Source organism: Marmota flaviventris, chromosome 4 (genome assembly GCF_047511675.1).
Source record: "Marmota flaviventris isolate mMarFla1 chromosome 4, mMarFla1.hap1, whole genome shotgun sequence".
Taxonomy (NCBI): Eukaryota; Metazoa; Chordata; class Mammalia; order Rodentia; family Sciuridae; genus Marmota; species Marmota flaviventris.
Window position 1 is genome coordinate 2,567,176 of NC_092501.1, and position 144,179 is coordinate 2,711,354.

The 144,179-nt window shown below is 51.4% G+C and overlaps 1 long non-coding RNA gene across 2 annotated transcripts; it reads right to left on the reverse strand.

The window, feature by feature from the left end:
* Positions 1 to 40,181: 40,181 nt before the first annotated feature.
* LOC139705395 (uncharacterized) lies at positions 40,182 to 101,167 on the reverse strand. Of its 2 annotated transcripts, XR_011707269.1 has the most exons (7): positions 99,349 to 101,167; positions 97,843 to 97,994; positions 96,573 to 96,665; positions 95,726 to 95,786; positions 92,972 to 93,099; positions 44,430 to 44,761; positions 40,182 to 40,754 (listed from the first exon to the last, which is right to left on the reverse strand). It is a non-coding gene; the product is annotated as an uncharacterized lncRNA (long non-coding RNA). The 2 variants fall into 2 exon arrangements; XR_011707270.1 differs by lacking the exons at positions 40,182 to 40,754; positions 44,430 to 44,761 and adding an exon at positions 57,239 to 57,611.
* Positions 101,168 to 144,179: the final 43,012 nt, after the last annotated feature.

A 144,179-nucleotide genomic window follows, 5' to 3' on the forward strand; every position in this document is an offset into this window, starting at 1 on the left:
GGGCCATCTCCTTATCTTCTCCAGCTCCTAGAGACCACCTGCAGGACCACCACTGGGCCTTGCCAAGAACCTGGTCCAGATGGGGACATGGGGTGGACCAGTTTCTCGTCCTTCATGGAGCACGCATAGAGCTCACTGTGTGCCTGGCTGGGCTCCAAGGGCCTTCACCTTCCTGTCGACCCTAATAATTCACCTGCTATTTCTATTATCATCTCCACTTGGCGGATGAGCAAACCCCAGCTCGGAGGGGGCATGAACTTGCCCCACGTCTGAGCTGGGGACACTCAGGCTGCTGGGTTCGGGATCTTCTGCAATGCGGCCCCTTCTTGCTCATCCCTGCAGACGCACTGGGAAACGCAGCCATGACACCAGACTCCTGCTCACAGGTTCTCAGTCAGAGAGCCCTGTTGGCCCTGGGTGGCTCAGCAACAGAGACCCTGACTAGCAGAGCCTGCGAGGCCCTGTCAAGAGTAGTGGCCATCCCGGAGGCCATGAGGGCTCCCACCCTGTCCCCAAGAAGACCTGGCCTGAACCCCCATGCCACAGGGGCTGGCAGGGAGCAAACTGTGTATCATGGAGCAAAACCTGGCCACCTCCCCATGTCCGCTACAGCAGGCCGTGCCAGCCCCCGCCTGGCCCTGCAGGCTCTGAGGGTGGGAGGAGGTGCTTGGAGCAGGGCGCAGCAGGGTCTGCCCATGAACCTGGTCTGGAGAAATCGGAGGACACAGAGGTGGCCAGGGAGGCTAAGGGGACAGTGAGCTGTGACCCAGGGGCCCAGTAAGATATTCCTCTCTTCTGCTCAGGCCTCTCAGTGACCTCATTGGTCACATTCCAGGGACATCCTGGTCATGACGGTTAGGTGAGCTCTAAGGCTGAGGCTCCTGCACAGCTCCCCTCCGCTCCACGTGCACCATCCAGGTGTTCCGGCACCACTGCAGAGCTGCCCCAGCCTCTCCCAACCTGTCCCATGGCCGCTGGGTGTTTGCAGGTATTTGTTAGAGTGTCTGCCCCTTCTCTGTCCTAACTCCTCTAGTCTGTCTGGGACACTGTCAAAAACACCTGAGAAGGCTAGGCTGGGGCTCAGTGTAGAGCACTTGTCTCGCATGCATGAGGCACTGGGTTGGATCCTCAGCACCACATAAAACTAAATAAAATAAAATAAAGATATTAAAAAACAAAAACACCTGAGACTGGCTGATTTATAAGGAACATAAATTTTCTTTCTGTGATGCTGGAGGCTGAGAAGTCCAGCACAGGGCCCTGGCGGGTTCCATGTCTGGGGAGGCCTGATCCCCCTCAGGATGGCATCTTGCTGCTGCTTCCTCTGGAGGGAGGACCAGTGTCCTCACATGGTGAAGGGGCCAAGCTCCCTCCCTACAAAGCCTGGCTCACTCATGAGGGTGGGGCCTTCCTGGCCTAACACCTCCCGAGGACACACCCAGCATTGTCCCCTTGGGGACTAGTGTCCCACACTGAGTTTGAGGGACACAGTCAGACCGCAGTGTCTTGGAGCTGCCCTCTGCTGCTGGTCTTTCCTTCTCTAAGCTGAGGTCCTCCTGGTTCCAGAGAGTGACTGGTTGAAGTCTGGACACTGGGCTTCATTTTACAGTCCGGTGTGTGCCTAGATCTGTGTTTGAGTAAGACTCTCGGGGTGCTTTGATGGGGGGAAGCACACCCTGTCCCCACTGCTCAGGGAGTGATCGAGTCTGCTGCTGCCTGCGGCTGGGGCACTGCTTCCCCGTGCCCTGTGCCAGCTCGCTGGGTTGGGCTGGCCTCATACCCCGGACACAGTGCAGTCCCTGGATCCAGGCTAGGAGCAGCAAGTCCACCTCATGCTGCTGGTGGAGTGATGGCCAAGTCCCACTTCCACAGGGTGGACCAGGTCTCCCCAGGCAGTGTAAGGGCCCAGCCCAGCAGCACTCCTCCAATCACAAGGGGGGCATCTGATGAGCCTACTGCGAGCCGAAAGCATCACGAGTCACTAATGCACTTAGTGGGCCTGATCTCCCACACACCAGAGCTCACCTAACTTTCCTTAAAGTGACATGCTCAGAGATCTTGCAAGGTCCTATAGCTGGGTGGAGCACCCAACACTGAAGCCTGCTTCATGGTGAAGCATAGAGCCCCGGGGAATTGCTGAATCCTGAACTGAAGGCAGAGAGGCCCAGGGCGTGCTTTCCATCAGCATCTCCAACCCCTCGGAGCCACTGGCAGCCAGGGGCATCTGCACCTGACCTGCTCTGATGGGCCTTGTGTGGGAACCAGGGCACCTGCTGGACATCTCAACTCCCTGCAGGGTCTTCAGTGGTGGGGATGGGCCCTGTTTTTTTGTTTTGTTTTGGTTTGGTTTGTTTTTAAGCAAGAGCTTTCTATAATCTCACAGTTATGGAGGCCAGAAGCCTGAGACTGGTGTGCCAGCAGGGTTGGTTCCTCTGAGGTTAGGGAGAATCTTTGGTGTCCTTTGGCTTGTGGACATATCACTCCAATCTTTCCCTTAATGTTCATCTGGCATTTCCCCTCTGTGTGTATATTTTCAAATTTGTCCTTTGGGGATGGTGTCATTCATATTACACTGAGTCCCATCTTATTCCAAATGATGCCATCTTAACTAACTACATCTGCAGTGGCCCTATTTCCAAAGGAAGTCACAATTTGAGGTATTCAATGTTGGGACTTCAACAGAATAATTGGGTGGGGGGCACGATTCAACCTATGAGAACACACACACAGATATATGTGAGTAGTATTTTTTGAGGGAAGATAAAGTGAGGACCCACTTGAAGGGCGCCATCTTTCTGTGCTGGGCAGGAGCGAGCATTTGCTGTCAAATACTTTCCATCTTGGAGGCGGCCCCTTGCCTGCTCCGTTGGCTGCAGGGAGCAGGCTTTGGGGGCTTCTTTTGTTTGTGCATATCAGCATTTTGGGGTTTCTGGCTTCTCCAGTGTCCAGTCTTGAACACAAAAGACCAAAAAAGAAAATAAGCCAAGGTGCTCACAGTCTGCAGTCCTGGTCTCAGGGGTCCCTGCTGGGCCTCCTCCTCTTCTCCCCACACGGTCTTTGCTTCTCGTTTCCTACGTGAGGTCCAAGGTCTTCAGTTTGCTTGGGAGGTGGAGTAGCGAGAGATATGACTTCTCTGTCTGTCCAGAAGTGTGAGCTCCTTCCCTCGGAGCAGGGACCAAGGCACCAGGCAGGCTGTCCCCCACCACCCCCCGCCGCCCCCTCGTCTTGATGAGCAGCTGGGAAAACCCTGCAAGTCAGCCTGTGTGTCGCTATTGATCTCAACACTGGGCTGAGGCATGGCCCCTCGTCCTTTGTATCACACAATACACAAACCTTTCCCAGGTTCGATCGGCAAGGCTGTCACTGCTGATATTTAGAGGAAGAATTCCATGATAATCGATATGTATTGAAGATGATAATTGCAGGTATTGATTAGTGAGCATTAAAGCTTACACTGCAAATCCCACGTCCAAGCAGGACTGGGTAGCACACACCCATCCACACCCGCACGCGCTGCCCTGTGTGATGCCCTCTTCCTCTGGGGACCACTCTCTCGGCTCCAGTTCTGTAGATTGGAAGCTTTTATTGAGGAGTCAGATTTCTCATGACAGTGAAGAGGGCCCCCTCATCCTCCTCGTTCTTTGTGCCTCTGTGGAGAGTCAGGCTCCCCAGGGGAGCAGCCAGAGGTGTGTGTGACAAGAGATGGGAGAGAGGGACTGCAAGGGGCTGGCTCACACATCAGGGAGGCGACGGGCCCAAGCCCTGCAGTCCGACAGCTGGAGACCAGGGAGAGAAGGAACACCCTCACCGACACATCCATCCCAGCATCTGAGCACCCCATGCCCAGTCAAGCTCACACATGAAACTAACCCTCACAGCTTCTTCCGCGTAGCGATACGTTCACCAAAGCTAGGAAGGACATTGGTGCAACGCAACTAGCTCACCTGAAGGCTAATCCCCATGCCTGGTTTTCCATGAATGTCCTTTTCCTGCCCCAGGACCCAGCCCGGGACCCCACATTGCATTTAGCTATCAGGGCTCCTTAGTCCCCAGCCCGGGGCAGATTCCCAGCTCTTGCTCTTGCCCTTGGGCCTCAATGGGTTTGACAAGGACTGGGCTGACATTTGTACAATGTCCCTTCATCTGCTTTGTCTGGTTCTATTTTTGCTAATTACACTGATTGGCAAAGAGGAGCAATGTCACGTCAGGGCCCCATGTCCAGGTGACTCAGCCTCCATCGCTGCCTGGGCGGGGAGGGGAGCCCATCAGGTTCCTGCACTTGGAGCTGCTGCAAGGCCTTCTCACAGCTGCTCCTTGGGAAGCATGTCACCGCTCCTGTCACTCTGCAAGGGCGAGAGAGAGGCTCAGCTTCCTGCAGATGGTCCCTCCCCGGGTCTGTGCTGGGCCTTATGCCTGCAGCAGGAGAGGCCTGGCCTGCTTCCCCAGACCCATCACCTTTTCCCTCTGCAGTCTGCACAGCGTTGGCTGCCCTGTGGCAGACTTCTGGGAGTTTCTGCTGCTGAGATGACAAACGGGGACAGCTGGGCAGGCGGGACCCTCCATGGCTCTGTGCTGACCACACAGGCAATACCCCTGCCCCAGGCACAGGCTTTGAGTTGTGACTGTGTGGACTCCCCATGTACCCAGGGGTCAGTCCAAGGCCGATACAGAAGCAGGGCCACGGGGCTCAGCCTATCCAAGCCCACCGCCGGGCCGACTGGGGGTGAATCAGCACAGCAGCTGCTCTATGCACTGAGGCTGCTGATCTGGTTTGGCAGATACATATCGTGTGTCTGCACGTTTGCAAATGGGAGCAAATGGAAGCACACCTGGCGCCGTCACTCCTTCCCCGAGGCCCTGGGCTTCGGGTGAGGGCAGGGGTGGGAGGCTGAGGTGCCACTGATCCTGATCGATGGGCCCCTGCGTGTGCTTGCTGCTGTCTAGGCATAGACACTGGAGACCCAGGGAAGCTAATGTGCAGCACTGTGGATAGGTCTGTAAGAGGGAGCAGACAACGATTAAATCTGCAGCAAAAGTTCCCCAGAGCCACATTTGGTGCTCAAGTGCGTGATTCTGAAAGGCCTTCATCTGCAGGTAGGAAACAGACGGTCTGGGTGAGGACAGAGGCTGGGCTGAAGACACCTGCCTGGGGCAGCGCCTCCCGTGAGGCTGGTAGGAGCAAGACCCACCCACTTACTGCTGCTCCTAGTGACACCTGGGGAGCGGGGGGGGAGGGGGGGGGAGAAGAACTAGAGGTCACCAGTCCTGCATGGACTAGGCTCATCCCTTCCGAGTCCTGGGGCCCTGGGGGCAGGCACTGAGAGCCAGCACAGCCAGCAGAGGACGGAGCCCAGGAGGCAGGAGGGCCGGCTGTGGTCCAGCAGACACACTGGCACCTGCCATATCCCACCCCTCGCACCCAGGTCCCCAAGACAGAAACTGGAGGAAGGCAGAAAAAGGGTAGCCAAAGAGGAGCCAGGAAGGGGTGACAGAGAGGGAAGACGGGCAGCAGCTGAACACAGCGCACCTAAGCAATGGGACACTGGGGACAAACTGACGCACAGGCTGCTGATCCAGGTAATGTCGTTCAGGTATAGACTGAGAGGTGTCCATATTTTTGACAAACTGTAGGGCAGGTGACAGTCTAAAGGAAGGGAGAACCTGAGGGGTCTGTCACACAGGAAGGACAATGACGTTCCTGCAGCACAGGGGCTCACAACACGGCTGGGACCACAGGGGGCCTCAGCACTGTGGGCAGAGCATTCAGCAAGAGCAACACAAAGGAGGGACAAATGGACTTCAGGACACATGGGGACCTCAGCACAGGTGGGGACCTGAGCGCAGATGGGCACCTCAGCACAGGAAAGGACCTCAGCATGGGTGGGGCCTCAGCACAGTGGGCAGCACAGCAGAGCAGGGGCTAATGACCCAGGTGAGCCTGGCTTCTCTGCTCTAAGGGTCTTTAGGAGCCACTTGGCCTGTCACCCAGGGGGCTCCTGGCACTGGTGTCCCATGGCCGGGAAGCCATCCCCACCTGTTCAGCTGCCCGAGCTCCGCCAGCCCTCCCTTCCTCCTTCAGATCCAGCACTGCTTCCCCGTGGAGCTGCTGCCCGGTGAGAGCCGGGCCCAGCAGTCCCCACTGTGCTGCAGGGCCACCGGTGCCCCTCTGACTTCCTGGACAGCAGAAGGCCTGGCCAAGATTTTGTGGTCTGCACGTGAGCAGTGGGTTCAGAACCCACAGGCCCTGAGCCCTCAGGCACCTGCAGCCTCTCAACAGTGAACCTGGGGGGACTGGATGGCGCAAGAACCCACGCGCCATCATCACGCAGGACTGTCGGGGGAACGGCTTGGTTAGAGGAACCAGCCGGGCCTTAGCCCTGCCTTTGAGCTGACCCCTGACCAGCCTCTCAGGTAGTTCACCTGGGTTCTTGTCTTTACCTGTGCGTATTTAAAACAGGCCCAGAGAAGCATTACAGAGTGTCACAGTAGATGATTAAAAAAGAAATTTGACTCCAAGTTGTAGAAAAGTGTGTGTGTGTGTGTGTGTGTGTGACATTTTTCCAAACATGAGGCTGACCAGATCCATACGTTAAAACATTTTTTATTTTGAAACTTCAAATATGTCAGACATTATTTATCTGCTGCTTAATGTTTAAACTAAAAAAAAAAAAATTCTCCCCCAAGCAAATCAAGACTAAGCAACAATCTTTCACAGGTCAGATTCTATCACTTTGGTTAATTGGATCTGTCCTCAAGGTCACACTGTCAATACTTCAAGGGCAGCAGAGGGCACTGGGGGCTGCTGAGGATTGATGGGGCAGGAGGCCGAGCCACCAGGGCCTGGATGGAGGACCTGCCCAAGCTCCACATCAGGGCTTCCCATCTTCCTTCAGGTCAGGGACGAGGCCAACAGGACCCTCAGTGGGTCCGGGTGACTAGTTGACTGTGCTGAGCTCCAGGACTTACAGCCCACTGAGGTCTGCTGCTTACAGGAAGTCTACCCACGCCCTGAGTGGGGAGCAGGGCAGCTGGATATACTCACAGGCCAGGTGCACAGCAGGCCCCCCTGGGGGCAGCCAGGGCCCCAGGTCCAGGCCACCCATGGCGGGACAAGGAGAGCATCCTCATGGTTGGCGGGCTCCGTCTTTTCATTAATCTTGTGCTACTTGCTTGGGGGCTGGAATCACGAGGCCCTTCACAACTTGGAAATGTAAATTGGGAAAATGTGTCCGCAGAGCCACTCTGTGTGTTCAGATGACCTCTGTCCAACCCTCAGAGAGTCTCCCAGCACAGCGTGGAAGGTACAAGGAGGCCACAAAGAGCAGGAAATCCAGGAGGCTGGGTTCCTGGGAACCAGCTGGGTTCTTGGGGGCCTTCTGAGGGGTGCAGGGTGGAGCTCAGGGAAGGCAGAGCTGCCGGGCTGGTCCCCAGTCAGGCCTCGCCCACCTTGCTGTCTCCCCATAGAGATGGCCACAGCTGTCCCAGCAAGGACACAGTAACAGGGGAGGTTTGCAGATTTCAGTCATAAGGGTGTGGTTGTGCCCTGCTGTGTGGCAGGACATAATTGAAAGGGACACGAGGCTTGTCTTATGAAACTCAGGGACAGCGCGAGTTTCTCTGGCTCTTCTAAACACAGTGGGATTGGCCCACTGCCGCCAAGTTGCCTGCAGAGCTTGGGAACATCCACACGGCCAGAGCAGATGGGATGCCACGTGGCTGGGACTATCAGGTCAGTGCAGCCGCCAGGCCAGGCAGGGCACTGCGCATACAGTCATTGTCCAAGATACCAAGTCCACAGTTAGGTAAGGAGAGAGTTTATTCAATGGATTATTGTAATACAAAGAGGGCCGCGGCCACAGAGGGTCACTGTAGGAGAGAGCCTCAGGCCAGGAGATGCACAGGAGTCCTGAAGGCCGGGCAGAGCAGGGTTCCATATATAGAGGGGGAACTGGGAGGAGGACTGTGGGGTGATGGCTCACTGGTCAGGGAGTTCTCTGGAGCAGCTGGTAAGGAGAAGTCTTTCCACATTCTCATGTTCAAGGTTTGGCCAAAGCTCAGGGCCTGGGGAGAAAATAAGCTGTGACGAGGAGGAAAATCCTTTTCCTCCACACTTTAAAGTTCAGGGTCTGTAAACTGCAAATTAAATTGAAAGAAAACAGATCAACTGGAGAAAACTTCTAATCTCATGTGCAATGCACAGAAATGCAGGAGTCGTCAGTGAGTAACCCCAGGGGCTGTGGTTAGAACCTGGGATCACATCTCTAACTCAGTAGGGGTAGGGCGGGGCAGGAAAGGCATTGATGGGAAGGACTGTCAGGTTTCCAGGTTCCAACAGCAAGAGATGAGAGTGCAGTGACGTTTGTGCAGGGGTGTGGACATGAGAGGCCCCTGGATGAGTTCTTAAGGCACCAACCCCTGGCCTCTCTCCAGGAAGAGGAGGTTTGTGGCAGTCACATTTCTCAGGAGCTCCTGCACCCAGTCAGGCAAAGGAGGCTCCAAGGAGGCTTCTAGGCCTCTGTTGACCCTCATAGGTGATCTTCACCCCTACACTGGAGATCCAGGGGTCTCCCCACCAGCCTAAGTTTGGTCAAGTCACATCAGTGGGCCTTCTGCCTGGGTTGGCCAGTGGAGACAAGTAGCTCCTTTATGTAGCAGGAAAGGGATTGGGCGGCCATGGCTATGGCCCGCCCAGGCAGACAGGCCTTCTGAGTCTCCCCTCAGTCACGGCAAAGCTGGTTCTCTGCAGTGAGCCACACCAGGACACTAAATGGGGAGGACTGGCTGCTGCTGTTTCCCAGGGCCACAGAGCCATTCAGCCCAGCATTGCCAGCGTCACTTGGGCTGCCTTAACAACCACATGTGGTCAGCACAGAGACCCCCCCAGGTGACAAAGGTCTGCAGGTTCCCAGGCAAGCCAGAGCCCCAGAGGATTTCACCAGAGTACTTGTTCAGGTGACCACAGGCAGCAACCTGTCCTCTACCTGGGTCAAATGTCCCCCAGGAGCCACATCCAAGTCCAGATATCACTCAAAGAGGAGGAGCCCCCTTAGAAAGTGCCCCTTCAAGTCAGGTGTCTGATGAGAATTAACTTTAATAAGGTAGAAGAAAAACAACCCAGGACTTGCAGGCCCCGAGCTCCCACAGGAAACACGGTCTGACAGGAGGAGCTTGGATCTTACGACTCCCCCCGGCAGGATCAAGACACCTGGGCTATTCGTACTCCCTGCCCTCACGCTGGGCAGACACCACCAGTGGGCACAGGGACTGCAAGGCTCAGGGCAGTGTTCCCACCCACCACTCCAGCACCCAGACCTGCAGGGAGGGCAGACTCATTGCTTTCCTCTGACAGGTAAGTGCCCAAGATGCACTTCCAGTGACTGTTCTGCCAAGCCATATGACTAGAGATGTCTTTGGCATCAAGGGGACATCAAGGGGGATGAAGGAGACTTGTGGACACAATCTTGGGAAAAGTGGTGGTTCTAGGAAAGCAGTACCTAGGCACTGGGCAGCTGCAACAGACTGGCCAGGAGTGGGTGACCGAGGGTCGGAGGATAAGAAAGGTCAGGACAGAGAAGAGGGTCCGAGCAGAGGCAGACATCGCCAAAGAATCTGTTAGCCCACATGCAAGCCAAGCCAGAGGCATCTGCAGACCGTGTGGACAGGCCAGCCCCGGTAGGTCAGAGCCGAGGAGATAAGAAGATAAGGAAGGGCTGGGAGCCAAGGCAAAGACCAGAGACATGTCCCGGCCAGTGTTGGATGTGTCTGTAGTGGGACTTGCAGGTGACCCTGTTCTTGGAACATTTCCAATACATTCCCCTTGGCTGCCAAAGATCTGCTGTGCTGCCTAATGTCACCACAGGGCTCCTGTCTTTAGCAGGCTGCTGAGTCCTCTAATGAGGGCCTTTTAAGCAGATCAGAAATTGGTAATTGTTGGTTTGTGTTCCCAAGTAATTACCACGATGCCCTAAGAAAAGCAACAAAGACATTGGGCCCAAGTGCGTCACCTTGGGGGCTACAGAACATGAGCTGGAACTCACGTTGCTTATTGGACGTTTTCCACCAGGAGCTTTAGCTGAGCAGGTTGGCACTGGTCACTCCCTGGGGTTGGCAGTGGCAATAGCAAACACGAGTTACACGTGGATCAGGGATTGCAAAGCCCGGGCATCCACTCCACCAGGCCCCACATGTGGGTCCACACTTTTGACTTGACCAATTGACTTTGATTGCAAATCCAGACTAGATATCAGGGAAGAAGAAGAAGAAAGGAAGAAAGATTGGATTGCAGGAATGAAGCACAAACAACTTTCATCTCCACCAAGCACTAAAAATTGATTTGGGAAAGTTTTCTCTTGCAAGGCTCAGAAGAAATCACCACTGGGCCCAAGGGGCTTGAGTTTTCCACCTTCAGACTGCTGAGCTGGCTGGAGAGGCCGCACTAGGCAGGACAGGAACCCAGAAGCCCTGGCTGCTTGATCTCGGTCCCTCCACCATGGCCCCTAGGGCCAGGGGCAGGGAGAGCTTTGGTAGCCATGGAAGCAGCCAGAAGGCTACAGGAGAAAAGCCAGGGAGACGAGGCAGAAAGGGGAAGCAGACGGGCTGGGACTGACCCAGAGGCTAGGAGCCCTACCGTCCTCACCCAGAGGCTGGGCAGGCAAACCTCAGCTAGCCCCAGAGCACGGCCAGTGCACACCACAGTGACCCCTGCCTCGTGGAGCAACTTTGCGTTTCCCCCACAGTGACAGAGGCGGCAGGAGCTTCTGCCCCAGCTCAGCCAGGGAGAGACGGTTGCTGACGATAAAACAGAGAGCAAGCTGGGTAGCAGGAGGACTGACCACGCAGCAGGAGCCCAGCCAGGCAGGAGCCCAGACTCGGGTGCAGTTCATCCAGGGCACTGGGGAATCCCTGAGGATACCCTGGCTGAGGGGGGACTGGGTTGGGGTGCGAGGCCTCAAATAGCCAGTGACAGTGAATACACAGGTCATTTATAAGGTCAGTGCTGGGAAGCTGGAGAGGCCCCTGCCCGTGGCCTGCCCTAAGACCCTCCAGGGACAGGTCATCCCGGGAGCACTAGGGGATTCTGCCAGGATTCTTCCTCAACCTTTTGGGTGTTTGGTTTTCTAGTTCTGAATCTCCGTGTCCCCCAAGGCCTTGCTAGCCCTAGAGGGGCTGTCACTCCCCCAAAGACACACCCTTTAAACCACGGAAGGGTGCAGTTTTCTTCCTGCTCTCAGGGTTCCGAGAGTGCCCTGTGCTGTTGTCACTTGAGCCTGCCTGCTCTCCCGCTGACCTCAGCCGTGGTGTGAAGGCTGAGGGGAAGGCCAGGGCATGGGCAGGGGAGCAGCCAGGTCGAGGGCCAGAAGCTCACCACACTTCCACAAGTCTGTTGCTAGAGTCTCCAAGGCCCACCTGTCCTGCAGCCGCTCTTGGTTTGAGTCTGACCTGCTTTGCGGGTTTGGCCTCCGGGGTGGCCAGAAGCACGCATTTCCCAGTTCTTCTCTTTCCTCCCACTGTCTTCTGGTTCCTGGCCCCTTCTCTGGGTTCCCTCAGGGCCTGCTCTGCCCTTGGGCTTTGATTGCCTGATGGGGGAACACGGTGGGACGGGTGTGGCGGGCTGGAGCCTGAGGATCTATGGTTGTCTCAGCTCCTCAGAAGCCGTGGGTGTGGGGAGACTTCTACTATCCCGGGAAGTTCTTCAGGGCTTAGAGCTTAAAATCAGAGGGATTGTTCCCCTGAAAGGTGGGCTAATGGCTGTGCCTTGCTGGACGTAGGGGGGCAGGGTGGAGGAGCCAGACTCTCCACGTGGAATTCCGTGAGTGGGGAAGCTGAGCTCTGGGGCTGGAAGGCTGGGAAGAGGGAGCTAAGCACACAGGGCCCATCAGGAGGGGCCACGCTAAGTGCAGGCTCTGCTTTCTGCCGTTGGCCTGGGGGAACAGCCAGAAGCCCCACGGCACCCCAAAGCAGGCAGTCCCTCCGTTCAGCTCTAAGGCGCCACAGAGGATGAAGCCTGATGAACATGAAACTGGCCTCTGCAATTCCGGACGGTGCTCGTGATGTACCGTCCATCACTGAGCCACGTGCAGTGACGTGGGCCCTCGCTAACGTGCAAGGAGGCTGGGGGATGGGTGTGGGGGGCTGAAGGGTGGAGTCCTTGAAAACACATCAGAAGGAGGCTCACAGCCGTGCAGCAGCTGGCCACTCATGCTCTGTGTCCAGGGCACTGTCATCTGGAGCCCCAGCTTGAGTCTGTGACCACTAGCCCCACTGCCCCACTGACCATGGGGTGGACCCTAAGCACCAGTCTCCAGTGGCATCCCTTAGACAAGACAAGGACAGACCTTTGGTCAGATGGCCTCTCCTCTGCCCTGTCCAATCCCAGAGCCAGAGTGGCCAGACTCCATAACCAAACTCCCTTGTCCTCTGGTTTCTGGGCCTGGCCCATAGGGGCAACAACATGAGATAAGATGGAGGGATACTTGGGAGGTCAGGTCTTTGCACCCCTGGCCTTTCATGCCTGTCTTAGACTCTGGCGATGAATCTGTGCTTCTGCCTCTGACTGCAGATGCTCTGGGCAACCCCTTGGTCCACACACCAGCTTTTCACAGGTCCTGGACACACTGCCCTTTCCCTGGCCTCCTGAGCTTAGGGATGTAAACTGCTGGATGCTGTTTCCCCTCCGGGGAGCCCCCCATCCCCTGGGCTCTGAGAGGTCTTCACTCAGCTGTGTGCAGTTTCCCCGGCCGGCTCTCGGAGGCCATACTCTCCGTCCCACTGGGGCGCAGGAGGATACACCAACCTGCTCACGATAGCGCCCCTGCGTCTGCCTGCTCTGCTTCAGTTTTGTCTGGACGGTTGTGGACCTTATCACACACCTTGTCAGAGTCTCGCTTCCTCCTTCACTAGGAAGGGTCAAGGCCCAGGGCTGCGCTGTCCTTGGTCCTGAAACACTTCTCCACGTCAGGTCGGGGACGTGTCTTTGAAGCTGATCCCAGCGCCCTGGCGTGATTCGGCTTCTGCCTCCTGTCTGCTGGGTTTCCCCCAGGCTTTCCAACCTGGAAAGTGCGGCCTTTCACCCAGGCAGCGATGCTTCCTGAGGGCACATCAGGCCCTCGGCTCTTTGAGATTGTCGTCCTGGACTCTGAGCAGGAGGGACATCAACAGCCCCCACGGGCTGTGCTCCCTCCAGACGGCTCAGGCCACCCAAGCTGCGTAGCTGATGCACCAGCCTGGAAGGAGCAGCCCCTCCCTGCTGGAAACCGGGTCCTGTCAGTGCAGCGGGGACATGGAGGTGGCCCAGTGCTTCAGGGGCAGACAGTGGACGTGCTCCCACCTGGCAGGCTCACCAGCCTGGAGTGGTGGTGCCAACTCACCAGCTGCCCAGATGGCTCTGCAAATCAGGCAAGCCTTGTGCCATTGAGTTGGAGCAATAATTTTCTTATGAATGAAATAATTAGTAAATATATATAAATTGAATAATATAATATTATTTTGCTAATATAATCCATTAGCAAAAACCATACCCCTGTCTGTTTTCATTCAAAGTGTGAGATGCTGAGAGCCAGATGCCATTGGAGACGTCTGAATTGCCACAGAGAAGCCACGGAAAGTACCACTGCTGCCCCTCAGGATCTATACCCATCACCCTGGGAGACGCCTCCTTCCAAACCCCTCCTGCCTCCTGCCCTCCTGTCACCTCCTTCACCCTGTGACACCCAGCTGCCCTGGATCCATGCTCCACCTGCGAAGAGAAACAGAGTTTCAACTGTCCCCATGGGGCGTCTGCCCAATCCGGTCCCTGTCTTTATCCTCCCTCTGGTTCATCACAGAAAAGCCACAGGAAGGGCTGCAGCTGCTCACCAGGACCCCTGCCCTCCTCTTTCACAGGCCCACACCCTCCTCCTGCAAATGTCACCCCAGCAACCTCCCTCCCCCCAGCACTGTCAGTCGCCCCGCCCTCTCCAGTCAGGGCAGGACAGCGCCTGGCGCCTCCTCCCTGCACCTACTGCTCCGCCCTGGGTTTCTGGTGAGCTCTGGCCGCGCAGGAAGTGGCTGCTGCCACTGCTACATTCATCCTGAGGGGCAAAGAAATGAGAAGCAGGTGGCCTTCTGGGTACGTGGCCCCATCGCCCAGTTGACTAAACCCCAGGGATCCCCCCTTCTCACCAGCTCTGCATCAGGATCCCCCCACCGTGGCCCCAGAATCTCTCCTCACTCGACTCCCAGGCCAGTCTCCCTCCTGGTTCCCCACTGGCCTCTCCACTCGTCCCTTTCCACAGAGCGCCCAGAACGATTCTGTGAATTGAAATTCCGAGCTTGAATCTCTGGCCGAAGGCCCACAGCCTTCCCATCACACCTGCCCTGGCCCCGCTCCCCTCGCCCGGGAGGCCCACCACCATGGCCTCTGCCCACCTCTGCAACTGTACACGCCACACTTCAGCCCGCCTCCTCTCCTCCCCCGAGGCACAGCAGGCCCTCTGCGACTCCAGGTGTGCCCAGTCTGGGGGAGCCTCCTTTTGGAAAGCTCTTCACCCCCCAGGGTACCACGTTCCTCCTCAGTTCAACTGTCCCATTGCCAGGAAGCCTCAGCGACCACCCACGTCGGGTGCCACTGCCCATTGCCACCCAACACAGAGCTTGTGTCCCCAGCAGGGACGTCTTCCTGATTTGTCTGTCCTACCTCACTGTCCTGTGGGAAGTCAGATCACCAGCACCAGAACAGTGCCCCAAGCAGTGGGTGCTCAATAAACTCCAGTGGACGGGTAATGACGGTGACGACTCCGTGCACAACTGTGAAGTGTCTTTCTCTGCTTGAGTATCCACAAGCACCAACCCTCAGTTCTCACAGCAACCCTGGAAGGAGACACCTTAGAATTCCCACTCTATACCAGAGAGTGAAGCCCCAAAGGCGGGTGCTTTGTCCGTGGCCTCAGGAGGCCTGCAACCGCAAAGCCATCGGAAGCCCGGGTGCTGCCGACACCAGAACCCAGGCTGTCCTAATAGGTTTCATCTGAGAGTAAGAGAGCTGGCAAATGGTGGGGCTTAACTTTGATTTTATTTCCTCCCTGAAGCATGGAAAATAGAGGACAGTTAAATGATCCAGTCACCAAAAGTGGAATGAGACAAAACTTACAATGGGAAGATAATTGGAGTTTTTCTCCGAAGGGTTTCCAGCGGCGTAGCTACCAGGACGAGCACTCAGAGGATGCAGAGCCAAGTGAAGCAAGCGCATTTGGTATAAAAGGTGGAATGTTCTTTTATAAAAAGTTCATATTTAGGAGTGTTCCTTAAACTTCATCCTCAATGCTGCGTGGCACTGGGACAGGGGAGAATGGCAAATCCATGTCCCCTTCTTCATCATGGCCTAGAAAAATAGTGTGAGCTCAAGCTACACCCCCAGGTACTGTGCAGTCACCTCCCAGGAGTGCGTGTGCTGAGAGCTGTAAATCTTGCCCTGTGTTTATCATGCTTATCAAACCAGAGAGCAAGGGCCACTCAATATTTACTCCAACTTGCAAAACATTACCAACGTATACCACTGGAAACTCACTGCAGCAGTACAACAATGTCCAAGGAGCTCGGCGATCATGCAGAAACGCATCATCCCTCTCTTCTCTTCCAGTATTTTGCACAAGTCACAGCATCTGTGACATGGGCCAGAGGGGTGGAGGCTCAGCTTCCTCGCATGTTTCCCTGTGTCTTTCTGTTGTTGTCAGCGCTGCCTTGAGAATTCTGACGGCACAGCTCACCACCGTCTGTAAACAGGAGTGTCCCCCTGACCCCCCATCTGACGTGGCCAGGCAGGATGGCACAAGAATGGCTCACTCAGCTGATCTCACCCAGGAGCCGTGAGGCACTTTAGTTGGGTCTCGTGCTATCAGAGCAGATCTGCAAAGCTTGACCAAGACAAATGCACCATGCTAGATACTGAGTGTGGTGCAGGGGCCATGGAGGGGACACGGTGACAGGCTGTCCCCTCCTAAATGGATGGGCCGCTCTTCCCAGGCAGTGCCCCTCCCCACCCTCCTTTGTGAGTTTCCGTTCTTCCCCTCAGGATACATTAGGTCAAGTTCAGAGAGATGATAGTCAGTGGCTTCAAAATACATCAACACAAATTCCCTTGTAACCAATTTTTCTTTTTCTTATCAGAGAAAGTCAAGGTAAGCAGTCATGCAGAAAGAGCGTTGAACTCCGAGCAAGGCGCCTGCAAGAGCTGGGGGTGTTCTCTGGTCACCACCATGCAAGAAGCTGCCCATGTGCCTCCGCTTTCCTTGACGCAGTTTTATAAGCAGGACGATTTTCTCTGAAGGCACTCACAGCCTTGATTGCGAGGAGCTTGCGATTTCTGTTCCTAATTACTAAATTAATTACTTCTCAACGTAGCAGCTTGCTTCCTCAAAAGATAAGCACTGTTGTTTTAAATAAGGTAATGGCATGCACACCTCCCTCCCCTTCACCCGACAACGAGCGCTGTCTGCAATTGGGAATATTATTTATTTAAATTACCACTCAATTTCCTTTACTCAATAGTGCTTTTTTTCTCTTTTCTTTTGCCCCAATTTGATGTTCCTTTTATTCTGCTTCTCAACATGAAGAGAACGTCCTGCATCTCATTGCAGTTGTTAAAGAGCTCTGTGATTTACTAGCTTTTTCCCTCAGCTCCACGGTTTTATGTGGTATAAAACCACATATAAGACTCTCAACTGAGAAGTCTTCGGACACACATTGCCCAGTGATGGGCTTCCCTTGGTGCTGAGCACAGCCCTCAGGCCTGTGCAAATGGAGGGCTTGGTACAGGCTGTGAGGTCCCACCGTGCACCTGAGCTACTTCTCCTGAAATCCACCTGGAAAGCCAGAGAGGCTGTGGCAGCCTCCACGGCCCCGGGGGTGCTCAGAGGCAGGCAGAGGTGAGCACGCCTTGTGACAACTTTCCAGCCACTCTGGAGTCAGCACCCTGGTCCACTTCTGCAGACACAGGTGGCAGTGTGGAGGTTGTTTTGACTGAAGCTTCTGGGGGCCTCTGCAGGTCACACACATTCCCATGGAAACCCAGGAAGGCACTGCTTATTCCTCTGACCACATGTAGCATGGCCCAGGAGAGGAGCAGGGGGCCAAAGTCTGAAACCAGGGACCCAGGAAGAGTGTCCAGGGAGAGGGCCAGCACAGGCTTTCTCCTCAGCCTTCTCCAGAGTGAGTGACCAAGGAAGACCACAGCTGGGAGGAACATTCCGGGAGCCAGGCTGCCTCCCCGGGAGCTGGGAGGTCCCTGCCCTGTAGTCGGGGCAGGCCCACAGAGCTGAGGGCGGTGGGCATGCACTGCAGCTGAAAGGGGGCTCTGCCACCCTGGGGGCTTCCGGGCAGCCAGCTACCACCAGAACCTCTTTCCCATCTGCCCAAAGCATGTGAGGACCTGCAGACCCTGGCAGACCCTGTGCAGGACACCAGGGCAAGAACGTCCCAGGAGCCTCCCGCTGGCCTTGGGAGAGTGTGCCCGGTGCCCACCACACTGCCCTGCTCTGCGTGCCGACTGTCTGGATCGGGAGGGAGTGAGGGCTGCATCCAGGCTGCGGCGTGTTTTAATCTCACCCATTTTCCCTGGAAAACGTAAGGAGCGGCTCTGGGGCCTTCCTGGAGTGGGCTCTTCTGCTCCCTGGACTAGAGGACATCTGGGAGAGGAACTTCTGACCACTGCAAGTGGTCAGCCTCTGAGGACAGGGCCCAGACTTGGAAGCCCATAGCAGCCAACCCCACACTGTGCCCACTGAGCTCAAACAGGACTCTGGTCCTCAGAGGGGCCCTGAGGCAGCTATTAGAGCCAAGTAATTATCACACAAAATTTTCCATGAACGTGGCCCTGCTGCCCCACCCCCACCTGCCTTGTTCTTCCAGTGGCTCAGGACCCCGTGGGCACCCCTGCCTGTGTTCCCCTGGCCTCGGGTGGCCTGTCGGAGCCTCAGCATGATGCACGCCCTTCTCATCAGCACAGTGCAGGTGCCCTCGTCTGCACGGGGAGTCGGGGGAGGAGCGCAGCTCTGTGTGGAGCCAACCCTGCCAGTCGGGGGTGCAGCAAGAGGCTGGCGGCACAGACAGACACACAACACACAGACAGCATGCTGAGCAGCCCTGCCAGCTGGACTCCCTGAGCCTCCTGCCTGATTAGACACCCCCCAGAAGTGGGCAGCAGGCGCGGGGCTAGCTAACCCAGAGCGATCCATCCTCCAGCAGGGTCCCTCCAGTGCTGCTGCTGAGAGCCGGATTGCCAGCCTCCACCTGGGAGAATCACCACTGCTGGCAGACAAACGTGGCCCTGAACCTGTCCTCCTGAGGACTCCCTGCTCTGCTTCCTTGGCGACTCTGAGTGCTTCCTTCAACTGGGACCAGGGTGGCCTCTCTCTACCCTGGGCTACTCCTTGGGTCAGCTGATGCCCAGGGACAGCACCCTGCCCCCCAGGAAGCATCATGGGGTCTTAGCCACAGCACTCAGCCCTTCCAGGAGGATCTTTATCTGGTGCCTGCTGTATGCTAGACTCAGCCACTGCCCTGAGGAGGGCCCTCTGAAGGACACTCAGATCCATCCTTGGAGACCTCTGAAGTCTCATAACTGCTCAGGTGTGGGATGCAGGGACAGTTGGAGACAGAAAACGAAACATCCCACCCTGGATAGGACTCCAGGTCAGACGGCCTGGGCTGTCCCTGTCTGTGCCAGCTCCTGCTCTCCCAGCCCATCAGCTCCACTGGGCTGCTTCTTGATGCTGCCCTTCCCTGGCACACTGGCCCCGAGATTCTGTGGTCTCCTGGGCTGTGCCTGCTTTGGGTGCAATAAGGATTGTGACTCTGCCTGTGGCAGGAATCACGTGGGCAGTGAGCAGCCACAGCTTGTCCTCTGGAGGCTCAGAGACAAGCCGGGAGGTGCATGTGGTGTGTCATCGGCCACCTGGCCTGAAAGCCACCTTGTTAACATTGTTTGCATTTCATCCTTGGGAGTGCCAAAGGAGGAGGTATTGCCTCCACTTCCCAGTGGGTCTGGGAGCCGCAGCACCTTGTTCCACATCCCCCAATCATTGAGGGCTGAGCAGGGGCTGAACCAGGGCCCAGAGGCAAGGTGCTGTGGTGCCCTTCTGACTACCAGCAGTGGTCAGTGTGTGCACTGAGGGCATAAAGCTGATCCCTTGCTAAGTTCCTTTTCCAGCAGGGCATGGCTGAAGGTGACCACTTCTGAACACATAAGGTAATTTTGATAGGATTTTGCCCTTTTGTTATTGAAAGAGTTACTCCCTAAAAAAGCCTTGCAGACCAGCCTTCTTCACCTCAGGCCCTCACAGTGCAGACGGAAACTGTCACTCAGGCACCATCCGGGCCCTTCCTTGCTCTCTCAGAAGAAGGCGCCTGCAGGCAGCACTTGGCACCCAGAGCCCGGGCTCAGAGCAGAGTGGCCGGGAGCCTCAGCCCTCCAGCTGGGACATCCACTGGGAGGAAGCGTCAGGACAAGACCCAGTGCCACTCAGCTCCCCAGATAGACCTGCCGGCAGTCGGGAAGAGCCCGATGAGACGGCAAGCTGGAGCCTGACTCTCCCACCTGCCTTGGGAGCCGACATAAAAATGAGGAACGGCCGTGATGCTGCTCTGCTCTACTCCATTTTAATTGAAAATTATGTCTAAGATCGCTGCCTGTCTGGACTCTGCCCGTCCTCCTCCTTTCAGAGTGCATGGATTTATGCACCTGCTCATATTAAAAGCCCTGCTATTTCCAGTAAATATGCACAGGTTTCTGTTTGTTTGTACAATAAATATTACAAAGATCATAAGGAAATTAAAATGGAGCTTGACGGCGCTGTCCGCTGATGATCTATTGCACGTGAATCATGTCCTCGAGAACCATTATCCCCAAACATCACGGTTCCCGTATAAATATTTTTACTCCTTGGTTCTAAATTGCAGAAGAGAGGATCTTCTAATGGATTTATAGCTTATCAGGGAGTTTCAGGGAAGCTGGAGATGAATGGGTTCTCGCCAATAGAGTATTCATTTAAAACGATCGACCACGGTTCAATTGTGTAGTCTATTTGTTTTGGTAAACTGGAGCGCTCACTATAATTCACTTTATTTTTAAGGGAAACGTATTACCTGCGTGCACAGGAGCGGCTTTCCTGGAGCGCGAGTCGAGTGGGATGTATTTGCAGAGGTGTTTTTAGGTAAAGGTGTCAATCTCATTTCTTAAGCATTCAATTCCTCCCTTGAGGATAGGGACATTGGTCTAAAGATTCAAATTTGAATAAAGTTGGTTTATATTTTAAATTAAGTGGCTTTACTGCAGAAACATGACCTGAGGATTTCTTTCAAGTTGGGCAGTAAAACAGCCAGTCCTCTCGGAACAACCCCAACCCGTGTAGCTGTGACAGGGACAGTTTAGCCAGTACCAAGGCACCAGGAGCAAGACCTCAGTAGGGGCTGCACATGTAACCTGATCTCCTGTCCCACATGGGGTCTGGAATGTCATCCCCACATCAGCAGATACTCTCTGCCCTCTACCTCCCTGGCCCCTGAGCCTGGATGCATCATGGCCCTCAGAAGTCGCTCCCTGATAGACTGGCTGCTCTGCTCCACTAATTAGGACCTGGGCACTGTCTTCCCTCCACACTGCAGAGGAGACTCAGGAATACAGGCCGAGGTGGTCCTGAGAGACTCTGACCCAGACCAGGCCTGGTCAAAAGATGCAGGGTCAAGATCAGACAGGACAGGAAAGTACTTCATCTTATTTAAGTTTTGACTTAAATACCCCTATGTGCCAAAGAGTCATTATTTGATTATTTTTCCCAAAACTGATACATATGTGGAGTGATCGGCACACACACCCATGCACCAAACACACACTTGTAGGTACATAGCTCCATGTGAATGAGACCCAGAGCCACCCACAAACGATATTCCCTCAAAACATCACCAGGGACTGGGGCTGTAGCTCAGCATGCAGAGCACTTGCCTAGCACGTAGGAGGCACCTGGCTCCATCCTCAGCACCACATACAATAAAGGCATTCTGTTCACCTACAACTACAACAAATAAATTAAAAATTTAAAAAAAAATCACCCAATATCAGGGAACAGGGATGCCAGCATCAGTGACCAAGCTTCTGAGGGTCAATGCCCCCACAGGACAGTTATCTGTTCTCATGTGACATGGAGTCTGGGTGTGACCTCGCCCTGAGCTGCAGGTCATGCTGGCCAGCAACAAGCAGATCAGTGACCCCAGGCACTCTCAGTCACTCCTAAGGGAGAAGCAAGGGCAGTCTCAGAAGAGACCCTGGCCCAGGCTTAGACGGGGTTGGCACTGTGGTCTCATAAACTGAAAGTAGCAATGACCATTTGAAAGTGTGTGTGTGTATCAGTTGGGTAAAAAGTGTCCTCCTCACACTCTGCTGTCCAGAAAACACGGGTGCAGGTGTCTGTGCGGGTGTCGGGTTCCCCACAGTGAGGACGTAAATGTAGCCGAGCACACGGCTGGAACACTTGTGTGTCAGGAGAATGGCACTTAAAATAGTCTCATTTTTAAATCAAATAATATGATCAATGAACAAATGAAAGAAAGACACCATTGCAAATCAGTGACCCCAGAGAATAAAGTTTTCCAGGGTTCACACCAAGCTCATATTTAGCTTCGGGTGGTTATTTCATTTGGGGAAATAAAAAAAAGCAGGCCTTTCCCTGAGCAGCTCTCCTTGCCTGGGAGAGCTCCTCAGCGCTGGCTCAGCGGGTGGGAAGCGCAGGTGGCCATCAGCAGCGGCATTGGCAGGAGCAGCAGGTAGTAAGAGGCCCACATTTGTACTTGCGCTTAATCCTTGTGTTGTTGTTCCCAGGTAGAAGGGTTCCCTCTGCGTAGTACACTGGAGAGCTGCCTGGACCAGCCTCTCAGGGAGCTTCCTGGGAAAGCAGCAGAGACACTTTCCTTTCCAGAGCAAGGCCACAGCCAGCAAGGACGACTGAGCAGGGAGGAAAGCAACTCAAGAAAGGGAGTGGGCTCAAATGCACAAGGAAGTGAAGGGCCGTTGCCCCTGAGCTGACGCCCACGGCAGGGCTAATGGCAGTGTCAGCAGCACAGGAGGATGAACATGTGTGATCTTCAACAGGAGGGGGAAGCGCCTCCTTTGGCTCTGACACCCTCCTCGGGATAGAAGCTGCCCCACATCCCAGAACCAGAGAAGGAGCTGGGGGTACGAGGAGTCTCAGCAGGAGCACCAACCATCCAGGCTCTTGGGTAAAGGACATTTGCACTAAGAAGAGCTCCTGTGGGGCATCCATGTGGAGGAGGAGAAGACAGAGCCTGAGACAAGCCTGACAGGCTGCTGGCTACCACACACCCTGCTGAGGTCATGTGCTCTGGAGGCCGCTCCCTGTGACCCAGCTGGGAGCCTCTTCCTCTGTCCCTGCCCCTTGGAGGGAGGGAGTATCACATGTGATTTCATGGAACTGCTTTAATCCAATTGGAAATTAATGCTCTGGAGAGATTAATCCCAGACATGTGGTTGGAGCAGGGAATCGCATCTCAAGGGAAGAAAAGTAGAAGAAATCAGCCTATTCAGCAACTCCAGCAAGGGCACATTCGCTGGTCTCCTTTTGCCCCTGTGAAAAGCTCACTCTGTGTTGGATCTTTCTTGCCAGATGGATTTCCTCAAACTCACACATTCCCAACAAAAGTGCCCTCGGAAATCCTATGTTCAGTCTTGCGTTGGCCTAGCTTTGTCAGAACAGCTTCCTGTTGGGACCACGTGATGTGACTCTCACACACGTCCCCTTTCCATCTCCCTCACGTCTCCCTCTCTTCCTCCCACCATTGCTCCCACAGCCATGGCTAACACCAATCCCCAAGAGCGGCCCTGCCTGCCCTCCCTGTCAGGTTCCCGGACGTGCTACCCCCGGGTGGGGAAATGGAAGGAAGACATTGCTACGTAAGTGTCCATCAAGCCTGGGATCATATTGGTCTGCAATTCTCCTACATTCCCGAGCATTTTTCCTGATGGGCTGCAAGCATGGAATCCCACGCTGGTTTCTGTAGAATTTTATGCATACACTGGATTTTCAAGATGCAACTTTGTGGAGGTGAAAGCCACATAACAAAATCCACCCAAGTTGTGGAACACGGCCATGAGCCCTCAGAGCCCTCAGGGGCGTCCACAGTGACTCTCCAGGCCACCCCTGCCCAAGCACTGATCTAGCTCTGGATCTGCCGACTGCCTCTGGCCACTTCCATCGACAGAGTCCTGCAGCGCAGGGTCCCAGGTCTGGCTTCCTTCCCTGGGCGTCGTGCTACCCAAATTCACCCTGCTAAAGCCGGTCAGTGCTCAGCTCTTCACAGAGCCCTGACTCTCCACCTTGTTCCCTGGCAGGTGAGGACTTCGTCCAGTGGGCATCGCACATGCATTGAGACCTCAAGGACACGGATGTCAGCGTCCTCCATGGTGGGCCGTGCCTCCCGCAGGTTTGCTTTGAGGTCTTACCCTCACGCTTTCTCCATCTTCAGGGCCACACGCTGGCATCTGTGGCCACTTCAGCCCCTTTGCATTCACACTGGATTTTTAGAGAACTTGTAATTGCCCCTCAAGCCTGCTCCATGTCAGTGGTGATGGTGAGCTTCCCACTGGGACCGCAGCCCACAGTAACGACTCCCACTCTCCCTGCTCCCCAGGGGACCGACTGCAGGTGAAGTGGGACCCGGATTTATGATGCCAAACACTGCTGCGTCAATCAGAGCCAGGGAAGGGGAGGACCAGGACAAACAGAGGTGTGCATGCTCGTGGGGGTACACGCACGTGAGTGCTCACACGTACGTACATCCACATGTGTCTCCCATGGGGACCGCCGTCCATTGAATGGAAGAAATGCAGTGCCTGGAGCCAGATCCCCTGCAGCCATAGCTGTGGCCCCTTGGACACTCTGCACCTCGTGGAAAGGAGAGAAAGAGCAGGCGCAGGTGGATGGCCTGGAGTCAAGCCCTGATGATGAGCTAGAGTCCACTGCTAGATGGTGGCCATCTGTCTCCTTGGGACAAGGAGCACAGGGCATGTTTCCCTCAGGTGGCATTGATGAAGGACCTGTCCTGCCATGGCAGGTCCACGGGGGGCCTCTGACTGGGTCCCAGCAGCCATGCTGGGTAGTGGCCAGGAGAGCCACTGACTACAGGTTTCTGTCTTCAGGTCTTGGGGGCCCCAGGGCGGCTCCCAGTGTAGCTGGGCAAGGAGCACCGCCCCCTCAGTGTGTGTGGTGAGGAAGGCTGTGGAGCACGAGGCTTGGATGCAGAGCCCACAGGGCAGCGGACACTGTCCTGCAGCCTGGCCCAGGACCCCCCAACATGCCCTTCCTCCCCCAGCCCACGTTTCCAGGGCCCGAGGCAGCTCCCCGGATTTCACTGCAGCAAGGAGTGGCTTCAGCGGGAGGGCCTGAGAGCTTGGAGGAGAGGCCAAGGAAGGGACAGCGGGACCTGAGGCCCCAGGAGTGAAGCATCGGGACAAACCTGCCCTGGGGAGGAGTCAGGATGCTGAGGCCAGGTCAGAAGACCCGGTGACACGGCAGGCTTGCTGCTGCCCCATGGGTGGCCTCGCTACCCACAGGGTCACTCCATGGAAGGCAGCGTCCACCTCCTGCGGGGACCTGAAGGGGTAGTGGGACCTGCAGCACTGAGCACAAGCCCCTCCTCTCTCCTGGCAGCTGGTGACTGGGCTTGGCTCAGAGCAAGGCAGGACCCTCCTTGTGGAGCTGCACGCCCAGGCCCCATGGCGTGGCGTCCTCTGAAGGTGCCTGTGCACACCAGGGATCTGCAGTTCAGGGAAAGCGTTCTGAACCGCCTTGTGGGAGGGGGCAGGGTGCTGGACGATCGTGAAGCCTGCAGAGCCCGCAGCACAAAGTACAGCCCCACGGCAAGCTGCAGCCGTCGGTGAGCAAGCGTGCATGAGTGCTGCTCCTCAGTGGGGACAGCTGTGCCCCCTGATCCTCGACGCCATCAACAGGGAGACAGTGTGTGGGCCAGCACACTCACCCCTAAGTGCTGTCTGCTGGATTATTCTGTAAATCCAAAACTGCACAAAAGTGAAGGCTTGCTTACAAAGAGCAGATAACTGCCAAGTGCCTCTGTGGCTTCCACAGGTGAAGAGGGGAGCGTGGCGCTTGTCACCTGCAGGGAGTCCTGGGGTCTTTAAAAAAAAAAAGTTAACAGCTATTATTATGTATCGCTTACTATGTGCCAAGATGTGCCCCAAGGGTTGTACAAGGTAATATCTCACCCAATCCTCCCAGTAACACTGGTGAACAGGCACTATTTTCAAAATACATTTAACCATTCTATAAATTTTCATTGGTGTATAATCATTACCCAGAATGGTGGGTCTCACTGTGGCGTATTTGTAGCGCACACTGCACAACTTGACCCAAGGCCTTCCCCAGGGTCTCTCCCAGCCACCCCCAGCCCCTTCCTCTACCTTCCGTTCTCCCTTGCATTTCGTGAGACCTGGGCTGGGTCTTAACGAAGCTCTCCTCCTGGAACGGCAGGAGAGCGTGACTGATCTGAGCACAGGGCAGATTCCATTTCCAGTTCTCACCTGCTGAGGACACCGAGTCCATTAACTGTCCATTAGGTCACTTCTCTGCAGCTCCATTTCCTCACCCCGGGAGGACTCCAGCCTTTGTGGCCTAGGCCTGTTCTCAATGGCAAGAGAGTCCCAGCAGAGCCCCTGGGGTCACAGAACATGCCTCAGAGGCTAACAGGACCTCTGGGCTTGGCATCACGGGTGTGTGTGAGTGCAATGAGTACAACCATGGCCTGGGGTCCTGCATGATGAACCCTCGCATGATTTAGCTAGGAGGTGCCCCCAGAAGCTCATGTGTGAGACAATGCAGGAAAATTCAGAGGTGAAATGATCAGACTATGAGCACTATAGCCTAAAAGTGGATTAATCCATTTGATAGATTAATCATTTGAAAGAACTACTGAACTGGGTAGTAACTCTGGGCAGGAGGGTGTGGCTAGAGAAAGTGGGCGCTGGAAGGGTGCCTTTGGGGTTCCCATTGTGTCCCTAGCACCCCACGTTCTCTCTGCCTGCTGGCTGCTCTGAGCCAGGCAGCGTCCGCCACACCTTCCCGCCAGGCTCAGGGCAGTGGGGTCAGCCCACCACGGACTGAAACCCTGAAACCGTGAGCTCAGAACAAACCCTCAGTCCTTCAAGCTGTTCTTGCCAGGTGTTCTGGTCACAGAGAAAAAGGCCGACACACTGCCCACGTCCATGTCTGTCCTGTCCCGTTGGGTGGCCAAGGTCAGGGACAGCCCCACTGCCGCAGCATGCTCCCTGGCCAGCCACGCTGCCCTTCACCCCCGTCCTCCCAGCCACGATGCAGACACATGGCTTGACCAGAGCGCGGACCAGACGTGGTCAGAGAAGGAGCAGCTAAGAGGACTCGGCATGATCTAGTGAAAACAGCATGATCTGGATCTTGGTCAGCATGTTTTCTTCCCTCCCTCTCCCCCTCTTCCTGCCAGTAAATAACAACAATAATAATAATCAGTGAAGGCTGATTTCTCCCTCACACTGTCTGGGGTCCTGTCTAGTTGTCTCCCCACCAGTCAGTGAAGATGCAGATTGAACCCACTGGCCTGCTCAGGGCTTAGCAGACCAATGGCCAACAATTTACATTGAAGGAAGGAAGCATCTTAAGCAGAAAAACAGATTCCATTCAGGAACCAGTTCAATAGGGCGAGGAACTTGGCAGAGAACAGGGCTCCATTCTGAGTACAGCAAGGGCAAGGGGATTCGCAGCCAAGGAGCTGGGGGACGGGCAGGGGATGGGAGTGTCTCAGAGGACTATGGGGGCGCCATTTTGTAAAGACCACACCCATGCCTGCAGCCTCGGGAGGAATTGAATCCCTACAGCTTCACCCTCCTAGAGAGACCACAAATACAGCCACAGGGGGTGTCTTGTAACGGACTAAGTAACCTGGGTGTCTTGGGGGATCACACCAAGAAAGGCTGCTGAGCCCTCTCCTTTCTCCTGCTGCTGACCGTGGGAGTGGGCAGAGAGAACAGAGAGCAGAGGCTGCCAGGAGGGCGGCCCACGGGGCAAAGCACTTCTGAGGCAGGCTGCCCTGCACTTCTGCCACAGCCACAAGCCCTCTACCTCTGGGCTGCCACCCCTCTCTGCGTGGGCTGCGATGTGCCAGGCACACCAAAATCCTTACGGGCAGGCACAGCCCTTCTACAGAGGTCCTGACCAGGGAGAGATCCAACAGCCGGGGAGATCAGGAGAGGTTTCCTCTGATCCTCTGGAGACCTACCAGGTCCTGGACATCCCAAGAATGGCAGGAGCCAGCAAGATTGGCACCAGAAGAGGGGAGGGTGAGGTCCGTGAGCATAGGAGCCATGACCTGGCTTCTGTGTGGACTTGAAGCAGAAAGCTGCAGGAGAAGGGGGGAAACTAAGTCTGCAGCCCCGCAGCGCAGCACGGGACAGCCGTGTGGTTGCCACCTCCACAGAGAGAAGCCTAGCAGATAATGGGGGAGGGTGGCAATGACTACGCCCCCCAGACCTGACGGAATCCAAGTCTGGAAGCCCAGAAAAGATTCCTCCATTTCAAATATCCCATCAAGGGTAGTTAGTACTCTTAACTGCTAGGTTTTCACTGCACTGGTGTTTTCTCCTGAGTCGAGTTGATAGGTTCACCCCCATTACTTGACATTGTGTACTTTACAGCCACTTCATGTGTTTTAACGTGATAACTGGATTTTCCTTCCTTCTTTCCTCTTGTCCGTATCAGCTCTCCGCTCCTTCATGGCGCTCTTGCTGAATTCTCGGCTTTTGCCCCTTACCATCCCCCCCTACTTTTGCTGCTGTTCCTGCTTTCTTCTTGTACCTAAGCAGTTGGGTTGTGATTTTATTTCTATAATACCTAATTCTCAGCCTATATTAGAGCATCATTCCCTTCTCCACTTTTGGATGGCGGAGTTGTGAAGAAAATTTTCGTTAAGCTTTTCTGGTTTACTAGTATAGGGTTTGCTCTGCAATGGCCACAGTTATGATGATCATCATCTCCTCTCAAAGTGGTGCTGGGGTCCATCTGCGGTTACGATGAGTGGGTGTTTAGACACGGAGAGTCCTCCCCAGCCTGGGGCAAAGACCAAGGGAAAGTGGCTGGCAAAAACCCTGGACATCAGTGGAAGAGCTACCCAGCTCAGCAGAGGTGCGAACACCACAGGGAGCAGAAAACAAGGGGATGAGAGCCCCCAAAGTCCACAGCCCTCTGACACTGACCCCAAAGGCACCCAAGAGGAGGAAACGCTGGGCCAAGAACTCAGAGGGCAATTGTTAGAATGGCCCTTGAACTCCGAGAAGGTCAAAGACATGAACCGAGGGAGACTACGCAGGATAGGGATGAGCATTTCAATAAAGAGAGATTCTGAAAATGAACCGGACAGAAATCTTGGAAATGAAAAGCCCAGTTAATCAAATCAGACGAGTGGAGAGTCGCAGCAGCAGCTAGACGGCTTCTCGGAGTGTCCTCATCCTCGTTTGGATTCGGGGTGGTAGAAACGTCCCAGGACACGATCGGAAGAGTTCCCTCCTTTTCAATTTCATGGGGCGGTTGAGAATATTGGACAGGGTCCCTGCCTGCGTGCCATGGCCCAGCCACACCCCGCTGCGCTGTGAGGACGCCCTCCCTCTGCCCTCACTCAGACCTGGGCCTGGCCAGGCATCCATCCCTGCGCAGCTGCCTCCCGCGAGCCACGTGCCCCTGGCTGTGGTGGTCCAGCCTCTACCTGCTGAGGATCTGGCCCAGCCTTGGGCTGTCTCACCTGCTGCAGCGGGGCCCAAGGCTGCCCTGTGCTGGTCCCCACAGGGGACACTGCCCCCTTGCCTTCCCTCAGAGCAGGGTCTGCCCTTTCCCCTCTGATCAGGGAACACTCCCAACCAGATTTGTATTTACTCCTAAGATGCTCTCTTGCTATTTCAGGTGTGTGTGTGTGTGTGTGTGTGTGTGTGTGTGTGTGAGAGAGAGAGAGAGAGAGAGAGAGACCTATATATCACGTATTGACACACAGTGATCATCGGTATTTACGGGGTACAATGTGAGATTTCAGTACATGTATGTGGTGTGTAACGATCAGCTCTGGTAATTGACTATCTATCACCTCAAACATTTGTCATTTCTTCACATTGAGAACAGCCAAGGCCCTCTCCACTGACTGTTAAGACTTGTCAGCAAGTCCCCGCCCTGAGGCACCTGAGACGCTCCTCCTCCTGTCCAGCTGCAGCCGGGGCCTCACCCACTCTTGCCGCCCTCCCCCCCATCTTCCCAGTTTCTGGCAACCACTGTCTTATTCTCCTCTTCTTTGTATTCCGTGAGATTCACCTGGGTCCAGTTAAACCTGGGATGGACGAGTCCAGTGGGACTCTGGTCTGCACACAGCAAAGCAGTGACCATGGTCCAGCAGCCGAGGAGGGGCCTGTGCTCCAGTGTCCCGAGCCCCACAGTCCACTCTGCTCACTTTTCTGGCCTCCCTCCTCGTGCACTTCAAGCACCTCTGCAGCAGCGTGGCTCTGAAGACGTCCCAAGGGCAGATGTCCAGGCTCGGCTCCAACAGAAGTCTGGCCCACCCCATCTGCTGGGCCTGTGGTCTGGGCCTGTGGCAGAGTGGACAGAGCCTTCCACAGTGCATCTTCAAGTTAGCCAAAATCCCGCTATGGGAACAAGATTTCTTTTGTGATCTCGACTCTGACTCCAGGGCTTTGAAAAATGAGTCTTTGGCCTTCGGGTTGGCAAGAGGCCTACGCCCACCTGCTTTTCCTCCTGGTGGTGCCTGCTGCGCCCAGCCAAGGCACTGACCACGCCCTGCACAGAGAGGGTAGATGAAACAACCTAGCACTGCCCCTGTGGGCACCGCGCAGTACCACCAACCTCCTCCACCTGCCAGGCTCCTCAGACCCGCCCCGACCTGCGGCCAGCTCACCTATCCACCACAAGTGCTCATCCCAGCTGAAAGCTACGGCCAAAGAACCATCTGGCAGAGCCTCGATGAACCTTAGGACCTTAGAACAAAATGCCCTGGTTGTTTGAAACTTGGGATTGTCACATCACATCTGTCCTTAGCTTGCAGGCCAACGAAACATGGATACATTTGGCCCAGGGACACACTTTGATGGCCAAGGCCAGCCCCAGCCCCAGAGTTCTGCCTTCCTCCCTCTGGCCTGACCTCACCTAGGACTTGCCAAGCACAGGGCCTCGGCAGAGCCCTCTAGAGTTGCGGCCTGCCCAGAGCAGGCTGGGCTGCAGGCTCTGGGCCCTTCCTACTCTGACCCTCACCACCTGCTGGGGGCCCAGGAGGCTGAGCCTTCCCCAGTTCTGTCTGCATCCCAGACGGGCACAGCACCACTGTGCCACCTGCTGTCCTGAAGTGCAGAGGCTGGGTCCCTCACCTGGAACGGGCCCTCTGAGGCAGGGCCAGAGGCAGTCAGAGGCCCCACCCTGTCCCTGTCCCCTCAGGGTGTTTCCGGTGCTTTCCTGCCCTTGCTCAGAACACATGCCCCTCAGCATTGTTCCTGCTGGAAGCAGCAGGGCCTCAGCCAGTCTCTCCAGACACAGGAAGAGCCCAACCTGCAGGGTCCCCACGGGAATGGGGGCCAGCAGCCTGCACACACTGCAGGGCAGGTAATGGCTCGGCCCCTGGAGCCATCACGGCTTCTCTCTGAGCACTTTGTGGACAATGGTCCTGACCACTGGTATTGTTACTGTACATTTATGTGGCACGGTGCCCACAGGTACATTGCTAGATTATCTCATCTAACCCTCTAACTGTGCAGTGTTGGTGTCAGCGTGTCTCAGTTTATCCAGGAGGGCTCCAAGGCCCTCTGATCCGGCATTTCTGATCAGCCATGAGCCAAGGCCCAGGGGGTAGCTGTCACTCACCAGGCAGCAGATGGAACTTCAGCTCCATTTGTCCAGCATCCATGATGCCACCAGCCCTGCTCTAGCAGAGGTGCTGTTGAGCTTGGACTTCAGGAGTTACCGGCTCAGGCCACAGCTCCTTGGCCTTTCCCGTGCAAACCCCAGCTGGGCTGTCACTCTCCAAGGCTTAGACCTGGGAGCCCCTGGCTGCTCCAACAGCAAGGGCTTGGCTTCCCTAAACTGCGACTGTCTCTCAGGACTGCTGCCCTCCCTTCTGGGGGTGCATGGAGTTAGGCAGAAGTCACAATCCCTGCTGCGTTTGAAGTCCCCAAACACCGTGCCTTTCTGTATTTCCCAACACAATACATTTGCTTCCACCTGTGCCCCAGGCTTGTCTGAGAGAATTTTATCTGTAAAAATAAAAGCTAATTAATGTCATATTTGGAAGAATTCACGCTGCTGTAATCTTGTGAATGTGCAGGTGGCAGGTACCTGGGATGGTGGCTCAGGGCAGAGAGTGTCCAGTTGTGTGGTCCTGTGGCAGAAAGACCTTCGTCAGCCTGTACCTGGCAGACTGGGCCCACGGGTCTTTGGGATCACTCTAAAATTACTTTTGTAGTTGCAGCTTGAAGAATAAAACTTTGGCTGATTTTAATAGCTTAAAATTTGGGAAATCAACTCTTTCCTCTGGGTGTGATATGAGAATCAGCAGGGGTTTTGGATACAACAGAAGAGCCCCAGCAAATGCCAGCTGCTGTCCCTGGCAGGGACAGCCCAGCCTCCACTGGTTTGCAGGAAACATCCCCCCTAGTGGGGCCCGGAGTTCAAATCCACCACCCACTGTAGGTGGAGCCCCAGAAAGCCTGAGAGGGAACAAAGCAGGTCCCAGGCCCCTGGGCTGGGTGGCTGGGCCCGAGGGTGGCACACACTTTGCTCTCACTAACTTCTCTTCTCTGGGAGAAACGGCTCGGAGAGGGCTTGGCGTCTCCACCGCAGTCCCTGTGAGCCACCTGTGGCTCCTCCTCCCCAAGGAGGCACAGTTTTCAACTCAGCTGTCTTTTTAGCTAAACAACAGAATGCTCTCAGGGCCAGATGGGAAACTCCTTCTCAGGGGAATTATTTAAATTTCCACAATAATTCGAAAGCATTTCTGATCAGCCATTAGCCAAAGGCAACTCTCCCTGCCTTGGGGTGGGAGGAGAAACAGATGCACTTCCCAAATTTTAAAGAACACAAGAACAGGGGGCGTGGTGGCCCAGATGGCAGCTTCAGCAAAAGCCCCTCAGCCAGAAAGTGCGGTGGTTGCGGGCGAGGCCCCCTCACTGCACTCAGATCCCTCCCCTGTGCTGGCCCTCTGCCCTGCCTGCAGCCCCCATCGACCCAAGGAGCCTCTGGATATCACCCCAGCTCGCATCCTTCTGGAAGCCAGAGAGCATTCCGGGGTGATTGCTGGTTCCCACAGGATCACCCCTTCTAAAGCACAGCCCAGGAGGACCTTGGGCGCTGGCCGTGGCACCCCAGCCTGGACAGCATCACTCTTCGCTTTCTCAGACTCGATCCCCCTGGAATCCCAGGGGCTGAGCAGAGTGGAGAGGGTGCCCACGGGCTCTGGGGCAGTGGTTGCAAGGAGAGGAGCCCAGGGTGCCATGCTCACACCTGCCAAATGGACCCCTTCCTCTAAAACTGCCCCTGGGCCAGAGGGTCCCAGAGAATGGAGGGTACACCCAGTGGCACGTTCCTTCCGGCCTCCCTCTGGGGAGCTGAGTGCCTTCCCAGCCATGACCACATGTGCTATGCAGGGACATAAAGTGACTTAAGCAGGTGGGCCTGTGGGTGGCAGGAACCAGCTGTGTGGCCTGGGACTTCTCCACATGTGGGCCTGGCCTGTGGGTGGCAGGAACCAGCTGTGTGGCCTGGGACTTCACCCCATTGTGCCTCTGTGTCCTGGGCTGTGAATGGGCCAATCACATGTCCGCAGAAATGGCTGCTGATGCTGTCCCTTCCCTGTCCACTGAGGAGGGGCTTCCTGGGGGGAGCCACATTGCCCAGACCCCTGTGGTTCAGTGAGGTCATGTGACCAAGCTCCAGCCAGACCCCTAGGGGAAGCCGTGCATTCTGCTGGGGTGACCCACAAACCCTCTGGTGGCACCCCTCCATGCAGTGGAAATAAGACGGTTCCCATGGAAACGAGCCTCAGTCAACCTGGGTTTCTCAGCGGCTGCACGGGGAGCCTGCCAGACACCAGCTCATCTGCCCACTGCTCTTGGCTGAGTCGGAAATCAACTGCTAACACCCTTGAGCCTCTTCCCACTGAGGAAATTGGCTGCAGCTATAGTCAGCGTAACCCTGCATAGGGTACGTACCCTATCCCCTCAAGAGTTCTAGGAAGAACTCGTGAATCCATGCAGAGGGGCAGTCAGAGTTTGCCATTTTCTGCCTCACCCTGCCCCAGTCCTGTGTCCCCACTTTGGTGACTGTGGTCAGATTTGTGGTCACAAGCTTAGGCTCACTGGAGAGGAATAGGCTGGACCCCACCTAGTAGGTGGGAAGAGAGCTGGGTGTGCATGGGCTGGACCCCACCTGGGAAGAGAGGTGGGTGTGCATGGGCGGGCGAAGAGAGAGGCGGTTTCCCCCGGAAGTGCTCAGAGTACTTTTGGGGAAGAGAGGAGAGGAGCGCTGGGCTGCACTGGGCTTGTCTTGGGGACACCCTTGTTCTGGGTGGGGGGAGGAGTGGCCAGGCCTAAAAGACGGGGAGTGACTCTCAGGTGCTGTGGGAAGCTGCAGCTGCACCAGGTACCAGGCTTCTGATTGGGGGAATGACGGAAGCTCTGGTGCCCAAGACTGACCCCAAAGCAGGGGTGCTGAAAGCCAGGCTGGCAGGGAGTGGAGGCGTTTCCAATGTGCTAGATCTCCGGAGGCTCGTGGGAAGTGACGTGGTCCTTCCAAGTACAGAGCCTCCTTCTCCATCAGCCTGGCCGCCGGGAGCTCTGGCTACATTGAGGACGTTTCTGCACAGCTGAGCATGTGGAAAGCCGTGTGGGTAACAAATGCTGCTGGGGCCCTGGGCAGCCCCAAGCCACTGTTGCCTGGACCATCCCCCCTCCCTGGAGAAAGAGGGGAGCAAAGGCCGGAGGACAGAGACAGGGATGGGGACCAGCCTGAGGGCCCCTGGCAGGTGTGGCTGCTTCAGAGCTGCTGGCTCAGGCTTGCTTATTGCAGGGTCAGATCTCTGCACTACCTTCCAGGGACTCCAGGAAGTCGTGAAGCCACTTACCCTGCACTCACCTCAGCTGTGGAGGGTGACAGTGATCACAGCACACAGGAGGGTGAGGAGTACCAACTTCCCTGAGCTCCAGAATGTAGCCGTTAGCAACTCAACAGAGCAGCCCAGCATCCAGCCCGAACCCCCAGGGGGAAAGGCCCTGGGTGCTGATGTTGATTTCAGGTTTTCAGTTACCAAGAGGGAAGCTGCCACCAGCCAACTGAAGCCAACTGTCTCCATTTACCTCAAAAGCAACTGGAGGCAGAGAAGAAAGTCAGGAAAGGGTCACAACTGATGGGCAGTTTGCACAGCTGGTGCAGGGAGACTGAGCTGGGAGGGGGCACGCTGATGCAGACCAAGACACACAGTGAGCTCACCGTGGGTTACTCCTCTTTATTCTACTCCCCAAATAAGCTTTTTTACTCTGCTACAAACAAACAAACAAACCCCAAGTCCTTGCCACTGACACTTTTCCGTCCCTATAGTGTACTGCAGATACTTCCCGGGGCACAAGGTCGGAAGCAGCATTGGTTCCTGATGGCACCTTGAGTCCGACCACTTCCGCGGGGATGCTGTGGCTTTAGTCTCGTCTCACTCCCCTTTGCAGCCAGTGGAGACAGAGCTGCATGGACACATAGGGGACTGTCACCTTGATCCTTGAGTGTGGGAGCTGGAAGGTCCAGCACTCGCTGCCAGCTGGCTGGAACATGGCGCTAGAGCCTGGTGGGAAGTCCTTTATGAAGGGCTGGGGAAGCAGACAGATATCCTGGTCTCCAAATTCCTCCAGGCTGTTTTGACTCAGAAGCTCCTTGTTTCCCCAAGAGGTGAATATTGTTAACATTTCTTGGAAACCTGATAAACACAAATGGGCCGTAATGACGACGCCTGCAGGGAGGGGATGCCTCAAGCAGAAAACCCTGCAAGCACTTACACGGCACCAGCCTCCAAGAACACAAAAGCAGGACTAAATGTATGTCATGGAAAGGGTGCTGCTTCAAAATAGATGAGCAGCGCCTAAAAGCAATAAATATTTCACTGGAGCCATTATCTCATTGGAGAGATGTTTAAGGAATCGCGCGGGCCGTGGAGTTTGGGGACAGGCACGTGCCCTCATGAAGGCTGGCACAGGGAGAGGCCCTGGGGCAGGCAGATGAACCCTCAGGACCATGGCCAGTGGCCACCACAGGGATGGGCCTTCTCCCAAAACAGATCTGTGAGCAGGGCAGTGTGGAAGAGGGGCAGCCAGCGGCCCTGTGTTTCCCTTCATCCCTGATTTTGCACAAATGTCTTCCTCTTGGCCTCCCCAAGGCTTCTCCCTGGGGCGGTGGGGGATGTGGGTGTGGAACCAGGTGCCAAGAAGCCGCAAGCTCAGCCCTCTGCAGAACCTGCCGTGCCCAGTGTGCCTCAGAATGGTGTCTGTGCCTGCAGTTTGCTCAGGATCCAGTAGACACCTTGGAAACACACATGCGAAGACCTCCTGTGCCTCTAGCTGTGCCACCTGGGCTCCCCGAGCCTGGTTTCCTGGGCCCCCTCAGCCACTCCTGGGCACACGTCCAGTGTCCAGCAGCATGATGGGCACTGCAGAACACATCAAGCTCGCAGATGAAAGGCTGCTCTGCCCTTCCATCCTGTTGGCCTGTGTCCCTGATCATCTGTTCTTCCTCCAATTGGCTTTTCTGCAGGTGACGGCCCTCTGGACTCAGTCCTGTTCTAGTGGGTGTCCCTCAAGTTTCCCTGTTACGCCTACACCAGAGACCCCCAGTGTCTCTGTGGCCTTGACCTCCTCTCTCCTGACTCAGTTAAGGTGGAGGTCATGAAGCTTCAATCCCAGCAGGCAGCAAATGCCACCCTGTGATAAATGAGTTTTCTCCCTCAACAATGCCACCTGTCACATGGCAGGCATGGCATTTACATCAAGGAGGTCCATATTAAAATATGCAAATCTGTGGAGTTTATGCTTAAGAACAAACGCGAGAGTCTGTGGCATCAAGAAATGAATCTCTCCTGATGACATTTCAGACACCAAGGTGCCTGGAGACCAAGAGCATCTTGGGTGGAGACCTTCCCCAGCACTCACACCTGTAGGAATGGGGTCTAATCCTGAGCCGTACTGCTTGCCATTAAAATGATATCCCAAATATGGTGACCTTAAAAGGCACATACTTATAGTCCTGAAGGTATTAAAACATGTGCCACCATCTCCTCTGCCCTCTTTGAGCTCTGCTTCTTAGGATATGTCTGCTTAGGATACCTCACAGGAGAGGCATCTGCACCTCCTAACAGTGGGCGCAGGAGCTAGTGAAAAGACTCCTCAGGCCGTGAGTAGGGGCAGCGACCCCAGCCAGCACACGAGCTCCCCTCCACGGAGTTGGCCATAGGATCAGCTCTGAGGACAATAAGCACACTGTGTATTCAAAGCTGACGATGGTCTGAGGAGGCAGAAGGGTTCCATGGTTGACAAATGGCCCTGATTAAAGCTGCATCTGACATGATGGTTTTCAAAGATGCCACTGAGCAAAGGGTCCATTTCCACCAGAAATGGAAGGTTTGAGTTAGGAAGGCAGATAGAAATGCTCTTCCCCAGAACATATCACCTCTCTAAGGAAAAGCAGGGGTCCTTCTTGTGAGAGCCCGCGTCGTCACAAAAGCCACTGAGCGCTCTTGGAACTTGGGACATTCCCCTGGCAGCCAGAGTCATTAGTCTGACAGATGTCAAGTGCTGACCTGGAGCTAATGGGATTTAATTTTATAAATTGTTTTCATTAATATAAAAAGCATCTAGAGAGACGCGCTGTGTTATACATCTGTGCATGTGATGAATGCATGGCCCGGCTCCTGAAAATTCATCTCCGCCATGTTGTTTACATAAGAAAATGGCCTGGATTTGCTTGGCAGATTTCAACTGCAGTTTCTGTGGAGGGACTGAGCCCCCAGTGTGTAGCCCAGGGCCCAGGGCAGTGGGGGGCGGCGCGGAAGGCGGCAGCCTTCATCTCATTGAACTCCCTGATTCTCGAGAAAACAAACGTGCGTTTGATCCGATCCATCTTAAAACATCCCAGCTCTGTAATGGTACTTGCAAATCTGCTTTCAAAAGAAACATTCTCCCTGCCTGAGCCGCTTTCATCCCATTTAGGATTGCCCTCTGCCTGCTCTCTTTTTTCAAAAAGGTTTTTCATTCTCAATTCTTGTTACCTGAGAAAACAAGTAAGAGAGTGGAGACTTGCCGGAAACTGGGAGAAGGCTTTGGAGGGTGCAGGACAAGCATCCCTGAGAGGGAGGCTCCCTTCCCCTCACTGCTGACTGCTTGGACTGCACGTCCGGGGGACTATGGGACAGATGGGGGTGCTGGCCAGTTAGACATTTAGTGCTGAGGTGCCTCTGGGGACTGGAGCCTCTGAGGGAGCTCTGGAGGAAAACACTTTCTGTCACCACCAGCTCTTGTGTTCACATGAACTCCTGAGACCAAGGTGGGTCTCTCCTACTTGAGGTTCCCCAAGTGTTGGCAAAGCCCCCTCCAGGACTCCCCCCGGAAGCCTCTGGAGTGCAGGTCTCCAGGGGAACCCTCAGAGGCTCCAACGTTGCTGAGAGGGCCAGGAAGGGAGGAGCTGGGGCTTCCCTGAGGACAGCCTCAGCCTGTAGGTGCCACTGAGGGCGGCCTCTCTGTGCAGGTTTCCTGCTCCATGTTCTCCAGCCTGTCTTCCCCAGGAGAGAGAGGGTGAGCTGAGGCACAGGCACTTTGCTCCCTGCAGTAGCCCAGGTCCATGGTCTCCCAGGGTCTTGCTAGATCTTGGTCTCATTTATTCCCTTTCTTCACCTCTCCTTCCCCAGAAGTCACTCAGATGCCCCTACAGTTCTCTGCCTGCCTCCCCCTCCTCGGGGGGATGGGGTCTGGGATAGGGTCAGTGTCTGTGGGGCGGTACCAGCAAGCTGAAGAAGACACTCTTCCATAGGTCGGGTCTCGTGTGGGTGGTGTGATAAGAGTGTGACTGTGGGTGTGTCCTTGGCCCCCACTTGTGCCCCTAGACTGCCCTTCTTCTCCGCTGGGCCTTTTGGTGCTCTTTGCCCTGCTCCCCTCGATGTGCAGGGAGTGGTAAGTGCCAACAAGTCTTCTGAAAAATAATTCATGAAAGCAGCACCCAGCAGTGGGTGCTGTTGGTGCCACGTCCACCCCATGCCCTGGCCACCTTGGGCGTCCACGTCTTCCACCACCAGAGCACCAGCTGCATCCTTTGTCAGACCTCTGCTTGGGCTCCCAAAAGTGCCTGGGATGCGCTTCAGGGGCAGCCAAGGAGCTCCTGAAGAGCCCAAGACTGAACGGCTGCAGCACTGTGATCCCACCCCGGATCTGGCCAGAGTCCTCTCCATGGAACTGGGCTGGACGCTGCCCCTGTTGACTCTCTCTCCCCAGCTCCCCCTCTACCTGAGGACATCTGGGGGTGCCACTTTCACATGAACCCTTCTCAGGGTGTCTTTCTGGAGAACTCAGGCCAAGATACGTGCTTGCAGTGACAACCCCACCCTTCTCCTGGGTGCCCAACCCCACAGGTCCCTCCCCAGAAACAGCCACTCTCTGTATGATCTTGTTACTCTGTTTTAGGTGAACTTGGTCTAATAATGCTGAGTGCAAACATGGTACCCCAATTTCCGGACCTATAAAATGGAATCGTAGTAACTACCTAACAAGGCTGCTTTGTTATGAGGATCAAAGGGTTCAGTTTGTGAATGGCTGAGGACGCTGCACACCTGTGGGCAGTCTCTTAAAAACGTCTATTAGCAGCTAACTCTGTGCATAGGCTGGGAAGCTGTTTCTCCCCCAGCTTCCAATTGTGACTCATTTCTGGAGCACAGAAGCAGTTTTCTCTGCATCCGGGTGCAGCCGTGGCTATTTGTGAGGCTCTGGAAAACAGCAGGGACATATGGCTGAAGGACCTTATGCCAGAAACCCATCAGGATCGTGCTTGCTGGCAGATGGGTCATCCCTCTCTTTGGAACTCGGTCAATCTTTAAGGCCTCACTTGGCGAGGGTTATGTCAGAGGTTCTAGTGGACACCAGGAGCAGAAAGGCTGTTATGGAAGCCTCACAGTCATTCCAGGGAGAGCTCCCAGGGAGCATGTCCCAGCTCCCATAGAACAGAGGCTGCATTCTGTGCCCTGGAGAGCACTGCTCAGCCGGGTCCCCGGGAGCGTCCAGGCAGTGCCACTCATCAGGCCACACCAGCAGCTTGGAAATGCCCAGGGGAGTGACACCCAGTGCTAGAGCCGATGGCCTTGTAGTCACAGTGAGGGCTGTGGTCTGAATTACTCTCCTGGAATCCAGGGTCAAGCAAGAGCATGGTGGGAAGAGCCAGAAACACACTAGCTCCTTGATAAAACAATTAGAGGAGACAGCTGGACAGCAGATCAGTTCATCAATTAGCCAATCCCACATCTTCCAGATAAGACAGGCACCACATGAGGCTGAATAAAATGTATTGATCACTTTGGGGAAGATCCATAGGATCGTGGGAATTAAGCCTGGGGATTCCGATTCATCAAATATACCTCATCTCAAATGGTTTCCTTTAAGTCGATCTAAGGAATGTTTTTATTCATTTGGCTCCAACTGTTGGAATTTTATATCTCTTAGATTCATAGAATATTAATTATATGTAGCAGGCTGTCAGTTTCACTTATTATCTTTCCAACTTTCTTTTACCAATATGGCAGTGTGGAATCACCCACTAGATTGGGATTTTACTTCTGCCCTTTTAATGAGACATAAAATATTTGTATTTCATATGCCAAAGAAAGGACCGTCTCAGCATTGTCAGTGTTTTCAATAGCCCTTAAAAAGTAAACCACTTTCTGAGCTGTTGGACATCAGAAAAGCATAATTTTACTTTCAATATATTTACCTGAAAACTTTCTGTGACCAAAATAATGCCAAGAGATGTGTAAATATGTGCAGGAGCTCATTAACTCTTTCTCTTTCCTGAGAAGCTTTAACAGATTGGACAGCAGTTCTGGAAGAAAACACCTATCTTACCATGAAATCACCACAGAATGGAACTGCATGAAGACTCCATTGGCACTGTGAAGCCCCAGGTCTCTTACTGTGACCTTCACAGATCTTTAATCAACACTTCCTGACAGCATAGAGGTAGAATTTCTTAAAGATCCTCATGTGGGCAATAGTTATTATTATTTAGACTCACTCCATCCAACACGTTTTGGGAAAACATAATGGGTGTGAATCATGGCCAATTAACACAAGAGTGTGAGAAGCCAGAACACTGCACTCCCCAACTCCATCGCACACCCCACAGGAAGCCCATACATGCTCAGCTTGGAAGACCCCCTGAGGGTGACATGCCTTGCAGTTCCCGTTCCCTTCTGACCCAGTAGGTGTCTCTGGAGGCTGAGAAGGTCCACCCGATGGTTCTGCAGGGCTGTGGCTTGCGCTGGCGTAGCTCTCTGCACCCCTCTCCTCCACAGCTGGTACGGTGCCCTCTGCTATTTGCAGAGAAGAAATTCCTTTAAATATCCCTGTTCAGGGAATCTTGCTTCAACCTCTTGAGATTAAATGGTCTTTTGTCTTTTCACTTCGAAAATAAGTAAAAAGCATAAGAAACAAAAAGAAAAACTGTCAATTTTGTTGTATAAATATTCCTAATATGGACAATTTCAATTTCCCAACATATGGTTATGGACATAGAGCTGGGGAAAGATGCATGGAGTTGATTCTTATGAGCTGGTACTCGCCTGATCCAGCATCCCCCTGAAAACACCTGTCCTTCTGTGCCTGTGACACAAGATGATGACCCTACAAAGAGACATGGCAGCAGGTGTCTGACCTTGAGGACCTCACAATAGACCCAGGAACAGAGTGTGGAAAGCTTTCTTCTTCATCTAAGTCATTAGAGAGGAATTCTCTGCGAGTGTCACGGAAAGCATATCTAGAGATACATGAGTGGGAGTGTGCCTCAGTGTATTCCTGCTGCCATAACAAAATACCAGATGATGGATAATTTATTTGAAAAAAAAAACCAGAAATTAATTTTCTCCCAGTGTTGAAGGCTGGGAAATCCAAGACCTAGGTGCCAGAAGATTCAGTGTCAGGCAAAGGCCCTGTTTCTGCTTCTGAGAAGGTGCCATGAGTGGTGTGTCTTCACTCAGCCAAAGAGACAGAAGGGGAAATGGGAGGCAAGGAAAACTCACACCCTCAAGACCTTTTACCAGGCACTATGCCGTCCATGAGGCAGAGCACACCTGGCCTAATTGCCTGCTGAGGACCCACCTCTCAGGGCAGTGGCACTGAGCACCAAGTCTCAATGTGCATTTTGGATGGGAAACACAGCAGGAGGCGAGGAAGCCATGAGTGTCCCACTAAGCTAAGGTAAAGTATGAAAACCAATACACTTAGGACTGAGTTAGAAGAAGTTAGGAAAATTGGATCTTAATAATTTGGAAGCAACCCATATACAAAAATGAAATGTGCACGTCTAAATCAGCACAAAAATTCAATTCATTCAATGAATGGCAAGTAGTAAAACATGGGTAATATGGAAAACAAAGTACATGAAATAGGGGGCAAGAAATCAGGCTTAACAATGTTCACATCAACTACAAACACGCTAAATCTCTCCACCAGGCAGGGGAGCCCAGGTCAAGTAAGGAGAAAAGAGCTGGAAGAAGCAAATTTAAGACAAAAGGGAATAAAGGTTATAGCACAAATGGGAAAATATCTTTGAAAATGTGAATACAGTGGAACTCAGATAGCCTTCTAGTATTAAACAGAATATAATGTGAGACAAGAGCGTAATAATTGGCAAGGAAAGTCATATGTACCTAAAAAGAGAAGGAGACCTGGAGGACATGCAGTCCTGAGCGCACGCACAGTGAAGACAACGGCCATGCTGAGGACGACGGCTGAGCGTGGTATCAGGAATAAGGGCTGTCAGGAAAGAATATGATAAACCCAAGAGAAAAAGAGTGATTTTCAACCCGAGAAGAGAAGTTAGTAAAATCTAGGATCCATAGTAATGAATGTAAGCAGAACCAATTGCTGTTTCTTTGACATATTAATGAGTAAAACTTTTAGTGTTTTTATTTGCTTCAAAGGAATCAAGTGTTGGAGTCTGGTTGGAGTTAGATGACTCACCAGGACTCTCGATAACCCCAAAGGACATGGTCCCACATAGTATCCTGTCTATGTTTGTATACATTTGAAAACCTGAGTAATATCAAGTTAAAGGTAGTTGTTTATTTTCAATAATAATGTAGATAAGCCTCTGACACAAAGGCAGGATACAAACAAAACACAAAATCAGAGAAAACAATAACCACAAAAAGACTGGGATCAACTGTGTCCCAGTAAGCTAGGCCAAGGAAACTTGCAATCACGTTTTAAAGAATTCAACTAGCATCTATAATTGACATGAAATAACCACAGTTCAAAAATACCTGAGAAAACTCTGGGAAAGAAAAGCAAATAGGGATGATCTACTCTAACAAATAATGGATAGAAGTCCACTTCCAGCCACGCTGATGAGGTGATCCACACCAAATCTCCCACCGAGAGGAGCTATAAAGGTCGAGTGTAGAAAATATCTCCTTCAAGGACACTCAGGAACATAAACTAGATGTACAAATGGGAAAATGATCTTCCTTTAAAACACAATATTGGAAAGAGTAAATATGTAGGCCTATTATGCAATATCGTACGGTAAACTCGGTTTATGCACATGTACCAAACTCCGACCAACTTGAAAATCCATACTGATCTAAGGGATAGATACAAACACATGAGAGCATTTGCCTGTTGGGGATAGAATTTGGGGGTGACACTGGAGGATGGAAGAGGAAAAGCTAAAACATTGTGAAATAAGACTGAAACAGAAGAAGTTAGGACTCACCAGTGCACCCGAGGGCAGAAAATTAACACTTAACGGAACAAAGAAACGGAAACTGAAATGTCGCCTGAGATGAGTTTCCCAGTAGTCAGGCCACCCTGTGAATGACCGGAAGTCCAGGCTAAGGTGTGGTGCAGGGCCATTCCCTCCTGAAGGTCATCAGATCTCTAAGGGGACACTGGTGGCAGGTTTGAGGATGACTGAGAGATGGGAGGGGACTGATCAGGACTCACAACCCCACCAGCTGAGCAGCACCAGGCTGTCCATGCATGCACGTGTTGATCGGGGCTGGCAAGGAAAGACTGATTTCAGGGGGTGGAACCCCGAGATGAGTGGATGGTTGGAATCAGGGTAAGGAAGCAGAGGAGGAAATTGAAAACTGCCTCAAGAATACCAGCTTGGGTGGCTGAGTGAGAGGCCAGGGGCAGAGGAGAGCCCTGGGGTTAGCTCTACACATGTGAAGGTTGGTGTTGGTGGGATGCTCGGGCCAGGAACAGCAATGGTTGTAGCAGAGCCAGTGACCCTGGGGAACACATGCAGAATGGGACAGTTGTCCGCTCGACATGGACAAGAGATGCGACAGAGCTTTTGGGTCCTGGGAAATATCTGGCTACTTGCCCAGGGAATGAGAGGTGTGTGTGTGTGTGTGTGTGTGTGTGTGTGTGTGTGTGATGGAACAACAGAGATAGGGAAATAGAACAAAAAGAAACAAAAGTCTTGAAAGGACTTAAGGCCCTGCTTGACTCCTAATGAAGACTGCGTGTGGGCTGCAGGAGATGGGTAAATATTCACCAGGTGCCTTTTGAGGCATGAATCCTTTTGCTTCCCGAGTGTTGTCTTTATAAAGACTTAAATGGCTCTGCCCTCCTGTAGTGAGAGATATTGCTTCTGTCTATCACAGTGGAAACCTGTCCAACAGAATCTCTCATCTGTCAGACCGATGAGGCCGGAGCCTTTCCCGACTGTTCTGATGATGGGCACTGGAGGCCAGGGTGGCAGCCTGCACCGCAGCGTGATTTGTGGGGACCACCAGGCTCTAATGAGGAGCAGACAGCACCGTGCGTCATCAGCAGCACGTGTGCTGAATCATTGGCTTTCACGACGTCCCTAGAAAAGCCATTTGTTCTGTAATTATGTAATACCTATATATGTGTCACAAGAAGGCCGCGGGTTTACTAGTCTAAATTAAATTTTATTAGTACAAGGGACTTCCACAGCCAAGCCAGCAAACTACCAAGTCTTACTCTCCGTGGGAACCTCACAGCCAACAAGCCCCCTTCCAACATAGGGGATGGTTTGGCTGCTCAAGAAAGAAAAAAAAAGAGAGGAAGGACAAAGAGAAAAAGAAAGAGAAGTGTCTGTCACCTCATCGTGTCTGTAGATGTCTTGACATGACGATTTTCAACTTTATGAAGATGCAAAAGTGAGAGCCATTCACTGCAAACCGTGTGCGTTTTGAATGGCATTCTCTCCCTGGACTCAGGGTGCTGGGATGGGCGGCAGAGTCGGCCGGGCCACCCGAGGACGCAGCAGGCACCCCACCTCCACACACGCACGCCGCTGAGCTGGGAGGTCCAGGGGCCTGATGTCTGCAGCGAATTTCCAATTTATGTTTTCAACTTCTGACTGGTTCATCTGGAAGTAGCCTCATTGTAAGTCAAAGAGCATTTGTCTTTTGTTTTCCTCAAAACACTCTCCTGGAAGAGAAAAAGAAAGTGTGGTGCTTTTATTAAAGAGATGTGTATGACGGGCATCTCATCCTCTCCTCTACCTGCACGACCAGATCGGACCCAAGGCAGCTGTGTCCCATAGAGACCAGCATGGGGTGGGGCACCTGTGGGACACCAGACTGGTTGGGTGCCCGTGGGAGGAGGCTGGGTCTGCTAGGAGAGGACTGCCACACCAGCGAGGGGGTGGTTGAAAGGGGACCAGGAGGCAGAGCAGAGAACAGCACTCCAAGAGCCACCCGGGCCTTGGGAAGACCTGTGTTAGCAGACACTACCAGCAGGGGCCTCAGGTGGAAACCATGGCATGGGCACGGGGACCTGCTGGGACCACGGCAAGAAGAAGTGCAGCCCCAGGTAGAGGCAGTGATTCCAGAATGCCCACCAGAGGAACAGAGAGCGGGGGACTGCCTGAGTTGTCCCTCGCACCCTCCAGTCTTCCCCCAGTGCCCGATACCTAAGCGGCCAGAAGCAAGAAGGCAGGGCCTGGGAGATGAGTTCCCGCAGGGTGCGTGGAGGGTGTGCGGAGCTGCTCCCTGCTCTCAGTGGCGGGCCCCTCCCTGCACCCACGTTCCTCACCTTGGCACCCTGAGATCATTCTTAATAAAGAAGCTGCAGTCTCCCCACCATGAATCTGGGCCCACACAGGTGGCTTGCTTTGTCCTAAAGAGGGAGGCAGAAGTGGCCATGCTAATCTGAGCCTGGGCCTCAAGAGGCCTCAACTGATTCCGCTTGGTGCCTCTGCGTCACCATGAGAAGCACATGCCCGGGCTGGCCTCTGGACCCAGGGGAGATGATGACAGACACACGGATCCAAGCTCCTCCAGCCAAGCCCTGCCTGGAGCAGAGGCCCAGCTGAGCCACGGACGGATGAGCGAAGCAGCCTCTGCACAGAGGATGGGCAACTCCAGCCAGACCAGCCAGAGTCACACTCGTCCCCTCTGAGAGAAGCCAGCCATATCATAAACTGCCCTGTGCCAGGGCCCAGTGGAAGGGGCCAAGGAAAGCCTCTTGCCAACAGGCAGGGAGAAATGGGACCCTCGGCCCAGACCCCTGTGAGGGATGAATCCTGCTGACAGTTATGGGAACAAGCAGGAAAACAGACTCCCTGTGGAGCCTTCCGATGACTCCAGAGCTCCATCAAACGCCTGAGCAACCCAGTGAGAGACCTCGAGCTGCAGGCACCTGCTCAGCTGCACCCTGATTCCTGAACCCCCAGACCACGAGGCAGGGAAGGCTTATCGCTTTAAACCACCAAATCCTGAGGTGGTCATTTCACAGCGGTGAATAGGGCTGTGAACTGTGTGCATCTCCCCAGGATCCATGTTTGGAGCTTGGTCCTCTGTGGCAGAGACAGCCCGAGACCAGAGTCGAACACGTGAGCCGCAGGGCTGAGAGGAAATGAGCAGTCTGCACATTGAGCACCCGGAGGTCGGGCCCACGCCGTGCTGAGGAAGCTGGAGAACATTCCGTCACAGGTGAGATGAAGGGTCAAACGACTGCTTTTGAATGCAGGGCTCTGCTTGAGAAGAGGGTTTTTGATGTGTGTGCTTTCATGTCATGTTTTGAAGTCAGCTATTCCTGGGTGTGGAGCAAGGATTGAGGAGCAGGGAGGGACAGAAGGGAGGCCGCAGCGTCAGGACCACGTGGAGGGGCCTCCCAGTCATTTCCACCTCTCTCTTCTGTGTCCCAGTTTCCTCTGTGCTGGGCACAGCCTCCCAGCTCTCCACTCCAGCCACTCCTAGACCCCCCTCTACGGCCCACCTCTCCAGCCCCCCTCTGAAGGCCAGGAGGCTGCCCACTTGCCACTCCAGCTCCACCAGGGCACCTGCTGGTGGGGGTTTTCCTTCGGATGCCCTGATACTCACTTGGCTCCGGTTGTCACTGGTCACTTCCCCTGGACAGGCATCCTCAGTCTTATTGAAGATGGTGGTGTAACATGTTAATATTTAAGAATAGTGAGATGCAGATGTGGGAATATGTCTGAAAATCTCCATATGGTGGTCTCCATTGAACTATGAACGTGAATGGACTATGAACTTGAATGAACCATGAACTTGGAAGGCTGTTTGGACTCAGACTTGCCTGTGCTGCTGCCTTTGTGACCACTGTAGGGTTTCCCTTGTGCCTTGGACAGTCACTGGTGAGGAATTCAAGCAGGTCACAGAAGCCCTTCCCAGTGGGCAGATTTTGAGGGAGGCACACCTTACACCTGTCTGCAGGGTCCTCTGATCACCTTCCCAGGGTGTTTTCATGCCTCCCAGTGGAGGGAAGAGAGGCTCAGAAAGGACACCTGCTGCATGGAACAGGGGCGTGGCAGAAGCCAGTTCTTGGGCTGGGGGGGCCTTGTATGCCTGCGGAGATCATCACCAACGCATCTTCCCTCTGGAAATGGAAGGTGGCCTGGGTGCCAGCTCCTTCCCTCTACTTAGGATTTTAAAATTCTGAATTATTAGCTGTTTATTCAAGCTTATTCTTCTTCCAGAGTATTTTGGCACCATTGATGTTATAAAATGAAAATGAAATAACAAGATGAAAGTCCATTTTTAACCTTGGGTGGGGGTGCTGTGGGTGGGGAGGTGACGAGCTATTTAGCCTGATGGGATTCCTGGGCCCAGTCCTGCTGCTGCAAGCCATGCTCAGCACTTAACCCTGAGTTTCCTGACTGCCAAGGGTCAGGGAACCCATGCTGAGCCAGGGGGCTCTCTGGCTGATGAAGAGAGACAGAGTAGACCACCTTCCTGGAGGTAAGGTGGCGGGGGGTTTGCCTGCACGTTCACTCACCAGTTTTATAATGCAGAGGTGGTCCAAAATACCACTTTTTAAAGTCCTTGATTTAAAAAAATAAAAATGACATCCTAAAAACTGAGTCTTCAGTCAGGCTGCATGTTGGGCTGCTAGTTAATGTGTTTGTCACCACTACAGTTCCCTCGAGCTTTCCCGCGAGTCTACCCTCCAGATAATCTGGACCTCTCTCTCTTTCCTTTGTGTCCAGTCTTTCCCCAGACCACTTTGTGCAGCCTCTGCACGAGCCAGTGAATCTCAAGGTACCCAGCGGGCATTGCTGCGGCAGATGGCTTTCTCCTTGACACTCACTCCCCAGAGTGAGCTCTCAGCCCCTCCCCTGACTCTAGCAGTGACCAGAATACCCAAGAAGGACCAGCCCACACCAAAGAAATGCAGCTTTAACCTGCTGTCGCTTGGAGTGCTCTCTCCTGGGAGGCCTGCTTCCAGGGCCAATGTCTGACTGCCCTGAGGCACCGTGCACTGAGGAAGCCATTAGCCTCAGGAAAACCCTCCGAGCAAGAGAGCAGAGCCAGCATCCAGCTGTTCTGGAATGTCCCAAGTACCATCTTGGGTGTCCCAACTCTAGCCATACCCCTTGGGGAAGAAGGGAAGCCACAGCACATGAGCCGGCAGAGCAGACCCAGCCAGCTCCTGCCTGTCACCCCCGCAGCTGAGGCTCCATACACACTGCACCTCAATCCTGGAGCCTCGGAACGTGAGCCTAGTAGAAGACTTGCCATTCCATACCTGTCGACTCATTTCTTTAATGCATCCACAGCTAACCAGAAGAACTGTGGGAGAGAGTGTCTGCGCTCATCCATCCAGTCACATTTATAATGCAGTAACTTGAGGCTGCTCCCCCCACGGCCCACTACTCAGCTGGCACAAAAAGAAAAAATATATAAATGGTGAGATGGAGAGCTAAGGGAAAGGATAGACAGAGTCAGAGAGAGATCGGAGGGAAGGAGAGAGAAAGAAGTGAGTGGAAGCCGAAGAACGAAAAGACAGGTAAAAAGATAGAGATGGACAGATAACTTGATAAATCAATGAAAGGATAAATGGGAGAAATCTAAGGATCAGGGCCTTCACAATGTGAATAGAGTACCTTGTCCCAGAGGGCCACCAGGCCATTAGAATGTCAACACATCGGGATTTAGTAAAGGAGACTTGGCCTAAGGGAATGCTGATACACAGCAATGCCCTCCCCCCAAAACACCCAGACAGTCAGTTCAAATCACCACTAAAGGAACAAAGAAGCCACTCTCCGGCCACTGCATGGGCCAGCAGGGCAGGCCACACACAGAGGAGGGTCTCTAAGTCACAGGCAGAGGCATTTCATAACAAAACTCATAAGCTCCAGCAAAATAAAATGAGGTGCTTGCGCTCTCTCCACAAGGGCTTTCCTGAGGAAATGGCTTCCTCAGAGCATGGCAGCTCAGCGCTGTCAACATGGCACCAGGGACCCCTCCCCACAGGGTGCACTGCAAGGCACAGCAGGAAAAGCTGCACTTCTTAAGGTGTGGGCTGGTCCTTCCCAGGTATTCTGGTCACCACAACGCCAGAGCCCACCTAGAGGCGGGGAGGGCTGAGGACCCACTTCTCAGGAGAGTGTCCAGGTGTCCTTGGTCCACCCTGCTCTCTGTAGGAGTCGCCCTGGGCAGCTCATGCTGGGGCAGAATCCATCCTGCCTGGACCATCTCTAGCTGCTGAGTGGCAGCAGGAGCACAGGAGAGGATTTCATCACAGAAATAAGGTTTTTCTTTTTTATTGGTATATCTATTGCAAATGACTTTATATTCATTCTCGTCACACCAAGTCAACTTCCAGAATGTGTTCAAGAGCTGCCACTGCCTGTTATGCAGAGTGGTGCCAGCTATGTGACATGCTATCGAGCGGCAGGACTTGGAACTCTGAAGAAATGGAATAATAACAGCTTCATAAATCGTGCAAGTTCCAGGGACTGGCCCGAGATTTGAGGCCAAGTATTGACAGACGTTCTGGCTCCGAGCTGAGACTATTCACTTCAGAATGCCTTGAGCTGCTTGTCCATGGGCGGTACAGGGCTTCTGTGGAAAGCTGCATTAAATCTAGCATATTTAGAGAAGTGGTGATGACCACCATTCGATGTTGGTTGCTCTGGTGTGGAAAGTTGCAGCCATGGAACACTAGCAAAAATCACAGGGAGAGCAGGCGTAGTGGGTGCCCCCACCCCAGCTCCTCGGGGCTCAAGTGGAGAGAGGAGAAGATGAGGTGGTGAGTGTTGACAGGAAGGCTTCATGCCCCCGCTTCCTAGGATGGGTTCATCTGTGTCCTTGGGGAAGTGTTGATATCAGATCTGCTGTTCATTTCCCCCCACATGACAGTGACCTTGCCATCTTACAGGGGGTCACAGGGAGCCACAGGCTCATTAAAGATAAAATCCTTATCTGCAGTCATGCTGGCACTGGTGTGAGCAGATGGGAACCAAGGTCTCAGCAGCTTCCAGGAGAAGCCGAGCCCGGTCCCTTTCTCACTATGGCCCTCAGCCTAGAGGTCAAGGCCAGTTGACCTGAACAACCACACCCACCTTCCCAGATTCAGATCTGTTTCTTCTTTCCATAGACATTGACCAAAGTAACCTCTCATAATTCTCCATGCCCAGAGCCTTGCACCCTGAGTCCCCATCTTCTCCATCCTCTAAAACCCTTTCCCCGGTGGATCTGTGTACATCTCACACAATTAAACAACACACTGCGGAGCCATTTAAAGTCTACTTAACCCAGTACCTTTCTGGTGGACCACCAGCAGCAGTTAGGTACACCACTACATGTTCTTCTCCGTCACTCTGGGATGGGCTCCTGGGGACCAGGGACATGTTCTCAGGCCCCTCTGCCCCACATAGAGTGTGTACCTTAGAGGAGCTGGAGAAGTTTTAAATCTTGAGGGAGAACCCCAGTGGCTCAGGGTCAGGTGCTTGGAAATTTGCTGTGCCTGCCACCTCTGTCTAGCAGTTCTCCACCGAGGGTCCCTGAGCGGTGCTCCAGGAGCCTAGTGGAGAGCAGGTCTCTAAAGATGGGTGTGTGCAGCAGATCTTGACTGGAATGAGCACAAAAAGTCAGGTGGTGGGGATGGCCTGATTTAGGGACCCCAGCAGATCTGTTGTCCCAGCTTCGCCTCCACTCGATGCATCCCTAACTGGGCCCACCAGCCCTGTGCCCTCACCATGCCATGGAAGCAGTCACACCACTGTGACACTCCGCTGGGTCTTCTTTGGAGTCCAAGGTCCTTGCTCTCCAGCAGCTGCCCCTGCTGTTGAGAAGACCCTCTGTAAGACCCTCCCTGGGGTCAGATTGTCGCCCGTCTTCTGTGCACCTCTGCTGCGCATCCCCCACTCACACACTCTCCTCCTTCAGGCCACCAGACCTTGAAGACCCTCAAGGCCCCTCTACCCACTGGCATCCTGAAATTCTGTCTCCAACCATGACCTTAATTGCTGCCTATAATTCAATCATAAATTCCTATCTCAGACTTCTCTGTGCCCCAGTCCCATAGCCACCCATGGCCTGCTGGGCATCGTGCCTAGATGAGGCATAGATGTTGAAACTCCACATATCTAAACACCAGGCCTCTCCCAGTGGTCCTCCCCAGCATCCCCTCCAGGACCTCCATCTTCCCCTCAGGTGGACAAACCAGAGCTCTGAACTCCATCAAGCTCCTCTCTCTCCTGTGTCCACCCACAAACGCACCCTGCACCGCACTCTGGGCTCCCCACCCCCAGTCTCTCTCCAAGCCCTTCACCATGGCAGCCTTTGCCCATGCTGCCATCAAACCTGCCCATAGCTGTTGTGCTCTCTCTCCACTCTTGCCCCAAATATGCAACAGAGAGCTGATTTTTTTTAATGAAAACTTACCCTGCTGCCTCCCTGCTTAGAGATCTTCCTGCTTTTAGGGGATTTACGTTGACTTCCCAATGTTCTTAGTATAAAGACCACACATCTCTCATGGCCAGGAGACCCTACGTGGACGCTGCTATTCCCACACATCTGCAGCCTCCTTGGAGAGAGGCCCCTGGTGACACAAGCACGTGACATGAAGGACTCAGCCTGCAGCACTGCCTTTGAGGACTTGGTTAATTCTCTTCCTCACGACATCGGTTTTCTTGTATTTTATTCCTGCATCTAGCATTTTGCCTGGTCCAAAATTCATGTTCAAACAATACTTATGAGTAAATGAATTAAATTATATTAGACATTTTACCATTCTGGAAACTCCCAAACAAAAGCACACTGAACTGAAAACTCCATCCTCACCCCAGGACCCCCGAAGTCAGGGCTGGCGATGGCTCTGTGAACACACGCCTCATCTGTGCTCAGTGGGACAGGAAAGCAGCTGCTCCCTCCAGAGGACCCTGGAGGGCCATGCTTGCAATCCCTCTGTCACCAGGCCACCGGGCCCCAGCTTAGACCTGAAATGTGCCTGCTTGTCCTTGAGGGCTTCTAAATTACTCCCCTTGCCTGGTCCCCAGTGAACGCCGCTGTTCTGTTAGGGCCCAGTGTGCTATATGCTTGGCTTCTCTTTATTTCCATTTAAGTCCAGCTGGAGGGTTCGCCTCACCTCGAGTCTGAAATTATGCTTTTCAATTGAAATGTGTTTACGAGGAGGACAGAGAACAGTTGATCTGTGAAGCTGGCGTTAGCATCGGCCGGTTAAACCAAGCCCCAAACTGCTTTCGCAGGAGCAGCAAGTCTAGCCTCAAGCTGCTGCCCTTCCTTGACAGTGATTTGGGGTCTAGCTGAGGGGGCATGGAGCAGCGGAAGAATGAATTGATGGGTGTGAATGGAGAAGAATCCCGTCCTTGGGGCACAGGGATGTTGAGCTGCTCCACCAACCTCCACGCCTTGCTCCTGAGGACCTGCAGCACTCACCCTGTGTCAGCTCTGATGAGGAGGGGAGGCTGGTCCTGTTTGTCCTCCTAAATGGCTGGATGCTTTCCTGCAGCACCAGGCCTTCCCGGGAGCAGGTGCCATGAGAACAATTCAGGATGCACGTGGCCCGTCCACTCTGCTCCACTGCAGGTGTGCTGGGAAGAGAGGGTAGAAGAGGTCCCCGCATCCCACCCTGACCAGGGCCTCTGCAGAGAGCAGAGGCTGCTCAGGGTCATGGAGGTCATCTCCAAATTGGACTGTCATCTCTATTTCCTCTTCACTTTCTTACTAATGAAATGTGAGACAAATAACGTGGCAGAGGCAAATGCCTGTGCTCAGCCTGTGCTGCTCGGCTCCAGCCAGTTCTCCTAATGAACATGTTAGTACCACCATATATTAAAGACCTGGCAGTCTTTATGAGTGGTAATAGGACACTGCCTCTCCTCTGAAGACTTTATTTGCCCTGAAATGTGCAGTCAGGCTTGTTCAGATTCTCTCGCAAAGGCTCCCGGGCTGTACACACATGGTAAGCGCCCAGCGGGAGGGCATCCTCAGCCAATTAAGGGTGTTTACCATCCAATGACAAGAAAACTGCCCTGAGACCAGGGCATCCTCAGAGACACTCATCAGCTCTCCTTTGAAGAGAAAAACGATGTGAAGTCATTATTGCTAAGGACGTACAGATCTCCAAATGCCATCCTAAGATTATATTTTGACAGATATTTGTTTCCAAGAAAAGTAATGCATCGCACAAGGGAAACAGACTGGAAAAAGATTAAGTGGACACAGTGCTTGGGAGTGCAGCTCCTGGGCCATGTGCACTGAGTCACGAGGCCGTGTGTGCGGCACCTGCTCCAGGCAACCTGCGGCCCTGTCTAGCCCTCACCGAGGGGCCTGGGGGCCTTCCTGCCTGCAGCCTGGGCAGGGCACAGAGGGCCATGCAACAGCTGCCACAGAACCACAGAAGAGAAGAGGGTGTTCAGGGCAGGGAGGTCTCCCCCGTCGAACTGCCGTCACCAGAGTGGTCCCTGACGGTGACCCAGCATCAGCAGTTCATCATCCTGATCTAGCACTCTCTAAAGCTCTCAGAGTCCCCCTTTCTCATGTCTCCTTTACGTGACCAAAGGAGAGAGGGTTCTGCTTTGTGCTGGAAGGTCTTCTTGGTTCGATGAGGACATTTCATAGTCTGCTCACTTGGACCTCTTATTTATAAGGTCTCTTGTCCCTCACCGTTTGTAGAAGGCTCATATAAAGGTAAGTCGCATTTTAAGGAGACGAGGGTCTCGGCAGACTGCTCAGGGCTGGTCTGTGTCCCAGCTTCCCACATCTCCACAGAGCACCGGCTCAGACCCCTTTGCACACCATCAGGGTGGACACAAGTCCACAAGGGTCCCGAGCGTGAGGCTCCTTGCACACGTCCCCAGCTGGCTGCCAGCAGGACGGTTCTTGGGCTAGCTGACGATGTGGCGCCTTCCGTGGGCCGGAGTTGGGTCCATGCCACTGGGATTTCATGAGAGTTTGGTTATTATCCCTCTGAGCAGAATGAGGTCACCTGGTGTCTGACAGAACCATGCAGGGACACAGACAAAGCACTAGAAGACACGCAGGTCTGTGGCCATGCGCACGGCCACGCCTGAGGGGCACTCACAGGTGATGGCACCACCTGAGAGGAGGGGTGGGAATGGGCGTGGCCTAGAGAACTCACTATAGATAAGGTCTCAGCATCAAAACTCTTCAACTGTTTGTGTGTGTGTGTGTGTTTAAGGCAAAAGCCCTTATCCATGTGTCGAACAACTGAAGATCAAGCTTCCCACCACTGTAGAATGCCTCTAAAATTGTGACTTCTGTGCACTAGCCCCCAACTGCCATTACAAGTGCAGTCAGGAGGACTGTCTCCAGGCTGCGGACCAGGCCTCCCGGGGAGGGGGGGGGGGGGAAGCAGGCAGGGCTCTCCACGTTCCCAGTGTCTAGTAGGACCCTTGAGTTGGGTCCCCAGGAGGCTTCTTTGAAACCAACATTGATGGGTTACAAGAGAAATAGGCATTCAACTTTTATAAGATCCAACTTTTTAAAATTAAAACTAAGAATTATTGTCAAATACATATGGCTTACACACCTATAAATCTAGCCAAAGAAGCTAGATAAAATATAAACTATGAATCTAGAATGTGGGCCTTCTATAAACAAAACATACAGAATTAGATGTGATAAAATTAGATTGGGGACCTTTTTGGCCATCAAAAAACATGGACAAAACACTAAAGCCAGCAACTTACTGTACAAAGGTAGTAAAAATATTCTGGGTGGGAGCTCTGTGTTTGTTGTTAAAATCCACCCCAAGTCCACTACAATAGGGGCCAGGGGCCGCTGAGAACAGCAGCAACTGCCCAGGGCCTGTGCCTGGGTCCTTCTGTGTGATGTCCAAAAGTGAGGTCAGAGGCATGGTTTGCAGGTTCACACCTGCCCATGCTTAGAGGGATTAGGAATGTCACAGTTCGGGTGACCTGGAGATGAAGTGGGAATGGAGGTGAATCAAAGTGGACCTGAAAGGCATTTATGCTGACTTCTCTCCTCGAAGAGCACCACAGAAGCCACTGGCCAGGGCCACAGGGGACGCCACTGCACTGGTCATTCCACTAAGCTTGCCGTGCACCTTGGACAGTGTAACGTGTTTCGGTATCTAGCAGACATCCGCAGCTGGCGCCTGTACAGTCTGAGGTAAGAGCTGGTTCTCTGGTATTTGTCAGCACACTGTGCAAAATGTACAACATCCTTCCTCAACTGGGCTTTTCATTCTTTTATTCAAAAATATTTGCCACGCACAAAACACATGCTGGAATGTTCTCTGATCCCAGAGCACATGGTCTAGCAGCAAATGAAGACAGCCTATGCCTGCCCCATTAGCAAAGACTGGTGGGATGACCGCACCCAGAATGTGACTCCTCGCTGACAGGACAAGTCAACACTCAGCAAAAACCTCTGGTGGGCAAATTGCAAAGCATGGAAAATGACTGGGTCCTTTGGTCTAGCAAACCTTTGAAGATAAAAATGCTCAGTTGCACCCCTAGACACAGGGATGATCAAAGGAGTCTGATGTTACTCACAGCCGGGGAGACCACAGACTCTCCAATCTCCCCCTAGGAAAACTGTGCCCTTCTCTCAGGGGTGAGAGAGGTGGAGAGGGGGAGGGACTGGAGTGTGTCGCTCACTTTGCTCCTTCAGAGACAGCGACAGAGAAATCCCCTCATAAAAGCACGAAGCCCTGGAGCACCCACCCAGAAGCCAAGGCTTGCTTTCCCTGGGGCCTTTGGGTTGACTCCTTGGTCTACTGTCAAACTGGCGGTGGCCGCTCCTGAAGGGACTCTATGAGTCAGCTCAGATAGCATAGCAGAATCCCAGACACTGGATGGTTTAGATGACAGGGACTGTCATCCACGGTTCTGGAGCCTGGGAGGCCCACAGTCAGGATGCCTGCAGGCTGGGTTCCTGCGGGTGGTTCTCTTCCTGGTTGCTGGAGGCCACCTTCTCGCTGTATGCTCTGTGGTGGGGAGACAGAGAGTTAGTGTCTCCTCCTCTTCTTCTAAGGCATCCATCGCATTGTGAACGCTCTACTCTCCACTTGCCAAAGTCCCCACCTACTGATGCCATTGCAGTGTGGTGACTGGTGGGGCACTCAAGCACTCAGTGCATGACAACCAGCAGTGTGGGCTCAGAGCTTTCTCACTGCGCTGGTGGTGACAATTTCGCTCTTGCCTCCAGGAGCTTCTGAAACGTTGGAAGAGGGTCCAGATGATTAACTCCAAGTTCGCACCTCAGCCCCAAAGACAAGCATGTGTGGCCTACTTAACTCTGCATCTCAAATTGTACCCAGTGGTGTTATTCATAGCTCTTTAGCAATTAGATAAAGAGACTAAGGGACAGAATTTAAATACCTGGAAACGTGTTAATATATCATAATAATGTTAATTAGCATATTCCCAGTTTGTAAATTCTCTTCCATTATGAAATTTTGAAAACTGAAGGTCTCTTTCTGGTGGATTAAGGTCTGATGGAGTTTGACTCTGAAGTGTCCTTTTCCTCCCTAGTAGCTCTCCCAAGTGCTGGCCCTTGTGGGGACACGTGAAAGGTCTCTGATTCTTCCTGAGCCAAACCCTCCTTCGCATGAGAAGATGACCAGGCCTGGCTCCTCTGACAGCTGTCTAGCAGACCTGCACCCGGACCTAGGTATGAACATGGCCTTGGGGCTGCCGGCACTGTAGGAGGGGAGGCAGGCAGACTGGGAGCAGTGAGAAAAAAGAGGAACAAAAGCCAGGTTGGGCTCACCTAAACCCCAGCCAGGTGTGCTTCCTGTCTGGTGGTCACAACCTGTGAACTTCCTCTCACCTGCAGGAATCAGCACCCAGTGTTTGATGGAGTGTCACATGTCTTCCCCCACAGACTCGGTGACCTCTGACGCCTGTGCTGTATCTCTGGGATTTCCCACCTGCCTCCTCCCCGAAATGCCGGCCTTCTGCAGTGTTCATTCTGCCCTGCGCTCGTTCACCTCCCCTGTGCTCTGTGTCCCTGAGGCTGAGCCTCTGTGCAGTGTCACCATCGCCGGCCACTCCTTCCCCACCCCAGCCCCCGCGGGAAGCCCTTGCACTCAGCGAAGATGGAAAATCAGTCACTGTCCAAGGGCACTTCCAGCCACACCAAGAGCCCCTGCCCACTGCGCAGAAGGGACCTGAGGGAGTGTGTCCTGGCACCATGATGGGCACTGAAGTGGGGAGGTTCCCTGGGGATTTGGGGCCTGAGTCTCACACTTGTCCTAATACCTCTGAGGTTCTGACCAATAAAACACAAACAAGAAGAACTCTGGGAAGCACTGGGGGCAGGGAGAGTTTCTGGGGGGTGTTGTGGGAGGGGCCAGCCCTGCAGCCTCCTGCCTCCTTCCACAGGACCACAGTGAGTGACAAGGCTGTGGCCTGCTTCGTGAAGGGCGGGCGGCAGGTGTGACTGGCGTGGCAGTGCCCACTGCAGGCTGGCACTGGGGCTACGTGATCTTCATGGCTTTGCTGGAGTCGCACGCTCCTCCTCGTTTTGACAGGGTGCGTCTGATCACAGCTGACTTCTTTCTGTGTCTGTGGTTCTCACTGTTTTTATAAATGGAGAGATGATGTTATCAAATGCCCTTTCCAGCTCCAGCCATCTAATTTCACAATTTTTATTCTGATATGATGAATTTCACCCTACTGATATAATGAATTATATTTGTGAATTTCCCATTATTGAATCAATCAAGCTTTTATTTCAGAAATAAACTGCTTGGCGGTAGTCCATTATTCTTTCAATATATGGCTTCTCCTGGGCTCCGGAAGGGCTGCTCAGCTTCTCTTTGACATTCCTGGTAGGAGTCTCTGCCCCAGGGTTCCATGTCCTTCCACATCAAGTGTGCTTTCATTTCTGCCTTTGCCTTTGGATTCTGCTGCTGTCTCTTCCAACTCCACCAGTTCCTGTGACCACCTGCCTTGTCCTGGTCCTCTCTTCCCTTCATCTGCCCTTCTGGGCCACCTGGCTCTGTCCTTTTACATCGCTCTAGCTAAGTGCTCCTGGTAAGTAATGTCACTGATGTGCCCTTCCTTCCCCATCCCTGTGCCCAGCAGGAGGGCAGCTCTCCTGCTCCCCAGAGCTCTCGTGGCAGGCTGAGCGGTCAGCCCTCACTGGCCCACTCTGCATGAACTGGCTGCCTCCCCAGCCTCGTGCTGATTTGCTCCCTCTCCATCCTGCTGCTCTCGGTGCATGGCCCCCTTCCTGTGTCAGCATCTGGCTTCACAGTCCCTAAGGAGCGAAGAGCTCCCTGGCTTGTTCCTCTCGCCCACCCAAGCCTCTCTGACCCCTCCTCAACCTGTCTCCGTCAGCCAGTAGGTCACCAGAGTCTCTTTCCAGTCCCTTCCCCACCTGGCTTCTCTCCAGAGGGCTCTGATTGTCACCTCTGTACTCACATTCCCAACTGCCGATCCCCAGCCCAGACCACAGTCAGAGCCAAGACCCACACCTGTGGCTGCATCCTCTACAGCTGGACATAGAAGGCCCATGGTCCTCACATCCACCCTGGCTTGCACCCCAGCTCTGCAGTGCTCGTGAGCTACCTGAGACACTCCTAACAAGCCCTTCTGAGCTCTGGAATCACCCACTTCTCTCCCCTTGCAACTCTGTCCCTCCTCAGAAGGGCCACCGACGCGCTTTGCCTAAACTGCTGTGACAGCTGCCAATCAATCACCAGGATTGGATCTGACCTGTGCTCCACGCCCAGCCAGAGATATTTCCTTCAATGCCAGTCTGACCATGCCACACCCAGCTGGAAACCTATGACTGCCGGGTACCCTTGGGATGAGCTCTGAAACCCGCTCTGGCCTGAGGGGCTCAGCTGCCCTTGCTGCCTCCCGCCTAGCTCTCCTCGCCCCACCCCAGCCCTGCCTGCTTTCACTGGGGCGGGGGCTGTGGTGGGCACTCAGGCCTGTGCTTTGCCTTTATCATCTTAGACAACTGAAGAAAACCTCAGAAGATGGAAAGACCTCCCATGCTCCTGGATAGGCAGAATTGATATTGTCAAAATGGCCATTCTACCAAAATCATGATACAGATTTAATAAATTCCTATTAAAATTTCAATGACATTCTTCATAGAAATAGAAAAAGCAATCATAAAATTTACTTAGAAAAATAAGAGACCCAGAATAGCTGAATTTTAGATAAAATGATAAATATTTAGTGTAAGTAATAGCTATAGCTAATAGCTGTTGCTAATTGCTAATAGCAATCCTTAGCAAGAAAAGTGAAGCAGGAGGCATCACTGTACTAGGTCTTAAACTATACTACAGAGCTATAGTAACAAAAATGGCATGGTATTGGCACCAATAGACCAATGGTACAGAATAGAGGACACAGAGACAAACCCACATAAATGTGGTTATCTTACACTAGACAAGTGTGCCAAAACATTCACTGGAAAAAATATAGCCTACTCAACAAATGGTGCTGGAAAAACTGGAAATCCGTATTTAGCAAAATGAAATTAAACCTCTATCTCTCACCCTGCACAAAAATCAACTCACAGTGGATCAAATACTCAGGCACTAGAAATGAGACCCTGCACCTAATAGAAGAAAAAATAGGCCCAAATCTTCACCACATTGGCCTAGGACGTGACTTCCTTAACAAAGAGTCCAAAAGCGCAAGAAGTAAAAATCAAGAATCACTAAATGGGATGGATTCGAATTAAAAAGCTCCTTCTCAGCAAAGGAAACAATCAATAACATGAGGAGAGAGCCTACAGATTGGGAGAAAATACTTTCCACACGCACCTCCAATAAAGCATTAATCTCTAAGATATATAAATAACACAAAAAACTTAACACCAAAAACCCAAATAACCCAATCAATAAATGGACTAAGGAACTGAACAGGCACTTCACAGAAGAAGAAATACAATTGATCAACAAATATATGAAAAATGTTCAACATCTCTAGCAATTACAGAAATGCAAATCAAAACTACTCTTAGATTCCATCTCACTCTAGTCGGAATAGTAATCATCAAGGATACAGGCAACAATAAATGTTGGTGAGGATGTGGGGGAAAAGGCACACTCATATGTTGCTGGGGGAACTGCAAATTGGTGCAACCACTATGGAAAGCAGTATGGAGATTCCTCAGAAAACTGGGAATGGAACCACCATTTGACCCAACTATCCCACTCCTCGGTCTATACTCAAAGGACTTAAAATCAGCATACTGTAGTAATGCAGCCACATCAATGTTTATAGCACCTCAATTCATAATAGCTAGACTATGGAACCAATCTAGGTGCTCCTCAATAGATGAATGGGTAAAGAAAATGTGGTGTATATACTCAGTGGAATATTATTCAGCTTTAAATTAGAATGAAATTATGGCATTTACCAGTAAATGGTTGGAGTTGGAGATTATCATGCTAAGTGAAATAAGCCAATCCCACAAAACCAAAGGCCAAATGTTTTCCCTAATATGCAGATGCTAATTCACAGTAAGGCAGGGGGCACTAGGGAAGAATAGTGTTACCTTAGATTAGGTAGAGGGAAGTGATGGGAGGGGAAGGGATGTGGGATGGGAAAGATAGTAGAAGGAAACAGACATTATTTCTGTATGTGTCTACGTGACTGCATGACCAATGTGATTCTGAAACATGTACACTCAGAAAAATGAGAAATTTTATCCCATCCATGTGTGATATGTCAAAGTGCATAAATGCATTCTACTGTCGTGTGTAACTAATAAAACAAATTAAAAGTTAAAAAAAAAAGCTTCTCAATGACTTCTGAATGGGGGGCTATGCCTTTTCAGTTTTCTCTGCACCCCCCAAATTACCAGGCTTCTCCCCACTCTGGATTGTATCCAAGCCAGCTTCTCTAGAATATTCTCCCCCACTGCTGTGCTCCTCCTGAACTGCCTTCTGGTCTTGGGATAAATACTGGTCCCCAGAAAATCTCCTCTGTCCCAGGCTTCCAGAGCCCTGAACCTCCCTGCAGCTCATCACTCCTGCAAGTGCTGGCGGTGTCTCACTGCACGTGCTCCGTGTAGCCAGGCAGTGAGGTGGAAATGAAAAAGGAGAAGTTGTGGGACACAGCAGGCCAGACTCAGATTCTACCTCACCTACTTCCTGGCTGTGTAACTGGTCTAGTTACTAAGCCTCTCTGTGCTTTAGTTCCTGAAGGGCTAATAATAACATCCAGTCCAACTTGAATTTTAGATAAAGTAACAAATATTTAGTGTAAGTATGTCCCAAATATTTTATGGGATATACTTACACTGAACAATCGTTTAGTGTTTGCTTGAAATTCAAGTAGTGCCGGTTGCTTTGCAATCAAAGGAGTCCAGCAGGTTGGAGTCAGTTTAGCTCCTGGCGGACCTCTTTGGACCATGCTGCTGTCACTAGCTCCTCCCCAGGCCTGGGACCCACTCAGGGAGCAGCTAGTAAGGGGACAAAGGAGGGCACCTGTGAGAACGGAGAGGTGAGGAGTGTGTGAACCTTGGCACAACGCCTGAGCGCAGGGAGCAAAGATTAAAATTAGCCATTATTGTTTTATTTTCTGAATAAAGTTCCGTGGCTGCAAGCCTTGGCCAGAACAGCTGCGTGTGGCCAGCAGTGGCTGGCCAGCACGGTGGTGCTGCCAGGAGCTGACTTCTGCTGTGCATTGCCTTGAGGGTGAGGCTAGTACTGTCCACTCAGAGCAGGATGCAGATTGCAGCTGGGCGCCCAGACCCTGAGCACTGATGCCCTCAGGCCCAGCTGACCACTGCCCCCACCCACTCCTGGAGAAAAGCCCTGGAGTCCCCCTACCCCCACCCCCGCCAAACCACCCACTGCTGCCAGGTTTGGTGGGTCACATGCGGGGCCTTCAGTTAAAGTTGGACTTTGGGTAAGGAAGCAGTTGTGGGGGGTGTTTGTTATTTTTTAGTGTCAGTGTGCCCTGCGTGTTATGGTTTGGATCTTAAAGGTCCCCCAGTGGCCTGTGGACTGTTGGGAAGTGGTGGAGCCCTAAGGAGGCAGGGCCATGGGAGGGAAGGCAGGCTGACGGGGTGCACCCTAGAAGGGGATGTGGAGACCCCGGCACTCCTCTCTCTTTCCCACACTCCCTGAGGCCCTCCCACCATGATGTGCTGCCTCTCCACAGGCCCAAAGCAACAGAACCAAGAGACCATGAATTGAAACTGAACCCGTGGGCCAAAATCAACCTCTCCTCCTTTTAACATGATTTCTTCAGGTATTTTGTGACAGCAATGGGAAAATGACTAGCAGACCATTTGGGACGTGCTGATGCTAAACAATTGTTCATTGTCTGTGTGAGATCCAAATCAAACTGGGTGCCCCGTGTCTGCCAGCGATGCTACTCCAGTCTTCAGACCCACAGCTCTTCCCCCTCCATTTGCATCCAGGTGGGCTGCAGGAAGGTGGGGCTGGGTGTGGGCCTGGGAAGGCGGTGGAGACTGAGCAGCACAGCAGAGGCGTCCACGTGCCTGCCCATGTTGGAGGACACTCCTTCTCCACAGGGGAAAGTTCTCCCCTGAGGCATCCTCCTGTCTCGCTGTCTGAAGAGCCATCCTCCCTCCCAAGAAGGCGCCCTTCCCGCGGGTCCTGGCCACTGCCCCGCTCGCTGTTCCACAGCTCTTCAAGTCACAGGTGGGAAAGGCCACCGTCCCATCCCAGGCCTGCGACTGCCCCTCCCTGGCGGCGAGGACGAAGTCCGAGAGTTTCCTCTTCTCTCCATCAGCTCTCACGTGCCCCCGACGGCCGTCCACTCGCACAGGCACCACGGGATTCCAGGAAGTCACTTGGCTTCCATCACTGATTTTGTAAAATTGGATCATTTTTTTCAATGTTGAGCGATAAGGAGCGGCTTTATTTTCAACAATAATACAATTTCAGAATTTTTGAAAGAATCTTTTTCCTTGTGGGTCTTTGACATTAGATGACATTAAATTCTCAGCTTGTCATTTTCCTTAATTGGAGACCGTCTGGAAACAAGTACATCTGAACCGAGTGGAGAGGGCTCCCAGGGCTCAGGTTTCCCAGGGCTCCCAGGGCTCCAGGGCTCCCAGGGCTCAGGTCTCCTGGGGCTCCCAGGGCTCCAGGGCTCCAGGGCTCAGGGCTCCCCAAGATGCTGGCTGTCTGCCTCCCAGGGCGACTGCTCTGCAGCTGTAGGAAGCTGAATCCCTTCCACGGCCGCCGTCCGCTTCCACCTGCCCTTGACAGGGAGCAACAGGGTGCCAAGAGAAAGCCTGTGGCTAGAGGAGGTGAGGGGCAGGCTGTGAGGAAACCGCCTCCTCTGCCCTGCTTCCTTCCTCCATGCCCCTGTGGGGTCTCGTCTGACCCCGCGGGAGGAGAGAGGCCACAGGAGAGCCTGGCGCTGCTCCCAGGGAATTTCCATAATGTCCTCCCTCCCTCCAGGTTCACCAATGTCTTCTGTCACCCAGGAAAGACAGTCGTGCCTCCCAGTTTCTAAAGTAAACCAGTCACGTGGCGTGCCATTAAAATGTACGAGTTTTAGGTTTACATGTATCAGTTGGAAAATAAACTTAATTTAAAAAATAAATAAATTCAGATCAAACTGAAAATTACTTAGGTTTTATTGTGCAAGCAGAACACGGTTGATGCCAGGGTCCTGCCCCAGAGGGACCCAGGGGGTCTTGAAGGATGAGTGGCGTTGACACAAGGGATGAGATGAGGAGTCGCCTGTTGGAGCAATCTCCAGAGAGCGAGCTCTAAACTGCTTTCTCTCTGTCTCCTTTTATTCTTCTTTTCCTCATCATTATGGATACAGATCATTAGTAAAACGCGTCATCGATTTACAATCTCCAGATTCTCCCAGGATGTAGCATTTCCTTGTTTAACAGATGCAAACTACGTAACCAGACCCTATGTCTCCTAACCTGTCATTCACCTTTAAGTTTAAAGCACACCTGTACTTTATTTCTAATCTCAGATGCCATCTAGAAGTCCCCTTATAACAATCTCAGATTCTAAAAGCATCTGAAAATGCCTACATTTATTCTCATAAAACTGGTTGAGCTGCCTTCTCCGAGAGTTCCCTTGTTCCTTGTCAAAGTACACCAGTTCCTCACTAATCTTTAACTAAGGGCAGCTCTGCACGTCAATCCCCCGCTGCTAACATTAACTGTGCTTATCATAAATCCCTGTGTAAAGTAAAGGAGGGTCGGTTAGAAGGGAAATGTATTTTTACTAGCCTTTTCCCCCTAGATGACTACCACAACCCATCCTTAATCAAATAGGCTACATATGGTGGGCTTCGTGCAATAGGCATGATAACTATCTGCTTAGGCTCTTTCAGAGACTGAGGATATGAATTTGGATTCTTAGTTGATATAATCAATTGTGGTGCCCAGAGTTCCTGTAACATTTCCCAGAATGATTGTTGATGTTCTGTTTTGTCCTCAATGTCCTGAGAGATAGTAAAACAGCCTTTTAAGTCATGAACCACCTGTTATATTCTTGGCCATCTAGAATTTAATTTGGTTTAGCAATAAGTATACCCATGCCTTCTGTTGGGTTTATGAGTATAAAATAAAAAGTCCCAATTACATAAAAAGAGTCTCATGATTTCAGTTTCCCACAAGTGCGGCCTTGCCAGACACTTTCATCCTCACTGTGACCTTGTCAAGCCAGTGGGAGGGGGAACGCCTTCACCAGGTTAACATATCAGGGAGACCTCAAGCAGAACTCACGGGAGAGGCCGAGTGTCCCAGCACCAGGCACACGGGCTTATCGAGAGGAATCAGCAGGGGCCGTCTGTCTCTCCTGTGTGATACACCTGCACAGCTCAGGGGCAGACAGCTCAGGGGGAGCACTGCCATGTGACCACAGACTGCTTCACCTAAGGTTCAAACCAGCGTTCCCGGGACTCAGCGGTCAGTTTTCATTTCTCCCTCACACCTCCCACGGAGGGTCCTTTGAGCATCTGTCCCTTGAGGTTTTCGTAATTCCTCAGGTGATGGATATCAATCTACTTCAGTGAAAGTGATATTATTAGATAAGCTCTGATCTGATGGTGGGCTCTCGGGTGTAATGGACTCTCAGGTGTGGTACACGTGTTACTTTCCTGAGATAAACTCTGACCTAGCAACCCTCCTGGGGAGATGACAAGGTGTGTGCCCACTCTCTGCTCTGGACTGGTCGGGCAGGACTGGGAGAAGAGGCTTGGGTGGTCCAGCGTCTGGTCTGCATCCAGCAGGCCACCTTTGGTTTGGCAGCACCCGGGCTTTCTTGGTAAGACCTCACTGCTGGGCTGGGGATGTGGCTCAAGCGGTAACGCCCTCGCCTGGCATGCGCGGGGCGCTGGGTTCGATCCTCAGCACCACATAAAGTAAAATAAAGATGTTGTGTCCACCGAAAACTAAAAAATAAATATTAAAGAAATTTCTCTCTCTCTCTCTCTCTCTCTCTCTCTCTCTCTCTCTCTCTCTCTCTCTTCTCTCTTTCTAAAAATAAAATAAAATAAAAAACCAAAGACCTCACTGCAAACATGCTTAGGGTCCTGGCAGTATCTGTCACTTTAAAGGAAGACCAGAGAGAGGGACCATCGCTTAAGGATGCTTTGTGTCTTGGTTTCCTCTGTATTTTCTTCCAAGTCATTGCAAAAACTAATCCATGGGCCATATTATAGACACTGGGACACTTTCTCCTTTTAATAAGTTTTCAACCCTGTCTTTGACCTAGCAGGATCCACAGGACAACCTTCAGAGAAGCAGTTCTGTAGCTCTTAACACCAGTGGGCCCAGTCATCAGGACACCGAGGGGCAGTGCACCTGCGGGATGTAGCCGCAATCTGTACACGGTTGCTCCTAATCGGGGAGCCCAGCTGCGGGCTGGGCGACTCCTTTTGGGTTGTTCTTATGGACTCTGTGCTGCACACTGCAGTGGCTCTGGGGATGTCCCCTTCGGGGCTTAGCAGACACGAGTGACTTGTTTGTGCCCTGATCAGGAAGAAAGGCCTAATGTCAGAGGGTACTCTTCCTGGCCCTTGGGGACTGGAGTCAGGAGCTGGTTGTGACCACTCTCCCAGTTGTACCTGGACAACAAATAGCAACCAACACCTGTAGGTTCTAAAATTTCCCCAAGACGCTGGGGTTTGAATCCTGCGTCTGTGTCTCAGATGGAGCAAATGCTTGGATCAGCAATCCCCACCCTTTCCTGAGAGTTAACCACAGGTGCCACCCACAGTGACGGCTGTTCACACAGCCCTGCTGCTCACAGCACTTGGGGAACTCACCTTATTACCTGCCTGAATATGCTGCTGGCATCCCAGGAGGCCCAACACCTCACTCCAGGTTGGAAAGCACAACAGGAGGGGAACTCACTGAGCCCAAAGACCCTACCTTAGGAGGGCCCCTTTCACTTTGAAGGACACAGATGGCTGTTCATGAAGAAATAAAGCCCATTTCCACGTGGGTGGGTGAAAGTGAACTCTGCTTGCAGAGGTGTCCTCTGGCAGGGAGTCCCAGGAACTAGTAAAGCAGGCTCCCAGCATTTCTGCAGCACACCTGGGGACGCTTGCCATCAACCATCCCCAGGAGCTAGGTTCTGTGTCCAGGAAGCCCTCTGGACGTTGGAAACACTGAGCCCATTGTTAGTAAAGCGATGTCTTAACAGTCAAAAAAGAGCGTGTGTCTCCTCTAACCACTTGCCAAACTCTCACAAAGTTTGGTGGCATCCCAGCTCAGCCTCGGCAGAGGGTCCCCACCAATGTCCCAAAGCCCCTTATTCTTCCTTCCCCATCATCCAGAGATGCGCAAGAAGCCCTCGAGTTCATTTATTCATAAAGGAGTTGCACACTCTGTGTGCTGCGCCTTCTGCAGGGCAGAGCCTCTCAAAGCACTGTCCCAGTGTCCTCAGGCCCCCAGCTCTCGCCTGCTCCCCGCATATCCTCAGTCCCCCCTCCCGCCCCCCTTACTTGCAACCCTGCTGCCCTGACCCACAGGAAGGAACCAAGAACTATTAATCAACTAACCCTGCATGAAGTTACTGAAGCAGATTCTGGAATAGCTGGCTTTTCTGCCAAGACCCACTGTTGGGATGTACCTCCTTTGGCCTGCGGGAGGAGCATCTCTCTGATGCCGCTGCCCTGCTTCTCTGCATTACATAAAATCGATAGCACACCTGCCGGGCTGAGTTGTTCAATTAAACCCTCCTCTCCTTCCAAAGGATGATGGCGCTTGGTCAAAGCAATTCTGATCTTCAGCAGCCTAACTTTTGATTAGAAGAAGCAGACCTCTGCAGCCCATCGGCTCAGGCTGGGCTCTACCTGCAGACTGGGAGTAGCTGGAGGGCAGTGTGGGAACTTCCTCTGGAGGTAGGGCCACTGAATGTGCTGGAATCTGACTCTCAACTCAGGCCACAGCAATGCCTCTCAATAGCTGCAGGAAGCTCCTGTGGAATCAGCAGCTCTAGTCGGGGGTCCAGAGCTATGGACGGCTAGTGTGCAGAATGTACTTGTGTTTCTCACCACCTGAACGTGCTCCAGCGCATGCCTTCATGACCCAGGACGTACCTGCGTCCTGCCATTCAAGGTGAGCTTTCTCCCTTGCCACTTAAAGTTCAGTCTCTTCAGCTGATCTGCAGAACCGACTCAAGATTCCACTTGATCTAACTCGAGACTGCTGCCTTTTCCTGGAGATACCTGGGTCCCAGCTCCACCCTGTGCCACAGTGTGGAGTCCTCAGTACATGCCCTTGCTGGCCCCTGGTTTCAGCCCCTTCCCACCCTGGGCAGGTGGTCCCCAGCTGCAGGGTTTACCATATACCTCTTCCTCAAGCCCTGAGGGTTCTGTGGGTCTCTCCAGCTGATCTAGGCCCCCTTGCCTCCCTCTGGTGGCACAGGAAACACCCAGACACTCCCCAGGACCGAGGGCAGGCCAGCTGGCCTCCTTCAGGCTGCCCCAGGCCCTCCAGCCAGGCCTCCCTGCTGGCCTCCAGGGGGACCCAGGTCCAGCTAGTCACAGTGCCCACGTGGTAGTCAGCCTGGCTGACTTTAGTAAGAGAGACACAGCCTGGTAATCTCAGACCCTGCTCAGGGTGCTAAGAAGGGGACATGCATCAGGAAAGGAACAGCCCCTGTCAGCTGAAGGACTCCCATGCCTAACTATTCAGGGACTACTCGTTGAAGCCCCACATGTGATTTTCCCTGTACAACAGGTTCTTTCAGAACTCGGTCCCAGCCCATCTGAAATCCCAGTCTTACAGAACACGACTCAGAAGCACATGTTAGGACCAGGGACAGGAGGCTGACCACGGACACCTTCAGGTCTTGTGACAATGAGGAGGAAGCACCTCTTCCCACCATGCTGACTAGAGGAGGGAACTGGAGAACCTGCCACAGAGAGCACAGAGTCCCTGTCCTCTGGAAGCCTACCTTCCAACTGATGAAATAGACAGCAAACAGGACATCAGCGTGGGAATGTAAAAAGTTGACAGGTGGGGAGTGGGATGGAGGCGCTAATTGAGGAAGTGGCCTCCACTGGGGACCCTGCACAAGGTCTGAGGGAGGCTTTGTGAGGGTGGGTGCAGACACTGTGGGAGCATGGCTGGGAGCATGCAACCCCAGGGGGGCACTCCCAGAGCAGCAGGAGGGCAGGGGGCTGGCAGGAGGGGAGCCACTCAATGGGGGTGAGGTCAGCCAGGGGCACACACACACACACTGGCCAAGCTGTGGGGAAGCACGCAGGCCCTAGAGCCTCGACACGGAGATCTGGCCAGGTGAGAGGCTTCAGGCCAGGTGCTAGATCCTGCCAGTCCTCAGTTTGCAAGTATATGCAGACACTGGTACCATCCTGCAGAAAGAGTTACTATGGACTTAAAAGAGAGAAGGACTTGGAAGAACCTGCAGTAGGTCTCAGAAGGTTCGTTTTTATGTGCATACACATGTGTCTACACAGACACACTCACACCCACACACCACACACAACACACACACACACACACACACACACACACACAACACATTCTTGAAAAATCCAGAGTCCACAGGAGTCCAGACTGGCCATCCAGAAGCCTCTGTGCGCAGCTCACCTGACTGCAGCCACCATGGCTCTTGCAGCCGGAGGTCCGGGCATAGAGAACTGATTGTCCAATTAATGAGAAAAGACAGCACAACGGATCCATGACAATGGAGCACTGTGGTCAAGAGGGAAAAGAGCAATTAGCCTGGTGCTGCTGTCGAGAAGGGCACGGACACGGGCCACAGGCAGCAGAGAGGGAAGAGATGCTGTTCCTCACCAGGCAACCCAAACATCCAACTGCACTGCCCGGGCCCTGTCTGCAGTGTCCAGGAGAACAGCAGTGGGCACTCAACAGGAGCATGCCCAGCTGATTCAGAGAACCCCATAGAAAAGCAGAGCTGTGGTCCTTAACGGGATCCCAGGGCCAACAGGTGGAGAATGCACCATCTTTGCACCAGGCAACCCCAGGGAGCCAGAGCTCTGAGCCCTCACATTCCCCAGTTCAGGCCAAGGAAGAGAATGACAAGCAAACGTGACCTCATGCAGAGACTCCCTGCCACCACCCAGCTCTCTGGCTGATGCCCCAGGAGATTAGGATGACCACCTCCCCAGGTTTTTGTTTGGATTTTTTTGCTTAATATTTTAATTGCTTATATTGAGGCATGATTTGCATTCAACTGAATTCACCCATTTTAAGTGTGAAATTCAAGGAGTTTTGACAAGCACATAGTTGTTCAGTCAGCACCACACTCAAGATGCAGAAGAGCTCGTTCCCGACACTTCTCTCCCCACCACCTTTGCAGTGAAGCACTTGCTCCCCTGCCCCACCCCAGGCAGCCCTGCTTTCTGCCCCCGTGACCTTCCTTCTCTGTGTAACTGGGATACTTCAGGGGGTCATCATTGTGCTTATGGATTTTGGCCACAGAGCATGACATGATTGGGACTCACTGTGCGGGGCATGGCCCCAGCTTGCTCATCTCATTCATGGCTGAGACGATTCCCGTGCTGTACCCAGTCTGCTTGTGGTGTTCATACACTCCGTGACTCCATACCCACTCACTGTGCCGCCATGTGCTATCAGACCCCACTGCCCCGGGCAGTTGCGTGGCCACCTCTGGTGAGGGTCAGTCGGCTCCTCTGTGTGTGTGTGCATCTCTGTGCCGGCTTCTGCCCTTCCGAGCCCGCCCATCCCACACCAGCACACACTCTAGTGGCTTCATGTATCAAACTGGAAACCAGGTGGGATGAGTCCTCTAATTTCGTCCTACTGTTTTTAAAAATCGTGTAAATCCTTTGCATTTCCTCAGAAGCTATAGGAAATGAAGCCTAACTGGCTTCTGTGGATCTGCAGATCAATGTGGGAAGAACTAGCATCTTAGCAATATTCAGCCTCCTGTGATAGGCATATGTTGGTTTTTTTCTACTTATTTAGGTCTTGTGATTTTTTAAAGAGCATTTATTATTTTCAGCCTAATTCTTGTATATATGTTGCTAGAGACATTCTTAAATATTTCATATTTGGGGTAGTAGGTGGGTGGGTATGTGAATGTTTAATGTAAACATCTTTTTATTCATTTTTATTTCATTTTTGTATCCTCTACTAAATAGAATCTCTAAAGTTTAACTTTAAATTATTTATATATAAACTATCAAAAGCACAGCTATTTTTTTGTGCGTATAAGCTTGACTTATTTTTTTGTTTGTTCTGATTAGTTACACAGGACAGTAGAATGCACTTTTAATGCACTTTGACACATCATACATAAATGGAGTATAACTTCTCATTCTTCTGGTTGCACATGATGTGGAATCACACTGTTTGTGTAGTCATATATGTACATAAGGTAATACTGTCTGATTCATTCTACTATCCTTCCTACCCCCTGCCCCACCCCTCCCTTTACTCCCCTCTGCCTAATTCAAAGTAACTTTATTCTTCCCTAGCCCCACCCCCATTGTGAGTTAGCATCCACATATCAGAGAAAACATTTGGCCTTTGTTTTTTTGGATTGACTTATTTTGTTTAGCCTGCCCTAGTACCCTGTGACCTTGTTAGAATCAATCATTAATGCTATCACCTTTTTTGGTAGATGCATTAAGATATTAAAAATAATCATATACTACATTGTTAGAAAGATTTTACTCCTTGGTTTCCAATCAATACGATTAGGTTTTTATTTCTTTGTCATGTATTATTGCACTGAAGATGTGGGGTGGGAAGCAGTCTTTCATTATTTGATATATTACAATATTTTCTATGGATGTTTATAGATACTGTTAAGCAGGTCAAGGAAGTTCCATTCTAAGTTTCTGATAATTTATTTTTTTGGTCTGTCAAAAACGGATATTGAATCTTATCAACTACCTATTCTCCATCTATTGACATACTCACATGGTTTTCATGTTTGCTCTGTTGTTCTAGTGAATTGCCTTGATTGATTTTTCCACGTTTGGCCATTCCTACAGAAGTAGATAAAGTTCACTTGATCATGCTGAGCTGTCCTTTTGAAACAGTGCTAGATTCAACTTGCTATTTTCTTGATAATTTTGACGTGTCTGTTCATGAGGAACACTGGCTAGTGGCTTTATTTATAATGTATTATTCTGATTTTGGTGTTAGGATAATGTCAGTCTCACAGATTGACTTGAAATATATTCCTTCCCCTTATTTTTTTTTTATTTTTCTTGAACTTCCTTCTTTGACATACACACTCATGAGCAATGTCAAATTTCTAATAATTTGGCTATCTTTCAAGAGATTTCAGCCATTGATTTTGTGTATAATTTGCTCATACTCAGAAAATATGCTCTTTGCTTTTTTCATCCTCTCAAATTTATTGAGACGTTTATGGCCCAGAATATGGTTTGTCTTCCTAATATGCTGGAGGGGACGCATACTGGCTCACAAATGCCAATCGCTCGCATCTGTTCCCAACTGCATGTGGAGCAGCACCACATTTGTCCCTTGAAATCAACCACTGCAGAAATACTTGCAGCACAGAAATAGGCCAAGAGCGCCCACGGGAGCCTTGGACGGCCAGTTGTCCCAACAGCCAGCAGCTAAATGGTTCTCCACACATGAGTGATGCTTTGAGGGCTCCATGTCCCTTGACTAGTTCTGTGTCTCTCTGCACACACATTAAAATGAGCTGGTTCACGGCCTGTCTCTGCCTCTCCTCCAGCCCCACAGTATCGATTCCAGTTTTCCCTCTTGCTCATTCTTTTCTCACTTTGAGAACGTGGCTCCCATTGCCTACAATTCATTCACTTCCTTATTGACCCTGGTGTGCATGTAAACTAGTCTAGAAGGTGGACGGCCCCCATGAGAAGTGGGCTGACCCTGGAGTGCAGCGTAGCCTCACTGTTTGTGGCATCGATTCAGAAGGTGAACTGTCTTCTCCCCTCAGTGTGGACGTGCCTCACACTTACAATGCAGTCACATGCACCGGTCACTGTGAGCTTTCCATCCTGGAACCCTCACTTTCAATTTAATTTTTCTATTTTGCATATGGTAAAGTTCACTGTTTGCAGTCCTCAGTGCTATGGGTTTTGCAATGCTCATAGGATATTTACCATTTTTATGTTCTTCATTCTTTACAGAGTCTCCAGCTTTCTATCTAGTGGCAGTTCCCTTCAGACCAAATAATTCATGTCAGCATTTCTTAAAGCAAAGGTTGCCTGGCAGCAGATTCGTTCAGCTTTCCTTTTCCAAAAATGTCTTTATTTGATGTTTTCACTGGATACAGAATCCTGGAAACAGCTAATTTTCAGAACACTGCATAAACTGCACTTTGTTTTCCAGCACTTCATAGATGCTCTCTCCTCTTTGTCCCCACATGGTTTCTGACGAGAAGCCAGCCATTAATTGCATCGCAGTTACCTGGTAAGTAATATGTCATTTTTTTCTTGCTGCTGTCAAGATTTGCTTGTTACCTCTGGTTTTCAGCAGGGAGATAATAATGTGTTCCAGCCTGGGCTTCCTTCTGTGTTTTATTTCCTGATGTCCATTTAGCATGTTTCTGTTTTATGTCAGAGGTAGAATATGTTTAGACATTGTATCTGTAAACGTGTTTCTGTGCCGCTCTCTCTGTTCCTTCCCCCTGGCAATCCAATTACATGTATATTGAACCTTTTGAGAGAATCTAACCAACCACTTAGGCTTCATGTTTTAAAAAGACACAAAGCCCTGATGTCTCTGCATTTCTCTAGCATAATTTCCATTAATACCTTCAAATTCTCTCACTTGTTTCCACTTAGCTGTCATACTATTTCATTAATATTTTCACACAAATTTAATAATTTAGTACAGGAATTTTCATTTCTTATTTTTCTCCATCCAGACTTTATGTTTGTCTCAGAGATTTTCTTTAATTAAAAACATGGCCAATTTGAAAGTTGAAATCTCAGGAAGGGGCACCGTTGTGAGCACCTCTTCCAGCAGCTCCACTGCTTTCCACTGAAGATCACAGAGAGCTCCCAGCTGCTTTCCTCAGGGAAGGGAGCATCCCTTGTAAAACTTGACCAGAACCCCTAGTGACAAGGTCTCCTTTCAGGGGAGGTCCCTGCAGGAGTCCAGCACTGAACAACCCAGGAAGGAATGATCCTTAACTCAGGCTGCAGGATCTGAGCTTCACTACCACTTCAGTGGGCTCCTGCGGGACACCGGGATACCGGCTAACAGCACTGCAGGACTGAGACCCGTTTAGGAAATCTTAGGGGAACCCAAAGACGTGGGGCTGGCGAGGGCAAGAACACCAGAGGACACTTCAGCCTCTGACGCTGACGGCTGCAGCAGACAGCAAGCAACCTGACTCTGGCCAGATGAACAGGACCTCACGCTGCAGGCTTCTCTCCCCAGTTCCCTTCACCAGGGCTCTCTGAGTTTCAGCCAGAAAATGGCAAGGCTTACTAACGGGCCAAAAGCACAGGCCAAAGAGACAAACCAAACATCCGAGTCAGACTCCAATATGGCTGAGATGTGAATGAGAAGGCAGGGAACTTAAGAACTGTGAGTGATACAGTCAGGGCTTTAAGGGGGAACGCAACGTGGGTGAGAGCAGATGAACCATAGGAGCAGAGCGGTGGAAAGGACCTAAAGGACATTCTGGAAATCAAAAGCAACAGATCACAGAGAAGAAGACTTTGAGGGGCCATCCACGGCCTGGGCAGAGCCGAGGGAAGCTCCACTGCATTAGTAGAACCTTTCCAAGCTGAAAGACAAAGAAAAGAAACAGTGAAAAAGATGGACTAAAATGGCCAGAAACCACGGAATAACAACAAAATGTGGAATGTCTGTAGCTTGAGAGTATGAGAAGGGAAGAAAAAAACAAGAGAAATATTTAAATAAGAAGAACTGATAATTTTCTAAAATAATAACAGACACCAACCACAGATCCAGGAAGCTCAGGAATATCAGTCAAGATAAATGTCAAAAAGTATACTTTGCTGCATTACATTCAAACTCCAGAGAATCACACATACAGAAGAAGTCTAGGAAGACGTCAGCAGGAGAACCTTCCCTCCAGAGGAACAAGGTCAAGAACACACCTACCTCTCCTCCTACCCCACGTGAGCAAGGAGGGCACAGAGGGACTGTCCAGTGCAAACAAGCAGAATCTCAGCATGGACGGCTGGATCCACTGAGACCAGCCTCCCAAAGGGAGGAAGAAACGGACTCACCAGACAAGCAACAACCCAGGGATTCACAGCCAGTGGCCTGCTTCGCAGGAAATATTCAAAGAAGTTCTTCAAAGAGAAAGACGATGATATAGACCAGAAAATCAGATCCACACCCAGAAAAGCAGATCCACAAACAGAAAATCAGATCCACACATAGAAAATCAGAGAAAGGATAAATGAAGGTTAAATGTATCTGCTTTACTATTGAGAATACTCAAGATACACTCTAAAATACAATTTTAACATTTTGTGCATGCTGGGTTCTAGCTAAGTTTCTTGTCTTTTCCTCTTTCTTGAGAATGCATTCCATTTTTTTGTTTGTTTGTTTTCCATGTGATAAAATTTTGGACTGTATTTTGGAAATACATTTGGAAATGAGTATAAAATGTTGACTTTCTGGATTCTGTTAATTCCTACCCCCCCACACCCACCCACCCCAATTTTTTTTTTTTTTTTATCTTACCAGGTAATTTCCTTGCTGGTTTTGAACTTTAAACTCTTTCTTCGGAGATGGGTCGATTCAGCTACGTTGCTTCGAACTGAGCTTATATAGTTAGTTGAACATGTGTATTTTGTTTCAGTCAGAGGTATAGGAGACCCCTTTCTGACGCTTCCTCCAAAATTCCTGCACTCTCTGAAGCATGTGCTGCATCTCAGCTTGACTTCTCTGGTCCCCTGGGTCAGTGAGTTTACAGTTTATCCAAGGGAGATGCACTGCCCTGTGCATGATTCATGGCTATATAGGGTCCAGGATGATCCTAGGGGGTGGGGGGATGGGGACTTGCTTGCATAACCAACCTTTGCTCCTTTAGCAACGCTGCCCACCCCCCACAGAGCAATCTCCTTCCATGGATAGAGCTTTCTGTGATGGGCACCAAAATTATAGTGGTTTCCTGGAAAGGATGCTACTTCTGGGGCCCTACTACCTCATACTCAGAAACAGAGGACCCCTCATTTGAAAGATGTTTTCCTTGGGTACATTGTCTGTGGAGATATTTCCCTTGTGTGTTTTATAGGGCCTTCCACTTTCCTCTAGCTCACAGGGTTTCTGAGGCAAGGTGAGCTGTCAATCTCTCATCTTTTTTCCTCTCATGCAATTATGTGATGGGCTTCTATTCTCCTCTTATATAAAATGCTTGTTACACTCTTCTTTCTACCATTTTGATTAATACGTGACCTGGCATAGTTTTATTTATTATTATTTTTTTCTACTAAAGATGTGTTGATCTCTTGAATCTGTAAGTTATAATTTTCATCAAACTTCAAAAAAAAAAAGTTCTGCTATCATTTCTTCACATGATTTTTCTGAAACCCTTCCCTCTTGTCTGCATAGAATGATTGCACTTACTTTAGACCAGCTGATATTCTTTCATGGGCTTGATACTCTGTTTATTTTTCCCTCTGTGATTAATTTTGTTTGACTTCTGTTGTTACAGAGGCATCCCTCAGTATCTTCAGGGAATTGGTTCCAGGACTCCCCACAGATATTAAAATCTGTGGTTGCTCAAGTTCCCTGAATAAAATATCATAGCATCAGCATATAACCTACCCATATCCTCCCATACACTTTAAACTATCTCTAGATTACTTGTAATGTCTAACACAATGCAAATGCTGTGCAAATAGTTGTCATGCTGAATTTTTCAGAAAATAATGACAAGAAAAATGTACATGCTCAGTACTCATGCATTTTTTAAGAAATATTTTTGATTCACAGTTGATTGAATCCATGGATGTACCTGTGGATACAGAGGGCCGACCACATTTTCAGATTCACTATTCTTTTAGTGTGTTGAGCGGGGGACTGTTTCAAAGTTTATACCCACAATCCCATAATCTCTGTCACTTCTGGACATGATTATCTGAGTTTGATCCTCCTGGAGGGTTTTGTTTTCATGCCTATTTGTGTCACTGGTACTTTAGCTAGATGCCGGGCATTAGGAATGAGTCTTTGGGTGCTGTGTCAACTTACTGGCAGTCTGGCTGGTTCTTTTGAAGTATGCTTGGAGGCATTTTTGCAGAGGGTCCAGAACTCACTTTCATCTGGGGAAGGCTTATTCTTACTTCTACGGCTGCATGCTTCTGAGGGCTCTTCACAGTACCCCATGTTCTGCTAGTCTTGGCAGTCATACTGGTGAGAACCTAAGATCTACAATGCTATGTGAGCTCTGGGGATATCTGCCCTTGTTTTCCAGTGGTTCTTTTTCAACCCTGTGGCGATTCACCCACACTCACAGATTAATGTAACAATACGATATTGAGTCACAGGTTTGAGTGGCCCCCTGTAGATCTCTGGACTCTCCAATAGTCTGCATTGCAAGTCCTAGTTGCCTCGGCCCCTCAAAGCTATGGTCTGTCTTCTCAACTCACCAGAATGGCCATGAGCTATGTCACCTTGCGCTAGCCTAGTGCGTCCCCCATCCGTCCAGGCAGTGTTTTGTCCTGTGCTGACTATTGTTCAGGTTAGATGTGGTTGTTTCACACACCTTGCTTCACTTTCCAGTTACTGAGGGTGGGAAGCTCCTGAATGGGTGCAGCAGTCCCCAGGAGGTGGCTTTCACGGTGGAGCAAGGCAGGGCAGCAAGTCTGAAAGCACCTTCTGTGTTGGTGGTGCTGGGCAGCATCCTAGGTGCCATGATGGTGCTGGGTGTTAGGCATCGTCATGTTGGATGGAATTGGAGTTACGGGCATGAACTCATGGCTTTAGATACACACATGGACAAAAGCAGAAAGGCAGACAGACACACAACTGTGCATGCTTCCCTGTTTGGTTTGCTGAGAGAACTGGAACCAAAGGCACTGTGTTATTAATGAGCGATGTAGTACACAGACCTTGGCTTTTAAACACTGCACCCCACTAAAACAGTAAGTGACACAGACAGTGACTGAGTCCTGGCCGAGTCAGGGAAAATACACGTTGAGACAGCAACATATTTTTTGTGCAAGAAAATAAAAATGGTATGACTAAAACAACGGGAGCATGCCAAAGTGCAGAGGAAGGAGGTTCAAGGGACTCTATCAGTTATCTTCCCATGGCTACAATACCTGAGAAAAATCATAGTTTCAGAGGTTTCAGTCATGGTAGGCTGACTCCATTGTTTTGGGCCTAAGGTGAGGCAGAGCACCTTGGCAGAGGGGTGTCGAAGAGGAGAGCTGCTCAGCTCATGGAAGCCAGAAGCAGAGAGAGAGGGGAAGGGGCTGGGGACAACATAGGGTCCCCAACAGCACACTCCAATACCCTACTTCCTCCAATCAGGCCCCACCTCCTTCAGTCTCCACCTCCTCCCAATAAAACCAGAAAATCATGAACATGCAATGGATTAATCTCCTGATGAGGTCAGAGCTTTTGTGATTAAATCTCTTTACCAAAAACCCCCATCTCTGAACCCTGCTGTACTGGGGACCAAGGCTTCAACACATGAGCATTTGGGGACATTCTAGGTCTACAATATAACAGGCTCTTAATGATCAGAGATGAAACAATATGAGCATCATAGTCGATTGTAATATTAAAGCAATTTAGCCCACCTAATAAAAATAGATTGGATGATAAAAATAATCTGTTAACATCATATCAGGAATTTACATTAGAAGAGACTTATAGATTCTTAATAAAATAAGTAGAGTTGGCAATAAAATTAACAAGGCAAAATAGTAAAAATTGGTGAATCTGGGGAAAGAGTAGACAGGAACACTCTGTACTTTTCTGCAAAACTTTTTAAAATTTGAAGTTATCTCAAAACAAAGCATTAAAAACATGTAGGTCACTGAAATCAAGTCCCAGTGACTAAACTCACCAAAGGGAGTCACATTTGGCTTCCAGGCTCTGGGACACAGTGTGCCTGTGGGCCTGACACACTCCTGTCTTCCATTGATTCAGTACCTTCCCCAGATGGGCAGCACCTGATCTCCACAGAGCTGGTATCAGGTGGGGGCTTGGGCACTTATGACGTGGCCTCCCTGGAGAGGGACCTGACCAGGAGTTCACATGAGGACCCCCTGGGCAGCATTATGATGTGGCTCTCACCTAAGATTGATCCCAGCTTTGAAATTCACCATGATTTCTAAAACTGTTCATGATGAGCATGGAGTGTGCTTCTCCAAGCTCTCGAGGGAGGCTTGGACATTGCAGGTGTCCCCACTGGCTCTTGGTATATCTGCGCATCTGGCTCCACCTTCTGCCTCCACAGGCTCCTGAGAGCACTTAGCACGTGTCACAAGCAGACCTGTGGTCACTCAGCACTCGGCAGCACCTCCCCTCTTTCTGACTCTTTTTAACACAGGACTAACTTTGCCAGTTGCTGCAGGACTTATAAATACAGCTCTTTGATACTGCCAACCTCCAGCTGAGCATGGTGTCCCTGAAGGAAGTCAGCTTTGATCCTGGGTCCTGCTGAAAACCCAGACTTTTCATGTGCAGTCAGGCAAAGGGGTGGAGCACTCTGGGGAGAGGCCACCTGTGTGCTGGGGCATCGATCTGCATGGCCTTGGAGCAGAGGAGAGGTGCAGGGACTCAGGAACCACAACACACTTGAAAGGCCAGCCTGCACCCCAGGGAAACAGATCCTTTTACAGCTGTGCAGAGAAAACCTGAACCTTCTGGAAAGAACATGGAGGGAGGAGGATGAAAGGAGGGCAGAACCAAACGAGGCCTAGCATCATGGGTGGTTTCCGATGCTCAGAGCCCAGGTTTCACAATGAGCACACTCGACGGGAGGGACGCAGAGGTCAGGGTCCCAGTGGAGCAGCCCCAGCTCTCAGGGGTAAAAGCCTCCACGTCCTATGCGACTGACCTGCTGCACTGTAGAGCACTTCCCCCCACCCCCCCCTCCATCTCTAAAAGCAGTGTCCCCAGTCATGTGGCAACAGAAAGACCCACTTCGTCCCCACACCTGTGGAGAGTGTGTCTGGGCAGACAGACCCACAGCTCTTGAGCAGTTGCAATAGCGGTGACATTCCTGACCCACCATCCAAACCAGATGCTTCCCTCCATTAGGTGCTAAAGCTCACGTGCTCATTCTGGGTAGGGGCTCCTTTCCTGCCTGCTGCTCCTGAGCTAGGACAGTAGGCCAGGCCCCCTGAGGACGCTGGCCTAGTGTTCTATTGAAGAGTCCTGGGCAGACTTGCACTGAGGCATCCAGACCACGTGCACCAAGAATACAGATGGGGCACAGTGAGAGTTAGGGGACCTTCACCATGACACAGAGCCCATCTGTGGCCCAGGAACAGCCATGTGTACCATCCTGGGCCCATGAGCACTGAGAACTAAGGAAGGATGGAGCTGCAATCTCATGGTGGGCCTCAGGAACACCCCGATTCCCAGGTCACCAAGCATGCCAGAACTTGGGCCAACCACACCTAAAATTGTGGAGTGACAAAGGCTCTTTGGAGTAGCCTTGCATGGACACAGTTGGAGCAGGTTAGTCAACTGTGTCTCTTACTGGGGACATTCCTGGAAGGCTAAAAGCACATGCCGAGGCAAGCAGGCCCCCGAGCTACTCGTGAGAAGGCCCGGCTGTGTCGAGAGCTGCAGGGCAGCCTGGGCCTTGAGCAGCTTGCTGTCAATGTTCACCAGGGCAGAGCATCACCATGGCCACCTCAGACCAGGTCTCACCAACCTCTGTAGAAAGGGCAGAGAGGATCGGCACGAGTGTGATGCCCAGGACATAAAGCCCGAGGCCCTCACAGTCTGGGTACAGTGAGGTCTAAACCCACCCAGCAGGCTAGGAACCTCCTCTGGGGGGCCCATGCAGTGCTGCCCCTCATGGTCTTCCTGGAAGGGCAGACATGTAGCACCCACTGCACACCATGGACACGCAGCACTGCTCTTGAAAAATGGTGGGTCTTCACCCAACAGGTCACTGAATTTGAGAGGACAGTCCTGCTTTAGGAAGAACAAGTATCATGAACACTGTCCTCACAACTGTCAGCCCCAGCAAGAAAAGCAGGGGTGCCTGCAGCTCAGGAGGATGGATTGCTCAGAGGGCCAAGGGACACCAGGGACCAGGAGAGCACATTCTGAGCAAGTCTACGTGGGGCTTGGATTTGAGCTCTCCTGAAGATAGGGGCGCTCCACAGCAGGTGCCACTGGGCATCACTGTGTAGGGTGATCTCCCCACCTGTCCCTATTGCCCCAAGTCAAAGGTGCATATGTGTGTGTGCAGGTGTGTACACACACACGCCTTCATCCCTGTAGAATCAGATGTACACATGTGTATGTGTAACAATGTGTTGAAATGCATGCCTTGTACTTATGGCTATAACATACTTATTCAGAGAGATGATTATGCATATATAATTGGAAGGACACATGTGTGTGCATGCTGTGTACACTGACATAAGTATACACTATCAGACCCCCTTATGCACATTTCAGACTGACATAAATGACTCCCCCAATCCATCAGGAAGGGGAGACAAACTCTCTTGTCTGCTGCACAGAACTGCAGAGTTGTCCTTTGGTTCACAGTCTGCAAGCAGACAGACCTCCTAATACTTTTACAGCCCGTGGTTGACACCTCTTCTCCGTTACCAGATTTATGGTGTTTTAATGAGCGAACCAGCAGAGAATGTCATTATCTCCCCTTTGTAGCCAAAGGAAAGACGGGCCACAGCCTAAGTTTGTACAAACAAATTGAAGCCATTGGCACTATGTACACTCAAAAGCTTGGTTTTCAAGAGCCTTTAGTTCAGCCTCCATTATTCCTGGAAAATCCACATTTGGTGCTATTTGTCCCGAGATAATAAATGACAGTGTCCAGCCCTCGACCCTCCAGTGGCCAGAAGAGAGACCCTGAGGAAGGGGTGTGCAGCGTGGAAGCCACGGCGGTGACTCAGCTGCCAGCTGCTCCGAGCAGCCCTCGCCTCTGCTGCAGCGACTGTGTTCCATAAATATTTAACAGTTCAGCTATGTTTCCTTAAACCAAAAATTGACCCTTATTCAAAGCAATCGTATAAGCGATCAGTATTTGCACTGCCTGGGGACACAGGAAATTTGCATCTGGCTCATCTGAGCCCAAATTAAACATTTGTATATTTTATTCACATTTCTTGTCATTAGGCCCAACTTACTTCGGCTTTCTGCATTTGGATCCATGCTAGAAAAAGGCTTCCTTTTTGAAATAAAATTACCCATGAAAATTGCACTTATTCTAAAATGGCTCCATGGCCAGTCCAGGTTGTCCAAAGGTCTTCCCAAGGCAGGGAAGTTTGTGGGGAGCGCATGCTGGCCCCCACATGGACAGCCCACACCCCAGGGAGCCCACGTTTCACTAATTACAGCCCACATGTGCTGCTTGTTAGTTCAGATTTTGGGCTTGATTTTATTCTTAAAGCAGTGAACAACTTTGTATCCAAAGTACATTTTCCCTTTTCTATCAATAATGGAGGAAGAAGGGAGGTGGCCAGAGGGACAGGAGGGGCTGGAACCATGCAAGAGCTGGCAGATGGAGATGTAGGCCAAGAGGAGCCATGGCCCAGGGCTCTTCAGATCCAATTCAAGAGCTGGAATTGGTGTGACCTGACCCAGTCACTTCCAGCCTGGCACATAAGTAGGCTCCTTTACAAGGTGACAGTGGACAGTGGCCTGGCCTGGGGTGGGCTGCTCTTGGGGATTCTTCTCACGTTCAGTTCCCAGGACAGTGACTTTGACGCATCCCATTCAGTGTGGCCCCAAACTCCACTCAGTGACTCCAACAGGTTCTGCGTGAAGGTCTTAGCAGGAATTCCCTGTGAAATGTCCTGATCGGTTATTCACCTGCCTGTGTTTTATTGTTAACTACTTCATTACTTTTTAAAATGTACTTTAACACAGCTTGACTCAAAGAATCATGGTAAAGCAAGCCTATGCCAGCATCTAGTCAGCACCATGGCTAGCACCCACAAAGGCAGGGCTGGCCTCTCCATCAACCCTCCGACCTCTGCCCTAATACTGTGCATCTATGCTGGCTCTCCAGGTCATGGGTGCTTGCCTTGTCTGCAGCGCCAAGCCACCAAGAGCGCGCTCACCACCAGGCATGGAAGCTCAGGGGCACGTTCATCTTTCACTCGTGTGAGCACACCTGTCCTCCACGTGAGCTTTTGTGTCTGGCTTCTCACAGGACTTTATGCTGTGAGATGCACACACGTCGAGTCCAGGCTGTGGTTCCTTGGTGTACTGACCCACTCTACATCCACGTTTCCAGGCTGTAGCTATTGCGAATGAGGACGTGCTGGGCATTCCTACCTGTGTTTCCAAGAGCAGGTGTGCGCGGGCTGTCGCTGAGAACACACCTATAGGCGGAGCTGTGGGATCATGGAGGCGCAGGTCCCACCCACGCATGCGCTCACTTCCAACAGAGTTCCTGCAGCTTGGCGTCCACTCCAACACAGGCGTGTTCCATCTTTTAAAGCCCTGCCCCTGGGCATTGGTGTCCCATGTGATTTCGATCTGTATTTCCCAGGTCCTTAATGAGGTCAAGCGAGTCAAGTTTATCAGCCACTCCAAACTGTCTCCTCTGCTTCCCATTGGGCACGACAGCTCGTTTTTTGAAGGCAGAACCCGCCTCCGTTCTCAGGGCCCACGCTGAAGGATGACTTGGTTGTACATCAAGCTGCAGCACAGGGTAAACATTTTTGGGCTCCCTATTCTGTAGCATTGTCCATAGGTCAATCTTTATGCCAGAAACACCCTGCCTCATTTACTTGAGCTTAATATCTGGACATTCCAGGGCCTCTGCCTTGCAGGGCCTCCTGGAGGTGCAGAACAAAGGGCAGAGGCCTAGGACCTCGCGGACCACAGGAGGTGAGGACAGCCCCCTCCCAGGGTCCCATTGAGAGCTACCATCTTGTTCCAACCACTACCGCCACAGCCCATAGCACAGTGAGCTCGGCCACTGTACCCACCGCGCCCTGCACCTCCTGCCCCAGGAGCCTCCTACGCTGCAATCACGTTAGATATCTTTCCGAGTGCGAAGCCTGTGCCACCTCACCTGGAAGACAGTTATGCTGGGCGGTGGCTGTTCCCCTCCGAGTTTCCAGCCCCTTTCTTTTGTTTTTTGTCAGTTGTTTGAGAGGCTGGCTGCTTTTCATGGGCCTTTAGGAGATTCTCTCTCAAGTCTCCTAAAAACGTTTCAAGGCATATCTATTTATGTGTCATGTTTGAAGTTTGTAAATTCATGCCACAATATTTTGGAAAATTCTCAGTTGTTGTCCTTACAAATTTTGCTTTGGCCTCATTATGACGGGAGTGGGCAAAGCCAGGCGTGTAGGGCCTCCTGGGCCTGCGGTTGGCAGGCATCGGGTCAGAAGGCCATGTCCTCCAGTGCGCTTACCTTCTTTCTGCATGCTGGGTTCTGTGCTTTCCTCGACCACACCCTCCTGCCATGATGTCCTTCCTCACCTTGTGTCCCAAGAAATGGAGTTGTCCATCTATGAACTGAGACCTCTGAAACTGGGAGGCCCCAAATAAACTTTTCCTCCTTAAAATTGTTCTTTTCAGGTCTTTTAGTCATAGCAGCGAAAAAAGCTGATTAAAACACCAGCTCTCTATGTTTGGAAATTTTATCTTTATTGTTTCGAACAAACTAGTACGGAAATTTTGAAATTGGTGTATGATATTTCTGGTTAATTTTAATTTTCTTGGGATTATTTATGTAGGTGATGGTATCATCTTCATGAATACTTACTTTCCTTTCTTGATTACTAAATATGTGCTTTTCCTTGTCACTTCTCACCTCCTGGTCTTCATCTCCTCACATTCCTGGTCTATCCTCACATCGACTCATCCTTACCTCTTCATCCCACTCGTCTTTATGATGCCATACCTACTTTTCTTGCCTTATTGCCCTGGCTAGGTTGAGTAGACAGACTAGGGCAGACATCCTTCTTGTGTTCCTGATCTTTGGGAAAATGTTAACTTTCACCATTAGGTTTTCGCGACTCTATTCCCATCAGGGTTGCCTCATCCCCCTTGACAACCATGCTCTGAGAGGGTCTCAACTCAGTTCTCACCTTTCTCCTAGGTAGACAAACGTCTGTGCCCTGAGCTGCTGGACCCCTTTCTTCTGCTTAGTCTGGTGAACCCAACGACGTGACTTTCAAATCCCTGTGCTTAGCTTTGCACTCTCTCACATGAATCAATCAAACCCTGTTTTGGGAAACCCACTAGGTAGCACCCTACCCAAAGTCCTCCAGCCGACAGGCCCCCCTCCTTCTGCTTGGGCACACACGTCCTGATGGCCACATCCTCTCTGTGATCTGTGAGTATTAACAGTCTGCTCGTCCCGGTCTGTGTCCCCACTGTGCTGTCCTTCACTCCCTGAGCCTAACTTACACGCTTCCCGTAACAAATGTAAGTGTGAGGCACCTGTGGTTCTTTCTGCAGGTGCTTTCCATCAGGCCGAGCAAGTTCCTCTCTATTCTGAATTTGCTGAGAGTTTGTATCCTCAGAGTTGATTTCGTCAGATGCTTTCTTTGCACCAGTGGAGACAATACATTCAATTTCTCCAATTTTCTTTATATGTGGTGAATAACACTGAGTAATTTACAAGCAATTATCAATTTTGCACTGCTAGGATACACCCCTCTTAGCCATGACAGGTATGTGTAGGCCTGCATCAATGGGTATGTAGGTGGTGTGTTTGATGTGGGCCTGCAGGCGTGGATATATGTCGTGTGTTTAAGTATGTATCTGGGCGTGTTTATAGATATATATTTAAGGGAATGTAAGATGTGTGTGCGCAGTTGTGTGTGTGTGTACACATACATGAGCGTGTGATGCTACTTTATTGTTGAAATGCCTTGATTCACATATCAGGCTATATTTTTTTACTTCCATGATCTTCTGTTTGACTTTAGAGCTGTGCTAGGCTTACCATGACCTGGGAGTCATCCACTCACCCCTGGGCTCCCACAGTATATGTGCATTGCTACACTTTTTCTTTAAATATTTAGCAGAATGTGTGGTGGTGTCTGCTCTTGCAGCCAAACCATGACTGTGTGACGATGTGACTCACTTTCAAGCCACAGTGGGAGTTGGGTGGTGTGTTATGCTTAGCATCACCCACTTAGCCCATGCTGGGGCTGCTGCACTCTTTATGGACACCAGGGTGAAGCACGGCCACTCTGCATGGAGCTCTAAGAGCACATCACAAGCCGCTTGTGCACACACAAGAGCACCTGCCCCTCCCTGGGAGGCCAGAGACCCTTCTGGAAGGAGCAGCATGTGAGCTCTGTGCTGAGGGGAATGAGAATGAGTCACCAAGGTGGTGGGGAGGAGGATGCCCTCTGACCAAGGACAACTCCACAATAAGGTGTTGTGGTCAAAACAATTTTTGATTAAAATGTCAGTGTGTGTATCTTACCACTTTGGAGAATTGGAAGTCCTGAGCTACCAGTGGTGTTCTGAAAGCCTTTATGCATCTTTCACTATTTAGTTTCATTTCTGGATTTTCTTTCTATATTCTCAATATCTCTAACCTGTTTCCATGGATTGTTCCAGAGAGATACATTGTGGGATAAATCCTAGAGGCAACATCATGGCTGTGGGGACCTTTGGGAGGGTCTCCTAGCCATAGTCCAGAGCAGGAGGGTGAAGGCTGAGGGGCAGACTTCAGAAAGCTGCCACATGCAGACCCTGCCACCCTGAAAGGAAATGCATCTGGCCTCCGTGGGATCCTGGAGCATTTCTGTGTCAGAAGCTGGGCAGAGGCAGTATCTGGAATGCAGGCTGCCAGGGAGGGGGCGTGGGCCAGCAGGAAGGGAGAAAGCGCATCCAGGTCGGCACAGAGTGCTGATGTGTCTTGAGATATCCTGCGGTCGGTGACATATGGGGAGAGCTGGTGGCTGAGGCAAGACAGATCCAAGACAAGAAGCCACAAGCAGCAGGAATCCTCTGAACAGTGAGGAAGCTCCCTGCCTGCCCACTGTCCACTCCCTGCCTGTCCTGTTAGCATCGCATCCTGATTTCCCCTTAACAGTTGGCCGGGCTTGGCAAAATAAAGTCAGAGCAAAGCCAACCATTTCCTCATCCTGAAAGACTTGAAACACAACCCACAAAATCTAGGACAGAACCCATCTCAAATCCAATAATGAGCAGCCACTGTCTGCAGCTCTCCACAGAGATGAATTAGCAGAGAAAGTCTCCCAACGTGCACAATGATTTAGTAACCAAGAGAAAAGCAATAATCTGCACAGTCAGAAACGTCCTCCGATGAATCCGACTTATTCCAATACCCAAAGAAAAATCTTAAATTCCCTATTTTGAGATTTTTAAAGAAAATTTCAGATGACAGTGCATCTGCGATCAGGAATATTGCTTTCATTTGAAAAACAGGATTGCTAGATCGAAAAGGACAATGGAGAGAGAGAACAGAAATGAACCCAGGAAAAATTTCATCAGCGAATTAGATGACCAGCTGGAGAATTTCTCCCTAGACTACAGAGAAAGGGATAAAGAGAGAAATAAAAGTAAAATATAAAACAAAATAAAATGTCTATGCCCTCTTAAAACTAAATGGTGGGCAGTGCAGGCCTTGGAATGGCAGTCCCTGGAGTTCAAGCACAAGCTCACCAGTCACCAACGCCATGAGTTCAGCCAAGTTCACCCTCAAAGCCTCACTTTCACAGGCAAAATACAGAGCTGCTTGCTGAGGATTGAAGGAGGTAATGCGGTCCTCAGCACATTGCCCTGCATGTAGGAAGCACGTGATAAATAATGCTTTTATTAATGTCATAAAAACACCAAGAGTACATGGGAAACTTAGGAACAGATGCCTATCGGAACCTAGAGCAGGAAGATCTGCAGCGGGAGCCTCCCAGAAAGCTGCTCTAAACTCCCCAACCCACAAAAACAGTTTGGCAGAGCAAGAGTGGGCTGTGACCTCTCCACTCCCTTTCCTGCACCTCCCTTGCTGAGGTACTTGAGCCACCTTGGCTCAGCCTGCCTGCATCCCAGGATGGATGAGCAGCCCACCTCCCCGGGCTGTAACCTTGCTGCTGCCTTGGGTTGCACTCTACTTCCTTGTCCAGAGACCAACATGGAGAAAGCCCACCATGGTGCCCACGAGTTCCTTAAATTCCTAAGCACAGTGGAGGAAGGTGAGTGTGAAGAAGGCTTGGTAACACATGAACACATCTGCCCTTGACAGTGGACTGTCATCATCCGTGCCAAAGCCTGACACTTGGACCCTTTAAAAGATAAAAAGAAAAAGTAAATGTACAGGGCAACTGATAAAAGAGAAAAAGAACAGCAAAATAAAATTGCAAAGAGAAAGCAACACAGTTAAAGAGAGAAATGAAGAGATAAACCCACTTAAAGTAGCAGAATTCAGAAATTTTGTTTGTGGGATTTTAATCATGGCAAAAAAAAAAAAAACCCTGATAATGAAGAAAGATAAGTGAATTAGTAAAAAGGAAGGCTCCAAGTCCAGCACAGAAGAGGACACAGATTTACAAAACACTGGAAATGAAGACAGAGCTGATCAGAGGGGCACCACATTTGCAAAGGTGGAGAGTCATAAGAAAACACCCTGAATCAGGACTAGATCTCCTCCTGCTCACGATATGGGAAGACGCTCCACACCTAGACCTGATCAAGTCTCTGCTGTGAGCAGCATGAGGTCGGGGCCTGGGCTGATCTCAAAGATGTTGCGAAGTCCCTCAGAAAGTGCATGGCCCGCTACAACCATCCATGGCTGTCAGGTGAGCGAGCAAGGGAGGAGGGACGGAGGGAACGGAGAGGGAAGTCGGGATGAGGCCAGTGTTTCCATCCTGTTCAGGAAAATGCCAGAAAATATAAACGAACCAATAACCCTGAAGGAAACAGCACCAAAGAATAAGTGAACTAAGCTTATTTCCATCATATAATAAAGCATGAAGCAGCAAGTGATAGAGTGAAGGTCACATACACTCACGAGGAAAGATTTCTAAGCTTTATTATTAAAGAGAAGGCAAGATTCACAGTACACATTCAGAATTATCCAATTTCATTAAAAATAATGTGCAGAGAAAATGCTTCATATTTCTGAAGTGCTTATGTATGCTTTCAGAGACAAAGAAAAAAAAACTTGTTTGTGTCTGCTGAGAAATGGGAAACAAAGCGTGAGATAATCAGAAGAGAATTTGCTCTATCTATATTTTTAAACTTCTATAAGGAAAGTATATTCATATATAGCTTGTAGTAAAAATAATTTAAAATATGAAATGAACTAATTTCATAAGATAAGGCAAATCCAGGCATTTTTATGAGCAGGTAATTTCAAATCTCAAAAAGAGATCATTCTTTTGTTATTTAAATTATTTTATCACATAGAAATTTGGAAAATTTCCCAGTTCATTTCATTATACATGACCCTGATAGCAAAGAAAAAAAATTAAAAGCACAAAAAATAAAACTAGATAATAATTTTAGCTTAGAATAAATATTTTTAAATTTCAATGAGTATTCCACAATAAAATTTCTTTATAATCTGTCAGAATATCTAAAATAACAAGAAATGACCAAAATGTTTTATTCTAGAAAAATATAGTAACTTGTTAGTATTACTTGTCATAGTAAGTCCAAGAAAAACAAATTATATGATTATTGCCTTAAATGCTTAAAAGTCATTTAGCCAGATTCAACATTGATTCCTTATTTTTAAGGATTATTTATTCAATAATAGGAAAGTATTGCTAAGAATGTGTTAAAATAAGATGAATATGGAGTTATCTCAAACTACCTGCCCTTCCTTTTGTATACAGCAGGAGAAAGCAGAGCTCTCTCTCTCTGCACTCTTCACAAAGCCGTCCACAGTGGATTCCAACTGGCTCTGCCACTGGACTCCATCCTGACTCTGCAGAGTGCAGACCCTTGGTCCAGGGCCACTTCTGCCAGTCTCCCCACTTAGAACTGCCACCCAGGGCTAACACCCAGCTGTAAGCCAGGTGGGCTCACTGCGGCTCCCTCCTGCTCAGTCACAGAACTTGGGGAAGCGCATTGTTGGCTTATTATAAGGGATATTCTGAAGAATGCTGATGGGCAGCCAGAAGGGAGAGATAAGCCCAGGGTGGGTAAGGGGCGCCCAGCACCCATGGCCTCTCTGGGGGCACCACCCCACACTTCCCCACACTCCTCACCCTGGAAGCTCTCCCTGGTTTTGATGGAGGTTTCGCCACGTAGACATCATCCATCATTAACTCAACCTCAGCCCTGCCCAAAGGATGGAGTGGAGCCGGGATTTCCTATTTTCTAATCCTGGCTTGGTCTCCCGGTGATCAGGCCCTACCCAGGAGCTTCCGAGGGGTCACCTTATGCGACCAAAAGATGTTCCTGCAACCTAGGAAGCTCCAAGGGGCTTGGGAGCTCTGTGTCACACATCAGAGTCAAAGACCAAATATTAGGACTAAAGATGCCAGTTCCCCTTTGGCTTAGGAAATCTCTGGGGCTTTAGTTTAGCATTTCTATGGCAGGAGGAGAGACAAAGACCAAAATATACACTTATTATAAATCACACTATTAAAGCAGAGGGGCTCATTTTCACTATTTCTGAAGTCAATGCAAACCTTTTAAATATAAAGAATTTCTACCATAATGATTCTTGAGTTGTGGTCTCATTCTGTTCCCCAGTTTGACCTTGAACTCCTGGACTACATGATCCTCATGCTTTAGCCTCCTGAGTCCCTGGAATTATGGCACGTGCTACCACACTTGGCTTTGTTGTGATTTTTTTGTGGGTGATGTGATTTTTACCTTAGAGAATAAATAAAATGTATTAGAAGCAATTGATTTAATGTTCCTAATTTTAATGATTGTAAACCTAGTGACTTTACTCTAGGCCAATATCATCCAAATAAAATGTAAGAGCCCCAAAGAGTCCATTTGCACTTACACAAGATTCCTAGGAACTAAAATGTTCTGAACTGGGCAAAATCTGCCTAAAAGTAACTGCATATTATGAAAATCATGAAAATGATTGGAAAAAGAAGGCTTCTTGTGTTTCCAGACGGGACATCTCGCTCTGGACCATGTCACACTTCCCTTGCTTGTTACCTCTACGTTTCTGCACCATTTCAATAGAAATCACAAGTGGATGGTTCAACTTGACAAAAATTTTTGAAAATTATTTTAAAAATAATGTGTAAGAATATTACAGAAAAAATAAATAGTAATAAAGTCACCCATAAAATAGAAATGACCTGTCAACGGGGTCAGTCACAAAGACGGCACAAGTGTCTCATACGCACACAAGTGGAGCAGGGAAAGGGGCACAGAGCACTGGAATGGAAAAGGTTAAGAAACAAATCAAGTACTCGCCACTACTTACACTGTGACACTGGGGTTTCACGTAAGCAGGGAAAGACGACTTAGTGTTTTAATGGTGGGAAGCCAGGGGGATGAGGCCGAGCCCCCTTCTCAGCCTATAGCAACACCCATCATTGGTGGACTAAAGGCCGAGATAAGAGCTGGCCAGACTACCTTGCAGGAAGCACTCCCACCCACAGCGTGCAGAGGGAGGAGAGTGCTGTGCAAGAGTACCAGACCAAAGGCAAGCGCACCACTGGACCAGGCGAAAGCCCAGAGGCCCGCACCTGTGAGCACCAGGAACAGGAAGTGAAGATGGCAGGGAACACTGAAGCCACGGAGGACCTGGGCTCCGTTCCCCAGCACAGAGTTCACCAAATCCACTTAGAGGCCAGGATGGAAGAGAAAGGCATGCGAAGCCAAGGCACAGGGAGGGGGCGCAAGGCTCAGGACAGCTTCAGTCTCAAGGCCGCCAGAGAACTGCCCACTGCAGCAGGAGCGTAGAGACCCAGTTGCCATGCAGAGGGCTTCAGGCTTTTAATAAGGCAGGTGGGTTTCGTTTCTCATCTGCTAATGAAGACAATAATAAAAGAACAGAATAGGGAGGAAGAGCATGAGAAGAAGATCACTATTAAACAGGGACAAGAGGGGGGAGGGAAAGAGAGAGAGAAGGGGAAATTGCATGGTAAAGGAAGGAGACCCTTCCTTTACAAAATTACATATAAGAGGAAGTGAGGGGAAAGGGGAAAAAAACAAGAGAGAGAAATGAATTATAGTAGATGGGGTAGAGAGAGAAGATGGGAGGGGAGGGGAGGGGAGGGGAGGCGAAGGGAGGGGGGATAGTAAAGGATAGGAAGGGCAGCAGAATACAACATACACTAGTATGGCAGTATGTAAAAAAGTGGATGTGAAACCGATGTGAATCTGCAATATGTATACGGGGCAAAAATGGGAGTTCATAATCTGCTTGAATCAAATGTATAAAATATGATATGTCAAGAGCTTTGTAATGTTTTGACAACCAATAATAAAAATAAATAAATAAACAAAAACAAAAAAAGAAAAGCAAAGGGAGATCAGTAGAATAAGAAAAGGAGAGGGGGGGAGGAGAGGATGGGAGAGATATTGGTGAAATTATATTGTTACATCATGTGAATGTACTTATATACAACAACAAATCCTAACACTATGTACAAATATAATACACCAATAAAAAAATGTGTGTGGGGGGAAATTCTACCTTCCTCAGGGAAGGCTATCTAATCCTCTCATTCTAGGTCAATTCCCTGGTTACATCCCAAACTGTAATCATAATTTTAAATTATGATTTTTAATGAATAACTATGTGGTTTATAGTGTGTGCAAATATTTATCACTCTACCAACTCTTTCAGGTCTCTATGTGCAACTAGGACAGCTTTGTTGACTGCTATTAATGATATATGCATAGTTTGGAGATAGTGTAGTTTTGGCTCCAGATCTCCACAATAATATGAATATCACAATAAAGCAAGTGACATGAAAAAAATAAATAAATAAAAGACAAATAACAGCCACTTAAAAAAGAAAGCAAAAACTAATAACTCAGTTGATGCACTTGTTCACCCATTTCCGATTTACAAGAAAACCTGGAGTGTTAAAATAGTTCTGTGATATACAGAGTCCAAAGTAAGAAAACTTCCTGTGAAATAAGGAAAAACTATATAGTCACTCTCACAATTACATAGATTCTTTCAAAAGTGTGACCAAATGCAGTAAATCATGAAATGAAAAGAAAAAAATATGAGACCTTTACTTTAAATAAATTTTTTTAAGAAGGCAAACATCACAACAAAATAAAGTGCTAATAAAACACTTCAATTTGGGGTAATTTTGCCTCTCTTTATGATTAAAATGATAAAACCTACATAACACCTTAAAAGGAGCTACTCAAAGACACTTAGAAATCTGTTCACGATGGACAAACACCAGGGGAGAATCCATACTATTTTTTTGAATGCAGCCAAACCGTGTGAGAATGTTACCTGTGGCATCTGGTCCTGGTGAGCCTCCTGCACCATTCACAGCAGCAGACCTGGCCAGGGCCTTTCTCCCTGATGGTGCCGGGGGCCGGAAGTCAGGACTGTCAGGGAACATCCTGGGAGCCAGGGTCCTGCAGAAGGAGTGGGTCAAGAACACGGAGCATGAACTACACCCGGATGGCTGCTTGCAGGTTAAGCTGTGCACTGGTGTGTGGTGTTCTGTTTGGAAAGTAGCACTGCACAGGTGAGGCCTGGCTGTTCTCCTCTGCTTAGGGAGCACACTCCCCAGACAAACTCAGACAGCAGGAAGTTAAGGCCTCAAGAGCCTGAACGGCCAGAGACAGAGCCCCAGATTGCCAGAGCTGCAGGAAGATGGGAAAAATCCCGGGAAATAGAAAACCCCAAAGAAGCTGAGCCACTAATCTGAACATAATCTCAGCCTGGATCTTTGATGGATTGATAAATTATTCAGTCGCAGGTTAAGTACCAAATATATAAAGAGCTATGACAGGTTGGTTTGCAATGAAATATAAATATTAGCAAGCGTAATTTACCAAAGTAGACTACCCAACAGCAGCGGGAATACCCCAAACAGCAGAGCTCTCAGCAGCTGCAGAACATTAAAAATCCAGCCTCGTAATTTGAGGCTGAGCAAGTTTACTGTGAGTTAGAACAAAAATAAATGCTGAGGACACAGCCAACTCCAGATCTCCACAAGAAGGCATCTGTAACATCCAATTTAAAACCCAAGTTTTATACATGCAAATAATCAGGGAAGTATGCTGAACACACAGAAAAAAAAGAAGTCAGTAAAAGTGACCTAGATGTTGGATTTAATAAACAAGGATTTCAAAGCAAGTCTTGTACATAAAATTAAAGAATAAAAGGATAAATGGCCTGGATAACTGAAGGCATAGGAAATCTCAACTGAGAAATCAAAACTATAAAAATAGAAATTCTAGAACAGAAAACTATGATAACTAATTTTTTTTTAAATTCACCATAAGGATTCAACAGCACCTTGGTTGGTGATGTTTCCAAAAAAAAAAGAAGTAGTTAACTTGCTAGTAGATTAAAAGAAATTCATGAACCTGAAGAATGCTAGGAAAAAGAGTGCCTCAGAGACGGTGCCAAGCAGTCCTTAACACACAGCACCACAGTCCCTTTGCAAAGGGAGGAAATGGGCAGGAAAAACACCATGTGAAGAAACATTGGCAGGAGTGTCCCAAAGTCTGTGGAGAATATTAACCTACAGACCCCAAAATGTCAGTGCACCCCAAGAAGCTAAGCACAAGCCTCTGCAGGTGGCACCAGGAGAACAGTGACGCTGAGAGAGGAAATGCTTGTCACACACAAGGAGACAATGACATGGTGACAGCCGACCTCACTAGAAACCCAAGGTGCTGTTTTGTCACAGGCTGGTAGAAGAGCATTGTGTGTTGTTAGCAAAACTGTGATTCTCAAGTGCAGGTGACACAAGGACCCCTTCAGACCCCTTCAGATTGCTGAGAGCCCCGTCCCCGGGTTCACGTGAGGACCTGCTGGAGGGAGGAGCACAGGGCCCAGAGACGGTGGCAGTGCAGTGAGGGAACATAGCTGTTTTTCTTCTTTCTTATCTTCTCTAAAGGACACATGACTGAGCAGGAATCACCACCCTGGACGGGTCATCACATACACAGGTGGACCCTACATGACATCGCGACAAAGCGGGGAACGCAGGTGGGTCTTGCCAGGTTTCTACATTTGACCTCAGTGGTCCAGAGCCAACTCCAGGTGGAACACGGCCGGTTAAAGATGTATGTTCTGATCTGAGAGCTTGCCCCTACCACCAACGCAACAAGATACAGCTTGGGAAGCAGCAGACGATTCAAATGGAAATTCAAAAGTTCTTCATTCACACAAAATACGGCCAATTTTTTTTAAAGGAGAGATAAACAGAGGAGACAGAAAAATGGCATGGTGGCACACCAAATAAACTGTCCATCACTGTACTGAACGTAAATGAACTAAACATTTCAACCAAAAGGCACACCTCGGCTTTCTGGAGGGAGGGGAGCAGGAACCAACTAATTGATATTTATAAAAGTTGAGCTTTAAATGCAAAGACTCAAAGAGATTGGGAGTGAAAGCACAGGAGAGGGACAGCACGGGAGAGACAAGCACGTAACCAGGAAGCCCAACAAGCTGTAGTCACTGTGGAAGTACTGGTGGACGTGGTGTTACTAGTGACACAGAGGTGTTGCACAAGGTGACAGAGCTGACAGACCAGGAGAAACAGTTATAACAACACCTCAAAATGCCCTTGTCCAAACCTGAGAGAACAGCTAGGAGAAATGAATTCACAATCAAAACTGGAGGCTTCCACCTAAAAATGATATATAGAGGATCTGACATCGGTACTAAAACACATCCTTTTTATATAGGCCTACCCCAGCGAGTACAGAACATGTTTTCCCCATGTGTAACGCAGGTGGAAGGACCTCAGAGTAAAACACATCTTTAGTGCCAGGTGTGGTGGCGCACACCTGTAATCCCAGCAGCTTGGGAGGTTGAGGCAGGAGGATCTCAAGGTCAAAGCCAACCTCAGCAATTTAATGAGGTCGTAAACAACTCAGCAAGACCTTGTCCCTAAATATAAAATATTAAAAGGGCTGGAGATGTGACTCAGTGGTTGAGTACCCCTGGTTCAATCCCTGGTACCAAAAAAAAAAGTCTTTATCAACTTCAAAAGGTTGAAATCATAGAGAAAACACTGACCTCAGCAGAACCAGGCTGGACGTCTGCAGCATTGAAGCATCTTTACATCCAGACGTCGCCACTAAACAAAAATCATTCACAAACAAAAGAAGAAATTACAAATCAGTTGAGAAGAAAAATTTTGAATGAAATGAAAATTAAAAATTTGAGGAGGCAGCTAAGGAAGTGCTTAAAAGAAAGCTCAGAGCTTTAAATGTCAGTATCAGAAAACAAGGAAAGATTAAAATTCAATGACACGACTTTCTACCTGAGGTTGGCAGGAACGAAGAGCTATGTGTGGAGAGAGGGAAAACAAGGATGAGAGTGGAGATCAATGGAATCAAACATGGAAAAATGAAGGGAAGTTGGCTCTGTGAAAAGTTGTGTTAAATTGAAAACCTGCCCAAGGGGACAAAACAGACTGGCCACAGCCGACAAGCAATGGGGTAAAATCTCAGGCTGGACAGAGGCTGAAGTGACAGTGAGGGCATGACTAACCAGTGTCCCATCAGTGAAGTGACAGTGAGGGCGCGACTAACACAGTGTCCCAGTAGTGAACCTGTCCTGAGACTGAGGCACACAAACCCCCGGCTGACACAGGAACACACAGAGAAAGTGCACAGGACGGCAGGGAGCAGCCCAGGGAAGGCCGCGTGGCAGGCAGGGGAGGGTCTGTTCCCTGCCGGGCCATGCAGCCGCCCAGGCCACCACAAGGACACTGCGTCCTCAGGACCGCCCATGATGGATGGTAACCAGGACAGTGTGGGATCCCACATAAGGATGGACACAGACCAGAGCCCAGAGCCCAGAGAGGCACCCAGGCGCCTGCCCTCCCCTGGTTTTTGACAAAGGGGCCACTGCTACTCACTGGAAAAAGGGACTTAAGTCCCTCAGGTGGCGTTGGATGACAACATGGAAGAGAGTGAGATACACCAAAAGTGTCCTGACATGTTTCATAGACCTAAAAAACAGGAGGTAAAATAATTTCCATAAGGAAACCTAGAAAAACATCTTTGCCATCTGGTGGTGGTGGTGACAGATTTCTCAGAAAAGACAGAAATACATAGTGTTTGTAACAAGACATGAAGCATGCAGCCATGCAGCCATGCCATCCCTGTGCAAATGTGAAGGTATGCAGTTCACATCCAGGTGCCCAGCTCACACCCCAGGTTGCCCAGCTCACACCCCAGGTGCCCAGCTCACACCCAGATGCCCAGCTCACACTCCAGGATGCCCAGCTCACACCCCAGGTGCCCAGCTCACACCCCAGGATGCCCAGCTCACACCCCAGGTTGCCCAGCTCACACCCCAGGATGCCCAGCTCACACCCCAGGATGCCCAGCTCACACCCCAGGTGCCCAGCTCACACCCCAGGATGCCCAGCTCACACCCCAGGTGCCCAGCTCACACCCAGATGCCCAGCTCACACCCAGATGCCCAGCTCACACCCCAGGTGCCCAGCTCACACCCCAGGATGCCCAGTTCACACCCAGGTTGCCCAGCTCACACCCCAGGATGCCCAGTTCACACCCAGGTTGCCCAGCTCACACTCCAGGATGCCCAGCTCACACTCCAGGATGCCCAGTTCACACCCCAGGTTGCCCAGCTCACACTCCAGGATGCCCAGCCTATACCCCAGGTACTTTACTCACACTCCAGTGCCCAGCTCACACTCCAGGATGCCCAGCTCACACTCCAGGATGCCCAGCTCACACTCCAGGATGCCCAGTTCACACCCCAGGTTGCCCAGCTCACACTCCAGGATGCCCAGCCTATACCCCAGGTACTTTACTCACACTCCAGGATGCCCAGCTCACACTCCAGGATGCCCAGCTCACACTCCAGGATGCCCAGCTCACACCCCAGGTGCCGAGCTCACACCCAGGTGCCCAGCTCACACTCCAGGATGCCCAGTTCACACCCAGGTTCCCAGCCTATACCCCAGGTACTTCACTCACACTCCAGTGCCCAGCTCACACCCCAGGTGCTCAGCTCATACCCAGGTGCCCAGATTCCACCCCAGGACGCCCAGCTCACACCCCAGGATGCCCAGCTCACACCCCAGGGTGCCCAGCTCACACCCCAAGTACTTCACTCACACTTCAGTGCCCAGTTCACACCCCAGGTGCCCAGCTCACCTCCCTCAGGTAGCAGACTTGGGATTCCAGCCCAGGCTGTGTGGCTCCCAGCCTCTTATAACTGCCAGGTGCTTCCTCAAGTCAAAGCCACCAACACCAAGTGCAGGCAGAATCCACATGATTTTTCTTTAACCGTAAAATCATTCTAATGACTGGGAGCAAAACAGACAATAATGACAAGATAATATTCAATAAGAACCCAGCCCTGTGTAGTTCTAAAATATAGTCTAAGAATACCAAAACTAAAAAGTGTCATATCCCAAATTAACCCTAATCTGCTGACTTATCCTCCAGTGGGTGCTGATATAGAAGCAGCCCGAACACGGGGTGAGGAGAGCAGCCGGGCGAGGAAACACGGGCAACGGATGCTGGGCGAGGCACTCCTGGGGCAGAAGGAGGGAGTGGCATTTCATCCTCGTTGCTTACGAGCCCAGAGCACAGGGTTTTTCCACCATGAGCCTCGAAAGAGAACACGCAAGAAACCCTGTCTCCACCCAGCGAGCAGGGCAGAGCCTTTGTCACAGGGAACAGGGGGGCACCTGCTGTCGCGCAGGTGAGAGGATGGTGAGACCTGCTCCCGGACGGGCAGACCCCACAGGCCCCTGCACAGCCAACGCATATCTACGAATAAGAAGTTCCCAGAACCACAAGCCCCCCAGGCCAGGGCCTGGCCAGTGTCCTGCCAGCAGAACACCCCCTTAGACACAGAGTGACCCCCTTCTGGGAGAGACAGGCTTGCCTTCAACTTGATCCCCACCCACACGGGGGTAGGATAGGGAGAGCAAGAGGCGAGAGGCCAGAGCAGAGCAGGGAGGGATGGAAGCACACTGGAAAGGCTCTGCCTACCACTCTGGCCCACAGCAGGGAGGGTGGGCTGGGCTTGCTGGGAGGGGCAGCCTGGCACAGTCCTTGGAAAGTAAAGAGAACTCTGTTGGGAGCCCCCAGGAGCACTGGGGCTGGGGTCGGTCCTTTGGCTCTAGGCCTCGCCCGGAAGCCAGTAGTCACATGGACAAGGACTCTATTGCCACAATAGCCTGACACCAGCCAATGCGCTGGGCATGTGGTCTGGTGGCCGAGCTCCTCACTGTCCCAGCCCAGGGGAGGCCTCCCCACCTGATAGGGCCTCACCACAGACATCTGCACCTTGCTGAGCTGGAAAGTGGCGTTGGTGACTTCATAAGCCACATGCCTGTGGTGGGGAGCTGGGACTCCCGCTGAGGCGCTGGACCCCAGGTGCACACTTCCTGTTTCCAGGCCTCGCCCTGCCAGCATCCCAGGACAGACAGACAGACAAAACACGAGACACACAAGACAAGATCTCTCCTGGGAAAGCCAGGACAGCATGAGTGCGTGGCCCTGGAGAGTGGCTCAGTAACACACACACATCCTGGGACAGTGGCTCTGGTGAGTGTGACAATCCTTCTGATGTCGTGCAAAAAATTCCAGAATCACATCCTGCACACAGGAAGGGAGGGAAGGGAAACAGCCAGTGTCAGCAGTTCTCACCTCGAATGGGGGCGTTGTTGTAAATTCCACCAATTGTCCTCTATTCTCTGTATTTTTCTTTTTGCAGTGAGATATGCTGTTCTTTGTAGGAAAGCCTACGTTCCTCCTGTAATTACAAGTGCATTGTTGCTGTACCCGCCTTTCCCTCACCGTGGAAATGAGTTTAGAGTGGCCGTGGGGCATCCAGACATGAACATCCAGGTGTCCAGGCCTTGGCAGCTGGCCTGCCAGGTGCAGGGACCTCCCTTCTCTGTCCAGCACCTGCCAAGGGGTGGGGAAGGCCGTCCTCGAGAAGGCTGGGCTGAGGCTGTAGGAGAGGCAATGGGGAGCGAGAGGAGCGGTGGTGGGAGGAGGAGCCTGAGGCGAGAGCAGGCCCAGCGCAGCACCCAGGACCAGCTGGCTGATGACAGAGACATCACCATGCCACTTGTCCCTTCACCCCTGCAGACCATGTCTTATCTGCTGTTCTGCTAAGGGTTCTAGGCCTAAATCGTGGCAAAAGGGCAGAATGTCTAATGGGAAGCCTCGTCTTCCACACCGTGTTGAGTGCTGGGCAGAGGACTGGCCAGTGTGGGCACCAGGAGGGCCAGCCGGGGGGCTGTGGCTTCCCACCTTCCTCAGGATCTCAGAGCAAGGTGAGATTAGGGGTGGTCAGAGGCCTTGCCGGGCAAGCAGCTCAAGACTCATGGGGGTGACTCTCTTGCCCTTGTTAGATGTGAGAAATCTCACCAGGGAGGAGACCCAGGGGTTTGGGAGCTGGGGTGGCAGCCAAAGCCTGAAGATTTGGGGAGGCCTCTCCCAAATTTGTGTTCCCCCTGCCTAGAATCATGCCACAGTGAAGACCAAAAAGAGTTATCCCTTTACTAAGGCTGTCCCGAGTGTCCACCACCTTCAAAAAGCAAATCTCCCAACACACAAATTCACAAAGGAGAGCCCTGATCCCACTGAGGTGACAGCCACCTGCAAGGGCTGGCCAGAGCTCCCCTACTGGTGCCCATGCGAGGATGACACGCAGGTGCAGGTGCCAGGGTGTCTCCAGTCAGGACTGAGAGTCACCCCCTCCACCGCCATGAGAGGGCGAGGCATTGCTGGGCCACATATGAGCACTCTGCTGGCAGCTGAGACAGGGCGGACATGAGGAAATGGAACAGCAGGCAGCATCAGAGGTGCTTGTGACTGGAGGAAGAGCATCTGTGACACCCAAGGCCACTGCTCCAATGGGACCTTCTTCTAGGGGAACCATGGTGGCTGCCCACATGTACCTGGGACTCTAGTACTGGCCCTCGGCCTGTGCTGAGGGTCTGATGAGCAAATGGACCCATGAAGAATGACAAGGCACAGGGGTTCTGTTCCTGGAGCAGGACGAGCCCAGGGCCCAGTCCCCGAGGAACCCATGGCCTCTTCTGTGAGTCTACATGTGCCTGCCATTCACTCTGAGTCCCCACTTCAGAGCATGGCCTGGGAACGGAGGTGGCTCCTGCTGGGTCTCTCCAGCCACAGTCCCAGGGCAGTTTCACTCCAGCCACCAGGTGAGAGCCACACGGCTCTCCTGACCTCACCTAGTGCCCAGGGTGCTGGTCAGGGATGTGGAGATGGGTGGGCCCTATCATTGCTAGGCCACACTGGGGTCCTATAGCCAAGGACCTGCAAAGCTTGGTCCCTGAAAGCCGTTGACCGGGCCTGCTTTTCTGCAGGGCATGGAGGGCCTCAGGGGCTCACAGTGGGCTGTCTGTCTGTCTGCACATCACAGAACATGACCCAAGCACAGGGGGGACACCTGTACTGCAACCTGGGTTAGGGGGGTCAGGGGTAAAGTGCCCTTCCCTCTCTCTGTGCTCATTGGCGACTTGCTCTTACTGGAGCTCACTGGTTTGACTGAGCTGTCTCTAGCCGGTGTGCCCAGCCACAGGGCCTGCCAGGCAGGAAGGCACCTGCTGCTTTTCCAGGGATGTCCTCTGTGCTCCCCGGAAATGCAAGCAAATGGTCCAGGGGGAAGGGGCCTTTAGTAACTTCCCCCAGCAGGGTGGTCCCTTCCCACCCCTGACCACCAGAATACGAGGGGACACCCCCTAAGCAAGAACACAGCTCCAGGGATGGGGGCAGTCCTGAAGGGTGCCCCTGGCAGAAACTGGGCCACTGTGGGCAACAGCCCAAGGGTCCTGGGGCACAGGCTGCAAAGGGCTCAAGCCCCACAGACCTCTGGCTTGGCCTGTGAACACGCAGCTCTGAGGACAAGCCCTTCCAGCAGCGTGGGCTCCACCTCCCCCTTCTTGTGCGTCCTGACCTGCTGGGTGCTGCCCTGCTCAGTCCTCCACACCTGACCTCAGACTCTCCCTGCTTCCCCCCGGGGACGCCCACAACACCCGCACCTTCCCCCAGAGCCCTGCACTCCTTGGGATGGCTCTTCCCCCTGAGGACAGCCAGCAGGAGGCGGCTGCACTGCTGGATCCCATGACCCCATGTGGAGCACCCTGCTGGTTGGGCTTGTCCCCACCTGCCCTTAGTGTGTCTGGGCCCCGTTCCTCACACCATTTCCCCCAAAACTCACCACCATCCTTTCTTCCCAAGTTGGACCAGAATGTGAACAAGAAACCCAAATTTGCAGAACCAGATCTCACATTAGGTCGCGGGCTCACCCAGCCCGTCTCCGGAGCAGCTGCAGCCTCTCTGGTGACATCTCCGGCACTTCTAGACCAGCTGCTCTTGGCTGCATCCTCTTGGACATAAATTGGCCTCTGTCCCCAGGGCCCCAGAGTCATGTTCCCAGGCAGTTCAGACCCATCGCGGGGCGGCTGGGAGTTCCTGGCTTCTCTTAGGGTGACTTTGGACACAACCTCCTGGTACCTGCTGTTGGCACTCACCTGCACCCTGTGCCCCCGCTGGACCCCCACGCTCTCAGCCATACCCTCATGCACTCGCCCGCCCCCCAAGGAAGCCCGTGTGCACGCCTCACTGTGTGTGTTTAAGGCTAACTGAGAGGGCTGGCCCCTCCAGCACGTCTTCCTGACACTTCCAGCGGCCGTGAAGTTCTCTCATCATCCAGCTCGGACCTTCCCTTTCATTGAACACAACTTGCTATTATTTTTAATTTGTCTTCCATGTTGGCAGTGGGCCTAGTCAGGGATGAAATGTTGGACAAGACAAACCTGGGTTCCTGTTCCAGGGAATTTGCAGCCCAGAAAAGAAGGCAGATATTAACTATATAATTACACGTGTGATTATTTAGCCATAATTGTGATGAGTGCAAAAAAGGATGATGTCCTCCCTGTTCTTCGCTGAATAACCTCATTTACAAGGACGTCTCCTCCTCAGCTACTTCTGAGCTTGCCTCCCTGTGCTTACACCGTGGATTCCCTCGGCCATTTGCACCCAGGTCTTCCCCGAGAACCAGCGGGCCTGTTGGCTCCCAGCAGCTCTGGGGTCAGAGAGCCTAAAGGAAGGTCTGGAAAGCGCCCCCCACAGGTGTTCTCAGTGCTGCAGGATGCAAAGGGCCAGGCGAGATAGGACGCATGTCATGCTGCTGGGTAGCTGGGAAGAGTGGGCTTCACGTGCGACAGCCTGCGGCCGGGCTTATCCCCTCCAGTGCCAAGTCATCCCCACCCGCAGCCCCTGGCCAGGGCCTCCACCCCTCATCCCCGGGCAGATCACAGAGGAGCCTGATGCCTGGCCACACTCAGCCTCCTGCCCCTGGCCACTCTCATCCGGCCCCGCGTCCCTCCTCCAGTACCTGCTGGTGGCACTCCACTGCGCTCTGTGCCCCCCACCCATGCCCTGTACTCTACTTCTCAGGGACAAAGGCCACATCTGTTCAGGTGACACTCAAGGCTCTTTAGGGGGTTATAGAGAAACTGGGTGGGAGAGAGGGGCTGGGTGTTGCTGAAGAGCCCTGTGTATCTGCTGAATTTTTCATCTTGAATTCAGTTTCTCGGAATGAATAGTTTGACAAAGAGCACAGAGATGTGTGGGCCCTTCCAAACTTCTGCCAAAGGTGAGCTCAGGCTCAGGGACCCGAGGAAGGGGGTCACTGGGAGCACTGAGTCCTCCAGGGAGTCCTTCCCAACTCGGAGCCTCTCTTCCCACGCAGCCTCAGGCTGCAGCCAGAGGACAGCAGCAGGACACCCGGTGCTCCGCCTGCACTGAGCCTGTCTGGGGAGAAGCTGCCCGGGCAGCTCATCTCTGGAGTCATCGTGAAGCCAAAGAGATGGGACTCCTGGGCCACCAGGAAGCACCAGGACGAAGCTGTGGGGCTTCAAAATTTTCTGGCACCTTGGGTGAAGGAGACTCTACCAGGAAAACCCCACTAGACCCTTCCTCACGACACAAGCAGGTTCCAGCCCTGACCACTGGGTGAGAAGGCTGGAGGACCACTGCCCTACTCGGCAAACCAGGGTCCCAGCACCTGCCGCTCCCGGGACCAAGAGTGTAAGAGTGTGTCCTCTCCCTCTCCCTCCCCCTCCCCCTCTCCCTCCCCCTCCCCCTCCCCTCCTTCCCTCCCCCTCTCCCTTCCCTCCCTCCCTCTCTCTCTCTCTTCTCTCCCTCTCCCTCTCCCTCTCTCTTTATCCCCCTCCCTCCCCATCCCTCCTCCTCCCCAACCCCCTTCAGTAAATGCTTATTAATATTGTTAAATATTTGGAAAAATAATAATATATGGAAAAAGAGAACTTGAAAGAACACCCCATGAGTGGGTAGGTGCCCTGGCAAAGGGGACTTGAGAGCTGTCCTGCTACTTGTGTGGACATGAGAAGAGGAGATGGTGCCACCTGTGAGCAGGAACCAGCCAGGGCCTTGCCTTTGCCCTTCCCAGGCCCAGATCATGAGCCACACACGTCTGTTCCTAAGCCATGCAGCTGGTGGGACTTCACCAGAGCAGCCTGCGTAGACGTTGACAGTCCCCCACATGCTGGCAGAGTCACCAAGAGGCCACTCAGCTGCCAGCAGCTTGGGGACCACCTCGCCTGAAGAAAATGGCCCCTCCTGGTCATGTCTCCTTCCTGGCATAACAAAGGGAATAGCCCCAAGTCCCCATCTCGGGACTGCTCTGCTCTTCCTGCAGAGTGCTGGGTCCCTGTTGGCAGCCTCACAGCTCAGCTGCCTTGGCCCAGCCTGAGGCCAGCCTCCCTGGAGTCTGCACATCGACCTCCATCTGTGTGGACACAGGGGCGTGTGAGTTCCTGCCGCCTAGAAAAGCCAGTGAAGACAAAAACTTCTCAGCTCCCGTGAAGCCTCCCTGACCCATTCCCTTCCTTGTCTTTCTAATGAATTTTGAGTTGATTCTTTGTGTTTGGTTTTAATATCTTAACTACATATAGCTTCAAACCTGCAAACAACAGTCTGTGGGTTTTTATAAAATGCACACAAATGACATTTCTTCCTCCCACTGTGTTTTCTGTTCACACTGGTATGCGGTCTGGCTATCAGGCCTCTGGTGGTGCGCTGTTGACTGGTTCAGTCATTCTAACTGCCATACGTTTGTACCATAGATGGCCTCAGCATAGATGCTGACTGCTGTCTGAGGACGAGTGAGTTGTCCCCATGGTGATTCAGTACCCACAAGACTGCCATCAGCTGTGCTGGGCATGTCTTCTTAGGCCTCCACATGCCTAGGAGCAGAGCTGCCAGGAATGCCCTCTCGCTCCACTGTCCATGCCACACTCCGCTGAAAGCGGTTTGGCTATTTGTAAGCCATCAGCAGTGTCCTGCCCCGCCACACCCTCATCAGCTCTTGGTTTCCTCAACTAGAATGGCATCTCGTGGCTACGGCTCAAGGCTGCAGGATTAGCATTAATGAGTTTAGTGGTATTTATGAAGGGAAGAGAGAAAATGCAGGTATCTAATCCACATGTTTTACCAGGACTCTTCCTCTCTGGTTTCTAGAAGGAGTTACTACTAACATCTTCCTCTGAGCAGCGACCTGGCTGCATCCTCAGGTCCTTGTACGGTGTTTCTATTAGTGTTGATCTTGTTGACCAATCCCTGCTGAGGGCCCACGGCCCACTGGGCTTCATTCTGGATGCCCAGGACAAAAGTTTGTAAATGCCTTATAATTTCCATGAATTAGAGCTTAGTGTCCAATCATATGAGCAACTTTCACTTATTGTCCTAGGAACAGAGAACAAACTGTGTATAATATTAATTTTTCGGAATATGTGTAAGTCTCTTATTTCCTAGTTTCTGAGTGATGAGTGAAAGTTGTACTAGCAATCAAATTTCTCACTTTGGGTGTCTATATTACCAAAATCTTATAAGTGTTTGCCTGATGGTCAGGTTCTTAGGAAGAGGTCCCCTCCATGCTCTGGAGACTTGAGACTCTTCCTCGCAATCTCCTCACTGTTTGCCCTCTGCATTTTAAGTCTATGCTGTTTAAGTGCATATAATTTCATCATTATTACATCTCTTCATTGGTTTCTTCTTGTATTATTGCTCCTCAAAATTAAAAATATAATGAGGTTCAAATCAAAGGAATAAATGGACTACTAAAGAGAATTTTCAAAGAATTTCAAACATTGTTTGACAATGTCTCACTGGTTTATGTATTCAGAGGCGGGTCACTGTCTCTGCCCCGTGCCAGGAGCTGCTGGGTTTGGGATGCATGTATGGACACCACTCGTGTGGTTCTCTTCTGCAAAGCATCAGATAGACGTACACCCCCCCCAAATACCCCAGCCTCATGTTTAACATTAAAGAAGAGGATCAAGGAGGGAACCGTGAGAAGAATGATTGACACGTGGGGGTCAGGACATTATTCCACGGAAGTGAAAAACAGGCTCCAACCTGAAGAACACGCAGAGTTCAGCCAGGCCGAGTGCGGGGGAAAGAGATGAACGGAGTCTAGATGGTGAACAGTGGAGAAGACGGTCTGGAGGAAATGTGATTATGTGTATGGGATACAGAACATTCCACTGAAGCAGCCCAGGATTAATGGGGGACTCAGGCTACTCAAGGTCATTGTGTCAGGATTAAATGAATTTCTCTATCTCCATCATATAAATATAGAACACAAATACTTCAAAATAATATTTATAACTTCAAAAATAGTCAGGTCCATTGACTTCAAATAAACAACAAAATATTTATGAGACGCTGGTGGAGGAATATGAGTAAGCCTTAAAACAACGGAAACGTGAAGGTGAGAATTCTCCCCAAACGTCTCTACTGACGCAGTGCATGCCCATCCAAACCTCGACCTGAGGAGTCACACGCTAATACAAAGGGCAGGTAGGAGGGCAGAGTCCACGGCTGAGACTCAAGGACATGAAGAAAGAGCTGAAGGCTTCCCAGATTGGAAGTCTTATTAGTAAGCAATCATAGTCCAGGGAGCCTGGTGTTGTAGAATAAAGAGCCCAACAGACCTACAGGTTATGAACCCTTGAATTACAACACAGTGCAGGGGCCTGAGGCTGCCTCGTGTGTATGGTGGGGGATTTATTCCAGGGGTGCTCTACCACTGAGCTACATCCCTGGACCTTTTTATTTCTGTATTGAGTCAGGGCCTTCCTAAGTTGCTAAGGCTGGCCTTGAACTTACCATCCTCCTGTCTTAGCCTCCAGGCCACTGGGATGACAGGCATGGTCACCGCACCCAGCTGACTTGGCTCTTACACAGCTTGTGCTGGGGCAATGGGGTACCTATGTGGAGCAGCCTAGGCTGGACCAGCACCCCACTACAACACCCAGACCTCAGTCTCTGGGAATTTGAGATGTGAATACAAAAAGAAGAGCAATAAAAGTATTATTAGAAATACAGGAAATATTTTCAAGCATTTGGGTAGGAGAAGATTTCATAAACAGACTTAAAAATCTCACCATAACGAGAAACACTGATGAACTTGATGCTACTGAAATCAACAGCAGCTATTGCATCTAAAATCACTACTAATTAAGAGAAATGGCAATCTGAGAAGAGACTCTTGCAGTGCCTACGGTGACTGGAGGGAGGATAGTGTGTGTGCAGAGGGTTCCTGTGAGTCACCAAGGAAAGTCCTAAAAAATGCATAGGACCTGAGCAGGCACTCCACACCAGGGAGTGACCACCATCACTGGACAAGTGGGGCCACCTCACTGGGAGCCAGGGATCGGCTCACTACAGACCAGTAGTGTGATCAAAACTAAAAATACCAACAATGCCCAGCGCGAGTGAGGATGCAGAGCAGCTGGCTCTCCATCATTGCTGAGGAAACACAGATGGCCCGAGCTGCCCAACAGAACTCTGTGGACCTGAGTGAGGCAGAGAGGTCCGTGCCCCGTGAGCCGGCAGACATACAGAGACGTGTGCTCTGAAGAAGGCGCACCTGCACGTCCAACCCAGACGCACCGCAGGATGCGAGTAGCGCTATTGGCAATTCCCCAACCTGCAAGCCACGGCGTCTATCATAAACCCTGCGACTGTGTGTCCTTCCACAATATTCTACTGTCTCACAATAAAAATGGACAAACTACAGCTGCACACAGCAGAGATAAGTCTCAAAAACATCATTTTGAGCAAGACACCAGACCCAAGTGAACACCCATCGTTCCACTTAAATGGCCTTCAGGGCAGCCCCGACTGACCTCTGTTGACCAGATGCAAGTCTGAATGGTAAATCTGTAAAGAAAACCAGGGCAGGAGGAGAGCAAAGCTCAAGACAGTGGCCCAGGGGGGTTGGGGATGTGGCTCAAGCGGTAGCGCGCTCGCCTGGCATGCATGCAGCCCGGGTTCGATCCTCAGCACCACATACAAACAAAGATGCTGTGTCCGCCGAAAACTAAAAAATAAATATTAAAATTCTTTCTCTCTCCCCCCCCACTCTCTCTTTAAAATAAATAAATAAATAAATAAAAGAGAGTGGCCCGGGGCACGGGTGCAGCAGGGACTTGGGACCTGGGCAGAGTCCCAGCCTGAGCCCAGGTGGAGGTGATGGCAGGATCGCCTTACTCATTTCCCAATGAAGGAGAGCAGCTGCCACCCTGTGTCAGTACGTCCTTCAAGTTTAAAGAAAGAAAAGAGCACAGAAAGGAGAACATCGAGCTCAGAGGCAGGAAGGACCTGTGTGCTGGAGACCCAGAGCAGGGGACAGGGTGGTGGGCACACCCAGCCAGGGCTAAGGGCGCCTGGGCCGAGGGAGCCAGGGCCGAGGGAGCCAGGGCTGAGGGCGCCAGGGCAGAGAGCACTGGTGCCCAGCAAGGAAGCAGAGGGTGGAGCGTGGAGACCCAGGCTTTTGAGAGCCAGCTCCCTCCTTTCATAGCTCAGGGAGAATAAAATAGATTTTCAATACTCTGAGATATTCAACCATAAAGATATTAAGGACATATTCTGGTTGGAGTGTAGCTCAGTGGTAGAGCTGAGCTCTGTAGCATATACGAGGTCTTGGGTTCAAACCCAGCCCTGAAAATAGATACACATACATATGCACAAATGTGTGTGCACGTGTGTGTGTGTGTTTCTGTGTGTGTGTGATGTTCTAAAAGCACAGTAGTTAAAGCCATTCGAACTCATTCAAGGAACATGTCATCATTTGGTGGCCGCCATATGCAAGCACTGTTGTGGTACTGGGATGAAGCCTGGGGCTTATCTTCAGAGAGCAGAAGGATGATCAGTGATAAATACAAAATCCCATGAAAGGCAGGAGAGTCCCAAGTGTGGCTAATGCTGTGAGGAAAGTCAAGCAAGGTGGAGAGAACAGGGCTGTCCTGGCTGGGCAGCCCGGGAGGCTTTCCAGAGGAGCAGCTGTGCAGACTGAGACCTGGACGGCCTCACAGCACACACCACGACGCAAAAAGCAGGCAGCCCAGGACCCAGATCCAGGAGCTCACGATGTGGGAGACTCTCAAGCCTGACAGGCGTGGCTTTTCAAAGTATGTGGCAGACAGGCCACTGGTTAGGAGAGCTGGGGACATCCCCTGGCAATTGGACAAACAAAGCAGATTTTCTTGAGCATCACACAATCTAAACCACTTGGGGTAAAGATTCTAGTGCACAAGAGAGCTTCTGGAAGGTGCTGGAGTTCCACGGTTCCAGAGAGAGAAGGTCCCCCCAGGGCAGAGACTCACCCCAGAGGGTGTGATGAGGTGGTCAAGGCAGCAGCCAGCCCCAGGCCCAGTACGCAACTGCAGATGGCTCACTGAGTTTAATGAAGGAAGTCTTCCAAAACCGGAGAGGAGAAACTCGGAGGAGGAAGAAGTAACCAAGGGGAGCCCACCAGTGGAGAGGCAGTGGGGGAGCAGAAATAAAATCAACATGAGTCTTAGCAGGGTACTTCTCCCTCTGCCAAAAATCTCACAGTGTCTTGATGTCTGTTGTTGGTTAAGTTACGGGGATCAAAGATGGGGGCAGGGGACGTTCTGGAGATCAGGGAAACATTCGGCTTCCCTCAAGTTTGGGCAGTGGTCAGCTTTCTGGCACTACCATGATATCTGAAGAACCAGCTTGTAGAGAAAGGTCTGCTGAGCTCCTTTTCAGAGGCCCCTCCCAGGTCAGGGGCCCTGCTGCTCTGGGCCCACGGCGAGGAGGCACAGCATGGTGTGGGAGTGGGGGCAACAGGAATCCCCACTTCATGCCAGGAAGAGGGGACCAGGCCCCAGGTCCCCTTCAAGGCCATGTCCCTAGAAACCAAAGTCCTCCCACCAGACCCCACCTCTTAGAGGTCCTGCTACCTCCCAATGGCCCTGGCTATCTCCCAATAGGGACCAAGCCTTAGTACATGTAGGCTTCAAACTACAGCAGGCTGCAAACAGCACTGTCAGGAGTATGAATGTCTTTTTTTTTTTTCCTTTCTTTCTTTCTTTTTTTTTTTTTTTGGTACCAGGGATTGAACCCAGAGGCACTTTACCACTGAGCTATGTCCCTATCCACCTTTTTAATATATTTTTTTTAATTTTGAGACAGGGGCCACCATGCCTGCTGAGCGTATACCAGTCTTGCCTGGGTGGCATCCAACAGCATGGTAGGGGAGTCTGGGGAGGGCCTGCGAGGGAACCTGGGAAGCTCTGTCCCTGGGGTAAGGCTTGGACCTGCAAGTGCCCCAGGAGTTGGCACAACAAGAAGCAAATGGTTTTATTTGTAGTTTTTTAAGTCACACTGTGTTTTAGATCCAGTTATTTAAAAAGAAATGTTGCTTCTGAGATCTGAAATTTGGGCCAGAGCCCACGCCTCTCCTGCTAAAAGCAGCCCTCCAGACACACCTGTGTGTGTGCGGCATTGATTTTCCAGGGCCATCCATGGCCTTGCTGAGGACTCTCCCCCTGTGCTGGTATTTCCACTCTGATGTTCTGACAGGCAGATCAACAGGTGTCTCACTGGGCACTGCTTCTATCAAGAGCAATAAACTGCAGGCACATTCCTGGCTAATGAAACCGCCTCCCAGCCCGGCCCCAGATTGAGATTCCAGTCAGCGCTCAGCCGAGCGTCTGCAGGGCAGCTGGGCCGGGCTGCAGGCCTGTGGAGGAGGACACAGCTCCACTGTGCACAGCAGACCTGCCTCTTGCTCTCCGGTTCTGGTTAGCATCAGGCTGAAGGGAAGCTGGCTGGGCTGTGCATGTTGGGCCACAGCATTGCTACACCACACGCTCTGCTCCTTGGCCGCTTTCTTTACTGAGGGAGATATTTATGGCTCCACGGGATCGTAAGTGTTATGACAGTGGGGAAAAAAGTCAAGCTGAGAATTTCTTGTCTGACCCTGTGCCATTGACACATCTATTTAGATCTCAAAATTAAAATTGCATGCCACAAAGTCCTCAAGAATATAGCAAAGGACACCACAGTGCTGCCTCTCACGACAGAAGAGCATTCAATCATGAATACAGCACATCGCACTAAAGCAAGCCCTTTGTTAATTTGAGCCTCTGGAATTTATTAATCATTCACTGTGCACAAGGCATTGTTCTGGGGACGGCAGTCGCCCTGGAATGCAGGAAGGACACACAGGATCCACTCCCTATGGCAGCCACAGGCCAACAGAGGCAGGTGAGTAACCCAACCCCAAAACCGATGCAAGGTGAGATGGCTGGGGTGAAGTGGAAACTGGTGGGAACCCAGGAAGCGAGCAATGACAGAAAGGGAGGGAGGTCATGGCCGAGACGGCAAAGCAGCAGTTTACCTCCAAAGCCGCACATCCCGGCTCCCTGTGTCTAAGGCAGGCCCAGTGTCCACCCTTGGCCCTCCAGATCCTGGGCTTCATCCTGGAGGGCTGCTGTCCCCTCCAGCCCCACAAAGCCTCCTCACAGTGACACTGTGCAGGCCCTTCTCTAGCCATTGCCACAGACCTACTCCTGCTTCCGTGGTCTCCCACACGGACCAGGCCCCACGGTGTCACCCCCCAACCACACCAAGGTTGGAGGAAGTTGTGCACATGCAGGTTGGACCACATCAGCCCCGGACTGAAACCACGGGGCCCTCCATGCTGCCCAAGACCAGTAGGTTCATAGGAGGCTGGAGGACTCCCCCTTCCTGCTCACATCTGATCCTCAGGACCAGCCAGCTCCTGGCATGTGGCCACGTTGCTCTGTGCCAGAGTTCCTGGATCCCTAATTCTCGTGACATCTACTTGTCCTTCACGTCTCACCATGGAAAGTGCCTGATCCATGACCCAAATCAGCACAGTGTGGCTGCCTGATCATTGCTGCCGTGACCACTGGCACTAGACTTAGTGTGTGCCTCCCACAATGTGTCACAGTCTCCTCTTAACTAGACCCAGATCCCCACTGTGTTACCATCACCTATTAACCAGACCAGGATCCCCACACGGTTACAGTTGCCTGTTAACTAGACCAGGATCCCTACACTGTGTTACCTTCACCCATTAACTAATCCAGGATCCCTACACTGTGTTACCATCACCTATTAACCAGACCAGGATCCCCACACTATGTTACAGTTACCTGTTAACCAGACCAGGATCCCCACTCTGTGTTACAGTTGCCTGTTAACTAGACCAGGATCCCTACACTGTGTTACCATAACCTATTGACTTTATCAGGATCCCCACACTGTGTTATGGTTGTCTGTTAACTAGATCAGTATCCCCACTGTGTTACCATCACTTATTAACCAGACCAGGATCCCTATACGATGTCACTATTACCTATTGACTTTACCAGGATCACCACACTGTGTTACAGTTGCCTATTAACTAGACCAGGATCCCTACACTGTGTTACCATCACCTATTAACCAATCCAGGATTCCTACACTGTGTTACAATCACTGTCAACTAAGCCAGTTTGAGGAGTCAGAGACATGGAGGGAAGGGTCACCATGTGTATCTCAAGCACCTGGACATGTCTGACCCATGGTAGGTACTTGGTGCATGGGAAAGCTTTGACTGTGATGGAGATGTTGACATGGGCCATGGAGCATCACTAACTGGTTCCCGGAAGATATTGGGAAGGAAATTCAATGTGCATAAAAGCTCAGAAGCAGAAAGGCAGCAGATGATGAGAAGTCAAGTCACTGAAAAGCCCAGTGAGCCAGACCACAGAGGGCCTTGGGGTCAGGCTACGTAAGGAGTCAGGAGGGGGGAGGTCTGCTACCACCAGGAGTTGTGGCAGGGACAGGATTCCTGGTGCCAGCTGAGACTAAGAGGAGACCAGACAAACCAGAGGAGCTGTTTCCAAGGCACCAGACATCGGGCGAGGAAGGCCAGGGTCTGAGAGGGTCGGCTTTATCAGCAAGGTGAGCCTCCCTGAGATTGCCCCTGCTGCCGTGAGAGCTCCCAGCCAGGACATGGGGACAGGGACCCAGGTGGGGCAGGGCCTGGTGGAGCCTGAGTCATGGAGACAGAGGGGCTCTGGGGAGCCAAGGCGGCTAGGGTTGGAAGTAGGGCACCAACAGGGCACAGGGGGAAACCCGACGCTCTGCCCAAGATTCCAGGATTATTCAGCACATTAGGGGAGTCCACGGGGCCCCCGTGAGGTAACAGGAAAGACTCTCCAAGAAGACTAGAAACAGCTTCACATGGGGTCACTAATGGTGCTTGTCCTCCCCATCCAGACTGGGAAATCTCCTAATTCACGGGCACTGGGGAGGTGCTCAGGAAGGTCTCGTCTCAAGGGTGGCATAATGAGTGCCAGAGGGTACTGCTCCACACCCACCTCACAAGTCAGAGGCAAGACTGAAGGAATCAAATGGTCTCCCTATTATCTGTTCCCCAGAAAAAAAAAATCAGTAATACTTAGGGGAACATAAAAATACCCAGCACCTACACCCAACGCCAGCATACAATCAAAGACCAGCAGATGGACAAGCGGGAGCCCTGCCCAAAAGAAGGGGACATGGTGACTCTCGAAACCAGCACGGGTCCCACAAGGCATCGGCATCAACAGACAGGACTCCAAAAGTCACCCCGATGCGTCCCAGGGGCTCCAGCGCCGCTCAGGGATGTGAAAGATGCAAAGTAAAGAATAAAACAGATTCTAAAGCCAAACACTCCTGTGTCCAGGCTGCATGGACAGGCGGAGGGTGCCGAGGAGGAGGAGGAACCCCAGACACAGCAGCAGAAACCACCAGATCCGGAGGGGAGAGTCAGCATCAAGAGGCACAGCCCACCCTGCCGAGTGTGAGGGAGCAGAGGGTGGACGGGGCAGCAGGGAGCAGCGGCTCAGAGCCCTGCAGTCTGCTAAACTGGCCGGTGGCCAACGAAGCTAAACATCCCAGGGTACAGCGAGGTTGGAGGGAGAAGCCCTGTGGGGTAACTCACTGACATTTTGACCCCACAATTTTGCTTATCTGCTTTATGGGGGACGTGGGCTGCAGTGTTTGGCTCTGGTGAAGCGTACGAAATCAGGACGATGCTGGCTTCAAAGATGACATTGGGGTCCAACTCTCCCCAGTTCATGAACGTGTTCGTGGTGACTTGATTCACATCTTCCTCGACTGTTTGGATGATTCACTAGTGAGCCACTGGCTCTAGAGTGTCCGGGGTGTGTGCGGGTTCATGTGCAGAGGTTTCAGGGTCTGCATGGATTCGGGCTGTGGAGGTTGTCGGCCTTCGGGGCGGTGTCGGGAGCTCTTCCACACTTCAGGAACTTGCCCGAGTCCCCAGTGGTTCTGAAGGTGCAGGCTGAGGCTGCCCACAGCGTCCTCCTGCCGGCCTTGGGATACTTGCTGAGTCTCATTCCGATGCTGGCCATTGTGCCTCTTGGTTTCTGGATTAGTTCACCAACTATGCTCTCTTCTGGAAGAACTGGCTTTTGTCTTGTTCACTCTGTGTCCTTTTTCATGACTTTCTATTTTCATCTTTATGATTCCCGTCCTCTGCTGGCTTCAGGTTTCACGACTGCTCCTTTCCTAGTTTCTTAAGCAAAATGCCGTGGTCCTAGATTGGAGGCCCCTTCCTCTCTGAGGAGGTCCTCCGGTGCTCTACCTCCCACTCCAGTTCCTGCTTTAGCTGGACCCACGCCTAGACCAGGTGCTTCCACTTCCTGCTCAAACTGCTTTCTCATTTCCCCCTTGGCTTCTCCTTTGACCCACAGGGTATTTTAAAGTATGTTATTTTGTTTCCAAATACATAGATTTTTTTAAATGTAATTTGATTTTATTTTGTCAAAACCACGATTGTATGAGGGTGTCTGCCCGTGTCACTCCTCTCTCCCTCCTCTCACATAAACCTCTTCAGCCCCAGCGTTTCTGCAGAGGTCTTGATCTTGCCTTTGGTTCGAAGGACACTCTGGGCACAGAACTGCAGGTTGATGTTTTTTCTGTCAGTGGTTTGGAGGTGTTGCCCTGTTGTTTCTATGAGTAATGAGCTGTTGCCCTTAGCTTTACTTTCCTGTGTGAAATGGGCCCATATTTCTCTGCCTTAGATTTTCTTTTATTGAAAGAATATCAGATCACAACTACATCTGGTTTATTTCAGAAACACAGGGCTCATCCAACATTTGAAAATCAATCAGCGTCATTTACCATACTAACAAAGTAAAAACAATCAACAGCTATATGATCGTCTCAACCGAATGGATAAAGCATCTACAAAATCCAGTATGTGCTCCCCCTGACAACTCTCCGCAAACAGGAAGAAAGTACAGATCCTCACCCTGAAGAGGCCCAGCCCTGACACCATACTTCCCAGTGAAAAAGCGAAGGGTTTTCCCTGAGACAGGAGCAACACGAGGACGGACACCCACCCTTTGTGCTCAGCCTCGCCCTGGACCTCCCACCAGGGCACCCAGGCTAGAGAGAGAAAGAGAAGACGTGAGGCTGCAAAGTGAGGTGACTTGACCCTCCAATGGCAGGACTGCCAGTGGCAGCAGTGCCGTGAAACCCCGAGGCCACCAGGACTGATCAGGACAGGTGCACTGTCGGTGTTCAGGAAGCTATTTCTATGTCCCAGCAAACATTGGAAACCTAAAGCAATGCCACTTAAGACAGTGTAAAAACATGAAAAAGAGAAATTCAACCAAAGATGTGAGTGAATCAAAACTATCAAATACTGCAAGGAGAAATTAGACTTAAATGGAGACAGACACTGCGTTCAAAGCCCTGAATCAGCAAGAACCTGAGTTCACCAACCCGTGAATGGGAAGACCAGTGGATACTACCCAGCCATAAAGAGAAGAGCCACACACACTTCAGATAACAGGGACGGGCCCAGGACATAGTTGGCAGGGAGGAAGCAGACAGAGGAATCTGCCCAGCGCTGGTCCAACCTGTAAGAAATACTCCAAAACACAATCCTGTTAACAAGTCAGCTTCTCCCCAGTTGTCTTGGGGATCTGATGCTACACCAAGTAAAGCCTCATCAAGGCTTGTTGTTGAAACTGATGAACAGGTCCTAAAGTGCATGCAGAATCAAAAAGACCTAGAATAATGCACAACAATGTTGAAAAAGAAGAGCAACATTGGAAGATAACGCTAATTAACTTAAAGCCTAACCACAAAAATGTATAGTTTCCAAATAGACAGATATGTCAAACGAACAAAATAGAAATAAACATAGACACTGCCTCTGACAGTCAGTGGGGAAAGAATAGTCTCCAATACATGGTCCTAAAACAACCAATTTTCTATATGAAAAGGAAAGTTAGATGTTATTTCACACCATGCACAAAATTTAGCTAAAAATGTTGCATAGACATAAGTGTGGAACCTAAAAGCTAAATCTTTTAGAAGAAAATACTTCATCAAAGATTCTTCACCAAAGAAGGCATATGGACATCAAGTAATCACAGAAAAAGTGTCCTTGATAGCGTCAGTCATTAGGAAAGGACAAGTTGACCCACAGCCTGCTGCCCCTGCAGAGTCACTGAGATCACCTGCACCAGGGCTGTTGAGGGTATGGGGAACTGGGGCTCCCTGCCTGTCACACTGTGCAGTGGCCTTTTTGTCAGCTTCCCCACATTTAAGCAAGCACTTAACACCTGCCCTTGCAATCCCACCAGGAGGTGTTTGCTTGAGTGTGAACAGCAGGAGACCCTGCAAAGACTTGTGCGTGATGCTCACAGCAGCCTGTTTGTAACAGGCAAAGCCTAGGTGGGGGATTTCCACCCAGAGGCAAGTGGATAAACACCCAGTGGTACACATGAACACTACTCAGGGTGACACAGAGTGAGGGACCATCGACACATGCAGCTGTGTGAGTGAATCTCAAGGTAAGTGTGCTCTGTGAAGGCAGGCAAGCCAAGAGGTGTACTCTGTGATTCCATTTCCAGAAAGTTCTAGAATTATTATTATTATTCCATTTCAGAAAGTTCTAGTAATAGGAAGCAGAACAGTGATCCCTGGGGGTATGGGAAGGGAGGTGTTAGGAAAGCAAAATGGCGGCTGCTGTGGAACAGTTTGTCCAGTTCTTAAAAAGTGAAATGCAAATTTACCAGATGACCTGGCCATCCCACCCTTAGATATCCACACAAAGAAAATGAAAATATGCTTCTGCACACAAGCATTTGCACAATTCTTTGGTGTGTTATTCATGATACCTCTAAATCAGCAAGAACCTGAGTTCATCAACCGGTGAGTGGGGAGACCGGTGGATACTACCCAGCCATAAAGAGAAGAGCCGCACACACTTGAGGTAACATGGGCGGGCCCAGGACATAGTGGACAGGGAGGAAGCCAGACAGGAGAATCTGCTCAGTGTGTGGTCCAACCTGTAGGAAATACTCCAAAAACACAGAGATAGAAAGAAAGAAAGAGGTGAGTGCAGCCTCGGGCACCCGGTGTGCACAGGAACCTGACTTACAAAGACTCATTGAATTGTTCATTTGAAAAGGTAAAATTCACAGTACTCAAAATACACCTCAGTCATGATACTTAAAAACAAAGAAAAGAAATGGTTTTAGAAAGTGTTTAAGAGATCTCTGAGAGATTTGAGGATTTTGGACATCATCCAACCTGAACTTCAAGAGGATAACTCTGAACAGTTATACAAAGGACAGACTGGACATGTGAGAACGGCATTTTGAGGCAATGGAGCTACAGACCATGCCGCCTCGCGGTGGAGGGTAGTGTGGAATGGAGTCTGAGGGGCGGCGGGTCCTCTTCAGAGGCCTGTGTGATAGCGCTGACACAAGGCTCTCCCTGCTCCTGAATCCTCCCAAAGTCCCCCCAAACCAGTGGGGTTGAAGGAAGTTGGGCTGTTGTGCAATGGCCTCCCCCGGGGCCATCTCCTCTCTGTGACGCTTGACTCCTGTCCATGGAGGCTTCACCACCGCCCTCCCTCTGCAGCAGAGTCTGTTTCCTGTCACGGCATACCCTTCTGGTGTGACAGGTTGGGGATATGACAGTGCTGATGTTCCCTGCCAAAGCCATTCAGCAGGTGACTGATCTGCCCTCCCGGCTGAGGCTGCAGCCATCTGCCAGTTGCAGGGTGGAGGCGGAGCAAGGGGATGCATATGCCAGTCCAACCTCTGATGCAGACGATGTCTCCTTCTAACCCCTCGTCGGAGCCAAAGGTGTAATGTCTGCAGCATCAAAACCAGTACCAGCCTGGATGAAGGGAATCGCCCTCCTGTGAGTTCTCACTTAGACGTCTAAACAGAATTGCCACTTCAGCTTCATTTCTAAATCTGTTCTGGTTCCATCCCTCAGAATACCCCCTTCCCTCACGCAATCCTTCTCCATACTCAAATGGAGTTTGAGTGCTTCGTTTCCATTGAGCAGCAGTGGGTTGGAAGTGGTATATCACAGCCAGGTAGAACCAGATTGTTTGAGTCATCCTTTCCACCTCTGTGACTGAAAGACCTGACAAGAACAATTATAGGAGGGAAAGTTTATTTGGGGGCTCACAGTTTCAGAAGTCTCAGCCCATAGACATCCAGCTCCATTCCTCAGGACTCAAGGTGAGGCAGGACATCATGGAGGAAGAGTGTAGTGGAGGGAGCAGCTCACATGATGATCAGAAAGCAGAGAGAGACTCCACTCACCAGATACAAATATATACCCCAAAGGCACACCCCAATGCCCACCTCCCCAGCCACACCCCACCTGCCTTCAGCCACCAATCAGTTGATCCCCATCGGAGGATTAACTCGCTGATTGGGTTAAGGTTCTCACAACCCTCCTTCAAACCTTCTTGCATGGTCCCACGCATGAGCTTTTGGGGAGCACCTCACATCCGAGCCATAACAGGACTCTCGCTGCTTTGGTCCCCTGCACTCAGGGGGATCTTTACCTCACCTTGTCTGAAACATGGCCAGTCTCTGTGCAGTGCACGGTCAAGGCTGAAATGAGGAAGTGATCCCTTCACCCAGGGTCCTGGGTGGGGACCACTCATTGTGGATGAGCCGCTCCCAAAGAAAGAGGCAGTCAGGGGAGAGCAAGCTGACCTCACAGAAAGAAAAGTTATCTTCCAAACAAAAATAACAGGGAATCCTGAGTCCCACACAGGCTGGGAGCCACCCTCTACCCGCAGGATGCAAGAAGAGCTCAGGGTTGAGATCAGAGGAAGCCATCGGGGTCCTGGCAGGAGCACATTCAAACTCCTTCCCAAACTGTCCTAAGTATAAGGAAACAAATCAATAAGTGAACAAGACAGGGAAACAGAAGCAGCAAACCACAGACCCAGATTCAAAAACCTTCAGGTATTAGAATGTTATATCCAAAATACAAAATAACTGTATGTAGTCTGAACAAATAAAAGGAAGGCACGAATCAGGCAAAGATTAAGAGACAATATGCTGATTTTAAAATGAACCCTGCAAAAATCTTAAAAATGAGATATACATTAAAACGAACTGGAATAGACAGCAGATTACACCAATCCCAGAGAGAAAGGGTGGTTGGGAAGCTAGATCTAAAGAAATCATCAAGAGTAGAACATAGAAATAAGTGGAAAAAAACGAAAGCATGACAGAGAGAGAGAGAGCCATCACCCACCCAGTGGGAGTCCAGGAAGGACGGCAGAGACTGGGGAGAGGCAGCGTTGAAGACGTATGTCCGACAGCCTCCATGCACATGGAGGCCCAATCCTCAGTCACAGATGGTGGGTGCCAGGAATAAACAGAAGGAGGTCTGCATCATGGCACAACGTGGGCAACCAGAGCAGTAAGTCAAAAGAGGTCTCAGAAGCAGTTAAACAGAAAGGGAAATGGTGGCCAATGGGATAACCCTTGCACTCCTTCCCAACTGCAGCAATGGCGGCCAGAATGCTGGAGTGATGTCTCCAAGGTGCTGAGAGAACAGGGCTCAGTCTAGAGGAGCACACAGAAACAAGGAAGCCACGAGAAGCAGCGCAAACAACAATACCTTAGACAACCACACATCTGGGATTCATGGGCAGCAGGTCTGCGCAAGTGGACTTCTGATGGACATGTTAGGGCAAAGAAGATTCCAGAGGAGTTTCTGAGATTGAAGATGGATGTGTGAAAAGGGAGAATGTGAATATCATCAAATTTAAACAAGCGTTAACTGAGTGCTCTTAGAAGTGACAGCAGGAAACAATTTGTGAAGGTGAAATTGCAGAACCAAGAGTCCATCTGTGAATGGCCGATCAGGATGAGTGGAGCAGCTCCACCAAGGACACTGGAGAGTACAGTGGGCACTCCAGAAGTCCACTGCAGACGTGGCAAGTCAGCAAGAGTCCTGGGTGGAGGACACACGATCCACAGGCTGACTGCCTCAGAGAACAGGGGCAGCCTGTGGGACTGTGGCAGAAAGTGAACCTCAGCAAACTGGAGGGAAGCTGCCCTCACTTAACAAGTTTCCCGATTTCATAAAATTTGTGACAATAACTAAACTGTAAGACGTTAAATTGCTATTTTTCTTGGTTGACATACTTATATGTGAATAAAATACAAGAGAACACGCAAACCAATCACTGGAGTTCACAGAAGAGTTTTCAAAAGTTTCTGCATGCAAATTAATTGTATGAAAATCAACTGTGTCTATTTACCCCATCAAAATTTAAAAATACGCTTTATAAATGCACCATTCACGATATCATCCAATACATCAAATACCCAGGAAGGAATCAAACAACACACACAATCTCTCTGCAGAAAAAGAAAAAAAATTAAGAGAAACTAAGGAAATCCTGAATAAACACAGAAATTAGTCATATTGATTGGGTTATGAAGACTTAATATTGTAAAATGTCAACTTTTCACAAATTTATTCAAAATTACAAAACTGCTCTTAAACTTACAAGTTTACTGTAAAATTTAAGTGAGAAGCCCAGGGACCCAGAACATGAAAGGCAGTGTCGACAGGGAAACAATCTAGGTTGCTGTTCTGCCTGCCACCCAGAGTGGTCACGAATTGAACTAGTTAAACAACTGCACCCACACTGGAGGCACAGCCCACGGGAGCAGAATGGAGTGACCAGAACAGAGCTGACAGAGATGACCCCGGCAGATGCTGGGCCAGCAGGGACTGGCCCTACAGAGCAGGGAAGGAAGTAGGCTGTTTCCAACAGCGGAAGCCAGGTTGGTAAAGCATCCACAGTGTCCACAGAGCATTCACAGAGTCCAGAGTGTCCACAGTACATCCACAGAGGGTCCACAGAACATCCACAGAGGGTCCACAGAACATCCACAGAGAGTCCACATTGTTTCCAGGGACCACAGCATGTCCACAGAGCATCTACAGAGGCCATAATGTCCACAGAGCATCTACAGAGTGCCCAGAGTGTCCACAGAGCCTCCACAGAGCATCCACAGAGAGTTCAAACCATTTCCAGGGACCATAGAGTGTCCACAGAGTATCCACAGAACATTCACAGAGTCCAGAGTGTCCACAGTACAACCACAGAACATCCACAGCATTTCCAGGGACCACAGCATGTCCACAGAGTATCTACAGAGTCCAGGATGTCCACAGTACATTCACAGAGTGTCTACAGAACGTCCTCAGAGAGTCCACAGAACATCCACAGAGCATCCACAGAGAGTCCACATCATTTCCAGGGACCACAGTGTGTTCACAGAGCATCCAGAGTGTCCACAGAGATCATAGAGTGTCCACAGAACATCCATAGAGAGTTCAGAGAGACCATAGAATGTCTTCAAAACATCCATAGAGAGTCCACAGAGACCACAGAGTGTCCACAGAGTGTCCACAGAGTATCCGTGGAACCAAGATGGGTGAGCAATGCAGCAGAGAAGATGGGGCAGACAGGTGGTGAAGGAAAGATATTCAAAGAATGATGAAGCTCTGAAGAGGAGCCCACAGGCATTCCCAGCCTGGAAAGGCAGGCTGTAAACAGCCTGAGGGCACCAAGCTCTGCCCAGGACCTGGAGGAGGGGTTCTCACGCTCTGACAGTCCGTGTGAGCCAGGCCAGCACCCAGGAAAACACTGGCATCACCCACCAGAGTTGAACAAGATCTCACTCCCAGGCACGTGCCAACACACACCTGCACACAGAGCCCACCTGCACAATAGCACAGGGCGTGGCCGCACTATTCACCTGGCCCTGAAGTAAGAATAATCATTTCCAGGGACATAGAGTGTCCACAGATATCCACACAACATTCACAGAGTCCAGAGACCAGCACTCCACATCTCCCCACACAATAATGTATGAACTGTGGCCAGTCCATGTGAGGGAATGCTCCGCCAGGCCACGTGAATACACCTGGCTCATTTCCACAGCTTGTTTCCTGCCTACCCTATCAGAAGCCAGACCCTGATGATTATGGACTTAAATGTGAAAAAAAAAAAAACTACAAATAATTAGAATAAAATTAGGAAAACATCCTGATAAATTTAAAGATTGAAATAATTCTTAAACAAGAGAAAGAAGCTCAGCATAAAGGAAATGGTAGACAAATTTGATTTTATTAAAATAAAAATGTCTGCTAATACAGCATTATTAAGTATGTGGCCTAGGCTGTTTCAAATTCATGAAAAGTTATGCATCTATGTTATGGACTGTTTTAGGCAGTGTTTTGCTGCTGTGGCCAAAAGACCTGACAAGAATCATTTTAGAGAGGGAAACGTTTATTTGGTGCTCGGTTCAAAGGTCTCAGTCCACAGGCAGCCGGCTCCATTGCTCGGGGGCCCAACGCAAGGCAGAACTTCATGGGGAAGAGGAAAGCAGCTCAGGACATGGCAACAGGCAGCAAAGGGCTCTTTCACTAGGGACAGAGTATGAACCCCAAGCAAACGCACCCAGAGACCCACCTCTGCTGAGAGCCACAGCCAAGTCGGAATGGCCCCTGGCATTTTACCAGAAGTATGGTTGAGAAGCGAGCCATTAAGTTGGATTGCCATTGTGTTGGATTGAAACAGGTTGTGTATTCAGTTGTGTATTAGACCTTTACTGTCCGGTAATAGGATGGCTCTTGCTGCCTCCGGCGCCTGCTACTTTAGAGTTTCTGTTGAGTTCTCGCAGGGTTCCGAGAGTGAGTACGTGCGCAGCCCGGGGGAGGGAGTTCCGGTTAATGTGTGGTGTGTTCCTGGAGGAGCCGCGTGGGTGGCGTTCGGGAGAGGTTCCCGGGGAGCGGGTGTGGAGTGTGCTGTGGGAGTTTGGAAATAAAGTTTGTTCCTGTTTGAGTGGCTCATGATTTGTGCCCAGCCAGACAGCGGCACACCTCCTCCAACCACTCCCCACTGCCTACAGCCACCACCCAGTGAATCCATTCAAGTGGATTAATGCATTGGTGAGTTTTGGGCTCTCATAATCCAATCAGTTCATTTCTAAACTATCTTGCAGCTTTGAGGGATACCTTGTATCTAACCCATAACAAGCATTTATGAATATGTCAAAATAAGCCCCACTTCTATGTATAACTAACACTAAAAACTAAAAACAATTTTAAAAATCACAAAATGTATTCAGAATATGTAAAGAGACCCCAATTTAAAAATAGATAAAAATCTCAAACCATTCCCCAAAAAGGAAGTGGAGAGCTCAGTGGCCAGTAACCCTAAGACAAGAGGCTCAGCCTCTCCAATGCTTGTGGAAGTGAGTGGCCAGAGCCAGGCAGATGCTGCCTCACACCTGCCAAGTGAGGAGCATCACAACAAAGGAGCAGCTCTGGCGGGAAGGAGGAGCAACTGAATTCTGGGAGGGAGTATAAAATAGTACAGTCCATTTATAGAAAAAAAGGACATTATCTCATGAAACTGAAAGATCTGCACATCCCACACCCTGAAGTGTGTGTGTGTGTGTGTGTGTGTGTGTGCATGTGTGTGTTATCCATCACTTTAATTCACCAGGAGACAAGTTCAAGAATATTTATAGAAGCATTTTATAACAGCAAAAGCCTGGACATAATCTATTGACAGATAGATGGCTTTATCATCCCATCTCCATTTAGCAGAATGTTATAAAGCAATAAAGATGGATGAACTATGGTTCCTTCCATTCACTTGTCACCATGGATGAATCTCACAAACTCAACATTAAGCAAGATGGAGAACCACAGAAGAACACGTACATGTGGTCGCGGTTACATGAAGTCCAGAATTTCTGCAAAGCTAAATAAAACATCGTTTGGGGACTAGGATGTGTACAATAAAGAAAATAAAGAGGCACAAGCATTGGTAGTGGCAAAACTTAACTCAGTGCCGATCTCCAATAGGACAAGAGAGTGACCAGAGGGAGAATCGCGAGTTCTCTTCCTCAGCCTGGGTGGTGTGCACTCGAGGGTCTGGCTCTCTGGGATCGCCTTATCTCTGTCATAGTCACACACATTTTCATTTCAAAGGCAGTATTTGCGAAACATGCCCCTCCTCTGGCTCTCTGAACCACTCCTTGGCTCCCTTCTTCCCACGAGGAGCCTCTGACACTGGCGTGTGTGTCCACACTCAGCTCTCAGGGTCACCCCTGTCTTTCCCGCTGACGTCTGGGCACCTCACGGCTGACTTAGGCCAGTGGAGACCCAGCAGGACCTTCCAGGTTGTGCTGTGCTCACACACTGCAGAGGCCCACAGGAGGGAAATGTCAGAGGCGCGGAGAAGACGAAGGAAGCGCTAGTTCGTGGTACTCTCTGGGTGGCGGCATTCATTTCTACTCGGCCCTCGCTCGCTGACAGCAATACTGGACGCCTAGAATGGCCTCCTCATTGATGCTGGACAATGAACCTTGAGTTCTGCAGGACCCTCCCTCCCACTCAGGCTCAGACTCACACAGAGCTCATCCCTTCCTTCGCTGACGTCAGAAATGTCTACAGAGGGAATCAGAAGTCACTCACTTCTCCACGGAGCACAGGGAGAGCCTCAGTGCCTGGAACTTCTGGGAATCACAGAGAGCAACACCTCTTGAGAAAAAAAAAATTAGTCAAATTTCCAAAGAGAGTACATATGTCCCAGGCAGGAGGCAAAACTAAACTCTCCATTCTCGTTACTGAATGAGACGATGTAAGGGAAACAACAGGGAGAGAGGGAGATGAGAGCACCTGTTGGGACCAGGACAGGTGCAGCAAGACCAAGGCCAAGGAAGGGCTTCGCTACTGTGGGACTGCCCGCTCAGGAAGGAGGCTGGGGAAGCAGGGCAGGTGTGTCATGTGACCGAGATGGCTCCGCAGGGCACTTGACCCTGAGGGCACCAGTGTGTCTCGCTGACAGCTCTCCACCTCTGCACACCACTGTGGCAGGAGGGGAGTGTCCAGCGGACCAGACAGTGGTACTGACCCCAGCAGCCATCGCTAGGCCTAGACATCACTCTCCTGGGAGGCTGGAAGGCTGTCTTGTCATGGTCAGGGTGCCCCCATTGGACCACGTGCACAGACTTCCACACGCACGCACTAGGGTCGGCCTGGTTTGCCTCCCCTCGCCAGCCACAGAGAACCTGCCGGCACCCTCAGCTTCGCACCCCCCACCCCCTGCCTTTCTAACTGGAGTCTTGAAGCCACGTCAGACTGGGAGGAGAGCAAGAGCATGAGAGGTGCCCTGCAGGCTGCAGGGAGGAGATCTTCCAGGACCAGTCGGGAGGGCTCCTGAAGCAAGGAGCATGTAAGAGGAATGGGCGAGAGAAGAGGCGCCTTGGGGTGCAGCTGGGCCTGGGCCTGGCCTGAGCAAGGGGGTGGGCCAGCGGGTGACTGACTGCTTGCTGGTGAGCGCAGGCACTCTGGGATGCCAGGTTAAACCTCACCAATAGTGTTTGTTTCTTCATTACATTTCCTCATCACAGACTGATTGGTGGAGTTCCTGGAGAAGACAGATACGCTTCATTCAATGCTCCTGTTCGCCACTGCAATTAGACACACTTTATTTCTCAACCTGAAAATTGCAATAATTTATTTTTTATTTAAGCACTTTCTTGATGGAGCTATTGCTCTTGAAAGGTTTGCAAATGCATCTGGTTTATAATCATTTAAATATATTCCTACTTTATATAATATACAGACATGGTGATTTTTTTATTTTTCAGAAAAAGCAATGAAAAGCCTGTCATTCTAAGAACTCAGAGAGTTAGTGGAGGTTTTCTCTCTTCCTACGAGGCCCTGCTTCTTCCTGTAGTTCTGAAGGCACCGGAGTTCAGTTCACTGAAGCACGTGGTCGAACAGAAAGCTGGCCCTTTACAACCTGCCACAGGACAGAAGTCCAATCCTACACCTGGGCCGTGGGTGGCACAGGAGGCTGGCAACAGCCTGGCTAAGTCCTGTGCCCAGGGAGCCCAACATGGTACCAGCAAGAGCCACGGAGAACTCTAATCAGAATCCACAGGAGAACAAAATTAATCCCAATAAAAATGCAAATCAAATAGTCTCATAACTAGTAAATGAGCAGGTCCAGGTTCTCAGTGAATCATCCTTCAGTAATCCGTAGTCTCAAAGTCTCACTGAAAGCTACCTTTTCAGCTGCCAAGATACGCCACCTTTCCCGTCATTAAAGTAGCTAGCCAGCGGCAATGTCTGGTGAATCTTGGTGACAATCAGAGGGACAGAGACAGAGTGGGTCACAGGACAGAGTGTCACAGACAGAGTGTCCCCTCACAGGACACAGAGGGGAGGCAGCAGATGTCTGCTTTGCAGCTGGGGCCATGGGAAGAGGGTGGCGGACAGAGGTGTGGACAGCAGCCCTGGAGCAGGACCAGGGTGGGGGCGAGGACTGGGAGAAAGGGATGGGGAGAGAACACAGGTTAGTGCCAGGGGTTGATGCCGCCATGCTGAGTGTACATCTGTCGGAACCCAAGGCTGAGGACTGAGGCAAGGAAGCCCCTGAGCCCTCCCCCATCTCCAAGAGCCACCGACAACAGGAGGGCAGCAACCATCAACCTCCACTGCTAGCCCAGAGCTCCCCGCCCAGCTCCACAGGGGCAGCCACAATTATGGGGAGGGGACTTCGAGCACTGTCCCTGCTGCCCCAGGGTGAAGGGACTTAGAACACGTGGCCTGGGGTTGGAAATGCAAATAAGTCTAGGTGTGGGCTCACCTAAGGGCCAGTCCAGCCTCCAGCTCTTTTGAGCACTGGGGAGAAGATGGCAGAGTAGGGTGGTGTTCAGGAGAGCCCCTGCCTCTACCCAAGGCCTGCCCCAGGTCCCGTGGACACTGCTCCAGGAATGGGCTTGAGTGAGCTTGCTGGTGCCCAGCCCAGGGGAGGCCCGTGGGCAAGGGGACCCAAGGCACAAGGGACTGCCAGGGCAGAGTGAGATGGTGGGTACCAGGCTGAGCTGAAGTGTCTCCCACACCAGGGGTGTGGAGAGGCCCTGGCGTGGCCCTCCAGGCATCTCAGGGGGGCACTGATCAGAAGCCAGCACTGGGTGTCTGCCGTGAGAGGGCACGTGCCAGCAGCCACAGCTGTCTCCAGTTCAAACTCAGGAGCTGCAAGGCGATAGAGATTTGGGGTCACGGGAACTGCAGCAGGGGACACACCAGTTCAGACAGGTCTGCCTGAGCACTCGCTCCAGGAAGCGGGGATTGCACAGGGTTTTCACAGGGAAGGAGACGCAGGCACAGGAGAGATTCCAGGAGCTCCCCGCACAGGCATGTGGTGTGGAGGAGCCGCCCGCTGGGCTCCCAGGGGCTGGGAAGTGATGGACAGCAGAGTTCACTGAGGCACGGCCACAGGGTTTGCAGACTTGGCCCAGTTCAGATGTTCACGTTCACAGTTCAAATGTGCCCAGCCCAGGGGGTGGTTCCCCGTCAGCCACCTGACCTATGCCTAAGTCCTGGTCCTGATGGCTGCCGGTCCATTCTGAAATGCTGGCCAGGGTGGCCTTTTGTCCTGGTTTCCCTCTGCATTCCACACCACCAAGGGTCCTTAACAGCAGCCAGGTGCCTGAGAGACTTGTGTCCCTTTTCATACCTGGCCTCCCTACCTGCTCATACTAGGGAGACAAAGACCCCGGAAGGGAGGGGAGGCCATGAAAGCTGAACCCCACCTTCCTTGCTGTAAGTCTCTAAAGTCTCACAGGGCAGGGAAGAAGAAGAGACTGGAGTTCAGGGTGGATTTGCCTGGCCTTGTTCCTGAACAGAAGTGACCAGAAACCTGTGGAATCCTCCAAGATGTCATCAGGAGGCAAGAGCGGGGCCACACACTGAGAGTGATCAGAAAATATCGAGTCATTTCTGCCTGGACCCCCTGAGCTGGTAAGACGGATGTTAGTACTTGGGTCAAAGGTGAAGGGGTTAGAAGGACAGGCTAGCGGGGGAAATCCGCCAATGGAGAATGCCAGCCACCACTGTGGACCTTCCCCAGCAGGGTGGGAAGCCTCACACCAGTGTCCAGTTAGACGTCCCCACACAGCACAGAGAGAGCCCAACGTCCCAGCTGTGTTCTGTGGTCCTGAAGCACTGGCTGGCATGCTGCATGCTCCCTCCTGAACAGTGTGACAGAAACAGCTTCATGTCCCCAACCCTGACAGGGACCACCTAGACCATGCTGTGGAGAAGTCCTGCTGCTGCCAATGGCCCCAACACTACCCTGTGCAGCAAGAGAGAGCCCTTTGTGGGTGGGAGCAGGGTGCAGGGTGGGGCTCTTTGGCCCAAATGGCCTCCTCCATTCAGCACAGAGCCCCTTGACCCCTTCCCTGGCCATCCCTGGGTCTCTCCCAGTGCTGCTCAGCAACTTAGGTGCACCGTCTGCCTCAGCAGGGAGGGCTTCGCTGTGAACGCCACACTCCCACAACGACCACGCTCAGCGGAGCCCAGACTCCAACTGGAAGGACGTGAGTCGCAGAGATGAGCACATTTCCTGAAATTGGCATGTCTCAATGGCTGCAATCAAGCTGGGCAGCCCTGGCATCCATTTGTCAGCTAAAACCTGCAACTAAAAGGAAAGACAGGAACTGTTTTGCTCAATTTAGAGTCTGCTTGAAATTAATGGAGAATAAATGCTCTGAATTCAAACCTTTCAAGGGACAATTTCCATTAAGCCTGAGCTCAGCTTCATTTCTGATCCACTGTTGCAAGGAGTAACAGCTGTTAGGGGCACTATAACTGCAATCGAACCACTGAGGCCATAAACTTTAAAAAGAAAACTCTCCTCCTGATGGTCACCAGGAGAGGAGGGAGGGAACAGCACGTGTCAGAGACCTCATCACACCATGGGTGTCCCCGAGTCCTCAGAGCCACACTAACTGCCTGCACAGATGCCCAGCCACCATCTCGCCCCGCGGCCTCCTGAGTGAGCAGGATGACTCCACCAGGGGTGAGACAGTGAAGGACAGCGTGGCAGGAGGGTGCTGGACACAGGCATTTGAGTGCAGGGTCGCCTTGGCCAGCATCTCTTCCAGCTCTTTAGCCTTTCCACCACGCAGCCCGCTCTTGGGCAGCTCTTGTGTCCAGAACGGCCCTGGGCCTGGGAACACACCAGCAAACAAGCCCCCACACTCCTTCATGTGCGTTTACGACCTACCGAATGAGGCAGAGAGGGACCAACACTTGCTCCTGAGGCGACGTGACTTCAGTGGTGATGTGCAGCTACCAAAAGCAGCAAATTCTGTCTGAGTGAGTGCATCCTAGAGGCAGCCCACTGTGCCTTCAGACGTGCCAGAGCCAGGCATGTTGAACCCCAGGCCTTCCAAGCACAGGGCAAAGTGAACAGGAAGTCTCCCAAGTGAAGCTGAGCAGGGAGAACTGCTGGGACTGGAGTCTGATGCAGACGGAGGAGGAAAGTGAGAGGCCAGGGGCATCCAGCAGGCAGAGGGCTGGGGAGGGCAGGGCCTCCTGGGCCGTGTCTGCAGTCCACCAGAGCAGTCCCAGACACTAATGGTTCCAGCAGGACAGTGCCCAGGTCTGGTCACCATGTCCAGAGCCTGTTTAAGAGTGCCGCAGGGCCAGGGTTGATGGGAGATAGCAGGCAGGAAGCGTGGGCTGCACTTGGTGGTGGATAATGGCTGCCAGGACTAACACACGGACCAGCTGTGGGCAGAGGCTCCTGGTGTCAGCAGTTGGCTCCCTGTCACCTGTGCTGAAATGGATGCAGGGAAGGATGGGCAAGGAACGCTGGCCATGGCCCTAGGAGGCAGGGATGGTGGCGTTGACTGCTTAACTGTCCTGCACCCAAAGCTCTATTTACACTTGGGTTAGACTCAAGATCTCCTTTCTATTGTTAAGGCAAAAAACACACATTTTAAGCACGTGACCCTAGACTCCCTTTCCAACCTCCCACAGGTGTGTCACTGAGACGGAGCAGGAGGCATCTGCAGAAGTGGGCAGCCAGACCAGCAGAGCATGCCAGGCCTGTGTGCCATGCACTCATCTGCTGGTTCTGCAAGTGTCTCTCTCCACATAGCCAATGAGGTGGCCACCAAGGCCCAGCATGTACCTGTGCCCCTAGTGCCCCAGCAAGCATGCAGTGACCAGCCCAGGCCTCCAGGAGGGGAGACACGCTGCCGGGGCCTGGCTGGACAGAGCAGCTCGGGAGGGACTTCCTTAGAGGTCCCCTACCCGCCACCAGGGGTGTCAATCTGCTGTGCTTTTCCCTGCAGAAAAGTCAGATTTAAATTCACTTAAAAATAGAAAAGAGAGGGGCTTTTTAGAAGGAAGTGACAAAATCTTTGTGCACAGTGGAAAAGGGACGCCAGCTGGGCCTGCAAGGAAACATCTGGACCACTCCCCAGCATTTTTTCTCAGCTCTCTCATGAGAGGAGAAAAGTGCAGGCAAGGACCTCAAGTCCTTCCAACTTCTAAACACTCCCCACTACTGTGCTGTTCTCTAAAATGAAAAATCAACTCATCTGTTGATTAGAATGTGCTTTAAAATGTTTCTGGTTCTTCCAGAAAAAGCAGCAGACCCCCTATCACTTTGGGAGAGGGCTGGTAGCCAAGAGCCATCTTCCCAACCCAAGAGGCTCTGCTTCTCATAAGGTGAGGACCCAGTAGCCTCCCAGCCCCAGATGCTCTCCACCTGTCAGCTACCAGCCCCTCGTTTGGAGCCCCCAGGCTTCCTTCCTAGGGCAAATTCAAGTACAGCCCCACTTTTCATAGAGCCCCACTTTTCATAGGATGAGAACCTTCTCAGATTATTTTCCAAAAGAAATTGCTATGGAAATAAATGTTCTTACTGCTCTAACTTTATAACTATGATTTTGAAGCAGGTGGCAATCAGCTAGTATTTATTTTTAGAGAGAATCTTGGACTCAGTGTTATTTCCTGAGTATGTGGTGCTCTCCAGGGACACAGGTTCAGCATCAAGGTGATGAGATGGTCTAGAAGAGCCCACTCTCTCAGCACAACTCCATATACCACTTACTCAGGAGATGCCCAAGGGCCATGTTGGCAAGCAGGTAGATTGTCATGCAACCCCAGGGACACATCCAGGCAAAACCACAGTACCCTAAGACACTCGGAGCACCTGTCTCTCAGCTACTGTGCCTGATGACCAGGTAAAAACTGTCCCCAGCACCCTGGATTCAGCTGCTCTCAGGTGTTGTGGGACCTTGCCCAACGTGGTCCTCAGGGTGCCTAGTGGTCAGAATGACATTACAGCTCCCCATTCTATCTTCATGGTACTTTCCTCTGTCACACTTATTCCAACTATAATTAAACTGTGATTTATACAATTACTTGTGATTTATACAATTACTCTATCTTCCCCCAGTGGATAGAGCTCGGATATGGCAGGGACCACATCTGTCGTGCTAATCTTATTATCCTTGTGCAAGCACAGAGCCTGACCTATAGGAAAGATGTGATGAACATTTGGAGAACAAATGAACAAACAAATTGACCAATCAATCAATTGATGTTTTACAATGATACCTGTTTCTCTTTGCTTGATTTTTTATAATCAAGTTGCTGGTGTTCTCAGAGAGAACAGAAAATGATAGGATCTCTCTCTCTCTCTCTCTCTCTCTCTCTCTCTCTCATATTATTCATCCACATCAGAGTGAGGTTACAATGAATTCTTCTTACAACCCCAATGTGTTTGGGACCCTATAGCAATTGTTCCCTCCAAGGCTTTGCAATCATGGTTTCCTAGATTAATCAGAGGAAGGATCCACAGCCCAAGCAGACCCAGCTGGGTGGTCATCCTAAGGCAGGGGCTCTGCTGCTGACCCAGACCAGCAGTCGCAGATGTACTCTGAATTGCACCAGCTCCCTGATGCCCCATCCTGGTAGCATGCACACTGGTACCCAGGCCCTATACACCTCCTGCAGCCTTGTACTTAGAGAGCAGTGGAGACTTGGGTTTTGTGGGGATTATAAGATTTATAGTTTAGCAACTGAAAAATGTAAGATGTCCTTGTGTTACCGAAATAGAAAAAGATATGGTAATGGGAATGACCTTTACCACGTCTTTCCCAGATCCCCTTTCGATGAGGCTTAGCAGTGTCCTCCAGTCCCAGTCCCGACGGAATGTGAGGAAGTGCTTTCCACTGCTGCAGATGGAGGGGCCGGGAAGCACGCTCCCTCCTGCATGCCCGTCCTGAGTGCCCATGCCCCTTGCTGGCAGGACTGTGACCCTACTTGGGCTGCAGGAGGGGCTCAGAAGCAGAATCCAAGGCCCACAGAGCACACAGGGGAAAAGCCCATACAGTGACTGTCCTGTCACTGCACTTCAGCTTCACACACACACCTGTTCTTGCTAAGGCCGTCACTGTCTCCCTCTGCTCCCTCCACTTGCACCACCCAAAGGAGTCCCCACTGCCCTAACCATGGGGCTCTGGGGGACAACACAGCCTTTAGCCCAACAGATCTTGTAGACACCCACACCCTTGCAGATAGTATGGATCACACTCTGGTCTCCTCTGAGGACCCCGACTGCCACTTTCACTCCCCCAGCTGCTCAGGATGTGGAATTTCATAATGCACATAAAAAGGAAAATATGTCCTCAATAAGAACACCACTTAATATTCACAAGTGAGAAATCTCAGATGAGCTGCACAACAGTGTTGAGAACTTAATAACAGGAGGTTAATAACAATAAAATACTGGATCCTTTCTCCCGCGGGACTGAGGAAAATTCCAGCTGTCACAAGCAATTGCCTGCTCCTGGACGAGACTCCAATGGAGCAGAGGCACCCAGGCACATGACTGCGCAGCCGCACAACTATGGGGGGAGGGGGGGTTTCAAATAGTGTTTAGGTTACAACACTGGGAAACAAATGTGACACCAGACAGGTTGCAGGATGACAATGCTACTTTGCTACATTACAAAGCCTGTAAAGTTAAGCCATCTCAGTGGGAATCAGTCCTAACGAAGTCCATGTCAAAAATGAGCTTGTGTGCTTGCCTCGCATGCACAAAGCCCTGGGTTCACTCCCCAGCACCATGGGGAAAAAAATGAGTTGGTGTGAAGTCCGGTGGTTTCTAGGATCCTCAGTACTTCCACAGGACTGGGCTCCCAGCATTCACAGCTCTAACCAGTGCACACCCGGCCTCCAGGAGGCTGGGAGGGTTGGGCTTCTTTTAATCAGTTATTTTTTCAAACCCTCTAACTTCAAATCTGCTTGCCTCTCCCCCTACACTTTGGGGGAAAAAATACAATTAACATGAAATATAGCAACAAAGAAGCAACTGATCTTTCACAAACCTGCCAGAATGTCCACATTACCTGGGAGACCTGAGAAGCCACGGCCCACCTTTCCTGCTGGCGGACTGACATGGGCCCTTGAAGGTAGCTTAGTGCTCCAGATGGAAGAGCATGGACATAAAGGTGAGTGGGTCTCCTGTCCACAAAATGTTGGGCAAGTTATTGGGGCTAGCAAGAAAGGGGTCCCCATTGCCCCAGGCTCCTGCAGGAAGACGTTTGTAGCATAAGACGCCTCCTTCATAATTTAGGCCCTCTTAGCTGTAAGGGCGTGGTGTGAAAATAGTTTGATAAAAATAGTCTTGCTTTGTACTTAGTCACAAGGAAATGGTTCCTTGCACATTTTCTTTGCAAACACACACTCTTCAAGTAGAAACTTGAATGGAAGATGTTTCCCAAGCGGAATCCCAAAATACTCTGAGTTTCACTGGGAACGTTACCAACAGTTCCCCACTTGGCATCTCTTTGCTATACTGGAAGTCACTGCTCCTAAGGGTGGAGGTAGATCCATGGGCCCAGCCAGGCAGGACGAGTGGTCCTGCTGGTCCATCAGCAGTGACCAAAGTAGAGATACAGGAGGGCTTCAGGGACGCTCCTCACTGTGCCAGACACATTCTTACAAGAAGGTTATTTCCCCTCGATTTTTTTTGGCAGTTCCTCAGCCCAGCACAGGAGGACACGGGGTCCCTCCTGGTGATGCTGGGCATCTGGCCACCCTGTGAGTCCAGAGCCCTAGAAGGCTACAGAACTGGCACTTCTATCTCCTCCATTAGATATGCAGCCCATGAAGGAGCACAGGTTGGAGAATCTGGCAAGCACTACCTTGGCTAGGTGATCAAGGTCAACAGCAGCAATGGTCAGTCAAGCTGACAGGGTCAACCCTTACCTCGATGTGAAGTACTGTCACTCTACCTCTGTGGTCTTCCTCCCCAAACCCACAACCCCAGTCCCACATGAGAAAAGCCTCAGAAAAATCCCAACTGAGAGACACTGCAAAATCCCTGCTCCAAACCCCTCAGCCATCAAAGTCTTCAAGAGCAAGGAAGGTCCAAGGATCTCCACAGCCCAGGAAGCCGAGGAGCATGGTGGCCAGACGCAATGTGGGCTCCTTTGTTCATGGTTCCTTAGCACAAGAACTAAGGACCCATGAACAAAGTGTGGACTTAATTAACGACAAGGTATGAGTGCAGAAGTGTAAGATGTCAACAGGGAAAGGGACTGAGGGACCCTGGAACATTCTACATCTTTGTAAACTTTCTGTAAACTTGAAACTAGTCTAATTTTTTTTTAAAGAGTGAGAGAGAGAGAGAGAGAGAATTTTTTAATATTTATTTTTCAGTTTTTGGTGGACACAACATCTTTATTTTTCATTTTATGTGGTGCTGAAGATCGAACCCAGCGCCCTGCGCATGCCAGGCGAGCGCGTTTACTGCTTGAGCCACATCCCCAGCCCCTAGTCTAAAATTTTAAAATAAAAAATTAACCACATCAAGTTCACCGTGGTGCATTCTGATCCTACTCCCACCTTCTGCACCTCTCGGTCAGGCTGAAGCAGTGGGGACTGTGGGACCTCAGAGCCCTTAGAGTCTGCAAATCGACCCTGGTATGACTGGGACACTTGTTCCCTCCATAGTCAGCACTGAAATTCAGTTCCTGTCTAACAGTATCAAGAGGCGGGACCTTCGAGAGGTAATGAGGCTTTGAGGGCCATACCTCCTGACCAAAGGGCCAGTACCCCCTCCTGTTCCCACACACAGCCTCGCCTTCCACCATGGGACGACCTGCAAGGAGGCCTGGCCAGGTGCCAGCACCTGGACCCTGCATGTAGGCACTATGTCTCTGTCCTCGTGAGCGACCTGATCCCAGGTCTGCAGACTGAGGCCACCTGTCAGGTGTTGGTACTCAAAGACTGGAATGGGGTATAGATTCTGGCACATTGTCGACACCAGCATCTATTTATTTATTTAGGTACCAGGGATTGAACCCAGGGGCACCTAACCACTGAGCCACACCCCAGTCCTTTTCTTATTTTATTTTGAGACAGGGTCCCGCTGGGTTGCTTAGGGCCTTGCTGAGGTTGGCTTTGAAACCTTGATCCTCCTGCCTCCACCTCCCAAGCTATGGGATTGCAGGCATGTGCAACTGTGCCCAGTGACACTAGCATTTTTAAAGTGAAACTGGTGCCTCAGACGTCCATGCACTAGATGGATCCAGGCAGCCAGGCCTTCTGCCCCCCACTGCCGTTCTCCACCTGCAGATGCTGGCTCTTCTCTAGCAACCAGGAAAGGTGCTCATGTGTCTGCCCTCTTCCCAGAGCTGCATCCTGAGCTTCTCCCGGGGTTTACCCCAAGGTAAGAGCAATGCTGGAAATTGTGCTCTTCCTCACCCACCACACTCCTCCGCACAGGATATTGATCCTGTGTATATGAACCACACACACGCACACACACAGGCCACACACACACACACTGCACACCACCCACACATACAACTAGACACACCACACAACACTCCACACACCATACACACATACTGCACACACACACCACACACACCCACACTGCACACACCATACACACACACACTGCACACACCATACACACCACACATGCACACACAAACTACACACAACATACAACCACACTCATATCACAAACACACCATATACCACACACACACACACACACACACACTTTCAATTTCCAGTGACCATAACTCTAATTGCTAAGACAGTTTCTCAGGATGTGACGTTCCACACCAGGTCTAGTGTGTTATTGATCGAGACAACGTGAGCATGCCGTCTACACTTCAGTGGATGGACTGATTTTTCCAAATGACCCCTTGTCCTTGATGGACGCTCACGGTCAGCCGCGGGGCCTGGGGTCAAGCACTGGCACAACTCCTGCTTTGTTGCCGTGGTGCTGTGGATGCCTGAGCCGCGAAGGCCTGTGCACGGCAGTGTGGGGAAGGGTCCTCCAAGGGCCTGCCTCACAACCACAGGTGGCTATCAGGCAGCGGGGGCCGTGACTGCACCTCAGCTCAAGAGCCAGACCGGGTCTCCTTTATTCCATCCTGAAACATCGGAGCAGCTGCCTACGTAGATTCCCCCGTGACACTGGCCAGGGGGCCCTGAGAAGCCGCCTTGCGAGCACGGAGAGGAAGAGGCCAGCTGGGCCTTCCAATCTGGGCACCTGCTCGGGAGCAGCTGCATTCCTCTGAGTGCTGGCTCTCCTGGGCCAGGTCTGGCAGCCACAGGCCAGCCCGGGGTGGAAACAGGCCCAGAGACTAAGCGTGAAGGAAGCCGGGCTGGCAGCACAGCACAGGTCAGTGCCAGCACCCCCGTCAGTGTGCAACCTGTGCCCTCCCCAGCAACTCAGCCAGCTCCATGGCAGCCCATGCCTGGTGGGGGCTGGCCTGTCCTTGCCCACCGTGCTTGAATGGTCCCCCGGGAGGTGTCCCACTCTGAAAGAGGCACAGGGCTGCCGTCTCCCACAGGGAAGACCAAGCTCCCGTGTGCTGCAGCTCAGCAAACCTGAGGACCGGACCCCTCTCTGTGGTGTCAGGGGACCAAGCAATCGCTCAATGTTTCCCTGGCTTCCAGGCATAGACCAACCAAACCCCCCTGCCTCATTCCTTCCCATCTTGAGGAGCAGCCCTGAGAGATAAATGTCAAAACTCACTCACCAAACCTATAAAGCGCCCTTCTTGAAGCAGGATGATCATCACACGTGGGCCTCCCTCCACCAGGCTCTTCCTCTGGGTCAAAGAGAGAGCTGTGTCTTCAGTCACAAAGCAGGACTTACAAGGGGGAGGCAGGACACCTAGGGAGAAAAGAGACCAGGTCTTCATAACGGATCACATGCCTGGAGTCCCAGGAACAATTCCAGCGGCAAAAGTCAGGGAGGAAATAACACAGCATCCCTCAACTCCAGAGGTCCTCCCGCTGCCCTCCAGCACCAGCAAGGCAGAAACACTAAGGCCCAGAGGAGCAAAGGGGCCACAGAAAAGAGCCAGGGACAATGCAATGAGGGCTTGCTGTCCCTGGAGATGGATGGTCCCAAAGATCAGAGTCCCGATCCCTAGAAGGCAGAGAGGCAAGGTCACCACCCACTTGGGCCCTGAGGTAGACGGCCATGGATGCCATCCCCTGCCCTGTCTCAGGCCAGGAATGTAGGACACTAACCTGCACTGAGCTTTCTTACCATGATAAGTCCCTGTGCAAAAGACCTGGCAGGTATCCAATCTCATTAGGTAAAGGAGGCACAGCCCCACAGGAGGTTGGCAGGATCAGCAAAGATGACTGGCACCCACCCAGCCCTGGCTGGGGGCACTGTCCTTTATGACCCGAGGGCTAGACAGTGCCTGTGTCAGGTATATTTTTATCCAGAGCTGGAACTGGGCATTGGTGCCCTGGCTAAGATGTGCCCAGCAGAAAGTCAAATGCCATTTGATAAATATTCCCTAACACTTGCTCTAGCCAGGCTTGTAGCAGTGCCAGTACAGTACCAACCCCCAGAGGCAAACACCGGACCGCAGCATCAGGATCAGCCGCATCCCTGCACAGATGGGGTGCCCAAGCTCAGACAGTGCTGTGGTTTGCTCCTGCCCTCCAGGACGCATTCACAGAGCATCAGGTGGCAGGACCTGAGACCTCCTCCTGGAAGCCCAGGTACCCAGGGCCAGCCTGGCGAGAGGGCTCCAGGAGATACGATTTCCACTGTGTAAGGAAATTGCAGCTCCCAGATACTTACAGTGGCAGCCAAATAATTACCACATAATTACAGTTTACGATCAGTACAATTTGCTTCTGAAATAGAATGTAGTCATGATGCTGCTCATACGACAAGGATAGGAGACACATCTGCTCTGTCGAGAATGGGCTCCATGGCAGGCCGCCAATGTCCAGCAGAACTGGACCCAGACCTGGTGGACCAGCAGCCTGGCCTGACTCAGCCAGAGGAGCAGGATGCTCCAGCCTATGCACAGATCTGCCCCTGGCAATGGCAGGGCAAACCACAAGGGACCACGTGCACCAAACCAGAAGTCTTCAGAAGTAGCGGCAGCCCGGTTTTGTGACATTTTATAAGCTTATTTTTTGCAGCTTGAAGAAGCCAAACACAGAAAGGTGCTTTTCATTCTGTCCAACTACAAATCCCACAATTGCTACTTTAAAAGGTGCTGAGGTTCTGTGATGCTGCCTTAAAGAACCAAAAGACGACTGTTGGCTAAAAACATAAACCAAATGTGATTTTATGCATAGCTGTCCCTTGCTACAGAGTCCTCTTAACAAGGAGGCAGTGAGACAAGGGGAGGACTGTTGGATTGTATTTCCTTTGTCTGGCTTCCAAGTCTCCTGACGCACTTTGCAACCTCCGTCTGTGCCGTCAACATGGCCCTGGACTGCTAACGACACAGGCTGCTTTGTGAGGCTCCCTTTGAGTTGAGCATCGTAATTAAAATTCACAGCAGATGCTGCTGAAAGCATGTAATCTATGCACAGAGGAAAACAGTGAAACAAAGAAACATACCAAGCCTGTTAAATTTCTAAAGAAAATTTCAAATAATAAAACAAACACAGAAAAAAGTACAGTGGTACAGAGCCGTTCCAGAGATGGAATAGAAGATGCCTCGCCCAGGACAGAGACTGGCCCTTCCCCCTGTGCCCGGCTCTGTCCTGCCTGGCGGGGTGTCACCGTGGGCCCTGCCTGCTCTCTCCCTGCAGTGGCTTGTTTGTCCTGAGAGCCCCTAGACCTTGCCAGGCCTCCACCCACATTCTGGAGGAACCCAAGGCCTGGTGTTCTGCTCTCTCCTGCCATTCAACAATAGGCAGTCACAGAGCAGCTACGAGTCAGTCACCTCTCATGGGGCAGTGAGGGTCACAGATGCAGTGCTGACTGCTCTAGGCCATCCCTGTGCTCTCTGCATCCTGAGGCCTGGATGGAGTGGGCCCTGTGGTCTGTTCCGCCCGTTCTCAGGGGGCCTCTACTTCCAGGCTCTACCCTAACCCCCCAGTGATCGCGACTCCATTCCACTCCTTCTCTGATGAGTTACACTGACTACCTCCACAATGGACAGTGCCTGGGGCCCTGGATGACCACATGGAGCAGCCCCCCAATACACAGGGCAGTGGCAGGGTGAGAAATACACTTTTATTGGGTGAGGCTTTGTGGTTTATCTGTATGAGCAGCTGGGGTCACCATCTGGACTAGAATGCCATCTGCTGCCCAGCTCTTGGGAGACCTCGGTGGCCTGCCTTGCTGGTTGGTCTGTCCTCAAGGCCTGGACCAGCGCCTAGTCAGAGGAAGAGCTGGCACCATGTATTGAATAAGGGACCTGCTGGTGTGCTGAGCACACATGAGGGCTTATTGTTCCCCTGATAGAAGGGTCTGGCACAAGCCGGATGAGCCCTCCCAGGCCCACAAGGACGCAGACACTGGCCTGCTGAAAGTCGGCCTGTCTCATCTGGCTCTGTGGAGCCAGAGACACACCCAGCCCTGGCTTCCCTCTGTCTGTCCCTCCACGCAGGCCTGAGCCTGCAGGTCAATGGCTCCTGCTCACAGGGAAGCAGAGTGAGTGTCTGCAAAGGGACAAGAGAGAGGTCAGGAGGCCAGGGAGCTCATTCAGGGTCTCAGAGGAAGGGTGCTGGATCCTAGGGTCCCTCCTCCCTCTAGGTCACTTGCTACCAAGGAAGCTACTCCAAGCCCAGACAAGCTCAGTCTAAGGTAATCGGTCTTCCAAACTAGACCAGGAGCCCAAATCCTAGAATCTCATCCGTCCCTCCCTTGTCCTGACTCCAAAGACCAACATATGTTGCCGCTGGGGGCTGGTCTGCCATGGGCTGAGCAGGTGGCCACCAGCATCCTAGGTCTACCGTGAGTTCTGTGCCTGCCCTTCAGGAGCCTGAGGGCCAGGCTCTGCAGATGGGTGGTAGGAGAAGGAAGCACCCACCCCACACTGGACAGAGGACCCTCCCTCCCCAAGCTGTGTCTTCAGAATCCCTGCCCTCTTGGTGGAAGGAACACCACCCCTCACCGCTGCCCATTTTCCCTGGCCTCCTCAGGGCTGGCCACAGGGTGCATCAGGCGGCCACCATGGGAAATCAGGGGCAGGAGAGAAGCAGCAGCAACCTCCACAAGCTGTCGCACCCTGGCCCTGGGCCCCTGCTCACAGGCCACAAAGCAGAGCCCAAGATCCATGTCTGCTTTGTGTGAAATCCTCCAAAGGCCACTGCTAAATGCTAGCAAGGGGGACCCTACTTACGTGATAACAGGGGCAGATTTGCAGGCTAGCAACAGAGGCAGAGTGGATGTCAATGTGCTCTGAGGTCACCATGTCTAGCCCATGTTCCCTCCCACCAACACATTACTCTTCCATTGGTAACAACACAGAGGCCAGAGGTTAAAACTCACATTCATGACTGACTGAGAGCAGAGAGTTACCTGGAGATCACCCACCACCCAGCGGGAGCCCAGGGCTCCAGGCCTTTGTCCTGGTCTAGTCCCACCCATCTCGAGGAGACACTCACAATGGTGAGGGGCCTAGGCATCCTCACCTCACAAGAAGAGGCCAGATTCTCCTGAATCCAGACCCCACGTGATCCAGACCCCATCTTTCTCTGGCTTAGGAATGGAGAACTGGGGCGTGGGCAGGTGGGACCCCACGAAGTCCTGCCTCTCCCACTGTCAGCTGAATGACCTCTAGCAGGGCTCATCTATCTGTGTGTCCCCACTGGATCAAAAGGAGAAAACATCGTGGCCTGCCTCACGGGGGTGGGACAGAGCAAGACAAAAGGACCCTCAGGACACATGCAAAGCAGGCTGATGCACAGCTGGGCAGTGAGTTGTGGAAAGCAGTCACAGTGAATGGGGGAGCAGTGTCTGACATTGGGGCCCCTGATGACCTCATGGCTGTGGCATGATGCATGATGCCTGGGAAAGTTTCTGTGCAAAGGTGCAGGATGTCTAGTTGCTATGGCAATGCCCTGCATGAGGAGGCTCTGAGCTAGAGTCTTATCAGCCTCCACCTTGATCTCAGGCACTCAGCTCCTAGGCATAGAGGAGCTCCCTTGCTAGACAACCGCAATGTTTCACCCGCTCGCTCTGCTGCTCCTGAACCTGCCTGCATAACTAACTTTAAACAATGGACTTTCCTGAGAGCTACACGAAGCTCCTAACATTGCACATTGCAATTGTAGAATGTAACTGAGGAATAACCTGCATGATGTTGCTAACTCTGTGACTTTCATGAATACAAAGGATTATGCTTGCATAGTCTTTAATCTGATTAATGAGATCTATAAACAAAGATTGCTGGTGTAATTCTTTAGACCTTCTTCTCCATCAGAGCAGCGCTCCACCCAATCCCAGCAGTTATCTTCAAAATCTGAGTACATGAGTCTCTATTTTTCTAATCTCCCATTGCCCCTCGCCTGAACCTGCTAGTTTGGCCACACTGGTCATGGCAGTGAGTGCCTCAGGCGCCTACTTGGCCTCACGAGCCAGTCTCCTGAGCTGTGTGCTGTGGACTCCGTCAGCTTGGCTCTGTCTTGTGCCTCTCTCGGCTGTCACCCCACTCACTCCCCCTCTACCATGGAAGGCCTTGAACTCATGGCACCTCCTGACCCTGCTGGTGATTAAGCATGCTTGGGAGATAGGGATTGGCTCTGCTGTTGCTAAAGAGTGACAGGCAAAAATCACAAAGAGGACACTCGACTGTCAAACAGACCTCACTGCAGAGCCTCCTAGGAACTCCCACTTTTGTAGTTAACAGTCCATTGGGTCCTCTCCCCTGTGGAGAGACAGCCCAGAGACTGAAGCCAGCTACATGCATCCGTGGGCCACTCACAAGGACTGAGCCCCTGCCATGGTCCATCCCTGAGGTACCTGGAGGGAGATGGGGACAGATGGCATGCCCACCAGGAAGCAACCTAGAGGCTCCCTCCTGCAGGTACCCACACCTTCTTCATGGACCCTGCACCTGCCTCTCCTCTAACCCCCAGACACTGTCAGCCTGGTGAGGACACCAGATGAATCAGCTTAAGCAGCACTGGAGCCAATGGCTGGAAGTGATGGGGCAGGGAGACTGTCCCAAGGACCCTACAGGTGGCTACACAGCTGTCAGGCCACCTGGGTCCCAGGGTCCCGCCTTTCCATCGTGGTCAGGTCCTCAGGGCAGCAGCCCCTCCTTCCCTGGCACTGTGTGCTGACGTCCTCTGTGAACCCCACCTCATTGCCGGGGGAGAGGCTGCTCAGCTGTAGTCCTGAGAGACTGAGGAGTCAGTGTGCCCCAAAGTCCTGCTTAAAGACTCTGGAAGCAACCCCTGATTATTCCTACAGCTTTTCCATGAGGTTGAATAGGTACATTTATCTGGCCCAAAGTATAGCTTAAAATTTACAAACTTTATTCAAACACATGCCTCGAGATCACTGGCCTCCATGGCTCACCCATCAGGGACCTCGAGGACTTTCAGAACCTCAAGACCTAGCGCAGGTCGCCATTGGAGCTTGGCCTGGCCCAGGGAAGTGCAGGCGGGCTCCTCCAAGGGCCTTTGCACTGCAGCCACGCCCCTCCAGCGCACTGAGGGAAACGACTCTTCTCAAGAAATAACCGCATCAGACTCCTGCGGAGGTTTAAGGACCTCTCCCCCCTTGAAGAGGCTCTCTGCTTCCATCAGCAAGTCTCCGCACGCAGACTCCACTGCAGACACAGATACGATCACAGCACAGAAATTGAAATTTCAAAATATTAAGAACTCAGAGTTTTAGGGATTTGGTTTTATAATAGAAACAAATAAGACTTGCCATGTTGGCAAACAAGAGCTGACAGTTAATTTGCATAACAAACATTTCATATTATGAATTAACTCTGCTCCTAGTCTGCCCAGAAGTGGGGGAGAAGGGATAAGACCTCAACCGTCAGACTTCTACTTGACATGGCCACTGGGTGCAAGCCACCCGAGAGCCACAGGCGGGGGCAGGAGCACAGGATAGACAACCTGGATAGACAGGTTGTGTTCATCTTTTGATTGAGAGGAGCCCAGAGCTTCCTTCTCATTGAAGCCCACTGGAAAGGTGGAGGGGAGAGACTGAAGTGGCACTGCCTGCCTATGGCTCTGCCCCAGGGCTGCCCATGATAGCCTTTGTCTCTCTCCCCCTGACCTGGCCAAAGCTGAGAACATAACCACAGGACTCCCCGTGACAGCTCACAGGGCCGTCCTAGTCCTGGTATGTTAGCACTTTTCCTCCTTGTGCCCTGGCAGCTTCCTGGCCGTATTTTGTGTTTTATTTAGAGACAGGGTCTCACTGAGTTGCTTGGGGCCTCACTATATTCCTGAGGCTGGCTTTGAACTCAAGATCCTCCTGCCTCAGCCTCCGGAGCTGCTGGGATTACAGGTGTGCGCCACCGTGCCCAGCTCTACCTTCTTTTGATTCCAGCAAGGATTGAGGTCATGCAGTGTCATCTTCTACACCCGGCTCATTTTAAATACCGTAGTGTCCTTGAGGGCCTCCACATCCCCACCTGTGGGGATGGCAGGATCTGCTCTTCTAAAGCTGAAGGACACTG